Source organism: Strongylocentrotus purpuratus, unplaced genomic scaffold (genome assembly GCF_000002235.5).
Source record: "Strongylocentrotus purpuratus isolate Spur 01 unplaced genomic scaffold, Spur_5.0 spur5_contig_845, whole genome shotgun sequence".
Classification (NCBI taxonomy): Eukaryota; Metazoa; Echinodermata; class Echinoidea; order Camarodonta; family Strongylocentrotidae; genus Strongylocentrotus; species Strongylocentrotus purpuratus.
The window spans coordinates 951,351-1,073,246 of record NW_022145552.1 but is presented as its reverse complement, the minus strand read 5'-3'; the positions used below and the strand labels follow the sequence as shown (position 1 = coordinate 1,073,246).

The window sequence follows — 121,896 nt, the reverse complement described above, 5'->3', positions numbered from 1 at the left end:
AGCACTCAAATCATATGACCAGGGTAATAGTTGATCTGTAAAGCGCTTAGAGATCGACGTCTGAGATGTATTCAGCGCTATATACAAGCTGAATATTATTATCATTGATATGTAATTATCGTAAGTAAGTGATTTGTCATGACTTCCTTACTAAGGGGGGTTTAATGGAGTGACCAAACTCATTTTTACCTTTTCACATTCATGATATATGCATAGAAGACTTACAGATTCTTGCAAGAAGCTAGAGAACACACTACAATACTGAATGCATTGCTGACTGAATCACTTGATCTCACAGATTCAAACTGACCTAAATAGTTTAAACATGAGTGAAGACACCCATGGAGATCTTCAAATGCAAAATACTGTAAAAGATGTTATTTTTGATGTGCGCTGGGCTGCTCAAACTTGTGTGTACGTGTACTTACATGTACTGAGTCTGTGGGTGTGTATGTGTGTGTGTAGGTATATGCTGACGTGAGAATTTGTGAATATGTCATGCCCATTCATTAATTCTGCTGTGTACTAGCTGATCGGGAAAGTTAGTGATGATGTCACCCCATTCACAAACACAACTACAATCTTAGTAGTACTACTACTAGTACTGTGTGTGCATTGCGTGCATTGTTTCATGGACTTAAGATTTGATTTCTCTTTCAATCAACTGTGTACACCAATGCTGAGGATAACATGGGAGAGACACCCCTGCACGCTGCTGTGAGGGCCGATGCCATTAAAGTCTTCAGGGTGAGTACTGTGAACTTCCAGATTTCTTTTCCATAACAGATTTTTTAATGTTCGCTGCCACATGTTATTTACAGGAATGTGATCATACATGTACAACTTATCGAGGCATATACTTGTAATGTGTCAGTAACCCATAGATATGTTGATGTGCATGTAAAAAGATATAGGCATGTGAATGTATTTGTATATTGGATCCATGATTTTAACAAAATATTCTGCATTTATTTTTCTGATGAACAGCTCCTGATTCAGAACAGGTCTACTCAGATCACATATGAAGGAAGCATACGCAATTTATAAGTTTGAAACTCTCCTTAAAACACGCTCGTTTAAACAGCATTTTTTAATGACTTACAGTTAGGCATTTACAGCACCCATTTCTCTCTTTTACATCTTTCTACTAACCTCAAATGGAAAAGTAAGCCTATTCAAAGAACTTGATGAATTAGAAACATCGATTTTGGTTTTTTCCAGAGCTCTAAATCCCAAGCTCACTATACAGCTACAATGCTCTCCACTTTTGTGTATTTTCTACTCATATGAAGTAATTTGAAATATATTACTTTGAACTATAAAAAGATTACAAAATATCATTTCCAATTTGTGATTAAATACAACCATACATATATGTAAATAGCTGTCTGCTATAAATTCGTCTCTAATTTTTAGAAATCATTACTCACAACCTTTAATACTGGAAGAACGACCTAGTTGCATTAAGTATTAAAGCCTGTTTAAAGGAACATGATGCCTTAAATATGTCTATTTTAATTTTCCACAAGTTCTTTACAAGCTTTCTAACGCTACACATATATCGCTTTCCAATATTGTTAATTTTTTATCTCCTCTATATAATCTTAAGATACATTTTAGTTTCATAACAATAGCACCAATACCCATTCATTATTTAATTGCATCCACACAAATCGAGCATTAAGAAACATGATGTGCTGGCATTGAAACTGGTTGTCTACTATCAAACCCTGTCTACCTCTTAGAAATAAGTACTCACAACCATATTGAATGAACAAACTCACATGAAGAACGAACAAACTCACATGAAGAACAAACAAACTCACATGAAGAACGAACAAACTCACAGGAACAACGAACACCTTATTGGAAGAAATAAGCCTGTTCAAAGAAACTTGACGACTGAGATAGGTCGATCGGTTGGTAGTTGTAGATCAAATACTTGGCCATCTCTTCGGCAGAGCTGAACTGGTGCTGATTCTTCCGTGCTGGATGATAGGATGGAGAAGAAAGCAAGAGGTGAAAAAACATATTGAAATTAACATTCTTAAACAACTCTGTAACATTCCTGCTCGTCACAGCTGAGGGAATCTTTCTGTGACATTTTACGAACCATTCTCCCAAATGAATTTGGAAAAGACTTTTTCTTCATTTAAATTCTGTGCTTCACTGCCGGAAATTGATTAAAATTAATGGAAGTGCCTGGCCACAGTACAAAAGGGTTGATACCTCTCATCCAAGATGCTATGAGAAGTATTGATATTGAATCTTATTACCCATAATCCTAATCTTAATATGTAAGTATAGCACCATTTCTATGGAATTCCCTCCCAAACTCATTACGTCGTATATCCAATACTGAAACATTCATATCTGAACTAAAAACTCATCTCTTCAAATTAGCACATCAATAGTATTTAAGGATAAGTAATGTTATGATTTTTCTTTTTGTAAAAACTTCATTGTTTTCTATATATGTTTTTGTTTCATCTTCCTTTTATGATCGTGTTATATTTTAAATAATTATGTATATTGTAAAATTGTAAAGCGCATTGAAATGTCAACAGACATGAAATGCGCTATAAAAGAACAAATTATTATTATTATTATTAAGTGAACCCAATTACAAAAAAACATATATATATATATTTGAATGGCATGACTAATCACAGCAGCTTTCTACATTCATTTCTACAAATAACAAAATACTGAAGCCTAGTGTAAGCTAAAGAATCACTATGTCTCATCGAACATACCATAAAATCACTATTTATACATAGAAAACTTGTGCACTTTCAAAAATTCCAAGGGGTATGATCAGCACCTACATGTAGATGAAGGGTACAAAATTGAGTGAGCTGTCTAACCATTAAATAAATGACAAAAATGACAAATGAATTGGGGACAAGAACCTTATACCCGAATCTCACAGAACTGTTGGGCACAAGACCGTTAAAGGGATCTGGTAACTTTGTCTTAGATCCTTTAGAAATAATCCTTGATTTAGCTCATGCTGCAATGATAATTAAAAACCTTTAGGTCAGTAAGGAACTCCATGAATATTACAAGCCGATCGCCTGTCTGACTATCACGATATTAATGATTGGAATTACAAATTTTGAAAACCGTTCGCTGAACGGTTTTCATAACACTACAGTCTATTGGGGAAAACGAGTATGGTAAAACCGGTCACTCAAAGATTTTTACTTTTTTGAGGCACTTCTTGATCATTTTGAAGCGCGATTTATTTAGGGCTTCAATATTACACCATATCACAGACACTGGTAACATGATGTAGGACCGTGTATCTCAGATTTAACATTGTTAAACAATCCCTTTAATATACCAGCAAATGAACAAATTCATTGCCCTGTAAAGCCATAAATCAGCTGATTTTGGAGTTGTTTTAAATCTGTTTGGCGATTGGATTGAGGTACTACTAAAGATTGTTATGGCTCCTAATCCTACCTTCTTCTACAAAGAAGTTTGCCAAGAACTGCATGAGCTCCACACATTCTTTGGAGTGACAGGAATTCACTTTCCACTCAAAGGCGTTCTTCTCAGGATGCCACTGGGTGCCGTAGAATGGAAAATCATAGGCTGAAAAAGAAAAACAGAAAGGGTCCATGATTTGCTGTACCGATCTGTAAATATTCAGTTGCGAAACAATGTATGACTGTTTCATTGGCACGCCTAAACAAGAATTATTAACCTCCAATTAAACACAATGATTTATGATATATAATCTTCTAGTGCAAAAGGGTTCTTTGACCTCTAGAACCAAAAATTTATGTCGTTCTGTTTTTCTGCTCATATAAACTCCAGCCAAGTTTGGTAGAAATCATTGCAACGGGCCTCAAATTATCCCCTGAACAAGAAGTGGGACAGATAGAAAGCCGGATGGACAATGAGGTGTATGACTGTATGTGTTTAATTGTCATATAATGAAAGAGGTTTCAACAAACTACATATATCACCTACATGTAGTGTGACCAAAATCTTCTTATCCTAAAAGTGTAATTTTGTGTGAAATACTGCATCATTCATCCAACCAAAATTGATACACTCAAACCTGTCTACAATAGGGAAACACTAAAAATGGTAAAACAGGGTGACCTTTCTACACAGCTGCTACAATGCAATTTTTTCTCCCAGGGGCAGACAATATAATCGACCATTATAGAGAGGATCAACATTACAAAATTAATAAACAAACAATAAACATACACAGTAATTAACAACAACTAAATAATTCATGTTTATACCTTCCACAGTTGAGATGAACTTTACACCATTCAAATCATGGTTGGTGGAAAGAACTTGGAAGAATGATGACAAGGCAGGAAATTTGGTAAAATTCTGTATCAATAAAAAAGAAATTTAATGTGAAATCAACAAACTAATTGGCTCTCCATTCATCAACATCATCATCATCATCACATGCATTATTTAGTTATCATCAAATCCCACTGATAAACTTTTTTGGAAATACAGAAAAATAAACATCAAACTTCCAATGAATCTGTAACAGGGCCAATTCAACCAGGGTTCAACCCAAATATAAATTGAAAAAGCATGCAAGACATGCTCAAAAATTTCAAAAGAGCTTCAGATTTGTGAGAGTTTCTTGCCACAGGTAACTGAATAAAAACTGACAAAGCAATGAATATTTTGCAGTTAGCAACAGTTTTTTTTAATGAAAATTACTCTTGTATGCATTTTCCCCAAAAACCATGATGGCATGAAAGGTCGCCGTACAGGAAGTAGGAGACCTCTAAACTTTCACTCCAAAACCTAATAGCAAAGCTACCCCATGCATACAGATCCTCGTTATCTTGCTCTAGACCACGAAGAAGAAAAGATTTGTGTGGAGCCCTGATTGAGATGTGTATTTAAGGAAGAAACAGACAAGTGGCTTCGGCAAAAATGATAAGACATCACTTTTCTAATATCATGGCCTCTTATAAAGTAAACACTGTCCTGAAGGAAAATTTGGAATACATTATACAGTTGACCTTCTACATACAGTGCTGTACTTCTATAATTCTATAAGTGTTTTGTGAATGACAGAACATGCACTAAATGGACAAATATGTGAGGTACATAGATATCTAAATGCACAAATAATATCTATTTATTACTAAATTTGTTTTAATGCAGGCTGGATTCCCATCCAATATTAAAGCACCTCTGCACTACTTTTAGCTACTTGCGCCCTATATATAGCAAACAATGCCTAAGTGGTGATCGTTGGTCCACTATGATCCCCTTTTTCTTATGTTAATTGAGAGCTGATTTGATGAGATAACCACCTATCAGTGACCATGCAGGGAGGTAGAATCCCTCCTGACCAAACTAGTGCAGATGAGCTTTAAGCAAGGGAGAAAAACGATTTTAATTGTGTTGATGGTGACCGATGGTCCACTATGATCCCCTTTTTCTTATGTTAATTGAGAGCTGATTTGATGAGATAACCACCTATCAGTGACCATGCAGGGAGGTAGAATCCCTCCTGGCCAAACTAGTGCAGATGGGCTTTAAGCAAGGGAGAAAAACAATTTTAATCTATTAATAAATTTCTTTTCTATAATGGCTGGATTCCCATCCCATAAAGAGATGACTACAAAAAAGCTGTTGATTGCAAGTCCTCCAATCAATCACAAATTTGCGAACTCTAATAATCTCTGGAGCAGAGCTGCGGCTGATATCGGCTAGTTATGATCCATTCAATTTCAATTGCAAATGCTGGGGAACATTATGATTTGTATACTTACTGCTGGTGTTACTCCCATGGAATGAGAGTTAAGAGTTGAATTGACAGTAGTCAATGTATGGATGATGCTAGGTGGTGTAGTCTTCTTATTCAGCAATCTACTATCTTCAAAACCTAGAAGCAAACCACATAGATATGATGTTTAATATTGGAACACAAGAATTCCCCCCTCAACATCAAAACAATCATACACAAACATGTACAGTATCATATTTCAAGCATTATGGACCATTTATTTCCATTAGATTAAAGGGGAAGTCTACCCTGATATTAAGTTGGTTTTACCAGAGGCAGAAAAATGAAGGGAACATGTCAGTGTATGTTTGAGTAAATTCTGATTGAATGATAAATTTATGAATTTTTAAACTGGCGATCGATCAAACAAAAATTGGCAACTCTATGATTTATCTTGTGAGGTCCCCTCCCACTCGATCTGTACTACCGGTATACAAAAAATCTGAAATTTTGATTTTCACTCAAGAGGATTTTTAATCATACATTGACCCTAAATATGATTATTGCAAATATGTTTCGATATGACCCCTGTATGGAAAAAAACCTATTCTGTCATCAATAACAAAGAAAATGAAAGTTTATGAAATTTTATGTATAGAGTAAACTGGAGATGAACTTGCAAAATATGTCAGTGTTACCAATATATGTCTTTGATTGATCGCAACTTTTATTATTTTTACTCAGAATTAGCTCCAACTTTCACTGACCTGTTCCTCTTATTTTTCTGTTTCTATTATTACCAAATTAATATCAGGGTGGACTTCCCCTTCAAACACTCTTCTCAATCCTGTTGATATACAATATTATTTTACCTACATGATATTTCAAATGGAGGAAATGAGTAACCAGCGGACCTACAGCCTTTTAAGCCCTCTCCGAGGGACTTGAGTATCAAGAACTCATGCTTCATCAAAGGTCACTACTCACTAGCATAGTCAGAAATTTATTCTCAATATTCTGAGAAATTCTCTTCTCAACCCATGATATCCTTAAGTAATCAGTAGCTGCATCTACACTGCAAGCAAAAATCATTAGATTTTTCTCACATTCTGGTGTTTTACCGGAAGTTGCTAGAAAAATCCACCTCGGGAGTGTGGTTTTGTTAAGCAACGGCAAAAATTTCACTGGTTATTGCAGTTTCAATGTTTGCTTTCAAAAGCGACAAGTAAAGCATGTGCACAACTTCACCAAAAACCAGAGTTATCAAACACTGATGGTTTCTTATGGGTATTTCCAGTTGAGTAAATGGCAGTTTTAAAAAACCTAGTTTTCAAAATGGTTTAGGGGCTTTGTGAATGGGCTGTGTAAAAAAGGCCTTGTGATGCTATTTTAAAGAAGGAATGGGTAACCAGTGGACCTACAACCTTATTCCTATCCAAGGGACTTGGAGAGCAAGGATAAATGCCTCATTAAAGGCCGATAGAAAATAGATAAACCTGAATCAATGACCCCCGACCCCCCCCCCCCCCCTCCCCCAGTTGTGAGACCTCTAATTCAAATCACAACACAACTCATCAATTGCCTTGAGAGAAAAAATATTTTCAAAACCACAACAAAAGATTTTGTTTGTTTATGAGAGCAGATTATAAACCCATCAAATTTATAGTATCACATGGGTTAAATCAACGTTTCACTTCCTTTTTATCTATGGTCAAATTAACCTTGACCTAACAAAGGGCATACCACAATATGACTGACCTTTAACAGTTTATTTTCAACTCGCAAAAAATTTAAATCTAGTCAGCACTTCATTTAATGACCAAAATACTTCCCATAATATGCATATATGTTAAAACAAACTGTCTTTATACCACTTTGAACATGTACCTAGCATTTTATTTCAAATGATCCCCCCCCCCCCCCCCCCACCCAAGAAAAGAAAAGAAACTCCACTTCACTGATCTTTAAAAATGGAGAGGTCCATATTTGTGCATCTTAGGATAATAACTCTAAATGTGATAGAGGTGATTCATGAATAGCTGTTGCCTCCCCTTTGGAATAAAATAGTCCTCCTTGTGTATCACGGAATGTATCGTTGGTGCATAAAATACTGATTACAGAACTTCATTTATAACTCATCAGCATGTTTCCCGTAATTTGTCTCAATAGGTTTGTGACCTTTACCTGCTTATGCACAGATTCTATTTACATCTACAACTGGCAACTACCATCAAATTATCATTATATGATAAGGAAGATAAAGAGCCACTGACAAAGCACACATCACAAGACTAATATATCAACTCAACACTTCCTTTCATTTAGGATAATATTGACCCAATGCAAGGACATAGCATAGAGTGACTGAACTTTATCTCTTTTAATCTTGCAACAGAATAAAATATGAAGCTGAAAACGGTCTCCTTACCCAATGTTTTTATTCAATTTCTTTAATCCTTTGATGCACAATACTTTTTTTCTAGACATCCCGTTAAATGTATCAAATGCAATGACATATAATTCAATAAAATGGCATTGTCACTGCAACATTTTCATTCAGAATTAAGAACAATTATTAGAAAGGAGCATCTTGCAAATATTTCTGACACTTCCTATAACTTTCACCCTCATTAAAGCATGATTTCTGCATTCTATCATATCTGGTTCCAGCTGTACAGTGTAACAAATGTTCGATGCCTTGATGCCTCTTAGCAGTTTCGATACATACTGTATAAAACAAACATGATCGAACTAATAGAATAGAGCATCTTGCAAATATTTTGGGCAATTTCTATGACACTTGCCTTCGGTAAAACACATGGGGTGGTATTCTCGAAAGCGGACTAACTTTAGTCCATGGTTTAATCCACCGACGTAGTATGGATGGCCAATTGTCCACATGGATATATTTTAAATTACTATGATAACATAATTATATCATAGTTATATTGTTGTTTATTCATTATGTTATTACATTTTATTTCAGTGACAGTTTAGTGACAGATTAAATTATTCAAAAACATATTCATATTAACACTTGGCAGATACTTAGGTGGATTAAACCATGGACTAAAGTTAGTACGCTTTCGAGAATACTACCCCATGATTTCTATTATCAATCATACCTGGTTCCAGATGTATGGGGAAACTAACGTTGTGTGCCTCGATGCCTTCTATGAGGACATCTGTCCCTGCAGTCTGAATCATGAGCTCCTCAAATCCAAGGCATATTCCCCAGAGTGGAAAGAAGTCCCCCTGTTTGTTAGCCTAGGGGTGCAACAGACATTTTGAAAATTTGAAAAATTCTTTGTGTGACAAGCTCGCATTGGATAAGCAACAGGCCACACAGCCTCATCAGGCATTTCCAGTGTAAAAAATACCTTGTTCAATTTTTATCAGTCTATTTTGCTAGAAATTTAATCATATTTCACAGCAGTCATAACAATTTGGAGTGTTTTTTTTTTTTCCCTTCTTTATTTTTTTTCCACCTTAGCTTTATTTGTTTAAAAATTCCAAGCTATTTGGGAGCCTTCCTGGGCTGAATTGCTCATTTCCACCAAGTCGTTTTCTTTTCACTTTATAATACCACTTGCAACATGAACAAAGTTTGAGCTACTTTTATTGCTTGTAACATTGAGCCATATCCTACTTGCCTTGTTTTAGCTTTATATGCCCATCTCACTGGCCCTATAACTGACAACTCTAAGAGCCTGTCACATTTACTCTACAAGGGTCTGAATATGCAATACTTGTTTTGTATTCATCACACTGAAAAAATACTTTCATTTAATAACATAAGCTCCATTTTTTTCATTTTTCATTTTATTTTGGTGGGATACGTGTGTGTGTGTACTAGGTTTCTAGATGTTTCATTCTTAACAATGGCTTGAGCATATTTCCTCAACCAACTCTTCTGCAAGTTTAAATATGAGTGACACTACCAAAAAAAGGAGATGTGTAAAGTTATAAAATGTATTCAGTTTCAATCAAATAATGATAGTTAAGAACTGAGGTACGTTCCCTTTGGGAATTTCTCGCAGAATCTCACCTGAACTGCTAGATGATAGAGAATATGCGCTGCACCGGAATAACCTACTCTCGAGACATCATCCACAATATCAGCCCCTCCTCCTGGAAACAATATTCTGACGAGAAAAGTATTTTTGAAAAAGTTTAAGAAAAAGGTAAAAGCGAATGAGAGTATCATAGAAAGAAAAGGAAAAAGACTCAAGCTCACAATAACAAATATTTTGAGCTGATTTTACGATAAGAAGAAAGTTGACATTTACAGCAAATGCAAAATAAAGTACTTTGGTTGAAAATGATGCCTGCAGCTTACGAAGTCACTTGAGTAATTTGCTTATTTGTAAAGGATATAAATTTTGTGGGGTACTATTTCTTAAATCAGTAAGTTTGATTGATTCTGTGGAAGTGATGCCATCATTAATCGAATCTGACTTGATTTATCGATCCATGAATTACCATCACTCCCCATTTGTTATTGACTTTATTTTTTGCCTTTACTTTTAGCAGGACACTAACACCTCAGTTACACTGACATGATCCATGTTACACTGACATGATCCATGTTACACCTACCTATAAACCGACAACAGACTGAACTCAAAATTACAAGCCCAAATGGCCAACTTATCAATCGGTTTGTTGGTGTGACTGCATGAGCTCATCTTCTTCTTCTTCTGGAAATCTTTAAAGGGCTATGCAGCCTATCACGAAGATGAACTAAAGATTACAAGAGGTGTGAGGAAGACAAATAATTATATCGGGATAAGGGGCATTAAAAGCCTCAGGAGTAGCCTCCATGGAAGTTCTTTGGACTGTCAGCGTACACTACATTTGCTGGAAGGCTGATTGATTCTTACCCATTAACTGACTTGAAAATGTTGCCATAGTATTCATCGGTCTGATTGACAAGGATGGGGACCACTCTAGCGCCGGCAGACTCTAGATACTTTATGTAGGATGCAGCAATGTAAGACGAGCCATACTTCTTTATCGACGATGAACTGCCTTGTGCCAGGACACCTGTACGAGGTTTTGAAAAGCAAAGAAAAATTGTATTTCTGATATTTGCAAGCTTTTTTTTCAACTGACTGGTACATCTTTAATCTGAAAGATCATTTTTAAAATTAACTTTTAGATTTAACTTGTCTTGATATGACTGAACCAGCAAAGCTAGAGTGCTAGACTATATGTAGTTCTAGAATTAGTTGAAGTTGCTTTGGTATTTAATGCTATTGCTGCAGTATAATTAATAATTGTTTCCACCACATACATGTACTCCATCAAGAGCTCTTTGGGGCTCACAATACAGCATACAGGGCTCAACTTTAAAGGTGCCAGGGACACTACATGTAGCTTGGGCCCTCATAATGTATCCAGACCCCTAAATGTTGAACATTATACATAGGGCTTTAAAGCTTATCTGCCGTAGTTTATAGGAGGGATTAGACTGCCTTGCAAGGTCACGGGACAGGTGGTTATCTCATCAACTCGGCTCTCAGTTAACATAAGAAAAAGAGGATCATGGGGGAGCAATGGTCACCGATTAGGCATTGTTTGTTATATAGAGGGCGCAAGTAGCTGCAAGTAGTGCAGTGGGCCTTTAAATACATACAACACAATCCAGCCCCTTTTCAATAAGGTTAGCCTGGAGCTCTACATTATGACCGAGGAGAGCACATAGTTACAACCCTCCCACCTCCGCCACCTCCCCCCTCCAAGTGGTGAAAAAATAGAAAGAAAGAAAAAGTGATAAAGGAGAGAAAGGGAAAGAGAGAGGAGGGAATGAGATGAGAAAAGATGCCTAGATCAAAAAGATGACAAAGCAATTATTTTTAACAGGTGTATTGCATGTTTGTTTGAAAGCTCACTCATGTTTACTTGACTGATAAAGCATGAGTGTTTACTTTTAGTGCTTGCATGTTTGTTCAATTTCATGCATGTTTGTTTCATTTTTAGTGTGTAAACATACTACATGTACTGTATGTATATTGCTTCAGATCATCTGAAAACACAGCAGCCCTACACTCTTCAAATAAAGAAGAATGCAGAGCCAGACAAGAACTATTCACTTTTGACATAGCTTAAAGATAAAGACCAGTATTGGAAATGCCCCAATTTCAAAAAATGAAATAGAAGCTCTTATTACCAATCATGTGAAAGAATATGTTTTGAATAATACATGATGATAAAAATGTTGACAGGAAACCGCCTACTAATTGATATATTTGGTAAATTAGTGTATCTCTTGCCTGTTGAGAGATACAAATGCACGTGTCGCGCACGTGTGTGTAGTCCCATATACATCTTTCTGTGTACAGTGATTCTAACTTTATGAAGACTTGGCCAAATTTCTTATCATTTTGATGATTCCAGAACCTTGCAGTACGTCTATGCTAGATGATCAACCTTTTCTGATTGATTTCACAATGTTTCTTTCACAATGCAATCGCATGGTCTTTAGTTTTAAGCTTTATATACCTCTGGGTTTTTTTTATGTACTGCACATTCCATGACTGAAAATCATTAACAATAGGGTATCATTTTAAAGAGGAAAAAAACAGTTTCTAATAATACTAGACATAGCAGCGATGATTATATGCCATGAAAAGTGAGATACATTTATTAATATTAGATCAAACTCGATTTTTCGACTAAAAAATTGAGGGGTTTTATTTAGAACTTTAGATCCAAGCATAAAGCTAGTCATTTAATAAATACAAATTGTCCCCATGCTATATTTAGATCTATAACTTCAATTATAGACCTTTATTCTAGCTATAGATCTAGGCAAGCCTCCATCACTTAACTTATCAGTATCAAATAAAAATATTATTTCAATAATTAAGAGCTAAATAAAGTCTAGACCCCTAACTTAGTTTTTTTTTTAGCTAGGGCTTAGGCACAAATAAGACTTTGACTAGACTAGTAAGAATCTTAATTTGGGGAACAAGACAAACACAGGATATCCTACACTCCCGTATAGATAATGATGATGATGATGATGATTACCAAATTATCAGTACCACATCACATCATTCATTATTCAGGCACATTTCAGCATGCTCAGGCAAAAATTTAAAAAAATACATCAACCTCTCAACTCCTAATAATAATAGATAGAATCTAGATCTATTATCTAGACCCTATTCTCGATCATCAATTCATAAATCAGACATAGGACGACAAGTTTATGTGGCAAAGTGAATTAAAACCTAGTCTAGGTTAGGACTAAGGTACGGAACTTAACTAGGCATAGGCCTAGACTTTAATACACGGGAAACAACTCAACGATAGGGCACGCGGGCAGCAGGCCTTGCTAACAGTAACACCAAGGCCGCGGCCCCGCACTCCGGGCGGCGGCACAGATGGAGTTCTCGTAGGTCTACGCCTACGGTACGAGTACGAGCGACATCGGTTTTCAAAAAATGGCATTAAATATGTAATTATTTTAAAGACATACCGTATCTTACCTATTATTGGGCGAAGCGGTAGAGCATATGTGCATATTGCTGACCCTAAAATGTACAGTAACGGTAAACTAAGGACAAAAATATTCATAGTGAAAAGAGAGATACGCGATGTCGTCTGCAACAGGCCCCATGCACTCGTACTCTCTAGCGAAAGTTGAACAACAAATGCTCTCGTCACGTGATATGGACATGTGATGATCGTGATGAAAGCAACGAACTCTTAACCTTGGATTTCGATGGATGAAAGACGCCTCAAACACCAGATAGAAAGTGCCTACCGCGCGCGCGTGCGCATTTGTTGAGTTGTTCAACGTTGCGTTATATGGCAATCAGTCAAATTTCGACTACAGTATTTGTTTTTTGTTTTTTCTTGGTATTTCATGGGCGTTTCGGACTATTGTCAGCAACTTTTTTTTTTAAAGTATGAACTTTAATTGTTATAGATTAATTTTCCTCGATCTCTCTTTCATCTTTTTTTATGTCCCTGCATTTTTGTCAGCTAGGGTTTTTATTGAAATTTTTATACCAAATCATATATGATCCGTGCAACAATTAACCCAAACTTCAAAGTCGTATCCCAGCAGAAGCTGTGCCTGATTGAATCAGCCACAAGCTATTATAAATAAATCACCCCTCTGATTAGTATCATGAGCATATCTGTATGTACTTCCAGTGCCATCTATACAACTCATCATCTCTCTGATCCGGCTCTCTCTCTCTCTCCCCCCCCCCCCCCCTCATGCAGTTTCTCCTTTTCTTCCTCAGTACCCCCCCCCCCCCCCCCCCTCCTCCTCTCTCTCTCTCTCTCTCTATTTCTTTGCCCCCCCCCCCTCATTCTCTCCTTTTTCCTCCTAGTTTCATTATTTATCCCTTAGTATGCCCCTCCCCCTCCCCCTCTCTCTCTCTCTCTCTCTCTCTCTCTCTCTCTCTCTCATTTCTCAAACACATATTCTTTTACACAGGGTTTTTTTCTCTAAAGAAAATTTTCTTTAAACTAACAGAAATGTGTCACCACCTGCACTACTAGCATGAATAATTGTATTTTACACAAATGATGTAACAAGCTAATCAATAATCACCTCTGTGTAACATTTTCTTTTATTATCCAGGAATAAAGTTAATATTTTCACAATGAAATTTAAATATTGGACAGGGTAACTTAAAAAGCATTTTCAAAAGTTGAGTGTATGACACTTTTTTGGTCATGTGCATGTAAAAATAAAATAAAATAAAGGAATTAAAACATTTGCTAACATCTGTGTTGTTTTTACTCGGCTTCATATTTAACTTCATATTTGGTTTGATCAAAGATCTAGTGGAGCTTTTTTACTTTCTACAATTATTTACAATAAAATATTTGCTTTGGTTTGGGAGTGCAATGAATGCGACAAAATTCCTTTTGTCAATTTCTCGTGTCATGGTCCTACATATTTTGATTCAATGAGACATTTGACCTTTGGCATTTGACCCTTGATATAAACTAAAGAAATTAATCTTAAAACATGATCTAAATCAAAAATTGTCTTACTGTCGGACATATATCCCTTGATGCAGTTTAAGATTATGATGCATTTAATGCACAATGGAACCTTTTACACTTTCAACAGGCATTCAACTGAATTCTGCATTATGGAATGCATTGCATTATTTTATATTACTTGAATAAATAACGATGCAATGATAGAACAAAGCCTCCATTACATATAATATATAAATACAATAGCCTGTATATATTTTGGATACAAGTAACAAAAAATTGGTTTACATCATCCAGCTTTACACTTCTTTTTCATGTTAGCACCTCCCTTTGAGGGCAATTCCACGGTAACGGAAGGACACTCAGACAAGATTTTTGAACTTCAGGTTCATACTAAAAGAAATGTTTTATTAGTATGTATTAAACTATGGGGAACAAAATGTGTTTCAGTCAAGTGGAAAGCTTCATCAACTTCACAAAGTTTGGATAAACACTAATTAACTGGAAAAACCATGTCCATTTTTATGTCCTTCCGTTACCGAGATAATTAATATGCACATTCTTAAACTAATTAACTATAATGACAATTTTTTGGGGAGAATTAAAGGCACTTATATAGGTATTATATCTGTACTGTTTCACATCTTATACTAATAAAACAGTTCTTTTAGTATGAACCTGAAGTTCAAAAATCTTGTCTGAGTGTCCTTCCGTTACCGTGGAATTGCCCTTGATCAAAACCTATTTAGATCTAGATACCGGTAACATATTAATACATGTGGTAGGACAAAGATATTTTTATGGTAGTGTATTGTATAAAACTTCAAACATTGTACATGATTAAAAGAATTAAAAGACATTGTCGCTATTATACAAAATTGCTGTCATCTGTGCATATTGTAAAAACTAAGCAAAGGTGCCTAGCAGATTAAAAGATGATTTAGTGTGGTAGATTTAGTGTGGTATTAAAACGTTTAACCGTCAGTTTACCAACCCCAACACACCAAACCCCATTATTTTGCTTAGGTATGACTGACCATTATAATAAACATTTAAATTCAATTTGGATCATATGAGACTGAAGCCACTATGGCAGACAGTAGTATTGAAAAAGTACTAAAATGTTGGGTGGTTTTTCTGCAAGAACTGTCTGCTACTTTGGGTCAAGTCCTACATACCGGTAATTGAATTTTATTAGTACATTATATTTTTGGTTAAACTTTCACCGCCAGGTTTTACATGACGGTTATACAGAAATCAAAATAAATGAGATGTAACAGCACAACTCAATTTAGTGTTTATAACTAGAAAGAGAACTGGGGTATCAATCTTCAATGCAAGTGGCTCATATTTCATCCATCTTACAGGCCACATATGATACTAGCTATTTTGAATTATGAGATTTTGATTTCGATTGTCAGAAACATTTTTCATTTGCTGTCAACCATTTTTCATCTTAATGATGGTTACATCTCCATTTTAAATATGAGCCAAAAGACACACATGGTTCACACATAGACGGTTTGAACATGCAACAGATCTCCCCATGGGTTTCACATATTTTGATCATCCTAACGTATAAACATTTTGGCTTCACTCAGTAAAGCATGACCATGATCCAGACAGTATTAACACCACATATTAGTCAGTGTCCATGTGTGTTGCATCATAATTCACCGACACCAGATTGGGTTAAATTACCAAATAATGTTTATGTGCATGCAAAGGGCTCTGAAGCAGCAAACCCGTTGTCGCAACATAAAAATACTCTGACATGCCTTCGTATCTCAAGGGTAAGGGAAATGTAATATCATGATGACAAATCTTTAAGGTGGTAGGCTAGGGCACAGTGCATTACACAAGACTTGTCAATAAAGTGAAGTCCAATCTTTGTGAGTCACAACACCTGTTAATTGGTAAACACCAGAATGGTGTCAAATTCCCTATAATAACCCACTACATGTACTATGACCATTTAAAGTCAGTGGTTACAGAAGGTCTCCATGCTGCAGAGGTTCAAAGTAGAGAACATTGTACAGTTGTTGTCATAGAATTGTGAAGAATTTTTTTTTGCTAAATATCAATTTTCTACATAAAAGATATAATTGGATAATTTAAGATACAACACAGAGTGAAAATGTTAATTGTTTGTACTTGACCCCAGTGCTCACTGTACAATAGGACTGTGGTCCACTTCCTGAATCGTGGCACTATCATTAGTTACGACTTTGAAAAAAAAGTCTTCCTGATTTAGGTTCCTCACTGTAATGATTAGCAAAGTCATGCAGCATACAGTGGGCTTTCCATTATGCAAAGAAATGCCTGATTTATAAGCAGCAAATCGTAGTGACATTAGACCACTCATAGTCATAACTGTCCTACATCATGCAATGTCGAGTTTGCTAATAGTACAACCAATAGGAATATCAATCAGTAAGAATTCATAATGTTGAAATTACATTTCCAACATTACTTTTTTTTTTTCAAAGTCAAGATCAGTGTTGGATCGTATAGTGAGCAGCAGGATTCGCAATCAAATGTTTATACAATTTAAAATTTCTTCTTTTTTTCAGTCATGATCACTATTGGATAGTAAAGTAAGCAGGAGACTGTTCAATCAAAACGTTACAAGGTCATTCTTTGGAAAATGTTACCCTAGAGACATGATCCATTCTGCATTATCTTCATTTTCGGTAGCATGAACACCTCAATATAATCTATAGCCATGCTCTATAATTTCGTATATAGTCCGACTAATACCGGTTTGAAGTTCTTACATTACATCCAAAAGTAAAAATTACATCTAACACTTTCGATGTCTAGAGTTCAGACATCTTCCTCAGACGTGAATTGTCAGTATAAACTCTAGACATCAAAACTGTTACAGGTTATCTTTACTTTTTGGATGTGACATAAGAACTTTAAACCAGTATTACAACCATCGTGAAGAAACTCTTTCATAATTTAGATTGCAAATGTTTTAGAGTCCACAGCCACACGTTTCGTCGCTCATATATATCCCTGAATCTGAAGTATAAATATCTATAAGTCTGCAATCTCAAGGCAATAGGTCAAAAGTCAGCGCAAAGGTCAGCGCACACTACTTCAATTCTCCCGTGATTTAGCCGGAATCTAGCTGCTTCGTCGTCCCTGCCTGTTCAGCATTGCTGCCCTCTGTGTCAAGGTTTAAAGCATTGCCAGCGGCGGTTGTAGCCGTCAGCAAGCCCTTCTCTCTCTGCTCTGCCTCCCACCGATCTGACTTGAGCTTCTTGGTTGCGAAGAGCAAGTGGTGGCCTTGGAAAAAGCAAAATCAAAGACGAAATTGTTTTAATTATTAATTGAAATGATTTGGCAGTTTTATTAAGATTTTGTTGCAGCCACTGGCCCAAATATGACAGATTTACAACATTGATTTAAGAAGCTGCCTACTTTCTTGGGGATCAAAGAAAATTCACCCTGATTTTTACCCCCGATTTCAATGGGTGTTTTTATCTCAAATTCCTTGATGTTACACTGACTTTAAAAAAAACATGTGTGCAATGATTATTATTGAGTGCATGTATAGACAAATATTTAATTTTATAGAAAATTAACATTTAAGAATTTGATAGTACAGACCAAATGGGAGAGCTCCTGGAAATGTATGCGACAAAGTTGCCAATTAGCATTTGATCATTTAAACATTAACAAATCATTACTATTTTCATCACATTTTCCTGAACCCTTTTACCAATCTATTTCCCTCATTTTTTGTTTCGTTTCAAAGATTAAAACCAACTTGATAAAAGGGTGGGCTTCCCCCCTTTAAACTCACCAGGACAATCGGCTACTGCTTTATGTGCTGTATGTTTACAGCAAGCTCTACATTCACTGAACACACACTTTAGACCCCTGGGATTGGGACACTTAGCACACTTCTCGTACTGCCTGACTGCTGCTCGGGAAGAAAAAAAGTTTGATCAGATAAACAAGTCATACATTCATCGTACAAAAGAATAGATGAATTTTAACTGGCTGGGACTTTAAAGAGAAGGTTGAGTTCTGGGAAGAGGTGAAAAAAATTTGTGAGCATTATCATTCTTTTATAATACAAGTGTGGAAGAACATCAAATAAAAAATGCTCCCTGAAAACATGGCTCTTCAAATGCCTTAATATTCTAAATATGGCATGTAACATCATTAAAATCGGGGCAGATTTTTATGCCACATGTTCGTGTAAGTCCCATATCATCTTTTTGTGAAGAGTGCTTGTAACTTTACCAAGACTGGGCCAAATTTCTTATCATTTTTATGATTCCAGAACCTTGCAGTACACACCAATAGTTATATGCTAGATGATCAACTTTTCTGATCGATTCCACAACGTTTCTTTCACAATGCAATCGCAAGACCAGAACTCAACTTTATCTTTAAAGCAGATTTCATGTAGCATGAAATATCGGGTATACACGTATAACCAAGATAGTCACCCAAATCTTTTACAAGTGTAAATCAGACCTACTGGAAAAGCAGAAAGTTAAAGCGTTATCACTAGGAGCATGCTTTCAGTCATAAGCAGCAGACACAGAGATCTTGATGTTTTGTTAAATATTTGACATCTTGTCGGAAGTAAATGATTTACACCTATTCAAAGAGGCACAAAGTTTCTTTTTTTACTGTAGATGTTCGGTTATCTTTACAGTAGATGACAAAACCGGCTCAGACCAAAGTCTTTACGGCAGTAACTGAGAATTGGAATAATATCGTGAAGCAATTCCAAGGAGTCTTTTTCGACTGAGTCATAATTTAATTTTACAAACTAATGATAATGCAATCACAAGCTATTTTTGCATACATAATGATCCCCATGACCTTAAAATCTAAATCAGTTCATCGGTTCTGCAAGATACATACATGACCCAAGTTTGGCGGGAATCTATCTATCAGTTCTTGAGATAACGCAATCACAAGAACAGGACGTACGGACAGACAGACAAACTGAAAACATAATGCCTCCGGCTACTTCACTGCAGAGGCATAACAAAATACCCAGAAGAGAAAAGAAGTTCAGAATGCTAAATAGACTTCCAAGATTTTCCTTTGAAAGCATTTGTCTGAACCCTAGTAGTCATCTACTGTAAAGATCACGAAATGCAGACACAATCAACTCTTACGTCTATGGAATATAACGCTGGGATTGCGCACTCTCTTCTTAATCTGACTCTTTGACAGGCCTTCGTTGTTCAAATCGTCGATGATCATCGAGAGAGGGCGCTTTCGATTCTTCTCTGCCCGCTTAGCCTCAGCCTCTTTTGGACTATATAAGAAAGAGAAGAAGAGTATTAAAAATAACTCCTAGTGGGGTTTATCTTCAGCATAGTTATCTATTCATACGCACTTACATTTTTATGAATTTGGCTAAGAATTTTTTTTTAATCGTAATCTTCTAAGAACTAAATGAAGAAGCAAGAGTACATAAACAAATATACTTTAATTGCCATATGGCTCATCGATTTCCTATAATTTAAAATTTGTGTAATTTTTTGCTATGTTATCTGATTTTGAAAACACTGATGCATGCAATATAAATAAATTCTCTCTTTTAAGTCTTGTCACAAAATAATATTGTTTGATTGACTGTTGTCTGTAGACGAAATCATGGATTTGGACAGAGAGTGATCCGACATATGTTCTATTTACCATTGCTCCAGGCCATATTTCATGTACGGTTTAGGTTTAGGTTTAGATTTAGGTTTCGGATTAGGGTTACATAAAGTGTTGGGTCAAGTGCTGAAGGTCAGAATTTTGGATAGTCTAGAACATTCGACACAGAGCGATTGTTGCAGGAGCAAGAGATGTACAACAGGACATAGAGAGGACCTCACCTGGGCCTGAAATAAGGCTGGCAGAGCCAATGGGGCAGCTTGCCGTCTTCTGGTTTCGTAGGAGCATCAGGCTTGGCAGCATCTTCCTCACAGCGACCCCGGAGTGTTTTGCAGATCTCCTCACAGTCACCTATTGACTTTGCCCTGGCAAGGTCTATCCTCAGATCAATGTGAACCATCAGGCTGCAGAGAGTGGGAGAAAGGAGGATTAGAAAGTCAAAGTTCAAGTAGGAAAATCCAAACAACTATGGGTGGTATTCTCATAAGTTAAGCCGGGACTAAGTCCAGACTAAACAAGAATTTGGGTTCACACTTCTATGGGATGCTAGGTGTCATCTTCCTCCTTCAATATTCATGACAAAGATAATTTACCAAAGACTTTGTTGAAATTCAGTTCCTACTCATATTATCTTATCTTCCCATTTCATTGCAAAATTAATTTTTTAGACGCTTTTCAATGAAGGATTAAAATAATCTGTACAGGGTAAATGAGTTGGCAACAGGCACTCCATAAAAGTGTGGACCAACTTAGTACACGCTTCCGGAATACCACCCCATATGTTTACTGTAAAACATGAAACTTATTGCACAAATTTAGTGTCGTCTCAATTGTGATTCAATAATTTCATGGCATGAAACTGTTGTGAATCTGAAGCACTGGTGCAATTCTTGAACATTTCAATGCACACAAAAGTTTGGGGCTTTCTGGTTTTCATTGCAACTTTATAGCAAGGTCCCTGATTCGGGTCATCTAGTAAATGTAAATAAATGAAATCCTGCTTACAATGACGTTGGTGTTTCTTTTACTCTAGTGCAGCAGTGAATGTCCCACATTAGTTTAAAGTTTACCAATCACCAAAATATGTTTTGCTCTTGCTGCATTGAGGGGTTCCATGTAGCTATATTATGAGCTTCAAATATTACTTCTACAAAGAGATATTGCAATTTAAATAAATTCTCAGTGAACAGTAAAAGGTTTTGTTGAGCAGACTAGTTAACACACGTGTATGTACTATGATAGACTAGGGCGTGCACATAGCCCTAGGCCGACTTGGGTTCCATGCTAGCATTCTACGCTGGTTATATTGGTTGTTTTTCTTCACAATCCTTAACCGTTTAGCTATAGAATGCCAGGTCAAGTTGTTAGAGGTTGATTTTATACATTCTAGCTATACACAAATTATTTTTTTCAGGTAATTGATACACTTTAAAGGCATCGTTTAACCCTAAATCTGAGATGCACGGCCCTACGTGTTATCAGTGTCTGTGATATCGTGTAATATAAAAGCCCTAAAAAAATTGCGTTTCAAAATGATCAAGAATTGCCTCAAAAAATCTTTGAGTGACCGGTTTTACCATACTCGTTTTCCCCAATAGACTGTAGTGTTATGAAAACCGTTGGCTAATGCAAAATTTGATTTCGATTTTCAATCATGAATATCTTGATAATCAGACAGGCGATCAGCTTGTAAAAGTCATGGGATTCCTGACTGACCTAAAGGTTTATAATTATCATTGCAGCATGAGCTAAATCAAGGATTTTTTTTAAAGGATCTAAGACAATGGTACAGCAGGCCTTAAATTAATCGACGGCCATCGACGGCCAGGCCGTCGATGCCCCTATGACTGGCCGCGGTGCCCTCCCAAAAAAAGATAAATTCACGGCCAAAAAGGCCGTGCCCTTTTTTTCAAACTGGCCGACGTGCCTTTTTTTCCAACTGGACGTGCCCTTTTTTTTAAATTTGCGCACATAAAACCACCAATTGCGCCCATAATCATCTAAAACTAGACGGCAAGGCGCAAGTGTTTTCCGTGAAAATGCGCCCATAAATTATTAGAACAGTAAAAATACACGAATCACGAACAGTCTGCCGCCCACGAGCTCTCTTCTAGCTTCGTATTTAGTGCTTTAATAAGGCGCAAGTGCCGTGAAAATGCGCCCTTTGTTATTATATGGGCAATGCGCTAGCGCACGTACGTACGTTCATGCGATCGCATGATATGCATATGGTGCATGCTGTTGACGCACGCACGTACGTACGTACAAATCGAAGGCCAGGATCAAGAAAACAAATCGTCAAATGGAGAAATATACAAGCATTCAAATAGTCATTAGAGATCTGTCGAGGTTTGTTTGTAGATCTAGGTCTAGTTTATTATTTTATCTCAAATTATCTTATTAATAAGTTAAGAACACCTACGATGTTCTCGATCGTAGTTACTCTCATTTTGCCACCAGGCGACCTCGCTTCAAAAAGCTACCCCGCCAGCTTCCCAAGACGAACGTTTCGAGTCCCGGTAAAATTACGTGCTGCGAATCTCCGAGGGTGCATCGGTTTCGCTGGCAAACTTCCAGCCCGACAGCTTCCCACCAAAAGTGGCGAGAGTGTGTGTGCGAGGAACGATTTTGGTTTCGTGAATGCACGTTACGCAACTGAGCTGAGCGTGTCACTTTCAGCTGTCGAATGTCTATAAGGACATTTTTACATCTTATTTCATTAGTTAGGCCTATCTAAGTTAGACCTTTCTATACAACAGTTAAAAAGATAATTTCTTCAAATTTGCTCCTACTACCGAGAGAGTGGCGGAAGGTTTGTGTGTGAGGTGCGATTTTGATTTGGGATACCCGGCCCGGTAAACTTGCCAAGTCCTTGGCAAGTTTACCGGGCCGGGTATCCCAAATCAAAATCGGATAAATAAATTGTCAATTTCACAAAAATCGAAAGTCAGAATCTGACTTTTGATTTTTGTGAAATTGACAATTTATTTATTCATTTGCTCATCAATATTTTTAGTTACTTTAAAATACTGTTTAATGTGCAAGTTTGATGTTCTTAATCAATCTTTCCTGTTCATATTGTTCAGATTAAAAAGTTATTAAATTGATCGTTCGATCTATTCACATTATGAAATTAACATTTGTAGACTCTCTTTGAACTTATGATTAGAAAAGGGGCCTATCTGTTTTCGGAAAATTGCCCCTTGCTCTGGTAAATTCCCGTGGCAAAGGGCAACTTAAAAAAAAAATTGCCCCTTGCTCCTGGCTGCTAAATCTAAGGCTTGCGGGCCGCCGCCTTGTTTGTATGTACCGTAGACCTCTATACATTCTGTGAAGAAGCTGGTGCTAAAAGTCATGGGAAATTGATCCCGCACAAGTTTCATAAAATACACATGACATCTAACAAAAATAGAATCAATTTTTTTGGCCTCATACTCGATGCCCTTTTTGTAAAATATTTTGGCCTCGATGCCCTTTTTGTAAAAATATTTTGGCCTTGGTGCCCTTAAAAATATGAGGTACTCAAGGCCAAACTGGCCTTGCCCTAAAAATGACGAAATTTAAGGCCTGGTACAGGATCCCTTTAAGCCTGTGAGTGGTTATGGTAATACCTGTGATGCAAGATTTTAAAGAGATGTGCTCTGACAGCAGAAAGTGGAGTAGGGTAGGTCTTGACAAGGTCAATGTATTCATCAGTGATGTCCCAGACCTTGGGGTGGGTTCCTTCAAAGAGGGCGGGGTTGTGGAGGTTCCCCTCGGCAGTCATCACCCCGTCCACGCCCGTCTCCTCCATGCATCGATGCACGTCCTGGAGGGACTGGATGTTGCCGTTGGCAAAGACAGGGATCTTGACGGCAGCTCTGCAGGGAAAAGAGAACTGGGAGCTTTAAAGAGAAGGTTGAGTTCTGGGAAGAGGTTAAAAATAATTTGTGAGAGTTACCGTTGTTATCAAGTGTGGAAGAACATCAGATAAAACATATTCCCTGAAAAGCATGGCTCTTCAAATGCCTTTATATTCTTAATATGGCTTGTAACAGCATAACAATCGGGACAGATTTTCATGCCACATGTTCGTCTAATCCCACATTCATCTTTCTGTGTACAGTGCTTGTAGCTTTACCAAGACTAGGCCAAATTTCTGATCATTTTGATTATTCCGGAACCTTGCAGTACACACCAATATTTCCATGTACATGTGCTAGATGATCAACCTTTTGTGATCGATTCCACACTGTTTCTGTCACATTGCAATCGCAAGACCACAACGCAACTTTAGCTTTAATACCTCAGTCACACAAAGAAGACCAACCCTGGACCGACAACAGACCAAACCAAACGAATGGTCAAGAATTGGTCACTTTGGATTCTGTACGGCGGTGTGACTAAGATGTAACTTCCTGACCTGGATTGAAGCTCGTTTCCTTAGGGGGTTATAAATTGATCATGTCAGTCTAGTTTAATGCACATCTGTATGGTGTCTCATGGAAGTAACAAATTCTATTCAGAGAAGTTGTTTAACAATACAACACCGCTGGCCTCCATGTAATCCTTTGACTATAGGAACCAGATGCTTCATGTAGTAAGACTTTGGGAATTACTGAATTCTTAAGTAAATAGTTTGAGTGGGTGGGTTATCTATTCAATAGGCATTGTTTGTTGAAAAAAGATATCAACAAAATTTCAAGTGGAAATATACCCCGATTCCCAAAATGAAGTGAAATAAACTAAAAAGCAAATAATACTATATTGGCTATATGTATATACGATTTTACTAAAATACAATGTGCAGCTACCCTTGCGAACATGTATTTAGAGTTTACAGACTATGGAAAGAGAGTGGGACCAATATCTATGACTTTGCAAATGGTTAAGGATGGCCATTCTCAAAACAAGAAACTTTCCATGTATTGCAAAAATTCTATGTCGCATCACTTATTATTCAATTATTTTAAGGTATGAAACTTTCATGAATCTAAACTGCTCTCAAAATTCACAAACATTTCATGCAGGATTTAAGTTAATTTCATATCATATGAACCACTAAGCCAATTGCAGTCCCTAATCTCTGTCATGAGCTAGTGAAGTATTAAAGTACAGTCAAACCTGGTTTAGTGACCACCTGTCTACAAAGACCACATTTTTTGTTTCCCTTAAAAATGGTTTCTCATTGAAACATGTACTAAAGAAACCTGTAAATAAAAACCACCTGTCGGTAAAGACCACCTTCCTTGTCTCCCTTGGGTGGTCTTTATAGACAGGTTTCAGTGTAAATCCAAATAGGGACCCATACATGCTACAGAGCTAGTCTTCCTTACTTGACGGCCTTGATGGCAGACCAATCAGCCATTCCCGTCACGGGCCCTCTCATGTCCCTTGTCCTCCCGTGGACCGTGAGCAGTTGACAGCCAGCCTTCTCAAGCATCTGAGCATAGCGCACTGTCTTCTCCACGCTCGGGAAGATGCGGATCTTGCACGTGATGGGTACTGAAAGCTTCTCGTGGGCAAGGCTCACTGGAGGATAGATGAGAATGTGTAGAAAGAGAGTTTGAAAGGAAAATTTGGCTGTCCTACTTTGGCTGGGAGGGATTAGACCACACAGCGTGGTCAATGACGGATGGCTATCTCATCAACTCAGCTCTCAATTAACATTAAAAAAAGAGGATCATGGGGGACCAATGGTCACCAATTAGGCATTGTTTTCTATATACCGGTAGAGGGAGCAAGTAGCAAGTAGGACAGTGGGGCTTTAAAAAATAGTCCCCATTTTTTTTCTTCAACACACAAAATTACTATTAAAAAAAAAATCCAAATCCAAACTCAGGAGGGTCTTTTCCTTTTAGAGGACCTATAAGAATATGGTATCCATAATATGTTTTGAGTAGTGCCCCACTGGAGAAGGTACTTAGGAGAAAAATAGCAATCCACTATATTTTTGTTCAAGACAAACAGGAGACTTGTCCATGACTATGTCATAATCCATTTACCAATTTGCCAATTTGAGATTCACATAGATTTTTAGTGATCTCATATTTTACACATGACTCTTATGATTTGTCCAATTCATGTCAAACATATGTCAAACATTTGTCATTCTGTTCAACATGTTCAACATAACTTATTACAAAGGTTGGATGGCCATTTGAAGGGCTGATCAAAGCCCAAAGATAAGCTATGCATGTATAATGCAACAATAATGATAATGCTGAAAATGGTGACGCCTGAATGATAAAATCCTTAGGGTTCTATCAATCAACATTATGGACACTAATTGCATGGCTCTTCATGTCCCCTTTCTAACACAAGACTAACTAGATGGAACTTCGACTGCGCGCAGTCGAAAATGATGCCTCTGTCATAGAGCAATTTTACAAACCTAAACAGAAGATTTTTCAAATTCAAGTTCAATTGTAATCCATTAACAGGTTCTCAGAATATCCTGATTACAAGCAATTTCTCATATACATAAATGACCCTTTGATCTTTGACCTCATGACCCTAAAATCTACTCAGTTCATTGGCACTGCAAGATGTCCCGAGTTAAATAGTAATCCATCTGTCAGTTCTAATGAGAATGCGTTCACAAGCTATTTTTGCATACATAATGAGCCCATGACTTTTGACCTCTTGACCAAAAAATCTACTCAATTCATTAGCTCTGCAAGATACATACATGATCTAAGTTTGGCAGGAGTCCATTAATCTGTTCTAATGATAATGCGATCACAAGCTATTTTTGCATACATAATGAGCCGCATGACCTTTGACCTTGACCTCATGACCCCAAAATCTAATCAGTTCATCGGCTCTACAAGTAACATACATGATCTAAGTTTGGCAGGAATCCATCAATCGGTTCTTGAGATAACGCGATCACAAGCTGTTTTTGCATACATAATGAGCCCTGTGACCTTTGACCTTTGACCTTGTGACCCCAAAATCTAATTAGTTCATCGGCTCTGCAAGATACTTACATGACCAAAGTTTGGCAGGAATCCATCAATCGGTTCTTCAGAACGCGATCACGAGCTGTTTTTGCATACATAATAAGCCATGTGACCTTTGACCTCGTGACCCCAAAATCTGATAAGTTCATCGGCTCTGCAAGATACATACATGACCAAAGTTTTGCAGGAATCCATCAATCGGTTCTTCAGATAACGCGATCACGAGCTGTTCTTGCATACATAATGAGCCATGTGACCTTTGACCTCGTGACCCCAAAATCTTATCAGTTCATCGGCTCTACAAGTAACATATATGATCTAAGTTTGGCAAGAATCCATCAATCGGTTCTTGAGATAACGCGATCACAAGCTGTTTTGCATACATAATGAGCCCTGTGACCTTTGACCTTTGACCTCATGACCCCAAAATCTTATCAGTTCATCGGCTATGCAAGATACATACATGACCCAAGTTTGGCAGGAATCCATCAATCGGTTCTTCAGATAACGTGATCACAAGCTGTTTTTGCAGACATAATGAACCATGTGACCTTTGACCTTTGACCTCGAGACCCCAAAATCACATTAGTTCATTGGCTCTGCAAGATACATAAATGACCAAAGTTTGGCAGAAATCCATTGGTCGGTTCTTCAGATAACGCGATCACAAGAACGGGACGTACGGACATATAGACATACGTACGGACGGACGGACAGACAACCCGAAAACATAATGCCTCCGGCTACTTCGTAACGGAGGCTTAAAAATGCATAAGTTGTAACTTATTTTTGTATTTCTTTGTCAAAATCTGTCTTTTACAGTCTCTTACCTATTTTACTGATCAGTTCCCATTTGTCCTGAAGATACGCTCCATACTGACCTGGTGAATGCGAGAGTAAAATGAAATATAGATGAATTATTGATAATAGTTGGTTCACATTCAGCACTTATTTCTGGTGTGCCTGGACATTCCTGGGGCTCCAATAGACTAATGTTACCCCAGCTTCAGTAACGCCTGGCTGGAATGCTCCCCAGGGAAGTATTGAATCCAATGACGGGATAATAGTATATCTGTAAATTGCTTAGAGACATCATAGATGTGATAAGTGTTATATAAAAGCAGAGTATTATTATTATTATTATTATTAATCAAAACCATCATTAACAGATCATATGAATAGATGAATAATTTAATCTCATTTTGTTGCAGGTATTAAAATAGGCCCATGTGCATACAAAGTCCGTATTTACTACATATCTTTACTAACTGTACTAACTAAAACAAGAATCAAAAAAGTTTGGGATTAACAGGTAGATTCTAGCAGATTTGGCTGCATTATCATAATACATGTAACTTCCAGTGAAAAATACATGTAAAGACTATTAGAGGGAGACAGATAAACAGGTGATATTTATACAGGTTCCTTTCACAGTCATACATATTGAAATGGGAAATTTGATGCAAGGGAAACAAACAAACAGTAAGGTCTTTATAGATTGGTGGTCTTTCTGTCCAGGTTAATATCACTTTAATAAGCAGATTTTACTGTACCTCTCTTTGCAATGGACTGTGGACATCCTAGGTTGAGATCGATGGCATCACAGTGATCCTGAGCTAGCATGGCAGCTTCTAAAAACACCTCTGGATTATTGCCACAGAACTTTATGGAGAATGCAATGATACAAACAAATTATAATGATAATAATATTAATAATAATAATAATGATAATAATATCAATAATGATGATGATAATAATAATAGTGACTCTTGTAATCATTGTAATAATAGGTTTTCTAATCACTTTACATTGAAATTATCATTAACCGTCATTGTATTCACATGCTAGTGCACATGCTCTGCTCCTTGGGGAGAATTCATGTTCAAGGCCCATAGGTATAATTTGTTGGTAAACTCTTGTCAACTCTTCAATATTTGTTTAACTTCAATTGATAAATACTACAACATTTTATGTATCAAATTTGCTCACAGCCAATTAAATTCAACAATTTCAGTAGCTTATACAACAGTTACAGTAACTTGTTATTGATTTCAAGTTTCATAAAACTGGGACTAGAACAGCTAAACGTAGATCTTTACTGCAAGAAACTTTCATGAAGTGCAAAAAGAGTGTTGAGTCAATTGTGATAAATTTATCTATAGTAGGAAAATGAATTACTCTTTTGATTTGGACAACTTACAACAAAATTATTCTCCTACCGTATATGACAGAATTGTTTCAACCATTTCTTTTATCAACAAAATCAATGAATCTTGATATGAATAAATAAATACTGATCATTCATTTTCTGGTATCACTTCTTATACTCAACATAATTAAGACATATGATTCATAGATTTATACAGACTGTTTACTTACAGGACTCATTACACAATGCTGATAAGGAAATTAAGTGAAGGATAAAATTTATCATTTCTATGAACATGAATGTTTATTTTTAGGGGTTATAAATATAATAGTCTATCTTCCTTTATTTCCTTTACTAGTGTATTAACATAGCTAACCTGAACAATGAGGGGGCTGTCTTCCTCACACGATGCCAACGCTTCTTTCCTGTAGCGCGGGTTTTTCGTGAAGACGGAGGAATGGAACATGGGTGTGTAGCATAATTCTGCCTTGTGTCGTCTGCTCAATATTCGCCATGGTAGCTCACTCTGTTCCACCATAGGAGCGACGATGAAGCGAGGTTTGCCCAGGGTTTTCTCCCAGAACTCATAGCCCTCCAGCTTTGGCATGATGTTTGATAGGATTATTCTGCATCAAGTAAAAAAAAACAGTATAAAAATTCTTTAAATTGCTTCACCAAAGATATTTTTTACACATGTGTGTGTGTGTGTGTGGGTTTTTACAGACGTGTATCAATCAGATATGATTATTTACGTCTGGGGACTGACCTTTAAACGTCACCATCCAAAAGACGTGACTCAGTTTCGACCCTGCGTCGTCTTATCGTCTTATTGTATACCCGTAGACTGTATCTTCAACGTACGATGGCATAGGCGATCGTTCAGTCTCTATATCCGGAGGTCTAGTGGAGCCAGACGTAGTCTCAGTGGAACAACCGACGATATAGAGACTGAAGCTTTCGGTCTAGGGGGGGGGGGCTTCGCTGGGAGACTACCGGTAGCTTAAATTTTAAAAAGGATACATCCTTCACCAGGGTCACTGAAAAGGGATTTGTGTTACACGTCACAAACAGGTTCCATATTAAACCATTCAAGTGTTCCAAGAAAAAGTTAAGCAAACTTTGTCCTTGGATGTTATTTATAATTTTATAATTTATAAGCACGAGCGAGCTCTCCAAATTGGAGTCCATTAATACAGTCTAGACTGTAGACAGTCGATAGTAGACTCATCGCGAGCGGTTTCATTGGAATTAATCAAGAAATTCCCCTCCCTCTGCTCCCTATAGACAGCTAGTGCTAGAGTGTAAATAAAAAAATACGGACGCCGGCATCCCCCACCACCACCACCACGACAGAATCTTACAAAGAACTTCGTAGGTTTACCATGAAAAACATACATTACGTAGGGTCTAATAAGGTACACGCATTACATGCAGCTACAGCTCGGCTAGCGCGCTAGCCACGGTCACGGAACGGCGAGCCGCGACGGCGGAGCTGCTTGCAGCTCGCGAGGTCTGACTGCATGCATGCACTGTATAGACTGTCAGCTAGCCATATCAAACGCGCCGGTGTTGTGCATGCAAGCAATTACAGTGTCAATGTCTCCAGTGTGCGGCACACAGTACAAATTTCTTTACCTTTTTCAGCGATATCAGATATTTTCCAAAATAAAAATGATCCAGAGTCGATACTAAATATTTCTGCCAAGTTAAGTCCCAAAAATCATGTATCAAGCTTGATGATCTGCGCAGCATGCACACTTACAAAGCTAACACCTTCATGTATCAAGACAATTTGCCTTGTCTTGATTCCGTAGTACTCGATCTCGGCAACGGAGATCAGCGCGCCGTGTGAAGGGAGCGTACTCCAAACACACGTTCTAACTGAACTCGATATAATTATGTACAGGTGTGCTGCAAACTTGTCTACCACAATCTGCTCGCGTGCTTCGTTTCGGGACTAGCCACTCTTCGCTAGTTATTACTCTTTGCTTGTACTTTGCGTACTTTGCTGGTATTTCATAATGTCCAGATGTCCGTGGGCGTGCTGGCGCCTGATGATGAAATCGATTGACATGGCATATTATAGCAATATCATTCTTTTTATATATTTTATGATGAATAATTGTCTTCGGGGATAATTTTCCAAATTTCGAAAGGTTTTTTAAAAGAACGTATAAAGATTCTTACGATATCCAAATAAAAATTGAGTATTTCTCGATGCCCCCCCCCCCCCCCACTCCCCCACACGAACGCTGTGTGAAGTAATGTTGGTGTGTTTGGTGTGTTGCATTGTAATGTTGACATTGCGGTCACATATTCCCTCCGCCACCAAGATCCACATGTATACAGGAAAATAACGTGCGGGGGATGGATAATGCAGGATGTAAGCGAATGGATTAATTTCTTACCAAATTTACAAAACGCTTGTAGCGTCAATGGTACTCGTAGCGCATATCGACATACAACGTCACAATGTAAAAATGCGTCACAAGTAACTTTCAACCAGTCAGAAGCGCATATATCGACAACGTCACAATGCATATGCGTGTAACAGGTAACTTTCAACCAATCAGCAGGCAATGAATTGCGTGTCGTGATGTAACAATGCTTTGACCCTGACCTCTATCAGCTTCGTTTCCGAGATATACTAGTAGAGCATATCGACAACGTCACAATGCATAGGCGCGTCACGAGTAACATTCAACCAATCAGAAGGCAATGAATTGCGTGTCGTGATGTAACAATGCTTTGACCCTGACCTATATCAGCTTCGTTTCAGAGATATACTAGTAGCGCATATCGACAACGTCACAATGCATATGTGCGTCACGAGTAACATTCAACCAATCAGAAGGCAATGAATTGCGTGCCGTGACGTAACAATGCTTTGACCCTGACCTCTATCAGCTTCGTTTCCGAGATACTAGTAGAGCATATCGACAACGTCACAATGCATAGGCGCGTCACGAGTAACATTCAACCAATCAGAAGGCAATGAATTGCGTGTCGTGATGTAACAATGCTTTGACCCTGACCTATATCAGCTTCGTTTCAGAGATATAAAACATTGCGTTCCTAACCAAATCTTACCATTATATATCCGTATACTATACTTGACAACTACGAACGTAAAATGGGGAATCATCTTACGAAGGTGAGTCCCGTACGTTGTGCTGCTGTCGTTCACAAAAAGGTAGAGTGTCGGACGTATTTGTCTCTTAAAAAGTACTAACTAGTACTATAAGGCTAGAATTATAAAATTAATAATAATAATAACTAGAATTTAATTCGTCACGAGGACGAATAAGGTGGTCTGCCTTCAAGTTATATAGACATGTAAACAATGATGATCATCATGATGATCATGATGATGATGATCTTGATAGTAATTGTGATGACGAATATGATGATGATGATGATCATGATGATGTTGATGATTATCATCAACAGACCATGATGACAGACTGAAAAAAATGAGAGAACATTGAGATAGTATATAGTCTCAGCTACAACATACTCAAAAATCAACAAAAATCAAGCCGAAATAACGGCGATATTGCTCGCAAAAGACAAGAATGTAGAATCCAGATTTGAGAAAAAGTCATCTCCCATAAGGATTACACGCAAAAAGTAATGGATCAAGTGATAATAGGGTAATAATAAAGTAAATATGGTTGTTTATTACATTATTTGCGATTGTATGTGTTTTAATATTCAAAGGAGATGGTACAGTGAAAGGTCAAAAAGAAAAAAAAGTGAAGAAAAAAAATTGTTGGAGACGCCCGGACTCGAACCAGGGACCTCGAGGTCGGAAGTCAAGTGCGTTGCCGATATACCAAAACATTTCCTATAGAGATTACACGTAAACGGAAAATGTAATTCTCAAATCCCACTTTGTAAGTGAAATATGAGCATGATCCCGGCATCTGATCGAAAAATAAAAGGCACACTGGTGATAGCTTATTGTCTCAGCTACAACATACTCAAAGCTCAGCGTAAACAAAGATAAAACGACGGAGATATTGCTCGCGAAAGACGAGAATGTAGAAACCAGTTTTGAGAAAAAGTCATGTCCCATAGAGAATACACGCAAAATGTGAAAAATTGACATGCCTCCTTTAATCGCAAAAATACGCCATGATGCCTTTGTCAAAATGAAATATCGTGGTGACTGCATTTGTAGAGAATATTCTAAGGTAGAACATATCAAAATTTGAAAGAAAATTGATCAATATTTGCAGAGATACAATCAATTTTCCAAAAATCTGCTGACGTCATAATATGAAAATTGAAATTTTGAGTTCGGAGGCCATTATGATGACGTCATGAGTTAATTGAGGGTCAAATGAAACATGAAATCATATCTCCAACTCATAATCTATTTAAATATGAAAGAAATTGGGGGGTATCTATCCATCCTGAAGAGTTACAATGAATTTTGTATAGGCATGTTTTTGCACATGTATGTTATGTATTACAAGAGCTCGCACGCACGGTAATTATCTTAAACGGACGCTCATTCCGTTATTAATGGGCAGAAAAAGTTGAACAAGGTATCAAAATGCTTGAAAAAATGTGCCAAATATGATGACAGAAAAAATTTGGCGATTCTATGTTGGAAGATGCAATTATGCGCGAAAACGCGCGCGCATGTCCGTGCGCGCGTTTTTTTGCAAAATGCTTAAAATGGCCTGAAACGTATGCAAAATTAATTTGGAACGAATTTGACCATTTTAAAATTTTAATGCGCGCGTACGTGCGCGTCGAGGTGCGCGCGCAAATTTTTTTGACATTTTTCGTTGACCTTTGACCTGAAGTTGATGTATACTAAATATGGTTGATTTTTGATGACTCGTTATCGAGATATGATAATGACCTGATTTTTACAAAATGGCGCCTGGATGACGTCACGATGACCCCATGAACTTGAAAAAGGTTTTAGGAACTTGATATCATAGGGCTTGATGACTGACAAAAATTTGAAGGAAATTGACTATGTCGATTTCGAGTAAACGTGTGCACAAAAAAGTGTACGGAAGAAATAAAAATAAAGAAAGAAAGAAAGAAAGAAAGAAAGAAAGAATAAAGAAAATTCTAGCGAAATCAATAGGTGATCTGTCATCGACAGACCACCTAATAATGACTAGAAATTTAATTCGTCACGAAGACGAATAAGGTGGTCTGTCTATGTCTTATGATAGATTTGAGAATGGGAGAAGTTATATAGACATGTAAACAATGATGATCATGATGAACATGAAGATGATCATGATAGTAAAGGTGATGATGATCATGATAATAAAAATGTTATATGATGATAAAAACGATAATGTTAATGATGATGATGATAATGATCATGATCATGGTGATGTTGATGATCATCATCTTCAGACCATGATGATGATGATGATGATAATGATCATGATCATGGTGATGTTGATGATCATCATCTTCAGACCATGATGATGATGATGATGGTGACATTGATGATGATGATGATAATGATGATATTGATGATGATGATGACGATGATTAGTATGAACATGATCCTGACAACTGATTGAAAAAATGAGGAAATATTTAGATAGCAAATAGTCTCAGCTATAACAAACTAAAATTTGGGAGAAAACTGTTTAATAATAACCGAGATACTGGTCAAAACACATTGTCATGCAGATGCATGTTTTGACAAAAGTGACCTCCCATAGACATAACACGCAAATATGACAAATTATGCATTGTCGCCTTTAATCGAATATTTTACTATGATGACGTCATCGAAATGAAAAATGAATGACATATTTCTGATAGAGAATTATCTCAGCTACAACATATCGAAATCTGGGAGAAAATCGATCACCGATAAGTGAGATAATCTCAAATAAACAAAGACAAAAATGACGTCATCAACAAAATACATTTGTTTGAGTTTAGATGCCAATATGATGACTTTATTTCACTTTTTACGAGTCAGGGTGGTATGAAATCATATCTCCTACTCATGCTTTCTCTAACCATGATATAAAAATTGGGGGTCAATGGACTATCTGAAGAGCTATTTCGATTTTTAAAATGGCATGTTTTTGATCAAATTTGCACTATATTGCCCATAGCAGTACGCGCGGATTTTGAACTTTGACGCACGCTCACGGCCTTATGAAATATGAAGAGTGACTGAAATTAATGTAAATTGTCAATTACGTTAAGAGGAATCCAAATCATGTAAACAATTTGAATTTGACCTTTTCCGCGCGTTATGAGCGCGCGCAACGCGCGCGGTGACACTTACGGACGGAAAATTTTGAAATGCTTAAAATGACCTGATTCGTACTCTCGTTTAATAGTTAAGTGATTTTGAGCATTTTTAAATTTTGACGCGCGCGTACGTGCGCGTCATGACCTTTATGTGACCTTTGATGACATGACTTGTTGACCCTTGACCTGAAGTATATGTGATATGAATATGAATGACCTTTGCTTATGCATCATGAAGATATGATGGATAACGTGATTTCACAAAATGGCGCCTGGATGACGTCACGATAACCTGATGACCTTGAAAATGTTCCTGTCACGTCTCATGACAATGACCTATTACTGTCTTAAAATTGAAAGAAATTAACACAACCGATCTTGAGTTAACCGATAAACAAAAAACGGGAAGAAATAAATAAAAATAAAGAATAAATAATAATAATAACTAGAATTTAATTCGTCACGAAGACGAATAAGGTGGTCTGTCTTCAAGTCTTATGATAGATTAAAATAGTTACTGTATTGAGAAAGGGAGAATTTATAAAGACATGTAAACAATGATCATCATCATGATGATGATGATGATCTTGATAGTAATGGTGATGACGATAATGATGATGATGATGATGATGATGTTGATGATTATCATCAACAGACCATGATGACATCAGACTGAACAAAATGAGAGAACATTTAGATAGTACATAGTCTCAGCTACAACATACTCAAAAATCAACAAAAATCAAGCTGAAATAACGGCGATATTGCTCACAAAAGACAAGAATGTAGAATCCAGATTTGAGAAAAAGTCATCTCCAATAAGGATTACACGCAAAAAGTAATGGATCAAGTGATAATAGGGTAATAATAAAGTCAATATGGTTGTTTATTACATTATTTGCGATTGTACGTGTTTTAATATTCAAAGGAGATGGTACAGTGAAAGGTCAAAAAGAAAAAAAGTAAAAAAAAAAAAAATTGTTGGAGACGCCCGGACTCGAACCAGGGACCTCGAGGTCGGAAGTCAAGTGCGTTACCGATATACCAAAACATTTCCCATAGAGATTACACGTAAACGGAAAATGGAATTATCAAATCCCACTTTGTAAGTGAAATATAAGCATGATCCCGGCATCAGATCGAAAAATAAAGGGCACACTTGTGATAGCTTATTGTCTCAGCTACAACATACTCAAAGCTCATTGTAAACAAAGATAAAACAACGGAGATATGGCTCACGAAAGACCAGAATGTAGAATCCAGTTTTGAGAAAAAGTCATGTCCCATAGAGAATACACGCAAAAATTGAAAAATTGACATGCCTCCTTTAATCGCAAAAATACGCCATGATACCATTGTAAAAATGAAATAGCGTGGTAACTACATTTGTTGAAAATATTCTCAGGTAGAACATATCCAAATTTGAAAGAAAATTGATCAATATTTACAGAGATACAATCAATTTTCCAAAAATCTGCTGACGTCATAATATGCAAATTGAAATTTTGAGTTCGGAGGCCATTATGATGACGTCATGAGTTAATTGAGGGTCAAATGAGACATGAAATCATATCTCCAACTCATACCTTTTTTAACCATGATATATAAGTTGGGGTGAATGGACTATCTGAAGAGCTATTTTGATTTTTAAAATGGCATGTTTTTGATCAAATTTGCATTATATTGCCCATAGCAGCACGCGCGGATTTTGATCTTTGACGCGCGCTCACGGCCTTATGAAAGGTCAAGGGTGACTAAAATTAATGTAAATTGTTATTAACGGTAAGAGGAATCTAAATCATGTACAAAATTTGAATTTGACCTTTTCCACGCGCTGTGAGCGCGCGTAACGCGCGCGGGGACACTTACGGACGGAAAATTTTGAAATGCTTAAAATGACCTGATTCGTACTCTCCTTTAATAGTTAGGTGATTTTGACCATTCTAAAATTTTGACGCACGCGTACGCGCGCGTCATGACCTTTATGTGACCTTTGATGACATGACCTGTCGACCCTTGACCTGAAGTATATGTGATATGAATATGAATGACCTTTGCTTATGCATCATGAAGATATGATGGATAACGTGATTTCACAAAATGGCGCCTGGATGACGTCACAATGACCTGATGACCTTGAAAATGTTCCTGTCACGTCTCATGACAATGACCGATGACTGTGTCAAAATTGAAAGAAATTAACACAACCGATCTTGAGTTAACCGATAAACAAAAAACGGGAAGAAATAAATAAAAATAAAGAAAGAAAATTCTGACGAAAACAATAGGTGGTCTGTTGACAACAGACCACCTAATAAAGAAAATTCTGACGAAATCAATAGGTGGTCTGTTGACAACAGACCACCTGATAATATCAAAGCCAGTGTACTAGTATTTCATGAAGGGTGGATGAACTAGAGCAGAGTCGAGTTCGTAAGAAGTGAATGTTTTTTTTTTGGGGGGGGGGGTGTCATTATTAATGTTGTTTGTTCTAGAGGATAAATATTTGATAAAACAATTGCTATTACGATATGATTTTGTGTCCTGTTTATTTCCAAAGTTCAGAATACATATGCATAATAACAATTTGTTTGTTCTTTCGGCTAAATATTTCATAAAAATCCTCTTTGCGATATTTTTGTTTTTGTTTGTTATTTACTGAGTGTGTGTTTTTTTTTTTTACTTGGTTGGTTACTCTTATCCAAATTCCGTGCAAAAATAACAAAGCTTAAAAAATGTTACCGAAAAAATAACATTTGATACAAGTAGCCCGAGTCATTACGGGTTGTGCCGAACCCGGGTTTGACTTGAAAATTTCGGGCGGGGACCAGGTCCCCGAACGGGAATTTTCACCACACCAAAAATTATGTGCATGCAGCAGCGGGAGTTAAGATTAAAATGCTGAACTAATAATGCGACGGTAATGATAGTTGCTGCTTTGAAAACAATTGAATAAACAATTCAGTGGGAACAAAAATTTTCGGAAGTAAATTAAATTATGTAGATGGCAGCTATTTTTTCCCGTTTCTAAAATTAAGGAATGCAATGAAGTATTCAAGATTAGGGATACTAAACGTGTTCAAATACGGAAGTCTAAATATGACTCACTGAAGACTGAGATAACCAAAATGCTGATCAGACTATAACAACTTAAATGTAATACTTTAGCAATTAAATTAATGCCTATTGTATTTTGATTTTATTAGTCCGATCAGCATTTTGGTCTTGTGTGTGGTACTATCGATCGTCACTTGCTCAGTCTTCGGCAAGTATTTTTTTACTTCCGTTTCTGAACACATTGGAGAAAGAAGACATTTCGTTGTACTGTTTTCGACTCTTACTTCTTGTCTGAGCCCAGTTCCCCCCCCCCCCCCCTCCCGCGCGAAGCACAGAAGCTTTGACGTTTTATTAAATTATTAGAAAGAAGAAGATTCGTTGTACCGTTTTCTACTCTTAATCCTTGTCTGAATTCAGTTTCCCCCTCTCGCGCAAAGCGTGGAAGCTTTTCACGTTTCATTAAATTATTAGAGAAAGAAGACGATTCGTTGTACCGACTCTTTATTATTGTCGGAGTTTTCAAAAATGTTTTTTTGTCCGATAAAAAGTCACAGTTCGTAGGGAGAAAAAAAATTGCAGGCCGACTGAACGTTATACGTCTCACCGACTTCAAACTTCTGCATTGATGTAGTACACGAGGATCGAGCAAGAATACCGACACACCGGACCTGACACAGCAACATAATTATCTATGCGTATCTTTCTTGCCCCCTCGACGTGGTGACTCCATCAAACATCCCCCTCTCTCTTACTCCCACCCCTCTTCTCCCAGGCTCTTACCCCCTCACCCCACCCCTCTTCTCTCACGCTCTTACTCCCTCACCCCCCCCCCCCCCTCCCTCTTCCTCTCCTCCCTTCATTCCCTGTTTTTTATGATTCCTTTTTCTCTTCTATTATTCCTTTTCTCCTTTCCTTTCTTTTCTTTCTTTTTCTTTCTTTCCTCTACTTCCCTTTTTTTCTTCTCTTCTCTTCCTTTATTTCCCTCTTATTTTCCCCTCCCCCTTTTCTATTTTTCCCGACTGCAGCGCAATTTTACAGACAATATCCTGACAGATGGGGGGTGTCGCACCCCCTCCCCCCACACACACACACACACCCGTTTAGCGACGCCCCTGGTTGTTATCCCATTATTCTGTTAAAAGAAATGCCATTCCTTATGCTCTTGCACCTCTCTTCTATCTTGTTTAATTCTCTTTCATTTTTCCTTTCTCCTTAAAGTCACAAAAATTCCCCCCTCTCCTTCCCCTTTTTCCCATCGCTTTTTGTTTTGTTCTTCTTGTGCTTTTTTTAGAGGGGGGCTGCACGCCTGGCAAAAGGGACCCATATTTTGCACACTGCAAAATTTTGTCCCCCCCCCCCCCACCCCTTTCCCGGTAAGAAAACATTCTTATAATATCATCCCCCTTTCTTTCTTTTCCCTTCTCATTATTCTCCTTTTCCCCTTTTTCTCTCCTCTGTCTTTCCCCTTTCTTCCTTTCCCCCTCCTTTTTCTCCTCTCCCCTTTTCTCTCCTCCCTCTTTTCTTCTTCATTCTCTCTTCCCTTTTCTTTCTTTTTCCCCTCCTTTTTCTTTCTCCCTCCTTCTTCTCTTTTCTCCCTTTTTCTTCCCCCCCTTCCCCCTTTTTTTACCAGGGGGGGGGACCGTGCCCCCTGCGCCCCCCACTGATTCCGCCACTGTTAATACCTTGAGGCATTACGTTTTGGGGATGTCTGTCCGTCCGTACGTCCCGTTCTCTTGATTGCGTTATCTCAAGAGGTGATTGACAGATTACTATCAAACTCAAGACATGTACCGAATCTTGCAGATATTTTGAGAACCTGTTAATGGATTTCGATCAAATTTGAACTTAAAATTCCTTTGCTTTGGTTTGTAAAATCGCTCTATGACGAAGGCATCACTTTTGACTGCGTGCAGTCGAAGATCCATCATGTTTTTTATTCATTTAGGCTGTTCCGAACCGCCGCAATACTTTCCATGTATAAAGCCATTCAATGCAATCATCAGAGAATATCTCTTTGAAGACTGAATCATTACCAAAAACCCTAACAGTGTTTACATCTTATGCCAACATTCATATAAATGCTGTTGTGGGCTATAACCTAAACACAGGAGATATTCAATAATCACAGAATTTGACATAATGTTCAGGTACAAATGATATTAATAGACATCCCATATATTATGCGCAAAACATGAGACCTATTGTTCTTGCCCCAAAACTAACCACACATGCAGGGGCGGCGATTTCTTTTCATGACCGGGGGGACGAAATGCGGGGAATGCGGGAGGAGTGACATAATGAGCAAAAACGTTTTTTGGGGGGAGCAAAAACGTTTTTTGGGGGGAGAAAAAAATCTGCATCATCACCGCTCTTACATGTTACATGCAGGCCCCGTTTTTCAAAGTGGGAGTGGGGGAGGAGGGACTAAAGTATTTGCGATCAGATAGAGGAAAGTACGTGGGGCATAATTTGGCGTGGGGTCCAGGGGCAGAACCCCATGAAGCTCAGAGTTTTTAGGCATTTAATAAGGGTCAGATGAGCATATTTTGATACCTTATTTGTGACACTTGCATGCAGGTCACTAATCGGAGAGGGGTCCAGGGGGCGAAGCCCCCAGAAGCTCATCGGTTTTAGGCATTAAATTACGATCAGATGAGTATCCAGGGGCCGCCTTAGGGCCCTTGATGGGGTCTAGGGGCGGAGCCCCTGGAAGCTAAGGGTTTTAGGCTTTTGAATATGGTCAGATGGGCATCTAATCTAGTGGCCCGCTTAGGGCCCTTGTGAGGTCCAGGGTGCGGAGCCCCGGAAGGTCAGGTGTTTTAGGCATTTAATTATGGTCAGCTGAGCAACCAGGGGCCCCGCCTTAGGGCCCTTGTTGGGAATAGGGGCGGAGCCCCTGGAAGCTAAGGGTTTTAGGCTTTTGAATATGGTCAGATAGGCATCTAATCTAGTGGCCCGCTTAGGGCCCTGGTGGGGTCCAGGGGGCGGAGCCCCGGAAGGTCAGGTGTTTTAGGCATTTAATTATGGTCAGCCGAGCAACCAGGGGCCCCGCCTTAGGGCCCTTGGTGGGGTATAGGGAGCAGAGCCCCCGGAAGCTCAGGAAAAATCATGCCATTTCAGCAACATTAATTTTGTAAATTAGTCACTGGTATCGAATTAGAAATAAACCACGTTTGAATTTTATCGGGAGGGGGGGGGACTGCCCCAAGCCTGAGTGAGTGAGCATAGTAAATGAGAGGGGTGAAGGTGACGAAAGTGACTACCCCTTCACAGGTTTTGAAGTTTTGTTGTGAAAACAAACAATCTACTTTTTCACACTTCACTTTTTTACAATATTTAATTGTATATTTTGAAGGATATTATGCGAGGGAGCATAGCTCCTGAGCCAGATGATTTTTGCACGTTTATTTGTCTAAACGCTGCACTCTTGGGCCCTCCAAAGCCTTATAGTGTGATGCAGTCTTTAGTCAGTATTTTGCTGTACATTATTTTGTTGCACTTTTTCAAATTTCCGGGGGGTCCCCCCATACAAAAATCGAGGGGGGGACGTGTCCCCCCCCCCCCCCCGTCCCCCCCCCCCCCCCCCCGGATCGCCGCCCCTGCACACATGATTAACTGAAATTGTATTGTTTTTGTTCTTTTCTTTAAGAAATTTCTTTAGAAATATCATTTACAAACAAAATTTACATTTATATTAAAATGTCCAAGGAGACAGAGGAGAAGCTCAAGCAAGATCCAGACACATTTGCTGAGTCTTTCAAGGCAATGTTGAAATCGTATGGGCAGCTGAAAACAAAAAACATCTTTATCCAGCCATCAGAATGTTTGGCCGATATGCATTAATCTTGACAGGTGCAAGGTTAAGCCCAAGGTAGCGGGAAAGCTACAAGTGTGTGGTACAAGCATTGGTGTGCAGCCCACAGCCATTGGACTAAGAAAATTGGGGGGAGGAGACGCTTGAAAGGGGGTCGACAGACCAAACAAGCAGCTGCTGTGGAACAGGGATATGCCAGAGCTTCCTCATCCTCTCAGCTTCCCTGTAAAAAGCATGCAGCTACACCACATTCCCTCAACCATGCTGTCACAATGTGCCAATCTCTAGGGAAGACACATAGTGCAAAATGATTCATATCAGTTCTAATGATGTGATCGCAAACTACTTTGCATACATAATGAGCCCTGCGACCTTTGACCTTAACCTTGTGACCCCAAAATCTTGTCAGTTTATTGGCTTTGTAAGATACATACATGGCCCAAGTTTGGCAGGAATCCATCAATCGGTTCTTGAGATAACATGATCACGAGAATGGACAGACGGATGGGCAGTCCGAAAACATAATACCTCTGGGCACTTTGCAGCTGAGGCATAAAAAATGTTGGTATTTATTTTGCTCTTGCAATTGGATATGAGAGCAGAAAACATTACGCGACACCAGTGCAGCATGAACGTACTGCCCACGGCCACGTAGCAACAACACCCATCGTCGACACATATGCAGTACATCATCATTATACAAGTACATTCGTACATCCATGTTTGAAATAAAGTCTGGACTCTTTGCGAGCTGTTTCATTGGGATTAATCGAGAAATTCCTCTCGCTAGCGTGTACAAAAAATATAGTATATAGCTGAACCTAGTTCATGGCCTAGTTCAAATATCCCGATAACCTGACTTTGAAAAAAATTAATATGCAGACTCTACCAAGACACTCTTTAAAAATTGATTATCGGTACCCTTTATGACTTCGCTCTTTGATGTATTCTCTCAAATTTAAACTTGGCAACATGCATCAAAACTGAGGGCTGCTACCGAGAGGGCACTGATGGTGACGACAGAGGAAAAACAAAATTGCAAGTCCCTTTCTCATCTAGGAGACTTACAGGACCATGGGCATGCAAAATCGAGAGTAGTGTTCTATTATATGAATACAGAGATTATGCAAACACAATGAAAATAATCAAGTAAAATTATAACTTCACAACTAGAAAGGCAGTTGCGTAATTTTATTTGATTTATTTGAGTCCATAAAATAGTTAGATTTTGAAAATGTAGAGACAAATAATTATAAAGCAGATTGCCATACCTTGGAACCACAGTTGGAGTGCCTTGTAAGGATTCAACACCTGGTACGGAAGACCTGTCAACATGTGAAATGGATGACACAAATTAATAACAATTTCATAAATAGGCAATATTCAGGGATTATCAAACCTTTCAGAAATTACTATGGTCAGCTAACAGTTCAAAATACACATAAATATGGACTTGCAAGAATTTTGTTTCCACCCAACAAGGCATGTATTATAAAACGGTAATAACTATGAAATACACTATAACAACAAGATAAACACTTCCAACAAAAATAAAGTACAATTATACATACATGCACACTGCTCCACAGCTTGATTCAGCAGAATTCCTGTCAGGAAGAGGTGGGAAGGTGGCAGGGGTTGAACTCATAAGAGGGTCAGAATGTGATGAAACGTGTCTGTAAGAAAAAGTGAATTCAAGATGAGATTACTTGCATAAACTTCATTACAGATATGAACTTTTTTGGACTTAATCACAACTCATGGAAATATCGAATTTTGGGAGAAGTGACTGATCTCTTTGTGCCACTGCACTTGGCAGTGTTGTAATGAATTGCATCTCTCCTATATATTTGAATGCAAGGGTTGAATGCGGTACGTAAATAATTCTGACTTTCTGACAACTAAAAAATTAAGTTCATTTCATTTTTTTGCAGTTGGAGTTGCAATTAATCACAAATCTTTCTGCTAGCTGGTAAAGGTAATAGCTATTAGTCACATATCCTGTAAGAGGTACTTTCACTACCCCCATCTAGTGCCCACAAAAGGGCACTAGCGCAATGACTTGGTTTTGAACCCGGTTCACCGGATAATGAGACTACTGCTCTACCGACTGAGCTATCGCGCCTCCTGGGCACTTGTCCTATGTAAAAAGGGCACTTTTTGGGTACTTGAAAAGGTGTACATGTTTACCTCATTTCAGGATCCACGGAAGCTGACGGCAAAGAAACATCTGATTGCTGGGTGGCCAATGAGGTCTGTTCTGGTCTGATTTCTGATGAGCCTGGTCTGAAAGATCAGAGAGTATAATTATAATTTCCATTATCAGCTGCAGTGTTTCCTTCTATTGAAAAAAGAGCTGCACTGTCAAACACACAACTACAGGTGCACTAACAAAAACAGTAGGTCTGTCAGAGGTAGCACCCGCCCCCCCCCCCCCCCACTTTTTCAAGTTCCCAAAAAATGCCCTTTTTACATAGGAAAAGAGCCCATTTAACTTTTAAAAATGCCCCTTCCCCTTTCCACCTCTGATAAGTGCCCCTTTTATTTAGACACGTACCCCCTTTCCTTTGACAAGTTCCCATTTTTCTTTGCAATAAGTGTCCATTTCCATTCTCGTAAGTGCCTTTTTAATCTCTAGTAAGTGCCCCTTTTCAGGTACAAGAAGGGCCCCTTTTTACTTTTGAAAAGTGCCCCTTTCACCTCTGATAATTACCCTACCCGTATTCGAATCTGAGAGGTGCCCCTTTTGCTTTGACAAGTGCATCTTTTCCTTTGTAAGAAGTGTTCTTTCCCCTTTTAATAACTACCCATATTTAACTTGGATAAGCGCACCTTATACTTTCACAGGTGCCCCCTTTCCTTTCTAATAAGTGCCCCTTTTCCTTATGACAGGTGCTCCCCTTCTCATAAATGCCCCTTTTCACCTATAAAAATAGTTCCTTTTCATTCTCATTAGTGACAGTGCCCCTTTTCATCTCTTCTAAATGACCTAACCGGTATTCAATTCTGAGAGATACTTGTTTTACTTTGACAAGTGCACCTTCCTTCCTGATAAGTGCTCTTTTCATCTCTAATAAATGCCCCTTTTATTTTGACACATTCCCAATTTCCTTCCTAATAAATGCTCTTTTTCTTTCTGATAGGTGCCCCTTTGATCCCCTTCTCACAATTACCCATTTTTATCTCTGATAAGTGCCCCGTTTATTTTAACATGTTCCTCTTTTTCTTTTTAATAAGAGCCGATTCCCCCCTTCTCATAAAAGCCCCCTTTCACCTCCAATAAATACCCCTATTAAAATCTGATCGGTGCCCCTTTTCTTTCAACAAATGCACATTTCTCTTTATCATTAGTGCTTCTTTTTCATTCTCATAAGTCATAAGTGCCTCTTTTCATGTATGGTCTGTGCCCCTTTTAACCTCTGATAATCACCCCTCTAACAATGATACATTCCCCTTTTCCTTTCTAATAAGGATCGAACCTACCCCTTTTTCACAAACGCCCCTATCAAAATCTGATGGGTGCCTCTTTTCTGTCGAAAAATGGCCATTCCCAAGTGCCTTTTTCATCCCTGGTGATCATGAGTGCCTCTCTTTTTAGGTGTAAGAAGTGCCCCATTTTCACCTCTGATATTAGCCTTTGTACTTTGACACATGCTCTTTTTCTTTTCTAATAAGTGTCCCCTATTCCTCTCATTTCTGACAAAAATGTTACTAAGACTGATGAGTATGCAAATGGCACTCAGATTCCTTGTGGTTGAATGGCTAGGTATATATTTACGTGTGGTAGTGTGTGCAAATGTAATGATAGTTATATTATTAGGGCCTACACCAGATCTGGCCTACAATAATTTAAAAACCTCCAGATATTTTACTCACTTTGAATCGAGCCCGAGGAGATTAGAGCCTTCCGCCGCATCCAGCAGCACCACGGCCAGATCACGGGGAGCAACATGCATTCGCTTGGCGAGCGCGAGCCATCGGTCGTGTACTTCCAACTCCAACAATAGAGCTTTATGATGAGTTCGGTAGTCCTTCTGCCTCTCCAATCTTCTCTGCCTTTTGATATTGCTTGGCACCGAAGGTCTCCCTATTTTTCTTTTGCCAGCAGTCATATCTATCCGATTTTGAGGGATCCGAGTACTACTTTCTCCGTTCTCCATATTGGTTGACTGTGTCGATCAAGGGAGATCCCCTGCATTTATATCGCGTACCTCGTACCGATGCCACTGTATGTACGGGGTGCGACTTTGCGTTTTACACCCTGGCCTGGACCTTTTCCCAATAAATTTCAAGGAACCGACTGGGAAAAGTCTATCCATGACAAGATATTGCGCGCGCACGTAGCTCTTCTGCAATGCTCAACGTACGTCTATTATGTCCAGTGTCGCGGTACGCGGTACATGTACTTTTGTATCGAGACGTACGAGTGAGAGAAAAACAACGAATAACAACAGAAGGAAATAGAGAAAAACAATAAATAATTAAAGAACAGAGAGGAAACAAAGAATGTCATAAGCAGAGAGAGAAAACAAAAACTAACTTGAAAGAAAGAGAGAAATTAGAGAAGGAATTAATCAAAGTAAGGAAAGAGAGAAACCAAATAATATTATGGTTTTTGTGGTTTAATTCCGCCTTCTTCAGGGTTTCAATTTTTGACGTGTAGCCTACTTTCAAACCATTTGCTGATTCGGACCCCCCCCCAACACACGTGTACACATATCGACACATACACAGACTACACTCGACATAATATGTGTAATGGTAATGTAATACATAAACTGTGATTTAAATATTGCACTCGTACCATTTTCTATTATTGTGGGATCACGTCTTTCATTTTTTAAATTCATGTCATTTGTTTCTAAGACCTAATTTCTCTAATTCTCTTGACCCCTCTCCCTTCATATTTGTTTTCTAAGACCTCCCCCCCCCCCCCTCATCTCTCTTCATATTTGTTTTCTAAGACCCATTTCTCCCCCGCCCCCCCCCCCCCATCTCTATTCATATTTGTTTTCTAAGACCTCTCTCTCGAGACCCACTCTCTCTCTCGTATGTATTTCTCAGACCCCTCTATTTCTTTCTCTCTCATTAACCCCCTCTTCATATTTGTTTCTAAGGCCTCTCTCTCTCTCTCTTCATATTTGTTTCTAAGACCCCCCCCCCCCCCCCTCTCTTTCTCATTTCTTGATATTTGTTTCTAAGACCTCTTTCTCTCTAGCTCTTAATTCATGATATTTGTTTCTAAGACCCCCTCTCTTTCTCACTTCTTGAATTCATATTTGTTTCTAAGACCTCTGTCTCTCTCTCCCTTTCTCTCTTTCTCATTTTAAATTCATGATATTTGTTTATAAGACCTCTCTTTCTCTCTTTTTCCATTCATCACTTTGTCTAGTGTAATGTACAGACACATAACATATAAAGGAAATTATACACCAGTTTTACATGAATTCATTTGCACTTTATTTACTGCTTTACATTCATATACTTTTTTTTTTCGTGAAGGTAATCTAATCCTTCAATGTCAGAGAAGTAATACAAAAGATACAGGAGTATGTGTATGCATAAATAGTTATATAAAGAAGAAATATGTAGTAAAAGTGAAAGCAAACAATAGTAGAAATTTGAACAGATAATTTGACAGTGTGTTAATGCAAGAAATGACTATAAGAAATTTTTATTTGAAAATACATGCACATGTAGATAAAAAGAGATCTGAACATAGGCGGATTCATGGGCGCAGAGGCGTGCACCGCACTTTACTTTGGAGATAACGAACTGAATACACATAATAATGGATGATACGTGAAAATATTGCATTGCCACTCCGTCATCATCCTCGATGAATTCCATCGTGCAGCAAGCTTCTTAACTTGTTGTTCTGAACTTGAAATCCTATATCTTCTCCCTTAATCTTCAGTATTGCAGCTGCGTACGGTGTGTATAAATGCTGCATCGACGTACGTCTGTGCATGTACGATTCGATTTGGAACTGGCGCGCCCGATCGAGGAGCGTAGACTAGACTCATTCAAGCAGTTTCATTGCTATTTACCGGGAAAATGTCCAGGCCAGGGTGTAAAACGCAAAGTCGCGTACGGGGTACCTGCACTGCACACACGTTCTACATGATCGAATCTCTTTGTATGTAAAATGAGACACAGAAAAGTCTGATCACGAATCGAATTAAACGAGCGCGCTCGCTTAATTCGATTCGACAACTGACGGTCGTTATTTTCACACAAAGGGAAGTTCTAAATTAGTTTTATCTTTCTATGCCATAGGAATTTAACTTTTCCATTTTTAGGCCTGCACAAAATATAATAATATATTCTGAACGTGCCCCTTCGAAATTGCATGGCTACAATAAAAAGTTAAATCTGTCTTCAATATCTGTAGTTTTTCTCTTTTTTTACTTGAAAAATAGTATTTTCATCAACATTTTTAGTATTGTTTTATTTCCTCTTAGACTGTGACTGAAGACTTGTTGTGCAAAAAACATATCAGATCGAGCCATGTATATATAGAGAGAGAGAAAGTGAAATAAAAGGACAGAGAGAAAGAAAGAGAGAGAGAGAGAGGAGGAGGAGAGGGGTGGAGGGGAGAAATGACGAGAAAAGTCAAGCACACCCCTCCCCCTCGCTTTTTATGGTCATATGTTTAATTATTAACAACCTCAAGAATGTTTCCCAACAATCCGTAGCATCATATGAACACACTCTTCAAATTTCTTCCAATCCTTTATTACGTAAGTCGTTCCTAATTTAATGCTCCCTTGTCAACATACTTTGTTGTCCTGCAAGTTATGTATGTTTCACCAAAACAAATAAGTTGTGCCTTACATACTGAATAACTCATGTAATGGTCACTCATACCATTATGGATCACTCCATAGGCCTACACGTTACTTTATCCGGAATCATTTTATTAGCATGTGAGCTACGAATGAACTGGTTCCTCTAGAAAAAATACTATCGTTGATTTTTTTTTTTTCAAACCATAAACATTATTAATTTGGTAGTAAATTTCTGTGTTACCTTGAAACGTTTAATTTTTCTTCTTCATAGGCCTACTATCACAATTCATGTATCACCCATCATGAAAAAATCAAATCCATTTTTAAAAAAATAAATAAAAAAAAATCGTCATGTCGGTCAAAAAGATTATTTGTGGAAGTAGGCGGCCTGTACCAGTTCAAAAATAATCTTGAATTCGATTTTTTAAATGTATTCGTATATGGATGATCCTTCTTAACCTGCAAGAGACTCATGAGCAATCATATTGCAGAGTTTGGTGTACATAAATCGCCACACCGCGGGAAAATGTGGTATGTAACTTTTGCATCTGAGACAGTATCGTCCAATGTAGTTTCATTTGCAGCAAGAACGTGTATTTCTTTATCATTCAAAATTTCTTTAATTTTTCATGATTTTTCAAATATTTGTTAAATATACAACAACAACAAATATACCTTTTTCCAGTTAATTGATCATATGCAGCAAGCTTATTTAAATATTATACGTATTCAATAGCATATTACTGTGTGATTTACTTGCTGCACATTCTGCATTTATATAATGTGAACTTGGTGATGAAAAAGACATGTTGTGCACTCCCAACAAAAAAGGCACGTTCTGGAGAAAAAAAGGGGCATCTTTAAAGGTACTATGTCCTATTTGCAGTCCCAAAAAATGAAAAAGTTAAATTCCAACTGCATTTGAAACATAATACTAATTTAGAACTTCCCTAAAAAAGGTGGGGCTTGAAAATGTCTTCAAGTGGGAAAATAACGACTATTAGTTGTCAAATCGGCTCTAGGGCTATAGAGCCCAAAAGTAATAGTCTTGATTTTCAGACAATTGTACCGAATGGTCATACGTTTTATGCTGCGCAAAGATTCAATCAGTTTAATCTTGGCCATCACAAGAAGTGGGTTATCGATGTAGACAAATGCTCATGTACCCTTTACAACTCTTTTCATGTATGTTATTACCAAAGAAGAAAGAAAGCCAGTCAGTCACTCAATAGTGTCTGACCGTGAAGTCTAGTAAGTAAACGGGTTTCCTTGCATAATTTGAATATGAGGACACTGCTAACGTTTAAATTTCACAGATAGGACATACATGACATATTCATAATTCCTGCAAAGTTCTACAGAATTTGAGGTTGGCTGCAAAAGGGACATAGTGCCTTTAAAGGAAAAAAACCTAAAAAGCAAAAATATACAATTTTTTACAAACATTGGTATACCCCTACAAGTGATTGCATTATCTGGAATGCTTTCAATATTTGTTTCTCTTTATACATCATACAAGATAATTGTTTAAGCGTCATACATTGCAGTTGGGTGTGATGATACGAATATGCATTTGCGAGCAAGCGAAGCGAGCGAGGAAAATTGTTAAGGTTTGTGAGGTGGTTCGATAAATTACAACTTATAAAGAGGGTAAAATCCAATCCTGAAAATTTTATAAGCACATTCTCATAACGGAAGACTGAAAAGATCTTTGATACTAAGTAACACTAATTAAAACATTTATACAAGCAAGGTGTGTGATGAAAAGAGGCTTTTTTAAGAAAGGGGAGTATATGGCTTTTATTAGAATATACGATTAAATGAGGTCGAATGTGTGCATTCCTATAGAATTACAAATATTGACAGAACAATTTTAAGTGAAATAATTAAGTTAAGTTTGAAAATGAATATTGCACAATAAATAAAATTTTCATTTTTTTGTAAAACCCCAAACAATATTACATTAGTTAATATGGAATGATACAAGGGAACAATATCACGATGTTAGGACTCTTTGAGGAACATATTTCAGTTTGTTAATAATTCCGATACTTCTTGATACAGTTTTACATTAAAGTATCAACATGCATGGCGGTTCCAGGAATGTCTGCCATCTATAAATATCCCTACAAATTTAGTACCATAAACTATATATTTTTTATTTCTATAGCTTAGGCATAAATGTTCGTCAATGACGGTTTTAGAACCAAATAATATATAATTGGTTAATTTTGTTTTATCAATGTCTACAAATTATTCTTTGCTTTTATCATGTTGCTGATATTGGTGAGTTGAACATTAACATAATTAAATAATTTGTTGGGATCAATGTTGGGATCAATTAAATGAAACAACATAATAATCGATTTGCCTGTAATCTGTGGGAGCTAGCTGGTGTAAAATATCATTTCTGCTCGTATCTAATTTCACAAACAGCAGACCATAATTAGCCCTAATAATTATATTCTAATAGTTAATCGTTTTCAAAAGTAAATTTGCCCAATTAACTTCATCATTGGCTTGTCATAAGCTATGGAGTTGCCAATTGTATTCTTACTTTTGATAAAGATTTTGTTTTCATCGTTATATCAAAATTTGAAGATTTTTTTTTTTTTTTAATAATAAAATAATTTTTTTTATTTTGAGTCTTAATAAATTAACAAAATATTTTTTAAATGCCATTATGTACAGCTTATCTAAAAGATTTAATAATTGAGTTGGGCGGAGCTAGACCCATAGCAACACGAAGCACACGTACTGTACTGTCGACCTTCTTTTCGCGACGGACAATAATTAGCCTTGAACTTCTTTTATTTAATGACATGGTTCATGATAAGTTAACTCTCCCACGCCATTGTTGCTGTCATCTTATTTAAACTTGTCTTTTGGGTAAGAATTATGAACATTTCTAGTTAGATTGCCTCTTGAATTTGCAAGTCTTACTCGCCGCGCCGGTTGCTATGACATGAGTGAACGCCAGGTAGCGGTATCGGCTTCGCCTTCGAGGTGTTTGATAAGGAGCCCTAGCGCCCTGAAACCAGGCTTAAGTATAACGCGCGCTAGTATTATAGACCTAGATTTAGGTCTAGTAGATGATTCGAAAAAAAACATTATCAAAAAAGTTTGTGTTTTTTAATTCTCAGAATGATTAACAACATTGTGTTGTTCCTGATAATATAAAAAGTAGGTCTAGAGTCTAGCCTCTAGGGTCTATGTTTGGTCAAAATTATCATTAGATCTAGATCTAGGTCTACAAATTTAGAAAGAATCTCCGTAAATTCAGAGTCGCATAAATTTTCATCAAAATTATATTTTTTGAGTCATAAGACTCGTAGTTATACCCATAACCAGCCCTAAGGGAAGTTTGTTCATGCCTGTAGACATCACATAGATCTAAATATTAAAAGAGAAAAATTTATCATCTTTGGCCTGCATTGCCTGGATTAAAATAAAAAAGCACATGATCATAATTTAAAGTTTCATTTTAATCATTGTAGCGGAAGCATCTTTGACTTTGTTTATTGATCGTTTCTTTATTGTTCCAATACACGTTGCTCCAAATGCTCCGTAAAAACTGCACAAATGAAAATAGATCGAACGGATCATTAATTAACTGTTCATCAATATACATATGCTTATAGAGAAAACCTGGTGACTCTTATCAATAATATACACCTTACAGCTAAATAACCCCTTGTTTTAACCTTTGTTTTAGCTCTTTTCCTAATCTCACACATTAACTTGTCCTGCATATAAACTAAATACAATTCTAACTGTTTGTTACTACCAGTACATGTATGCTTAATTGAACTAAGTCAGGCTTTCTGACATACATCCTTTGTATCACTTCTGTTCATAATTACAGCATGTATCTTTATAACTAAACCATCTATTAATTATCGATATAAACTTGTATAAATCATATAACAACTTTCCCATATTATGCACCCCAAGTACTCATCTTTGCACATTAACTCAAACTAGGCAAATCTTTGTTTACATTCTTTGGCGTGTACCTTTCAATCGCATGCCGTAGTGTACATTACATAACAATAACATTTGGTATGTGAGCCGACCGTCTCGGCTACCGTTCAATGTAAGTTACATCCATGTAATGTACACAGCGAGCTAGGTGCGTATGAAAGGTACGTAATCATAGAATATCGCATCAGTACAGCAATTATATATAACATTCATGACATTGCATCATTACATACCTTCATTCTGCCTTCTTAAAGTGCATCTAACTTCCATATTACACAAGGATGCCTCCAATATCAACATATTTTATCCACTGGAAATCAAAAAGGGTGCCATTTCTTCACACGAATTTAGTAGCCTCCAGATGGCGCTAAACATAAATATAATCAATCTACTTGATCGACTTAACAAAATGAATTCACATCGATCACTGAAACAATCATAGTCATATAGGTCTACTAGTGACAGTCTGCATCACTGTTAGTGTTGCTAACAGTGTTAGTGTTACTGCACATACTTTTTAATCTTAATATATGATACTTCTTTCTTCTTAAATCTCAGATCTTGACAACACTGATGTCTGAAGATGGCAGTTTCTTTGGGTAATATCAAAGCAAAGCGTACCCAAGCTGTTGCTCCAAGGAGTCTATTTGGTACCGTAATTGAAGTCGCGAATGAAGACGACATTCAACATGCCAAATCCCTACCAGTGCCCAAGAGGCGCATGAAGAAGGACAAGCTTGGCAACTACATGGCTCCAGACGCTAATGGCGTGCTAAAGAATGAACTTGCCGAGGTGGAGAGGCAAATGCATAAGGCTAGATTTGCAGAGAATGATCTCAAAGAGGCCTCTCATCTTGCTCTCACCTTTCATCCAAACCCTGACACCATTAAAACCGGTATCCCTGATGGAGCCCTATCTTTCAAACCAAAGAATCAGTATGCCCCATACAAGCAGGACATCAAGCTCCATTCTAGGGACATTTCACTGACAGAGCACTTCAACAAGCCGATGGGAATCGATGCGAACCAAGACTACAATTATGAGCGTTACCGCCGGCCATATACTAACGCTCAATTCCAGCAGGCAGGGACTATTCTTGGCAAAGGGGGTGCTTTCCCAAAGAAGGACGATGAATCAAAAAGCATGCGTGAAACTTTCCCTCCCACCACGAGACGTGTTCGAAAGACGCCTAGCCCAGGAATTCAGCCAGGGCAACGTGCGTTTCCTACCGACAGAATCCCGGACAACATTCGTTTCCTACATGGGGAGGAGCTGTGCAAGGAAGTGGCAAAGGAAAATGAGTTTCTGAGGAAGGCCACCCCTCCACCTAAGCGCATCCCTGGTCCCTTAATCACGGCCAAGTTTCCTCCAGTGAAGACGAGCATCTCCCTGGACACTGACCCCATGTATTCGGCCCTCGGCACGTCTTTGAAGCAGGACATCTTCAATGGTGTGCCGCACAGCCATGTGAAGAGTCTCTACAAGAGTTCTTTCACACAAGACATCCATAACAAGTCTGTGGAAGTCTTCCCTCCCAAGTTTGCTATACAGAGGAATCAAGACAGTAAGCACTTAAAATTTCATTTGTTTCAGTTTGATCTAGAAAAATTATATAATTGCTATCGTAAAAAAATAGATTGGTTGCATGTGGATGGCAAATCAATCACAAAAAAGACTTTACATGTAACATCAGCTGGTTACACCTCAAATGAGAGATGATATTACACTAGACAAGAACACATACTTTAATATATTCCATGACAGCCTCTATCAAAAGACCTGGGAAGGGATCCATTAGCTTTTAAAAAGCTTTTCTATAGACTTTGCTGTAATGGTGAATACTGTAACAAATATGTTTGATTATTTCCATTCTGTTTCTTTATCCAACTGTTGTTCTCATCTAATCTTTCACTAAAAACGATTCCCTTTTCCTCTACATGTAATGTAGTTTACTCTTTTAATTTTTTCCCTTTCTCTACTTTTTCCCATTTTTTCTCCTTTTCTTTTACTTTTATTCTATTTTTCCTCCTCTGTTTCTTTTGTTTCCCCTTTTCCACTTGTTTTTACTCTTTTTAAAGATTCTTTTCACTTTATATTTTTGTTATTTGTATTTTTCTTTCTTCCTCCCTTTCTTTTTTCTCACTATTTGTGTCTTTGTCTTCCTTTCTCTTTCTATGCCACTCTCTATTTGTTTATCTCCATACCCTGGCCCCTTCTAAAATTTTGATTCACACTTTGTAATTACCCTTGTCTTATATCTATCTACCTTGCAGGTAAATGGAACGAGGACGGTGTGATCAGGATGAAGCTTTACAAGGCTTGGGATGCCATGACGCTGGAGCGACTACAAGCCAAGGGAGGTGGAACTTAAGAAAACACATATCTTAACTAATCTAAATCATGATGAGCCATTGATCAATGATGATACATACAGGTACATAGAGGTGGGTATGTACATACAGTAATATACAGATTTCATTCGAGATATTTGTGCTGACGATAATAATTTAGACTATCAATATGATAATATAAATTTGTTACAAAAATCTTAATCCCATTACAAAACTAACATAAAATTTGATAAAGAATGATATCTTTTATGGACCCTAAGCCTTAAAATCAAAACTGACAATAAATTGCCATGGTTGCACATGTATAAGCATCATATCGTTCCTATTTTCACGAAATGACGGTAGTGAGGAAAATCTGCACGCAAATTGTATGCGATTTTCATTCACTACAGTCACTGCGTGAAAATAGGGACGATATGGTTCCATGTACATGTACATGTATACATGAATATGGTTGCACACTCAAGTAATTTGATATATTTATATAATCAGGTAACCTTATATGAAAAATTCAAAAATTCAAGATATTTTTCACCTTATGCAAATATGCTTGCATTATAATTGTATTTATATTGCAATTTGGAACAAAGTCTTGATGTGACCAAGGCTAAGAGATGACTTATTGGAGGTTTTGAGATGGGTGCACATTATATGTACATGTACATACAAGAATTGCTATCATGCACATGAAATTGGAACTGGGAGTTTTCTGAAAAACTCAAAAGGTGCTTGCCAAAAAAAATTGAATAGCTTTTCTACTTCCAAACAAACAATTTGATGTAATGTACAACAAAGCAACATCTTAAATTGTTCACTTTTCACAGTATTATGTGTAATTTGTTTGATGTATTACATTTCATCAGGAAGTACCCCCGCCCCGGGAATTACCAGTCCTCATGAATACATTTTTTTCTATGTGCTAAAATTGTATCAATTGACTATTTGTCCATATGTTAAAACTTTAAAAGAAAGAATGATACCTTTGTATAATTTTTTTTTTCTTTCTGAAAAAACACATTCAGATTTTTACATGTATTAGTTGTTCATATAAGACACCAGTATAATACCACTATTTAACTTTGTTTTATTATAACCATTTTTATTATTATTATTACCATTTATTATTATTATCATTGTTATTATTGTTGATGTTTTTATTGTTGTCTAATGAATGTTTGTAACAAACCATTGTATTGATGAAATTTCTCAGGGCATCTATTTTTTTTCTTCCGGCATGTGTTTATGGAATTGGAAATGTGTTTCAACCTAAGGAAAAGTAACACACACTGACAATAGAGGCACCAATTAATCCACAGAGTATATTCCCTATAATTATGAACCAAAGAGATCATGTTTTCCATTTTGATATCAAGAAGATGTGCCTAAAAGTGTGCAAATTTTCATTTGGTGATTATCTTGCACATTATGTAAAATTCATATCTTTGTGTTTAGTGTGAACAAATAAGGAATCATTGATGTGATATTTATTTTTAAGTATATCTGATAATGAGATGCATTGAAAAACATATTTTAGAATATGGATGTAAGATTGTATGTACATATATTTTTAGTTTGTTGAGACCCAGAAGGTGTCAACTCTCTGTAAAAATAATATTAGTTTCAGCCCTTCTGGCTCTCAGCAGATTTGTCTATTTTGATATGTGTGTGATCATGTGCTAGCTAATCTACTTTTATATAAAATGTAGGAACACAAGTTTTTTAGTTTTTATACAAAAAAATTCTTCAACAATCATGTCCACATCATTATGTATTTTGTATACGTAGCTATAGGTTTATATATTGCATATACGTGGTGCACTTAGATTGAGAAGAATTTGGTTGTGAAAACTATGATTGGTTACATCATCAAGGATCAAATTTTGCATTATGAAAGAAGTAGTTGTTAAAATTGTATTGGTGGCAGGCCCAAGTTGACTGTTAATTTTGAAATATAGAATTTGTAGATGATTTGATTAACCTTGTATCCTTGTGTTTAAGGTTTGAGAAAATGTTGCATATAACAAAAATTCTTAAAATAAACACAATGATAAATAATTTTTTCTTGAAGCTTTTTGTTTAAACATGTTAAGTATAGATGAATTTGTGCAAATTCATACCTGTAGACTTTCCAAATCAATTATGGTTATTCCCAAATGTTTATACACTCATAAGTGTTTGGATATGCACTTACATTTACATGCTGTATTGGTTAAGCACTTCATGTCTTACTTAATAGTTTAGACTTGTGAACTATTGTTCTCAGAAATCATGGGTACAGTATAATTGAGAACAAAAGATCATTGCTTCTCTGGAACTTAGAGATAGAATTGTAAAGCCATTTTAAATATACATGTATATATACATATATATATTTATATATATATATATATATATCTTGGTAAATTCCCCTTATTGAATGTTTATCTCTCTCTCTCTCTCTCTCTCTTTCTCTCCCTCTGTCTGTCTGTCTGCCTTTCTCTCTCTCTCTCTCTCTCTCTCTCTCTCTCCTCTCTCTCTCTCTCTCTCTCTCTCAATCTCTCTCTACCCAGATACGTGTTGTCTGTGCTCTATCACAGTGTGTGTCTACTGTATGATATGGAAGCAATGTATGTAAATATTTTTATTTCTAACACCGGAAGCAGTATTATCTTGCTTAATAAAAGATTGTACATATTTTGTATTTTATCAAACTTGAAGCAAGAAAGAAGTATAGCCTCTGTGTGTGTGTGTGCGTGTGTGTGTGTGTGTGGGTGTGTATGTGTGTGCGTGATGTATTTCTCTAAAGTTTACATTTTGAGCTTTTCATTTTCTTGATGAAAGATAAAAATCAAATGTACCATACACTTTCTTCGAGACACCTGTAAATTTATGGATCTTCGGTGACTGGCCCATTAGAAACTAGTGCTAAGCCAGTCACAGAGAATTTATAATTTCAACTGAAGCCTCTTAGTGCATAGTATATATTTTTTGTATAAATTCAAATTTCATTTGGAAACTTTCAATATTTGATCAATATGGTGAATGGGCATATGGTCTATGGTTGGAATGATGGATGCGGTGAAGAAAATACACAGACAAGAAAATAAAAGAAGGGAGATGCCAGAATTATGTCATTGACGATGATTCAAAGTTTGGATAAAAAATAATCAAACAATACGTTTTGAGGTCATATTTATTACAGTTTTAGACAGTTTTATCCACCAGCAAGCTGTTGGATGGAGAATGGGAGAGAGAGAGACACACACACACACACACACGCACACACTCCACCCCCCCCCCCCCCTCTCTCTCTCTCTGTCTCTCTCTCTCTGACTCTCTTTACGTTGGGCTTGCAATAACATCCATGCTATCTTGACTTGACGTTCATTTTCCTTTCCCGTATCTCTCTCTCTCTCTCTTTCTCTCTTTCTCTCTCTCTCTCTCTCTCTCTTCCTCTCTCTCTGTCTAACTGTCTCTCTATCTACCTCTCTCACATATCCACATACACGCACACAAACACAATCACACTCCACTCCCCCCCCCCCCCCTCTCTCTCTCTCTCTCTGACTCTCTTTACGTTTGGCTTGCAATAACAACTCCGATCTCTTGACTTTCATTTTCTCTTATTTCCCTTTCCTGTATCTGTGTGTGTGCGTGTGTGTGTGTGTGTACGTGCGTGCGTATTTTGGACAATGGTGTGAATTCATACTTGATCTCTGATGTATTTCTCTAAAGTTTACATTTTGAGCTTTTCATTTTCTTGATGAAAGATAAAAATCAAATGTACCATACACTTTCTTCGAGACACCTGTAAATTTATGGATTTTCGGTGACTGGCCCATCAGAAACTAGTGCTAAGCCAGTCACAGAGAATTTATAATTTCAACTGAAGCCTCTTAGTGCATAGTATATATTTTTTGTATAAATTCAAATTTCATTTGGAAACTTTCAATATTTGATCAATATGGTGAATGGGCATATGGTCTATGGATGGAATGATGGATGCGGTGAAGAAAATACACAGACAAGAAAATAAAAGAAGGGAGAGGCCAGAATTATGTCATTGACGATGATTCAAAGTTTGGATAAAAAATAATCAAACAATACGTTTTGTGGTCATATTTATTACAGTTTTAGACAGTTTTATCCACCAGCAAGCTGTAAACATTATAAACGTAAATACAAAAAACTTTTGAAGGACCTATATTGATGCTAAAAGTTTCAATATGGTTGTTATATTATGATATTTTACATGTAATTGTTATTTGTTTTACTTTTTATTACAGCTTAAATTAAATCATAAGACTTTTTATATTTGATTATTTGATAGTCCCATATAAGGACCACCTCCTTTTCTGACTGCTACCAGGCTAAGCAATCTTCCTTGTGTTTTTAACGATATTTATACATGTTTGTAAATTGATTTTTTTTTTTCCTTTCTTTCTGTGTTCAACTTTGTTAATAATTTTAATTGTGTGGTACTTGGTATACTGTTTTATTTTACCCGTATATTCGTTCATTGCTTGGCAAAATAAATTGAATTGAATTGAATTGAACACTATATTTAATTGCGGTGACTTTTCGGTTACGAGCAGATGGTCAAAGCAGGCTTTGATATTCTATAAAACTAGAAGCTATCTAGACAGTACTTCAACAGAAAGCTGGATAAAGACACTTCGTCACATCTACGAGAAATTATATCATCATCTCACCGAAGTCTACTCGAACACCGCATCGAAAGCAGGTAGGCCCAACATATCTTACATTATGTCTATTGCACATTAGACGTCTTTCTGACTGCGTCAGTTTGTAATTGTATTGATAATGATATCGATTATTTAGTAGCGCTAAAACAAAAAGTACCTTTTCGCCTACAAAGTAACAGAATGAAAAGAGAGAAACTTTAAACTCATAAATAGGTAAATCATACTTTTTTACTGAGGGAAGAAGAATGCTTTAAAGTTACTATGTCCCTTATGCAGCCAACATGAAATTCTGTAGAACTTTGCAGGAATTATGAATATGTCATATAAGTCCTATCTGTGAAATTTAAACGTTAGCAGTTTCCTAATATTCAAATTATGCAAGGAAACCCGTTTACTTGCTAGACTTCACTGTCAGACACTATTGAGTGACTGACTAGCTTTTTCTTATTTGGTAATAACATACATAAAATGAACTAAAGGGTACATGATCATTTGCCTACATCAATAACCCACTTTTTTTAATGGCCAAAAATAAACTGATTGAATCTTTGCGCAGCATAAAACATACGACCATTCGGTATAATGGTCTGAAAATCAGACTATTACTTACTGGCTCTATAGCTCTTAAGTCGGTTCGACAACTAATAGTCGTTATTTTTCCACTTAAAGACATTTTCAATTCCCCCCCCCCCCCCCCACCTCATTTTAGGGAAGTTCTAAATTAGTATTATCTTTCAAATGCCGTTGGAATTTAAACTTTTTATATTTTCTGGCCTGCAAATGGGACATAGTACCTTTAAGGGATCTTTTGAAAGTGGTATTACCCTTTTCTCTGTTTGAAGGGGGAAATTGTTCCACGTTTCGAAGCAGCCACTGTAAAATGTTTTTCGGTATAGTTGAGAGTCTGGAATTTGGGAATAATTAGTGTAAAGTCAGTTGTTGAGCGTAGGTCTGCATTTCTTATATGACATTTCTTCGCCTCTTGTGCAGCCGCGGGCTTAGTTCACAATAATCACGAGCTTTGCTTTGCAACTCTGACGGGTGAGATGTCCCAGTGATCTCGTAATCGGGAGTTCCCGGTTTCTGGATGTATAAAACATAAAACTCAAGGAGGGTGGGGTTAAGCTGTTAAGTGCAGTGCAGAAATGGGCCGGGAACATCCTCTTTCAATAGGGCATTCAAAACATCCTCAGTTGTTTGGTTTCAGAAAGCGAAGAATAGGGACTTTTAGATTTGCGTGGACTGTTAAAAGGACGTCACACGTAGCAGCCCACGTTGTCGTCGTGCAAATCTAAAAGTCCCTTAATAATGATTGAATGTAGACATTCTGAAGCCTTCCGCCTTGCATTTATCAGAACAAACCGCAATTCCCGTATTTTCTGGCAGCCTGTTGTCTCGAAGCCAGTTATTTTGGGCGCAATTAGTGAGGAAAATCGTCACGCAAAGTGAATGCAATTTTTTTTCACTACCGTCACTTCGTGAAAACAGCGACGAATTTATTGCTTCAGTTTCGTTATTAATAGTAAATATTGTTTGATTTGGGCTTTCTGTTCATTTTTGGTGCGTGTTAAAAGGAAAGTTTCAGTACGTCAATATTCTATGCCAACATTCTTAATTATGTAGCAATGTGACCATAGCTTTCAAACCCAAACAAGCTTTTTCAAAGGGGGGGGGGGGGGTTCTTATGCCAACTTTGAGTCAGAGGTGTTTAGTGAGACATTGCGAGGGGGAAATGACCACTTATTAACATATCCAGCCGGCGAATAAGCGGGGGGGGGGGGGGGGGGTAGTGAGCACTAAGTTTTGTTGTTGTTGTTCAACGGGGGGGGGGGGGGAGATGGAGCACCACTTTTTTTTTTAAGGGGTGGGGGGGGGGGGGGGGTTCGCGCGAGGCCTGGCTTTGACCAAATGATAAAAATGTATTCCATGTTTATTCTATTTTCCTTAGACTTTGAAAATGGCGTCAAAAACCATGATTACTCTCTACTTTCTGATTGCCTTGGCCGTGGCAGCAAGTGCGTTGAATGTCGAAGAGAACAGACCCGGCAAGAGAAGCAGTAAGCACTTCATTTCTAACGTTGTCAACCAACTAAACGAATACGATTACAAAACAACCGACCTAAAGCAATTTTAAGAGTCGTATTATAAGCTTGTGCGGTCACCTATTGAAATGCGCCAACATGGCATTGATGTTTCGACATAATCCGACCACATTTGAAGAAAGTTTGCGCTGACAAAATGATACTTTCTATCCATTTTTATCCTAGTTTTTGTGAGTTTTCGTGATAAATTTAGTTACTAGCCAAGTTTTGTTTGATTCGATTTGAATTGTTGATTTATTATTGTTTCGATCATTTTTCATTTTTTATTTTTGTATTGTTTTAGTCAAGGAAGATGAGATCGACATTTCTAATGCGTTGAATGTCGAGGAAAATGACAGAAAGAGCGGTAAGCAATTCATTTCTAATGTTGTCAACCAAATAAATGAATATGATTACAAACAACCGATCTATAATTCCAAAAGTCGTATAAAAATGATTGTGTGCCATGTGTGGTCACCTATTATTTAAAGAGATTTAAAGAGAGTTTGCACTTTTAGAAAGATACTTTCTATCACTTACTGGCCTTGCCGATGATATTGTGTGATAACTTTACATTTATAAAAGTTATTGTCCTATGGCGGACTAATGAATATTAATAAGTCTGAATGAATCAGGAGAGCTTGGGTATTTGTTTCTAGTTCATCGTGACTGTGCCATGGACCAGTGATGGCCTGGTGGTAGAGTCGCTGCCCGGCAAGCAGTAGATGCAGTCCCGCTGGTTCCAAGATTTTTCTGGCTTGTTATTCAATACAGATCGACCAATCGATCTTATTTACTGGGTGTAAGCCACAAATATGTTTAAATAAACAACCGAGTTTTATTTGATACAATTTTATTGATTTATTATTCTTTTGATCATTTTTTTTTTTTGTCTCTTTTCTTTGTACTGCAGATTGTAAAAACGTCGGTGGATTAATAGCGAAAAGACTAGGTTGTGATGGTAAGTCAAGCATGAGCAATATTTCCAAATCTAAAGCCCCAGTCCCATATAAAGCCGGACCAGCACGGACGAGCACGGACCACTCCGGACCATCCCGGACCATGGTCTGGGGTGATCCGGGATGGTCCGGGATGTTTTGTTCAAAAAAGTGTGATGCTTTTAAAGCTACAGTCCCATATACGTCCCGGACCGTCCCGGACCATCCCGGACCCCATCCGGGGTGATCCGGGATTCGGTCCGTGTTGACACCGTGTTGGCACCGGGGTGGTCCTGGATGGTCCTGGATGGTGCTGGATGGTCAATAACTCACTCCCGGACTGCCACGGATCAACACGGACCGCCCCGGCGCCACTACGGATGACCCCGGACCCAGCGCGGTGGCTACACGGATCACCCCGGATCAAACTATTGTCCCGGACCGTCCCGGACCACCCCGGCAGTTTTTGACCGTCAAAAACATCCGGGGTCGACTCCCGGACCGCCCAGGACCATCCAGGACCATCCAGGACCATCCAGGACCACCCCGGTGCCAACACGGTGTCAACACGGACCGAATCCCGGATCACCCCGGATGGGGTCCGGGATGGTCCGGGACGGTCCGGGACGTATATGGGACTGTAGCTTAAAGAAAAATGCAAAAGAAATAGAATGCTCCTTTTATGAATGATAACAATCCCCCTCTCCATTTTTCGATTCGACACCTTTATCACATATAGTCAGAAAAATGAGAAAAAAACTTGAAAAGTCGGCAACATATATTTATTTCGCTGTTATCTTTACTACCTCTGTTACCAGCCTCAAAATGATCAGCCATTTTTAACGTAATGATTAAGTTAATAATTAACGTAGATATATAACTCGTGGATGTGCAGTACAGACATATACAATTTTATTGGTAATATTTACGGTGGTCATGAACGCCGGCATTGTTATTATAAGTGAGTGTGTTGTTTTAAAGACTTCAAAGGAGTACTCAATAATCATGACACAAGAAGGCTTTTAAAGGTAAAGACCAGTATTGGAAACGCCCCAATTTCAAAAAAATGAAATGGAAGCTCTCATTACCAATCATGTGAAAGAATATGTTTTGACTAATACATGATGATAAAAAATTTGCCGGGAAACCGCCTACTAATTCATATATTTGGTAAATTTGTTTCTCTCATGGTCTGTGAGAGATATAGGGTAGTCCCATATACATCTTTCTGTGTATAGTGCTTGTAACTTTACGAAGAATGGGCCAAATTTCTTATCATTTTCATGATTCCAGAACCTTGCAGATGCTAGATGCTAGATGATCAACCTTTTCAGATCGATTCCACAACGTTTCTTTCACAATGCAATCGCATGACCATAACTGGTCTTTACCTTTAAGTGTGCATAATTTCGATCGAACAGAGTTGCATAAAACATTTTAAAAAATAACAGTATAAAGGGCATGTTTATTTCCTCCAAGTCAGGCTCGAATAACCGTCGTTGTCATTTGATTGATGATTTAACATTAGGAAGATTAAACAACTAAGCACGACATGGTAACTTCCTCTGTTTCAGGATTGCCTTTTCGTATAGAGGGCACGGAGTCGTTCTAATTACCTAAAGTTACTCATATTTGAGAGAATTGCCCAATCCGTATTTTTCCCATATGTATCTTCATAATTTTTAAAGGATTGGGTAAAATTTTACTCATAAGAGGGGAAGAAAGGAAGCATGCATGTTTATTGGGTAAGAGTTTACCAACACTGGATAATGTTCAACCAAGTTTGGGTACATTTTCATCCAACAAACATGCATATTCCCATTTTGACCTCTTATGTGCAAAATTGTACCCAACTCTACACTGCGTTAAGAGTGCACATTATACACCTCTTCATTATCCCGCTAGCAGAATCACACCATATCACATAACACTACTGTTTCTGAAATACATTCGGTGCATGCACATTGTCAGGATACAGCAACCAAATACCTTAGAATTTGTTGTAATATATTTAACAAATCTTTACATTTTCTCTTTTCTTTATTTCAACTGCAGGGTAAGAGTAGCATTGAGAAGTTCGAGAAGCATACTAGCTGGATCTTTTCCATGTGGTCAGACGTCTTCTCTGTTTGTTGAGACTTTTGTCAACTTGATGCGAGAAAAAAAAAACCATCGGTGATCAGTCATCACTGACGTTAACATTAGCCCAACCAATTCATAATTTTGCCTCTAAAATATATAAATACAATTTGAATCTCGTTTCAAATGTAAAGTATCAATACATGTAGCCCAATCAAGGGCGGATCCAGGGGGGCCCGGTTCCCCCTGGAAAAAACACGTATAAAACACGTTAATTTCACCTTTTTTCTGAGATGGACCCCCCCCCCTTGCCCTCAAGTGCAAATTTTCGAGGGCCCCCCCCCCCAAAAAAAAAAAATGTGCTCACTACCCCCCCCCCCCCCCCCCCCCACCCCTAAGAAATCCTCACTGGATCCGCGCCTGAGCCTAATATAGTTTTGTGTTGACAACAGGTTAGTCAACTCACTGGAAATTTGATTCTTTATACTGCATTGACGAGTACAATCTTGTACATGTGCTTCATGTGTAGATAAAACGTGCGAAGGAAACCATTGAGGGGTATACATTCATAAGTTGTATTGTCAAATTTTTAATCAGCTGCTTTATTCTCTGACACATTGTGCACAAAACTTTCTCATTAAATGGAATGACATAATAATAATCCTCCTCGGGTTAATTTACTTTTGTTCATGTTGTGAGAGGGGTAGAAGAGAGAGAGAGAGAAAGAGAGAAAAAAAAGAGAGAAAGAGAGAGGAGAAGAGATAGACAGGGAGCAGGCATATCAGAGAGGTAGAGAGACTGTAGAAAGCGTGTATCGAAGAGGATACAAGAGAGAGAGAGAGAGAGAGAGAGAAGAGAGGGGGGAATAGCCATGGAACAGGCATATAAATAGAGAGAGAGAGGGAGATTGGAGCAAGTCTGTGTAGAGGATACGAGAGAGAGAGAGAGAGAGAGAGAAAAAAACATACGGGCAGGGAGATCTATATCATGTTCAATTAAATACAAACATCTTCAGTAACTATATTAATACCCGTACATTGGTCTATCTCATTACGTTCTGATGATGATGATGATAATGGTTTCTTTGATCTGTTCAATGACGTAATCATCTAAAGTTATGAAACATAAAACTGTTGATAGTGTGAATTAAGCAGACATGACAACAACATTGTGTGTGTGTGCGTGTGTGTGTGTGTGTGTGTGCATAAAAAAAAAAAAAAAAAAAAAAAAAAAAATGTGTGGGTGCGTGCGTGTGTGTGTGTGTGTGTGCGTGTGTGTGTCTTTTGATTTATAGATGTAGAATTAAGTTTTAATCAATCTTATGCACAAATAAAGCATGTTGGCGATTTTCTTAGGGCCTTATGGTGATAACTACAAAACGGAGAAAGTATGGAAATTTTGAGATCAAGACCACCTTGTACGTTGCTCGTCTCTCTAAATTCTTGGGGGGGGGGGTGCTACAGTTCCCTAGCCTGCCCCTGTCTCTTGTTAGATACCATATTGTAATTTTGATGGGTCCAAGGGTATATATTTTATGCGATCATATCTGACAGAGAAAGATGGGGTATGGAGCTGGTTGAGAAAGCCGTATGAAAGAGAAATAAAGTAAAAGAGTTTGGGATATTCAATTTGAAGACGATAGTCTTTGTAGATGGTGGGGGGGGGGCAGTGATGTTTGCTAGGTGGGTGTTCATGATGCTATTGACTGTATGCTTCTGATAGGAGAGTAAAATATAGAGATATAAGAAATGTAGGTATGGATGGGGAACTAAATTAGAACTGGGCTCATATTCATAAAACAAGCATAGCTTGTCTACAAACTATGTACGATACCCTATGTAATTGGTCTTGACAATGCTACTATATTTAAAAGTAAGTCTTTATGAATATAGGCCCTGAAATTGTGGGTGATTAGGAACAAAAAAACTTAAAGGAGTGAGCGAAAATTTTGAAGGGAAAAGATTGTGCATTTTTATGTATAAGCCTACAAAGTAAAGCATACTGCAATTTTCTAAATATTATCACATAAGCCCATTTATACGGACACAACTCATTTGAAGATCCTTTCTTTTCATAGTGGGGTGGGGGGCATACAATCATATATGCTTTGATAATTTTTTTTTCTTCATTTTTGTGGGGGGGGGGGCACCTGGTGGCACCATAACTATATGGGAGGCACATGACCCCCCAGCCCCCGACCACCTCCAACCCAAGCCCCAGAGATGAGCTTGCTCATTATCACCAACTTGATCGTACATGTATAGTTTAATGTTCTTTCAACCATTTAAATTTAGAGCATATAAATGCATACCATTTAAAAGAACTTATAGATATAAAGTTAGAAGTTAAAATGTAAATGCTATTATAATACTTTGCTCAATAGAACAGAATAAGAGAATGCTGCATGTGTTTTTTTCTCTAGGCAATTGATACACCTATATAAGAGATATAAATACTGTATATAGTACTACAGTCTGTCGTTTATGGAGGTAACTATAATATTTTTTTTTAAAGAGAACATAGCAAGAAGTTATGCATATAAAGGGGAAAACGGGGACAACAGCAATAAAACAATAAAACGAAATTGTGATTTCACAAAGGAGTCTGATATTGATAAATTGTTGATTTCACATTGGACCCTCCCACAAGTGATAGGGTCCATGCAGGGAGATGTGATACTCCATGGGGCCTGGTCCATATTTTCACCAACAGTAGGCTACTGTACTCTCTCGACTGAGCCATGAAAGCCACGCCCCCAACATCTGACACATGTAAGAAAGTTTATTGAACCCGGAAGTTTATAACAACATGCAACGCGATCTCATCACTCTCGGCTCTTGAAATTTGAATGATGTTCTATCATAGATTTGTTTTTCATAATCAACTAGCTTATTTGCTTCATCTAAAATGGACGGAAGTAAGAGTAAACTTATCAACAGCTTATCCAAACTGAAGGCAGACGCTGTCAAAGCTGGGTTGACCTTGGCCGAAGTGGAACATGTTTTGTTAGCGAAATGCAGCGATTCAGCCAAACGCGAGGGGCATGCCTCTTCTCTTGCCGCCAAGGGTTCTGGCGACCACGCTTATGGGAATTCGGCTGGATCTCGTAGCCTTCCGTCAGCTCTCATCACCGTATTCCTCCGTTTTCTAACACCGTTGCTGCTTTGTTCGGCGGGTGCCCTGTCGTGCCTTCATTACTTTGGACATCTCAGCAGTTTGACTGGCATTCTCACAGAAAACCCATGCTTATTGGAAGCAAACCTCCTGCTAGTGGAAATTTCAAGACCCATCGAAAAATGCGATTTCTGCGAAGGGCTCACATCCTTCCCAACCTACAGAGACATCTCCCGCGAGGATTATCTGGACATACATGCCTACACCGGTCGACCAGCCCTTATTCAAGAAGGAGGGACCAAAAATTGGACCGCTCCGGATGTTTTCAGCGTCAAGTTCTTCCAAAATTTGTACAAGGATAACGAAAGGGCGTTAGAGGCGCAGGAGAATTGCCAGTTCTTCCCGTATAAGTCTGGAATCGAGTCATTTGAGGAATTTCTGAACATGTCTGATGAGAAAGCTGACTTCAAGGAGGAGCCGTGGTATGTTGGATGGTGAGTACTACAAGATCTGAACCCTTTAATTTGTTGTATCGCATATCATTATAATGATATCATTGTTGTGATAATGAAAATAAAGTAAGATTTTATTGACTCTATATCGACCCCCCTCTCGGGAAATGAGAGTACAAACATATTTCAAACGTACTATCAATGAAACAATAGAATATAACAGGGATAAACATGTGATAATATGAATGATAAACATAATTATGTTATCAGTGTTGTGAACCATAGGCGCCGGAAGTGGGGGGGCAGGGGGGCAGTTGCCCCCCCAGTCAAAAAAGTGGGGGGGCAAAACGCATTTTTGCCCCCCAAAAACGCCCCCCCCCCCCCCCCTCCAAAAAAAAAAAAAAAAGCAGTAAAGGAATAAACATGGTTTGTATTTTTAACCCAAAAGAACATAACAATAATAAAAACCTGAATTAAAGCACATATACCATTCCATTCAAAGAAAAGGAAAGTTCACAGGAATTAAATTTTTATAAACATTGCGCATGCTACCTATACGGTTTATAATAGCGATACGCGCATATCGTGGACATATTGTGCGAGAATGGGAAAACGTGTCTGTTTTTTTGGTTTTGTTATAGGGGTGAGAAGACATGAGCCCCTGAACGCTGGCGTACTGATGGGGGGGGGGGGGGTATATCTATACGATACCAGTGATTTACACATGTTGCTGTTATGACATGATTTTCCGGTATTTTTTCTCCATTTTTTTTTAAGTCATACCTTTTTATGCGTTTGTTGGAAAATAAGAAATTCCCAAATTACAGTCGGGCGAAAAATACGCTTATTTAGAAGCCTTTATGACATGGTCTGCAAAGTGGCTGGGCTCGAGCCCCTCCCCCCTCACTTTTTGAAAAAGTATGTTAAAGAGAAAAAGAAAGAAAGACGGAGAGAAAAAATAAGTGACCTGCCAATGTCACAAATAAGGCATAAAAAATGCTCATCTGACCGTAATTAAATGCCTAAAACCCCAGAGCTTCCGGGGGCTCTGCCCCCTGGACCCCACCAAGGGCTCTAAGGCGGGCCCCTGGATGCTCATCTGACCGTAATTAAATACCTAAAACCCCTGAGCTTCCGGGGGCTCTGCCCCCTGGACCCCACCAAGGGCCCTATAAGGCGGGCCCCTGGATGCTCATCTGACCATTATTAAATACCTAAAACCCCTGAGCTTCCGGGGGCTCTGCCCCCTGGACCCCACCAAGGGCCCTATAAGGCGGGCCCCTGGATGCTCATCTGACCATTATTCAATACCTAAAACCCCTGAGCTTCCGGGGGCCCTGCCCCCTGGACCCCACCAAGTGCCCTAGGGCGGCCCCTGGTTGCTCATCTGACCGTAGTTAAATACCTAAAACCCCTGAGCTCCCGGGGGCTCTGCCCCCTAGACCCCACCAAGGGCCCTATAAGGCGGGCCCCTGGATGCTCATCTGACCATTATTAAATACCTAAAACCCCTGAGCTTCCGGGGGCTCTGCCCCCTGGACCCCACCAAGGGCCCTATAAGGCGGGCCCCTGGATGCTCATCTGACCATTATTCAATACCTAAAACCCCTGAGCTTCCGGGGGCCCTGCCCCTGGACCCCACCAAGTGCCCTAGGGCGGCCCCTGGTTGCTCATCTGACCGTAGTTAAATATTAAAACCTCTGAGCTTCTGGGGGCTCCCCCCCCCCCCCCTCTGGAACACGTCAATGGCCTTAAAGAGGCCCCTGGATGCTCATCTAACCGTAATTAAATACCTAAAATCCCTGAGCTTCCGGGGGCTCAGCCCCTTGACACCCTGCCGAGGCTGGACCCCACGCCAATTTACGCTCTACCTGATCGTTAATACTTCACTTTGAAAAACGTTCCGCGGGACCTGCATGTAACGTGTAAGACTGGTGGTGATGCAGATTTTTCGTCTGCCCCCCCCCCTTCCGAACGTTTTTTCTCATTACGTCACTGCCCTCGGAAGGTGAGCCCCCTGGAATGTTTGCCCCCCCCCCCCCAATCCCAAACTGCTTCCGGCGCGCCTGTTGTGAACAAAATGATATTGAACTGTTTATGACATCTCAACATCTCAATTTTATTTACCATTAAAGTTGCGAATCACTCAATTTTAATTTCATAATTTAAGCCTCTTTATGAAGAATCAGAAGAGTATTTCCGACTGCCTGTCGAAACAGACAGTGTGCATATTCCTTTCAATTAAGTTTGATAATGGCTGTATACGTAGTGTGATATCAAGTATTGAATAATAAATTGTAATTTTCTTTCATTATTATGTGATGTTTCAAATATTATAAAAGAAGTATTCTCGGTCCTAAGATATTTAGTAATAATAGAATTTACGAGGAAAGGGGTGTACACTTATCACACGTGTTTTAAACACATGAGTGAGAATGATCTTTGTTTTACTCCTCTTTTTAAAACTTTTTCCAGCACACAAAGTAAGTATATAGTTCTAACAAAAGTTGCAATACTTATCATCTCTAACGTGCGAATTTTGTTGTTGTTGTTCTTGTTGTGATATTAGCGTTCACGGGTAAATATACCTGTACTTTATATTAATACTAATAGCTATACCTTTGTCCTCATCATTTTGTATATTTCATATTTTGATGCCAATTCAATGATTATTTTGAATGCGTGAATCATAAACCTTATGGCAGTAGACCACTTCACGGTTAGCACATTAATTACTGCAATGACCTCGAATATCCACAGATCTTCAAAACATGAAGAAGTCCCACTTTGTACATTTGGAAATAATCACTCCTACAGCGATGCAGGTGCTACATAAATAGCCTTTGTTTCCCTTTTCAAAGAATACCTGTGTGCCATGGAGTGCACTGCTTGTGCATAAATTAATACATAACTTTCATGAGCATGTATCCAGTATTTCGTCTCCGTGTATTTCACAATTTGTTCTGCAATGACCTTTATCTGCTCATGCTCAGACTGCAAACGTGAACTGGCTTATATTAGCTTAAATGGTCCATCCGTATTTAAAATATGTGCGAATATTACAATAATCCGTACACGATTTCTATAAGACATACAATAGCATTGGAATTGCCCACGATTTATTTTTTTTCATAAATAAAAATACTATATAAATTATTGCAATGGAAACAAAATATGAAGTCTTCTTGTTATTAATACATTCATGTGAAAAAATACATTGTTATCTTTTAATTTTAGAAATGAAATTATAGGAATGTATTGTGGAGAATACATTTGTTCTGAGAAGAAACATAATGGGTTTTTTAAAGGGGAAAAAGAGAAAGAAATTTAAAGCCCTAGAATCTAAGGAATAATAATAATAATAATGGGTTCTTGTATCTATAGCGCTCATGTCTGTCAGACCCGACACTCCTGGCGCTCCCGATTATTACCCTGGTTTTATCACGGCTGCCGTTACGGCGCTCTATAGCATTTCAAGGAATTAATTCCTGCCAGGTACCCAAATGTAGATCAATGTCTTGATGAAAGGAATTAATTTCCCTAACCTTACTGCAGAAAACCTACACCATCCCACCCCACCCCTCCCGCCCGATTTTGCGACAGTAGTTGCGATCGATTTTATTTTTTAAATATTTTTTTCATTTTTAGGAGTAACTGTGATACTGTGATCGCAGCCGAGCTTAGAAGACACTACACCCTGCCTCACTTTCTTCCCGAGGGTTCCGAGTCCAGTATCACAGACTGGATCTTTATTGGAGGACCTGGACACGGGGCAAATGTTCATGTGAGCAAACCTTCTCAACTTTGTAGGAAATAAAAGAACATGAAAGGGCGTCGCTGGGATGAGCATCTTAAGTCAGTATTTAAGTCTTGCACAGTTTGCAGATATTGGCAAGTTTGTAAATTTTATGGCCTTTTTTCTGAACCCATGTCACCCTGCCTTAGCAAATGTTGTAATCTGAGGAACCTTGTAATTATGTTTGCCCTTCTATCATGATTAGTTTTTCTATCGGTAAACTTGTCGTCATTTTTTCACAAGGCTCCAAATTGCTGTATCTTATTTTGGGGGCAACACATGATTTCGTGTAAAGCTGTATATTGCCTCACTGTCTATACATATGCGTCAAAATGCATTATTGCTTTTAAATAGTATCTCGTAATCGGTATCTCAGTATGATTGCCATTGTATGTTTGATTAGGTTGTTTAAAGATTCTAACTTGTCCCTGTTTGATTGTTACTGTCTCTGACGCCTTTTTTTCTCCATCTGTTTATTCTTTGCTCTGTTACGTAATTATCTGCACCTTTTCTACTCCTATCATTCTTCTACACACCCCCTCTATTCCCTCTTTATCAGTCTACCTTTTAAAAACTAAATTCTACCCCTTCTTTAGCTGTTCCATCTCTCTCTCTCTCTCTCTCTGTCTCACTTACTCTCTCACTATCTCCCTGCATGTCTTAGCTCTCCTTCTCTTTTCTATGCTCTCGTTCTGTCTCTTCTGAGTACGTCTATATATGTAGCATCCTTAACCCCATTCACGATGTGTTGTTTTCCTCCAAATTAGAGGACTACTTGACTGTATATTGTTTGTTGTAACTTAATTGAAATAGGCTCCAAACTTCACACTCCCTCCTTCTATCTCCACCCGCTCATATTCACCATTTTAGATTGATAGTGTGGACAGACCCTCGTGGCAGGCTCAAATCCGTGGCTCCAAGACCTGGACCCTCATCCCTCCACCAGAGTGTGAACACGTCTGTCATGAAATCAATGCTACCATGGTCAAAGGAAGTGTCAGTAAGTACCCACAATCCCGTTTTTATTCAATACTCAAACACATAGAATGAAAATCGAAGTTTTTGATACAAGCTTATATTCTCTTACATCTTCCTGCTTATATGTACATAATAAGGATGTGGCGATAGCGGTAGGGTAACCCAAACTATCATTACAAATTTGCTTTGCCCATCTAAATAGCTAGACTTTGAAGGAAAAATTTGTCTTCTGATTAATTGGATCTCAATACCTACCGACTATGACGACGGTATACACATATAGCAAGGGGAAAAGAATTTGGAATATCGCTTTGTTCCCGAGGAATATCATGAGTTTGTCATATAACGTAAATGAGACACCATTATGGCGTGAATAGACATCGAGTCAATGGACGGTTATAAACTTTCGAAAAGAAGATGAAAACCCAACAGGGATTTTATTGTGATTAATCATATTAATACAACACAGTCGTGGTTTCCAACTAATTGTTAATGGTTAGCAACCAATGCCTAACACTCGAGTATAATATTGCATGACTTATTTATATAAATTTATCTATTTGATATTTCAATTTGATGTTAATATCTTTATTGCCTTTTAATTTATTTTTTGATCTTGCAGTTGTGGTAGACACCAACAGATGGTATCACAAGACGGATATCCACCCAGGCGGTATCAGTATCACCATCGGTTCGGAGTACGATTAACCGAATCTGTCTGTCTATCTTCTTTCCTTTCGGCGATGACGAGCTAGGTTGACGGCAAGTTTCTCCTGCTGAACATTGTGATTCTTTGTTCTAGCTCTTTCGTAAAACATTGTGAGTGCTAAACCATCAAAATAATGGACAATCCTTGTTGCTTTCTTTCGTCAGAAGAACGCTGTCATAATAAACACCACGGAAACAAAATAATAATTACATCTAGCTACGCTACTGGAGATTTTGTCATCGAACTGAATACTTGAAAATCAATTTGTACTGTTTCGGGCCATTTTTGTCGGCGCTCGGAGAGACATTCCTGACCAATGCGCGATTTCATTCCTTGGATTCTGCCTCTGAAAATGAGGTATAAACAACTGGGTCGTTCGTGCTCGGTTTGAGTATCATTAATTCTTAACGATGACGTCCTCTAGTATGTGCAAAGTAAAAGTAAAAAGGGGGAAAACATTTTAGAGTCGTGATAGATTAACGACATTATTGACTTCCTTATTAACTTCCTTTACCGCCGTCACCCTCAACACACAAACTCTACAACTTCTGACAGCGGATTTCAGAGACCGTGTCGTGGTCGCCATGTTGTCGAAGATTCATTCAACTTCCGTTAGAATCAATGAAAAATAATAAGTTGATACTAATCCTAAGTCAGGCCTAGTGTGGGGGTCAATATTTGACCCCGATCAATCGATGTATACATATATATGTATATACATGTACAGATATTATGTGTATATTTTCTTTCATGTCATAATGACAAACAGGTGTTTGTGTTTTGTCTTTACGGAATAGCATAAAGAAATAATTTACATCACCAATCGGACGAACCTTTTCAGTGCCTAGCTTGTCATAAAGCAAAGTGCCCATTTCAACAAACAACCCAAAGCATATAAAATGTAAAGTATAACATTCATAAGCTTACCTATTATTTGAAAAATATGATTCAATGTCATCTCATGAACATTTTGTATATTTACTAAAGTCAATATGTTATTGGCTATTCTACAGATTCTATTGAATAAACAGTACTACTTGTAGTTTCTTAAAGTAATTTCGTGAAAAGTGCTAATTTTTTTAATCAAGTTGAGGTTCTTCACATTCCAAGCAAGGAGGAGAAGAAGGTCTGGAAGAAGGAAAAAATAGAAAATCATGATGATAGGGAGGAGAAGAAGGAGGAGATGGAGGTGGGTAAGAAGGAGGAGGAGGAGGGATGTGAGGAGATGAAGGAGGAGAGTAAGAGGAGCTTTGTGGTTGATTGGAGGGAGCAAAAGGGGGCGAGGGAGAGGGTGACGATGTATGGGAAATATAGGCTGGAGAAGAGGGTCCAGAAGGAGAACTGGAGGTTTGGGGAGGAGGAGACTTAGGAGGAGAATTAGGAAGATAAAGAGAAAATGGAGGAGGAGAGTTAGCAATCTGTGGAGGAGAGCGATTACGTGAGGTGGGAGATGGAGGGGGTGGAACTATCTCTAGTTCCATGTTTTCAACTAAGACCACTCCATCAATCTTCTTGTTCTTCCGACTCCCGACGTCTCCGAGTCCTCTCATGCTCGGTCGCGGGACTGGCGACAACTTAATCAGCCCACAACATGTGCAACACGCGATGTAGCACATGCCGCAGTACGTGCAACATCCCAAACTCTTCGCGCCACCGCTACAAGCGAACTTTTCTCGGGTGTGCTTACTGAAAGTCGGATGCAACGCAACGTAGACAATCGGCTGCAGGCTTGCCGTCAAAATGGCTGCCGTCTCACTCAACTGCGTGGCTACAAAGATGGCGATGTTGCCAAAGGGTATGGACAGGTAGATGATCATTTTGGTGATGTAACGCGCGCCGAAGTTAAACGTGTAGAGCAGAATGATGACGAGGATACTACGCAGGACCTGCTGATCGTGGTAGAGCCGGTATTCCTCCGGCGTACGCGTCACCATTACGCCATCCCTCTTGACGCGCATGGAAGCGCCGCCTCGCCTTCGAAGCTTGCGTCTGATGGCGAAGTAGACGACGGTGATGACGCTCAGGGGAATGATGTAGGAGACGACAAACGAGATGGCCATGGCGACTTTGAAGCTCGATTCGGAGATGTCGTAGGTACCGTTGGTGATGTCAACGCTGTAGAAGATGGGTGCACATACTGCCAAAGAAGCTGGATAGAGAAAATATAAGAAAGAAACAAATGACGAGAATAATTATTACGATAGTCACGGAACAAAAACGAACAAAGGACAAAAGCGAAAGTCTAATTCGGCAGTAAATTGGCACTGCATAAGAAATTACATTGTGGTATGATGTTATTGCGAACAAAATCATTATGGATACAAACAGGTGTAAGGAGAGAACTTGATCAAGCAAAGGAAATAAATATTTCGTTAGAGCCAAAGTAATTCTGAAACTGTCTGAGACGGCCAGTTGTCGGGAAAATTTGACGAAAGAAAAGCACTAATACAACTTTGTATGACGAGAGTGAAAAGAAATCTTAAATTTTGGAAACTTGTCGATCGTCATTTTGAGAAGAGGCCTATAATTTCGGTCTCGTGGACTTTCGGTCAAACGGCCTGCGTCCTCATGAAGCCAACTGTACAGATGCTAGCCTCTTACTTACCAATCCAAACGAGGGTGCATATGCCTGTAGTAATCTTCACCTTGGAATACTTGGCCAATTTCTTCGGATCGACGCTGATGGCAACGTAACGATCGACGGAGAGGGCCGTTAACATGGAAACGTCACAGTTGGTTATGACCTGAAGAAGAAGGAAAAGGAAGATTGTAATTTAAGGGGGAAGTTCGTTCTAGATGTAGAGGTCGAATAGTTACAGGTGATTTTCAGTCACAAATAAATAAACGTTACCGTCGTAGCCCCAGAAGAAGAAAAAAGAGGAGAAAATTAATACATACTTTTTAAAATACTTTTTTTAGAAACAGTGCGCGCCTCGGATTGCAGGAGTGCCTTGAGCATTTTGTGAATGGGGGAGGGGGGGGGGTGACAACCCGTAAAACCTCACCCCTGTTCATCTTTTTCTTGATACGCTATTGCATTTATCAGAAATTTTTCATATCAAGTCCTAAAGTAGGTCTATGTTTTCAGGAATTTATACCTATAACAAGGGTACTGCAGTACTATGGTGCTTAAATTGTCGTATTTATATTTGACTGATATAACAAAGAACAAGGCATAGCCTGCTGTTCATTATGATAATCAACTGTAAATGTAACACATGTACTTCGATATTCATACTCTAATAAAATCTCATTCCTAATTAAAGGTGAGTCTGATACCCTATACTAAGTGGAAATGGATTAAACAAATACATTCAGAATGTAAATTTAAACTTACGAGACTTATGTAGAGGTGGATGGATGACGGTATTATACTGCTATGGACTATATCACGAGTCGTCAACACGTAATCGTAGACGTCGGTAGCACCGATGACGACCAGGTAGATGAGATGAGTCACGCTCAGGTTGGTCATGAAGAGATTCGAGAATGTCCTCATGTCTTTCCGGACGATGATGGTGTAGACGATGTAGACGTTTGCTACTAGTCCGGTGATGATGAGGATCATGAGAATGGGAGAGAGGATGCTTTCGAAGTTGACGACCCAATCGCATTCGTCGACCGTGTAGCCCGAGCCGCAGATCGACTCCGACGTCGTGGTGTTGGTGCCTAGTGCGGTGCCGTAGTAGGATGTTGTCGCCGAGACGTTTGCCAACAGCGTGGTCATTTTCTTTACTGGTTCTTTAGTGGGAACCATTGTTGTCGAATTGAATTTCGGTATCGGTAAGACAGAGCTATTCAAAGTGCTCACCGTTGAGAAGATAGAGGTTGAAACCTTTTGGACCACTGGCTTTGCTGTGGTCATACCCGTGGTTATGGCGGTCATTATTGATTCAGTAATCGGTTTTTCAGTCACTTTGTCAACCATCCCTGTATCTACAGCTCCTACCGCAGGCCTAGCAAAAGCGGTATCAAGATTATCGGAGATGGTGTTCCGAAAGAAATCGGTGATGTTCGGGAAGACATCAGTGATATTCGGAAGAGAACCATCTGTGTTAGGGAAGTATTCTGTGATGTTGGGAAAAGAGCTATCTATGTTAGGGAAGTAGTTAGTGATGTTCGGTAGGAAATCGGCTATGTTCGGCAATAAGTTTGCGACAATCGACGCGGAATCAGCTATGTTCGGCACAGAGTTTGCTGCATTCGACGCGGAATCAGCTATGTTCGGAAAGGTATCGGTAATGTTCGACACAAATCCAGCAATGTTCGTCAAATGATCGACTTCTGCATCTAGAGCTGGAAGCTCATTATTGGTCTGCATAGTATCTTCTGGAATATAGTCTGGCTCCATTATCATGCTGCTGCTTATAACGAATATTTTCGAAATAAAACAAAATTATTGGGTTATCCACTTCTGTGCCGTATCGTTATGGCAACAATATTTGAAAGATGAAACGGCAATAATTGCGTCCTATGTCTCCTCCTGTACTCGATAGGAGGATGAAGCTGCCCTGTCAACCGTGCAATGAAACCAAAAATGAGCGGAGGAATCCGTGTCCGAGGCAGACGGGTGACCGAACATACCAAAAAGTGAGGAAACAGATTGTTGCAGGCCGGCCAGCTGTGGGTACCGGTAGATTTGACAAGTTTACCTAATACGCGTCCTACTCTGTCACCATTCAATCATGTGTCATCCATACGAGGTAAAGAGGTATTTTGATATCGGTCGGTATGCTCTTGTGTGTCATGATTGATGAATGTCAAAGACAAGTGGGTTAAAGTATGATGAGAGAGAGAGAGAGTGTGTGTGTGTGAAAAATAGCAACAGAATTGTTTTCGCGACATAATTTTTGTTCAACGAAAGTGGAAGGAATGGAAAGAGGGAAGGAAAAAGAGAGACATAAAAGAAGAAGGAAAGATAGATAGATAGAGAGATAGAGAGAGAGAGAGAGAGAGAGAGAGAGAAGGGGCGAAGAGAGAGAGAGAGAGCGCGAGGTGGTAACTATGATGAATGAAGAGAGAAACAGAAGATGTTCTGAGATATTTGCGTCATAATCAGCGCGAGAGAATAAAATGAGAAGCGGACAGAGAAAGAGATGTAGCCAAAATAGTGAAAGGAGGAGGAAGAGTTAGGAGAGATAGAATGTGTGTTGATAGATGCAGAGAAAGGGAGAGAGAGCGAAAGAGTATATTAAGGGGTAGATTGAATATGACCTAACAACATAAAATAGTAGGAGAGAAAAATGTTATGGGAAGAAGGGAACTAAAAGAAAAACGTGGAAAGAGCAATTGTGAGAAGACTGGTATTTTATAAGCGCAAAGGTTGTTACCATTTAGCATGGCGCAATTGGTGATTACACAGTAAAAAATAAAATGTTTCAAAGGAAGGAAAGAACCCCAAAATATGTTTTTTTTAATGTCCTTTTCAATCACCTGTATGTTTTTATACCGAAAATAAAACCAAACGTAACAAAACAGCTATCTATCATAACGAAAGGTTGTTTGTAATTCTGTTTATTAATCATGTCAAATTACTAACTACTTTGCAAGATCAGCTAATAGATGAATTAAAATAGATTAATCAATTTGAATGATACGATAATATGTTTTGGTATCTAATAATAACAGTCTAAACTTGCAACAAAAAAATCTCATTATAAATATATATGTCCAAACAGACGAGGATCCATGACTTTTTAAAAATGACGATTAAAACGAAAAGTTAGAAGATCGCGAAGTCCAAGATTCATAATCGTAGCACAAGACAGTGGCCAACCTCAAATGAGTAAAGACAGCAGATTAATCCATATACATGTACAGTCATGTACCATCACAGTAAAAACTAAAGCACTAAGAGTTAGTTATATTTATAACGGAAGAAAGTTCAAAAGTCATTTTGTATAGCTATACACACACGACATCATATATTTTCCTGTCGCTGACTTGATTGCTCTGCCTCGAACCGCTCGACGAGAACGAACTCGTCATTGGCATTGACGGTGCCGTCCAGGGTACTCTGTTTCCTCATGACGCTACGGAGCGATGTTGGTCGACCGCCCCGGCAACATCGGCTGCAATCACACTCGCATCGGCGGCACCGAAGGCAGCATTCTTCGCGACAGAGGATGAGGCGTCTGACATGAGGGTTGAAGCTCGGGTGCGTCATCCCGTAGACGATCGGGTGAATGCTGGCGGTCATGATGGCAATCGTCTCGCTGACTTGAACCACGATCTCTTCCGTGAGCTACGAAAATAAAATTGATTGACGTATGACATTTAATGTTATGGGATTTACAGGTTGAACGGGTTCTAGGAAAATTACCCCGAGGACAATCACCCCCGTAAAATTACCCCCCCCCCCCGGAAATTACCCCCAGAGGACATTTACCCCCGTCCCCCCGGAAAATTATTACCCTCGGGTTATTGTCCTCGGGGGTGGCTGTCCTTTGGGGAAGGGTTCCACGGGGAGCGGGGGGGGGGGGGAGCGGTGGTTGTCGTAGGAGTCATTTTTCCGAGGGTGATTTTCCGGGGAGTTTTTGTCCGTGAGTGTAGTTTTCCAGGGGTGATTGTCCAGTGGGTAATTGTCCTTACACGGATTGAATGAAATCAACGTTTGATAACTTAGTCTCGCCGAGGGAGCTAAATGCAAAATTATAGTCAAATTAACAAATCAGGGGGCGAAGCTAATAAGGAGGGTGTGGGGATGTGATGTATAACCGACCCATATTCAAAATTCTCTATCGGCAAATTTAGAACTCTCACTAGATACCATGATTGCATCTGTCCTCCGTGGCATAACTACAGGGGTCATGAGGGAATGTTTTTGAAACATATATGGCGCCATACAAATGCTGTGAATCATCATCATCATCTTTAGCAATGTGCCACCCCCACACCCTTCTCCATAGACTGGCGATAACAAAAGTGAGAAAAGATCTTCTTTTTTTTTAAGGAAAAGGGAGGGAAATCCGACGAGAAAAGAAGACGCATCAGCCAGCTCCCGCACCCTCCCCCTAACCAATCGCCTTGTATATTCACATATCATTTCCTGAGAATAAGACTGATGCCCCCCCCCCCCACCCACCCCCTCCCCTTCAATAGTGCCATACGCGGATTCATGCTTCGCCAGTGTCTGTCCTCGGATTACATGCTATAAATATCTGCATTATATGCAACTAATGGATCGAACAAGGAAATAATATATGCCATATTTTCATCCAGCACTTTATATTACCCGGGGGGGGGGGGGGGGGTGTGTTTCACAAAGATATTAAGTCAAACTTAAATCTAAGTTGGACTTAAACATTTTGGAGAGCCATTTTTAGCCTTAAAAATAAAATATACTTAACAGCAAAAATTAAGGTATTTTAGACTTTTCATAAATTCCACATCAAGAACATGAAATCTTTCATAATAATAGAAAATATGATTGATTTGAATCAACATTTTATGCCTTTTAAAATAAGTTTTACAACATATTTTCAATGATGCTAACGGCTTTCCATAATTGTCAAGTCCAACTTAGAGATAAGTTCAACTTAGGATCTTTGTGAAACAGCCCTATAGATCTTAATTCAGTTTCAATTCAATTTCAATTTGAATGACGTTTTACCAACCTTATCCAGAGGAAGTATCATAAGCACTATACTCGTGATGTAGAGGCATCCGAAGTTGAAGGTGAAGATGATGACGATGAAACAGACCGTCTTCAGGATCTTGAGCTCGTGGTCGTGATCGTCCTCGGCCTTTGAAGCCGTGGTCGAATCCTTCGACGACGACGCATCGCGGTTCTTGATCTTGATTGAGGACCCGCGTTTTCGAAGCTTGCGCCTGATGAGGAAGTAGATGACGGTGATGATGACGAGCGGGGCGATGTAGGAGAAGACGAACGAGATGATGACGGCGACGCGGTACTGCGGGTCGGAGTAAGCGCTCGCAGCATCGGAGTAGTTGCCGTAGAAGACGGGGGCGCAGATGATAAGTGAAACTGTTCGATGAAAAAAAAACGACATTAATAAGCGCTAAAAATAGCCTGCCATATGAAATCCTCAAATTTTGAATGATTCTACCGGACGTGCTAGAAATTACTGGGCTTAGAGCCAATACTTTTGCATATTAAAATTATCATTGTATTAATGTGACGAAGATAAAAAAGCGTTTGTTCCCTTTTCTATTTGATGAGTCATATATTGGACAGTTAAATCATATTCCTCAATGTGAAAATCACTCAAGCCTCCATTTCCTCCCTTTTCACCTTGATGTGTGTTTGCACGTCGAAAGTGAAAACAAAACGACCATTGTGAACAAAATGGCATTGTCTTTGCAAGATAAATACGCCTTGGTCAAAAAGACAATTGAAAAGACATAAATAAATCAAAAGGAAAACATCGCTAGATTTATATTTATATTATCTATAAGGTTAAGGTATAGTCCGGCGATTTGTTGATTGATTGATTTTTCTTTTTACAATGGTATGATTCAATAATTTACAAGTGAATTAACTTACCTGTCCAGACGGCAATGCATGATATGACAGCGACCCTCGTTCTCTGGAACTTGGCCGACTTCTTGGGGTCGACAATAATCTTAATATATCTCTCTATCGACAGGGCTGTCAGCATGGCACACGTATTATTGGTGATCACCTGTGTGATGGAGATCAAAATAATATTTTCGACTTGGATGTCGCTAAAACATTTCGATATCGAATTGCCCGTTCAGTGACATTTTAACTGTAGGCCTATGCTTTGTAAAATGGACATACATGGACATTCACAGAACAAAACAACAATAAACATAACATTATAAGAACGCTGCATGATTTCCCGATGAGTCACTAAAGTTAAAATATGAAAATAATTATTTGATATAAGTAATTGACAAATAATTTCGTTGAAGTCGGATGCGGATATTTAGTATTATCAGAAATATAGTTCCTTTAAGAGATGAGGAAGTGAAGGGCGGCAATATCGGGGTTACAGTTCATTGACGTCATTGTATATGCTGATAACCACAAATTGTTATGTGCAAAAATATACGCTCAGGGGCAGTGCGAGGGTATTTTTTTTAAGGGGGCTCGGATCTACACACAAATCTGAAGAACAAAATAATAATTTGGTTATAGATTTGAACAAATTACAAAGGGAGAGTCACCCCTTGCCTCCCTATACCCTGACCCTGAGAGCAAAAACAGTACAACTTACCAAAGAGATATAAAGGTAAGCCGATGAAGATATCAGACTCTCCGTTTGGATCATCATGGCCAACTTCAGGTAATACACGACATCGGTGATGGCCAGGACGGCGAGGTAGAGAAAATGCGTCATGCAGAGGTTGGCCACGAACAGATTCGGGAAGGTGTGCATGTCGCGGTGGGCGATGATCACGTAGAGCATGATCGAGTTGGCAAGCACGCCGACGACGATGAGACCCAGAAGGATGGGCGAGAGGACGGTGTCGAACCTGGCGATGATTTGGCAGTCGGAGACGGAGAGATTCGCACCGCACGTGGACGACACCGTCGTCGAAACGGAGTCCATGATTGTGACGACGTTGGAAAGTTTTCTCTCTTACAGATGCAGTTGCTTATAAAATTACCACAAGTACTGTATTGCAAGTACTATAGCTTCGATTAAAATGTACTTGATTTATTTATATTTAAAACACAGTGCGAGTGAATCTTTCTAAAGTAAGCTCTTGTGGAACACTGTTGAATAAAGATGAAATCCCATTGCCGTTTAGACCTCCATGAGAGTGAAATACATGTTATGACAATTCATCTTCCCAATGCATGCAGTCCTGACAGTTACAATCTAGCAAGGCCTGTTTATCCCTACTTCAGCTGCAGGCCTGGAAGTCGTCTATACTCGGACATGATATAATACGCTGTCATCGATATATCACAGGTTGACTTGACCATACGATATCAAACACGAGCGGGGATAAGATTTCACTTTCGACAGCTCGAGGATCACTAGCTCACAAACAAAACGGCCATTGAATTTCTCAAGAGCGATATTTGAAACTGTAGGTCTACGACAATGAGGGGATGTGCATGACTTGTCATCTTGCCAAGCACTTGAACAGCCGATGGATCAAAATAGGATGATACTGTTGGAAAAGTAATGAAGAAATGGGGTAGAACAATGAAGATATTAGAGAATCGAGAGGAGGGGGAGGAGGAAGAGGAGGAGAAGAAGAAGGAGGAATAGAAGAAGAAGAAGAAGAAAAAAGATATTAAGCGAAGAGGAGCAAGAAGAATGTTAATAGTTATAATAATAACAAGTAAACAAAATTTTAAAAAGAGGAACTAGAAAAACAAAAACAAAAACTTCAAGAAGAGAGGAAAGAATAGGAAGTGAAGAAACGAAATGCAAAGAGATCGAAGTCAAACGAGAGGAAGGATGTGTCAGTGTGTGTGAGATATAAATAGAGAGAGAGGGAGGAGAGGGAGAGAGAGAGGGAGAGAGGGAGAGAGGGGGAGGAGAGAGATAGGGAGAGGAAGAGAGAAAGAGAGAGACAGAGAGAGAGAGAGACACACAGAGAGAGAGAGAGAGATACAAAGAGGGAGAGAAGGGTGGGCAGGTAGGCGGATGGAAAGCGAAAGAGAACGATGGGAGAATGAGAATAGAGAGAGTAATGGCGGAGGGGCTGACGTGAGTGGGCGTTTGGGTGGCAGCGGAATATGACACTTTATATGCATAACATGTATTCAGTCGCGGATCCAGGATTTCTTGGGGGGAGGGGGCAAATTTGAAATTAATTTGAGTGTGCTGAAATTTGAAAAATCGTGCCGGCCGATATTTCGCTTAGTTGGGGGGGGGGGGGGGGTAGTGAGCACTAAATATTTTCTATTTTATCCCCGAAAATTTGAAAATCGCTTAAACAAAAACTAAACAACCCCCCCCCCCCCCCCCCCCCATTGAGCAAAAAAGAAAAGGTAAATTTCTGGTCCTCATTTTTTTTCTTCTTCTTCACAAGGATAATAATATCGTCCTATTAGGGGGGGGGGAATTTTCCGGGGGTAGTTGTTATCCTTGGGGTGGTTGTCCTTAGGGGTAGTTTTCCGGGGTAGTTGTTATCCTTGGGGTGGTTGTCCTTAGGGGTAGTTTTCCGGGGTAGTTGTTATCCTTGGGGTGGTTGTCCTTAGGGGTAGTTTTCCGGGGTAGTTGTTATCCTTGGGGTTGTTGTCCTTAGGGGTAGTTTTCCGGGGTAGTTGTTATCCTTGGGGTGGTTGTCCTTAGGGGTAGTTTTCCGGGGGTAGTTGTTATCCTTGGGGTGGTTGTCCTTAGGGGTAGTTTTCCGGGTAGTTGTTATCCTTGGGGTTGTTGTCCTTAGGGGTAGTTTTCCGGGGTAGTTGTTATCCTTGGGGTTGTTGTCCTTAGGGGTAGTTTTCCTGGGTAGTTGTTATCCTTGGGGTTGTTGTCCTTAGGGGTAGTTTTCCGGGGGTAGTTGTTATCCTTGGGGTTGTTGTCCTTAGGGGTAGTTTTCCGGGGGTAGTTGTTATCCTTGGGGTGGTTGTCCTTAGGGGTAGTTTTCCGGGGGTAGTTGTTATCCTTGGGGTGGTTGTCCTCAGGGGTAGTTTTCCTGGGGTAGTTGTCCTGATACGATGGAGGGATATAGATGACGGTGGAAGGGGGAGAGAGAGGGAGAATGGGAGAGAGAGAGAGACTAAGTGAGATGAAGTGAAGGGAGGTTTGGAGTGGGGGTGTGCGTGTGTGTGTGTGTGTGCGTGTGAGTGAGTGTGTTCGCTCGTGTGTTCGCTCGTATGTGTGTGTGTGTGCGTGCGTGTGTGTGTGTGTGTGGAGGTGAGAGCAGGCAGGTGTTGGGGGAGAAAATGGATAAGCAATATGCCGAAGCACAATCTGTAAAATAATTAACTCTCCCCATATGAAGATGACTCCGACGATAGGGTCAGGTCACGCATAGTTTGTAAGTATATAGTATATACACTTGCACAACACACTCACCAACTCATACACAAAGATCGTTTAAACACTTTTTCATTTTAAGTTTTACCTTAAGATTTTTTTATTGAGGCCGCCATCCTTGTCAAGCTTTGCTTATAAATGCCGTCTCCTGCACTTTTCCAACAGAATAGTTCGGATAATACTTTAAATTTATGATAATATGTTATGGAAATATTAAGTTTCGTTATTATATGTACATATATTATGTAAAAAAAACTTTTGACATAAAGAAATTATTGTTTGTTTATGTTGTATTATACCTTACATTTATATGTTCTTTGTTATTCAGTTATATTTTATTTGGAAAAAATGCAGAAATAAAATAAAATAAAATAAAATCAAGTGTTAACCTGACGGCAAACTTACTTCCTATGTATGGGTAAGTCTATTCCGGCCCCTCCCCCTCACTCCACCTGAGAAAGGTTTCACTTCTGATTGGTTAAAAAGATTGCTTTACCGCTCGTCATGAATAGTAGGCTTTTCGTGATTGGTCAGTTAAGGGACATTTTCTTTATTTTAATTTTAAAAATGATAAATAAGCAATGCTTTTTCGTTCAGTTTCATCCCCTTTTGTATTAAAAAAACAAACGATTTTGTCATTAAATTTCATGTCAAAGTGGAACGAAATGTTTTTTTTTATTGGTAACCAAACAATAATTTTCGAAACTGAAAGCAAGGTTCATGCTCCACGATTGGTCAGTAATATGTGAAACTCTGATGACGTCATTACATTGACATTGACAAGTTGAATGACAGTATCGTCACAAGGCACTGGCTTCTGCGCATTACAGGGCGTGGCAGGGCGTAGTTATAAAGCGTGTAACGCCAATAGGGGCCACTAAACTGGAAGCATAATGATGCGCTTCATGTATGCGCTGCGCGTTGCAAGTATTTACGCCTTATCTAACGCCCTGGTAACAAAAATGTACACAAATCACATTCTCTTGCACTTAAGCGATCTCGAGAACTTCCTGCCAAACTTTTGACAGTTTTTGCCTATTTTTCACTCTTTTAAAAGATCTTATTTCCATCCGCCACGTAAGTACCTAATTCTTACACATTAATGATTATTTAGAGCAAATTTGAAGAAAATCGGAGCAATATCCTATATTTTATCGAAGCAAAAGGAACTTTTCGTTGACTTTTTTTGGTGTTCACATCCATTCCCGTATCATTAACACGCATGTTAACGATGATCTTGATCATGATGTCTGCCAAACCCGCTTACGTGATGACATTATCTCCCCTTTTCTTTTCATGTGCTATTTATACATTTCAACGTCGTTTCACTTTCTTCTTCGCCCCACCCCCCCCCCCCCCCTCGTTTAGATCACAGTTTCTAAATAATATCACTGGAAATGTTTTGCGTTGGACGGATCCGCTCCCCACACCCCTATATCCTTGGCAGACCTTTACCCTGTATCGGGTCAGCTTTTCCTGATGCCATCCAACCACCGATGGCTATCCCCCAGGATGTAAGCAAGAAAATTAAACATGAAATGAAATAAATAAAAGACTAGAAAAATGATATATAGACTAGATACAGCTAGATACAACAAATACTTCAAACGATCAACAAAAAATGATAACCAACGTAAAATATATAGGCAAAAATGTTAACAAAATGAAAAAGAAAAAAACAACAGTTATTTGGAAGAAAATACGAAAAACAAAATATAAAACACATTAAGATAGTATACTTTGCGTTTACCATGCATATCCCCCCCCCCCCCCCTTCCCCACGGCGCTTCCGGACGTCGTGAGCTCGATGATGAGACAATCTGTTGGCTTAATAAGGATCTTCCTATCTAGATGATGTACTCCCTGATATTCTTTGCACGAACGAACGAACGAACGAACCATGCATAGTCAATTGAATTTTGTAGGTGGCCTACTATATAGCCGTATACATGGACACATCATTCACCGATACAAATTTAAAAAACAGTTACCATTTTTGCCTCAAACTTAATATAAACAGGAGCTATGTAGGTCCTTCCAAGACCCCAGCTTCTATCTGTCTTCTACCATCTCACCCACACCAGCTATGTCGGGCAAGCTCCTTCTGAAGTACCTCCAGAACAACTTGGAGAAAGAACAACTTCAGCAAGGCATTGTTGTAAGTCTTAAGTACTAGTAAAGTAATAATAGTTGAAATCAATCAATTCAGATCTTTCATTTTTGCGCTAGAAATATATATCATCGATGGTATGAAATCAACAATTTCGTTATGGCAATTATAATGGCAATGGTGAAACTAATATCGCATGATATGTTGGTAATATAAATAGTAACAATAATATAAAATGAGATATAATTCATATAAATATTAATGACTATGATATTTTTGTAAATTAATGTGTCAAAGGGCCAAATTGTAACCACTTTAGGGCGGTATAAATTCAAAATTGATTTATTTTTAACAAGTTAAGTTAAGAATGAGTTTTTATAAAGTTTTAAACCATGTTAGATAAAACTAAATTGTATATCTGATGCTTTAATACAAAAACAAGTATCATTAAAAAAATCAGAGATTGAAATAAGAAACCCAAAATTCAAAATGAAATATACATGTATATATTTGTTTGTATTTTCTTGATTTGTTTTGGATGACAGAGCTTGGCAACTCAGCTTGGAGTTAGGGCTGATGGAGATAGCCTAGCCCTCCTCACTAAGATCAGGGGTGGTATTCTGAACATTGTTGTAAGTTTTGTGTTATCTTTTGTTGTATCTTCCAGAGATAACACAGCGCTAATATTGTTGTAAGTTGGTATTCTGAACATTGTTTTATCCCTGTGTTATCTCTTGAAGGACCGCCTCTATCTTATCTTTGACCATTGATGACACGCCCATTTTTATGGACCCTACCAATCAAAATCTATTTTATATAAGCATGATAAGTAGATCAACCAATAATGCCATATCTGAAGATGCGCCTAGCGCATACTAATCTTGGGCGTAATTAGTTATTTGAGCACTAATTACGCGCGTCATCATTATGCGCTGTTGAATGTGGATCATGAAGACAAATCACGCTTTCACTATATTGGTTAAGATGAGAGCATTAAAATAGTCCTATCCTAGCATGTAATATCTTAGAAAGTTCTCATCTGTGATGTTTCCGGTCAACACACAATCTTCTTCTAACTCGTCTATTGGCACGAAGTTGGTTCTGGGCAAAAAAATTTGCCGCCATTATATCACCACGAAAGATACAACAACCCCCTACCTGTTGTAAATAATGTTGTAAATACCATGCAAGATAAGATAAGATAAAAGATACAACAACTTTCAGAATACCAATTATCTCGACATATTATCTCCCGTGCGCATATGCAAATGAGAATTAAATGCCACTTTATTAATAATACGCACAATTACAAGCGCACCAAAGTATGAGCGCAGGCGCGGCCAATGAGATGAGAGAAAAGATACAACAAAAGATAACACAAAAGTTACAACAATGTTCAGAATACCAACTTTATCTTATCTTCAAAGATAATAATAATAATAATAGATACAACAATATTAGAGATAACACAGGGTTGAGAATACCGCCCCTGCTCTCTGGTGACAGAATCAGAGAGAAGGAGAGTGTCCGCAGAGAGAAGGGCTAAGGCATTTGAGGAGAGGTACCTGGACCAGGCCATGAATGGTCAAGTCTTGGAGCTAGAGCTGGCTGAGGTCAGAAAGCAGAAAGATGCTGCTTTGAAGAATCTCCAAGTAAACCATTTATTATTTATTTTCTATTTTTGTTGCATATCGGTTTGACGGTATAACAATGTTGATTTTCATTAGTCCCATTGGTTTTCATCATTTTTGTCTCTTCCGATAGGGTTCTCTTATTTCAAAATCGAGAAAAAAAAGGCATGCTAATATGATACAAACAAATATATTCATAGTTGTATAACTATAGAATGTCCATGAGAAATACTGTTTGATTTTCTTTTCTTTTTTTTTCCTTAGGATCTGACATGGCAGCCAACGGTCCTCTCTCCTGCCGACAGCGGCCCGTCTACTTGTGTCTCTTGGTAAATATCAACAAAAACAAATACATTGAGCTCAATAAAAGTGAACTAGTAATGCTCTTGTTAATTTAAAGTGGTGTAATTGAGAAACATAGTTAATATTTCCAACTTTTTGTGAAGAGCATTACGCCATGGAATCAATGTCGAATCATACTCACAGGAGGCCAATATCATGATGGGAAATGTTATGTCGGTGTTTCTGTTGTCTTTCAGGTGTTCTGGAGATAATCCCCAAACACCATCTACAGCACCATTAGACAATGGAGTAGTACCCACCCATCCATCTACTCCTAGCACAGCCCCCATCGACACCATCCCATTATCCCTCATGTAAGAATCACAAACAAAGGGCTACCCTATGTAAACAAAAAAGGTGATAAACAAAACAAACAGACAAATAAATGATGGAATAAAACTCGGATTATAGATGAATTAATTAATTGATTAACTAACAATTAAAAGAATGAATACACGAGGAAACCATAAATAAATAAATACCAAAACAAATATATACATTCTAGAGAGATGCAAGCAACGTTTGTGTGCTATTGGATCTGCCACTAGTCTGGTCAGAAAGTATTATCTTGTGGAATGAAAGGATAAACATGAACGAATTCTTCTGTTTTTCCATTTTTTCAATAGACCACCTAGCCCCAGCCCTTGGGCTAGTAGCCCTGGTACCTCTCCAGCTGGTAACCCTCTAACAGTTCCTCTGCCCGCTCAGGCCCCTGTGGTTCCCCAACTTACTCCACACTCAGCTTCACGGTAAGACAACGTTATTTTTTCTTTGACAACATTTTTTTAATAGTTTTGTTTGAAACTTTCTAAAACAAATGATAACATTATTACCTTTTCATTTGAGTGGACAAATGCAAAAATCGGAGAAGGTTTTTGTGATTTGTTTGTTTGATTTTTGTTTTGTTGTTGTTATTATTACTTTGTTGTCTTTCTTCTCTAACCAGATCTCCAAAAGTGAGTGATGCTGATGGTGGAACCACTTCGCCTTCGAGCAGAGCTGCAGCTGTCCCAGCCCAAGGCCCATCGGCCTCCTCCTACGTTTGGGGGATGTCTGATCTGATGTCGTTTCACAAGGGCGGTGGCGACGTCTTCTTGGGCAGCGGGGCCAACGGGACGGTACATCTCTACCGTCATCGTGCAACCGACCATCCGATCGCGCTGAAAACCTTCGAACTACCTGACGACATCAAAGCAATGACAAGGAAGGTTGGTTTAAACTGACTAAATTAAAATAATAATTTAGGTTGCCGCCCCTTTATGACTTAGCATTGTAGCGACAGTCGATGACTAAAGAGAGGAAAGAATGAGAATGATGATGAAAACATAAAAACAACAATACTGATAATGGTCTTGTATCTATACTCAAGTTTCTTTGTTTTGTTCAACCTGACAGGCGAAAGCCATCCAGTCGGAAGCTTTCATCCTTGACGTTCTCGGCAGGGAGGATTGCTTTCCCACTTTTCTTGGATGCTTGGAGATCAGTCCAGGTAAGATAGGTCTTGCGATGGATTTCGTCGGGGATACGATGACGGGAGAGTCCTGGACACTGAGCCGTGGCATGCGAGAGCTAACCCTTAGTCAGCAAGGCTGGTGAGTACAAATGAGTTTCTCTTTAAATCTTCAAGTCTTTGAACGATCAAAAGTCTTTAAGTGAGTGCTACATTATTTTGATAGAGGCCTAGTGGATATGACAGCAGTCTGTGGAAAGACATTGATCTCCATTTGCCACTTTCGACCCAGGTTTGTATACAATAATGCTGATTAAATGCATCAACCAGCATTTTTGTTAAACCAATTACCGTCCTTTTTTCTTCAAACAGGCTTGCTCTGGCTCTTGACATCGCCAAGTCCCTAGGTCGCATCCATGAGAAAGGCTTTCTCATGAACGACCTTAAAGAAGATAACTGCTTGCTCCGGAAGACACCAACTGGTCGGTGGCAAGCAGTTATTGTGGACTTCGGGCTCGCGTGTCCTTGCGATGCACCTTACTTCTACCGCTTTTCCGATGAAAACAAGGAGAAGTACCGTAGAAGGGTATGCTGATTATTGTCTTTTTTTCCTTCTAATGTAATTTCTATGAAATTTGGTAAATCATTTTTTGTTTGTGAGAAAAGGTCAAAGGGGCAGAACAAGCGAATAGATCAACCTTACTAACAGGATTATTTGGATAATTATTGTGTTCATATTTTTGTTGACATGTATAGACAATGTGCCCACAGGATCTCAAAAATATTCAGAATTGGGCCCGGCACGCCTCCCTTTCTTGGCTATCTACCCGCATTATGTCATATTATTTCACTCAAGTTTATATCATTTGTATTTCAGTAGCTCGGTGTGCAATGAAGTTGATGTACAGGTAGTTGTAAATATAAACCAACACAAAAGAATTTCATCTTATTTTTTTACAGGAGGTGTATGTCCACATCGCTCCGGAATGCGCCCTCGATGACGTGCTGACCTCGGTCTCGAGTGACGTATTCCAGCTCGGCCGACGTCTCACCTTAATGGGAGGTGCTACGACCAACGCCGATCTCACCGCCATCGGCAACATCTGTCGACAGAGCTCTCCACTCTGCCGACCTAGCATCGACGAAGTCGTAGCCGAGCTGAGGAGAATGATGTAGACAAACACTGTATTCGAAAAAATATCAAATTGTATTTATTTTTTAATTTAATTCAATTTCAAATCAATTTCAATTTTTCTTTCTTTGTTATATTTTCCAATTCCAGAAATTTACAAATCGCCATGCGTTTTTCATGCATTCAAAAGCCGTTGTTAATAAAAGTCGTATTTAACCCACAACATATTATTGCAAGCTCTTTAAAGTGAAAATAAATGACATCCAAATGACTTTTATCGGATAATTTATCTTTGGAGATAGGTAAGTATCTCAACAAACAAAAAAATACAAAGATAAAGCAATAATTTGTCAAGACTTTACAGCAATGGACAATTTGCGATTTGTAAATTTCTGCAATTAAGAAAGCACAACTAATATGGAAATCGCAAATGAATTCAGTATTATAATTATATATTGGTATTTGCGGTTATTACATATAGGCCTACATGCGCTGGTTTAGTATCTTTTTTAGTTCATGCAACATAAAAAGTCAATTTTTTTATTTTTGAGGGGGGGGGGGGGGTCATATTGAAATGTCTGATATCTTTTCGAAATACAGTGTTAGGTAAGTATTGTAAATATTCATTCTATTCTTCGTGTTTTGTATATGTATTTGATGATAGAACTAAACAGGAAATACTGGCATTACTATGTCTTGAGTCCATGAAAAACTTTTCAGGTTGAAATTCAAATCATATGAACCAAATGAATACACTTTTGAGTTTGAGCAAGATTTAAAAAAAATGTAACGATATAGCACAAAACAATTTCAAATGACACAAAGAGTTATGTCAAACTTCGAAATAGCCTTCTTGTGTTTTTTTTTCTCTTTCTTTTTAACAAAAAGCAGACTGCGCCCATGTGAAATCTAAACACATTACCGTCTGATTTGAAAAGAAGAGAAAATCTTGTGCACTACAACCGACTGCAAGACGGTCCCATGAATGGAATACACGGACATACTTTGTAAATACCGAAACCATGAAAAGTTAAATTAATTCAAATGAAATCATTTGAAATCGAATGAAATTAAATCATTAAAAATAAAACAATATTTGTCTTTGTCCTATGAATTGAACAAGAAAACTATTCACAGGATTTTAATTGGATGGTTTCGGAAAACTTCTAAGCATTCGGAGATGGAATAATCGGTATTAACCGAAGGTAGACCATCACGGTACAGAGCGGGGTGGGGCTCTGTACATGGTAGGGTTCTTATCATTACAGCTTTTCTGTATTATAGGCTACGAAGCCTCAATATTAAAGTGGCAAAACAACGAAATATAAATAGGTCGTAGACGAGCTGGTGAGGATGTTGAAGTTTCCGACAAGATATCAAATTATCTATTTTTTAAAATTGAATTCAATTCTAATTCAATTCTAATTCAATTTTAATTTCTTTCTTTGTGAATATCTTCTCACAAAATGGTGTTTTTCTATGCACATCACATTTTCACTTGGCAGCCCAAGGGGGGGGGGGGGTTAAACCCCCTAACCCCACCCCCCCCCCCCCTGTAGATCCGCCCCTGGTTTTAGGCATCTAATTATGGTCAGATGAGCATATTTTGATACCAACATCTATCACCATTACTGCCACCAAACAGATCATTACATCAACAATACCACATCACTAGTGACAATTTAGCACCACAAACATAAATATGCTGTATCTTTTGTTAACTTAATATGAAAAATAGTTGTACGAAATCTGTAGGAATAATGACAACATCGAACAAATAATTAATAGTTTTGAACCATTTAATGATATGATATTCAATATCAAACAATCAATTTTTCAACAGATATTGCATATTACGATTATCAATATTTTGATCAGCCACATGGTGAAATATCTTTCTTTACTTCATAATGATATATTAAGATGTAAAGATAGTGAATGGACATTAACTGAACAAGTTACTACGTGTACTGTCTAAAAGAACTTGCAATTTTAAGACACTTAATAAGCTTTCATATCCAATCATATTTATTGAATTTATGAGTCAAAGACAGAAGCAGTGATATCACCTTTCTATCATGCCTTGAAATTTTGCAGCTTATCAATTCTTCTGATTTCTTAAAGCCACACTGTCCTACTTATAGCTACTTGCGCCCTCTATATAGCAAACAATGCCTAATCGGTGCCTGTTGGTCCCCCATGATCCTTTTTTTCTCATGTTAATTGAGAGCTGAGTTAATGAGATAGTCACCTGTCAGTGACATCGCTGTGTGGTCTAATCCCTTCTGGCTGAATTAGTACAGCCGGCCTTTAAAAGATATTCCAAATGGATGCAAGGATGATTGAAATGAGAATAAATAATGGTACCTCACAAGCATGTAAACAGCACAGTAAGATTAAAGAACTGATCACATCCAGCTACGTAACAAACAGAATGTGGAGGGGAAACCCCCTTTCTAACCATTTACATCAATTTTGGATAAAGTAAATTTTGGATAAAGTAAACAATGTTATTTTGTTTCTTCTCATATTATTTATATATCATATTTCAAATTGATTGTACATGTAATATCAGAGATTCATTGTCTGTCTTATGCAAGATCTTGTTTCTTGGCATATGAGCATTTGTAAAAGGATATACCCCTAACAGAAAAAGAATGTCTCGACATGAGAGACCTCTAAAATAGAGAGAGAAAAAAATTGTACCCTCTTTCCCCATATAAGGAGAAATAAATGTTCCATCAAGTACCTATTATGTATGAAAATGAATTTAAAGGGACTGTTAAATGTCTCTGCGATTTATCAGCTTACCGCAGATACAACAATGCATCTTTCAATTCAATTTCAAAAAGAATATTTTCTTTAAATGAAGTCTTGACTACCTTTATCATCATAATTATAATTTGTCATCATTTAGCTCATTCTCAAACAGAGCTACTGTATCATTAATGGTATCATTTTGCTATAACTAAGTTACTAATCGAGACATGAGTTGCACATTACGTGTCAATAAATTGGAGAAAGCATCACTTTGTTTACTCTTTTGCGATCTCATTTTTCATCATTCAACTGAATCTCACATAAACCTCTCATTATCAATGATGCTGCAACAACCATCTTCATCCTTTCTGGCTAAACATTAGGTCTCAATAGGTTAAAGAGAACATCACTTTGTTTATTCTTAGATTATTTCATTTTTTCATCATTCAATTCATTCTCAAATAAATCTTCACCAATATAGCTGTAAGAACCACCTCCATCCTATGTATTTCACACAACTAAGTAATGCTTCTAGAGTTGCGCATCACTGCCCCATCTTGCAATCAGAATTAGAATTGAACGTAATTTGATATCTATCACAACTCTGTAACAAAGAGACAGAATTTCTGTGATTGATCGGAGGACTTGCAATCAACCTCCACCAATCACAACTCTTTAAAGTCAGGGCCAAGGTCATAATTGGTAGGAGGAAAGAGCATCATCTTTTGCCTGCAGAGAAAAAGAGGGAAAAAAAAAAACGAAATCCATAATTTGTTGTGCAGCTAGCAGAGAGGCCTAAGCATGTTGCACTGCTCTGCTAAATATGGAAGAGCACTTTCAAAATAAATCAGGAGGTCGTTAGCACTAAAATGCCCATAACTTCTTTTCCTAGTCTCTACTTTTTAGAAATTTCAATTACTATAAATATTACTCATTGACTTCACATAATAATCGCCTGCGATGTATACCGTATAATTTCTGTTCCAATTCTCATTATATAATATGAAACAATAGTTACATGTACTTCAAATCATACACAGTCCATTTTTAACCATTCCAAACCATTCCAAGATTGTATTCCTAGTATGATCTGAATGTTTATATTTTCATATACATGATATAAGGCTTACCTTCATCTGTACATATTATGATTGTGCAATAGCTTTGAGACTGGTTATTGTTGAAATTGTGTTCTCAATGAAAATGAATTTTTGTTGATGTTTCAATATAAATATTGATGTATACATGTATATATTTAAATGATAATAATGGTAATAATATTATCATTGTTTTCTTTTATACCGTGATGATGGTGTTAATGATATACATGTCATTAAATCGCAAATTTTTAAAATGTTAATGCAATATTTATTGAATTTTTTAAATTTTTGTTTCTCCTTTTTTCCTCCCCCCCCCCTTTTTTTTTCTTTCTTCTTTCTCCTTCTCATCTTTCTTTTCTTTTTAAAACTTTATTTCAATCAATATCAGGTGCATCTGGTCAGGTGTGGGGAGGAAGGTCTGCGGATCACAGTTATAATATCTAATAACTTATTAGATTAACTTTTTCCAATACCGGGGAGGTTGACCGAATGCACCTGCTATTGCAATATTTATATATGTTTTCTATTGGTTTTGTCTCAATTCATGTTTGTTATGTTGTTGTATTTAAGTGACTTGATTTGCCACATAAAATAATAATAATAATATTAAAATTCAAAAGTATGTGCTTATTTGATACAAACTAATCTCATCAGGAAGTTACAGTTCACTTTGTCTTTTAATAATCATCAAAGTGAGAAACCCCTGTCCTTTTTTTAAATAGTAAAACATGTATAGAGCAGTTAAAACCCTACAAGCAAGTTATCAGAAATTGGCGACTGGGGATCTACAGCAAAATCAGAAGCTCTTGTTCCCGCCGCTTTTTACCACAAAATCTTTTACACAAATTTTGTATTGTGATAAGGGAGAAAACCTTTTCAAAACCTGGACCAGTAAAAAATAAGTAAAGCTACAGTCCCATATACGTCCCGGACCGTCCCGGACCATCCCGGACCCCATCCGGGGTGATCCGGGATTCGGTCCGTGTTGACACCGTGTTGGCACCGGGGTGGTCCTGGATGGTCCTGGATGGTCCTGGATGGTCCTGGATGGTCCTGGGCGGTCCGGGAGTCGACCCCGGATGTTTTTGACGGTCAAAAACTGCCGGGGTGGTCCGGGACGGTCCGGGACAATAGTTTGATCCGGGGTGATCCGTGTAGCCACCATGCTGGGTCCGGGGTCATCCGTAGTGGCGCCGGGGCGGTCCGTGTTGATCCGTGGCAGTCCGGGAGTGAGTTATTGACCGCCCAGGACCATCCAGGACCATCCAGGACCATCCAGGACCACCCCGGTGCCAACACGGTGTCAACACGGACCGAATCCCGGATCACCCCGGATGGGGTCCGGGATGGTCCGGGACGGTCCGGGACATATATGGGACTGTAGCTTAAAAGCATCACACTTTTTTTGAACAAAACATCCCGGACCATCCCGGATCACCCCAGACCATGGTCCGGGATGGTCCGGAGTGGTCCGTGCTCGTCCGTGCTGGTCCGGCTTTATATGGGACTGGGGCTTAAGCAATTTTGTCCACATGTGAATATCGGACACTGGACACAAGGCAAAGTGCAAAAATTACTTACAGAATGCTACACCATGGTGTAAGATTAAAACCCTTCATGTATTTGGGCCATTCTGTTTCATGGAGAAGAGAATAGCCATTCTTAGTCTAAATCAATATTGTGGGCAAGATCTGCTGCCCGTGGTATAGGAGTTCCCAATCTACTTACCAATCTTAAACCATTTGGGTACCTTGGTGGAGCCCATGGCAGTGTTTGACGGTGATGCCTGCCTCTTCTGCTGGGAGGACGTTGACCCTTGACCTGACCCTGGGTCACAAGAGGTCGATGGCCTGTCTTCTATCGATGACGATGATGCACCCGAGCCAGAGGATGAAGCATTGGATTTATTTTCTGATGATATTGATCTAGCAATGCCCGTGTTCATGCTGTGTATCAAACAAGAAATAAAACATTTTGATGGTGATGTCATAAATGAGTCATTCCTTTGCCCTTTCTGAGATTATTTTCTTGTTAACTTCTTTAACAAACAAAAACTATGATCCATTTTCCATTACAAAAATCTGAATACACCCTTTATAATTGTGAGAGAATCTTGATCGAGTTCCTTTTGATACAAATATATGTTTTTATTCAATATATTTTATGGTGTATAAAATTAAATTGCCTAGTAATATGCAAAGAGAGATAAAACCCTTGTGCAAAGTTTTATACGATAACTGGTATACTCTCCTTTTCTCCATAATGAACATTTATCAGTGCGGAGCCATGTGTGCAAGGATTAGACCCAGGGTTCCTGAGGGTAGTCATTATACAGTCAAACCTGTCTATAGCGACCGCCGAAGGTAAACACAAATAGTGGGCGATGTAGACAGATGGCTGTTATAAACCGGTAGGCGTTGTGTTGCCGATCGCCCAGCTGTGTACAAACTTGCTCAAGCGCTGCTGTTGCTGGTCGCTACACGGCTGGCGCTGGCGTTGTGGGCATTTTCGGTGGCCAGCGGAAGCAAAATGAGTGGCCGCTGGTCACGTTAGGCAAGTGGTCGTTATGGACAGGTGGTCATTAAGACAGATTTGACTGTATATATATGTATTGGGGGGTGGGGGGCATTTGTCAATTGTTGGACCGCTCTCTTAACTTTCTGTTATGTACAGTCAATACTCACTTCTTAGCAACAATGCTCTCAGCTTGCAGAAGAGAAGCCAGGTCCCCCAGAGCCTCCTCATGGAGGTAATGATCTGAAGAAGAAAAAACAGAGAGATCATATTCTAATCTTAGGATTTAATTTGGGTTTCAATAAGAAACTATTACAGCAGTTAGTGCTGATATTCATTTTACCTTACTGCTAAGCATGGGCATCAATCCTTACGTAATACCTATTGTTCAGGGGGGATGAATGAATAGATCATCCCCCCCCCCTGAACAATAGGTATTAATTACAGATCTACGCCCATACTGCTAAGGAAGGGAATACAGGTACCATGAGAATGACAGGTTCAAGTTCTATTGGTGGGATTTCATAAGTGTGAATTATTGCTGTAACAAAAAGCACTAGCATACAGACTTGGTTGTGCGTTATAAAGCTAAGAACTCCCACTTCCGAAACCACAGGTCAATCCTCTGAGCAGGCAATACTTTCAATCTTAATTATTCATTACAATTATTATTTATGCCATATGCCAAGAATTGCCATACTCTCACAGCTTTCAAGAAGTGTCTTAAAACACATCTTTTCTAATTCGTTGTAATTTTTCTGTTTGTAACTGATGTAGCTATGTATGACAGGCCTTCTCAACTGGCGGCGCGCGCGCCACTTGTGGCGCTTGCGGTCAGTCGGTTTGGCGCGCGCGGCTGTTCCAAAAAAATTAATACAAAATTATTGTTTAAAAAAATTAAAGGAAGAAAAAATTAAAAAATTATATTTTAAAATTAAAAAACTCAGCAAAATCAAAAAGTCGCAGTCGAACTTAAGCCCAAAATGTAAGTAAGCCAATTTGTTTGTTTGATTTTCACTTGATTTTGACATTTTCCGTGTTTATTGCACCAAAATAACTAGATATAAATTAACTTCCAGTGTAGATTTTGGCCAGGAATTGTACTAATTATTTCACATCAATATGAAATTATGATTGACTTTTTATAGAACAAAAATGTGTTAAAAATACCACATCTGGGCCTTAAAAAAGCCCTAAAATCCACTAGCTTACGGGGGATTTGACCCCTGGACCCCAGCCGGTATCGGCTCGGTCGCTACGCTCCCTCGCAACATAGTCATCAAACATACAGGTTGGCACTTCAACCTCAATCAATTTTTGTTTTGGCACTTCTAATCAACTAGTTGAGAAGGCCTGATGTATGATAATGTTCTCTCTCTCTCTTTGTTTGTTTATAATTATTTCTTGTTTAAAAGGCACTTCATAAATGCAATATTATCATTAAAATTATTATTATTAAATAAAAATAAAAATTGTTGTTTAACCATCCCCACAATTTTCTATAAATTTCAGTATCATGCAGTAACCCTTCACACTCCATTTCAGAGATAAGATATGATATAGTGTATTCCCTTTCTAACCCTCTTACCTTTTTGAACTTGTGAACCAAAATAGACAACAGCAGCAGGGAACAGCTTGGCCTATAAAAACACATAAACCATCAGAATTAATTGATTGATATGTATATCTAATTAAAAAACAAAGATTTTTAAATGCCTTTCGTTTATACCACGAGGTGTTTCACACAGATCCTAAGTTGAACTTATCTCTAAGTTGAACTTAACAAATATGGAAAGTCATTAGCATCTTTGAAAATATTTTGTAAAAGTCATTTTAAAAGGCTTGAAATGTTGATTCAAATCATTCATATTTTCTATTATCATGGGAGATTTCATGTTCTTGATGTGGAATTTATGAAAAGTCTAAAATACTTAAATTTTTGCTTTTGAAAATATTTTATTTTAATGCTACATGTATAAATGGCTCTCCATAATTGTTAAGTCCAACTTATAGATAAGTTCAAGTTAGGATCTTTGTGATACACCCCCCAGAAGACAAGGAATCTTCTCAGACCTTCTTCGAATCTCTCATTAAAAAGCAGCTGCAATCCCACTTGTTCACGCCCATCGTATAAAACATCTGCTCTTTAATCTGAAAAATATCTTTTTGACTGATTAGGTAATTAAGCATTCATGTCTTGGCCAAAGGCTCTTGCAAATGTGCAGAGATTGTTATTCTTTAATAAACTCCAAGCAGGTTTCTGAAACTATCAGCTGTTGAAAGCCATAAGGTCCTTAACTCTGTTTTAGAGGATATGGCACAACACCCTTCTGGCGCCCAGCAGACAATACAAGATAATAAAGCATCCCACAATAAAAGTGGCACAGCTTCCCGATAGGTTACTGATAAATATATCTCCGTCTTGTTCCATCATTTCAAGTACATGTATGAAAATAAAAAATAAAAAGCATCCACTTGTTGGTAAGGCTTACCTTGAAAAGAGTCTGAGTCGTGTCTTTCAAAATGGTCTTTGGTGGTGTGGTGTCTGGAGAAAAAAAGAATCAGTTGCAAAATATATGAATTATGAATGAAACTAAAAGCAGAAAGACAAAATATAGAGGGGTTTCGAAAATTAGTTGTGAGTAAATCTGTCATTTGGACTGGCAGAATGAGTGTGCGGTCGACAGGGATACACATATTTTCACTAATAATCAAAATTAAACTGGTTGTAACTTCCATATCATAAACCTCCATTTTGATTAGGACAAGTAATTGATGCTAAATACTTCTAATATACAACAAGAAAATATTTGCAGATGATTCCTGTTTTATGTATTTATGACTGATAATTTAAAATATTGTTCCATATACTTACAGAGATAAAACTGTTGATCTTTCTCAGCCAAATTTGATCTTACAAATTCCTTCACAGCTTCAACTAGAAAAAAAAGAATATATATGATACAGCATTTTATGAAAGAAATGATACATCATTTTCCAACTTCAAGTTTTGAATTTTTCTGCCTGTTGGTATTCCATATATAAAGAGAGAATAATTAATACTCTATCATTACATCAAATCTGATACAAATGGTTGTACCATGTTATTGCTTTTACCGGTACATGCTTTTTACAAGTTTTTAAAATAAAGACGTATTAATAAATTCAATTCAATTCAATTCAATTCAATTCGAATTAAGGATGAAAATATAGCTGAGTGCAACAATGGTCCAACACATCATTACTTATCTGCTTGTTGTAAGATACAGAAATGTGAAGTGTAGTACACTTAAAAAACGTTTTAATTTTCCAACAGAATAGTTCGGATAATACTTTAAATTTACGATAATATGTTATGGAAATATTAATTTTTATTATTATATGTACATATATTATGTAAAAAAACATTTTGACATGAAGAAATTATTGTTTGTTTATGTTGTATTATACCTTACATTTATATGTTCTTTGTTATTCAGTTATAATATATTTGGAAAAATGCAGAAATAAAATTTTAAAAATTTAAAAAAATACTTTAAACAAAAAATGGTAAACCTTGGCATGTATGTGAACAAGCCTTTACCTTTTTCCTGAGGCCTGAAGAACCCTTGGAGAATGATTCGGTCTGGGAAGTGAACTCTAACAACAACCTTCAAAACAAATAAAAAAAGTGTAAAATCATAAGTACGATTTTTAACAAATTGTCACTTGAATAGCACTACTTCCTTTCATCAATTATTTTAAAGTATAACAATCATTCATGTTATTAGGTTATTGAGGAGGTGCGATAGCTCAGTCGGTAGAGCAGTGGGCTTGTAATCCGGTGACCCGGGTTCGAAACCAAGTATATGCGCTAGTTCCCTTTGGTATGGCATTAATCCTCATTACCAGGTCCCTCGGAGAGGACCTAAAGCCGTCGGCCGTCTGGTTGTTTACTGACAAGCATTTACGCTTTCTTAGTAGTCAGGTAAAATAACCACCACCACTGTAACCACCACCACTGTATAAAAGTTCTGCACATGGTTGTATGGCACAGTCAATTTCTTACACTCACCAAGACCCTACACCAAACAGTATACCTAACTCCTACCCTAACCTTAATCCCAACCTAAACCTAAAATCCAACTGCAACGCTAACCCTCACCCAATATCTTTAATTTACAAAAAGCCTGGAGCAATTGTCAATCTTTGTCACCAGAGCACCCTTCACTCCCCCCCCCCCCCCCCTACCACTACAAATATGTATGCAAGCAAGGTACTGGCAAAATATTCTACCCATTTTCTATACAGAACACACAAATCACCAGAGTACATGTAAACACAATGAAAAAAATTACAAAGTACAGCCCAAAACTGAACAATGGGAAAGTCAACAGTCCAGCCATCAACTAACCCCATCTCTGAAATGCAAATAAAGGATCATGGCTGTGTGACACACTATCACGATTGCTGCATGGTCAGGGATTGCCTGAATCTAACCTTATCATATTTCTTCATCTTCTTCTGATCCTGAGCATCTCTCATAGCCTTTGTTGTGAGGTTCCTCTCAGAATCAGCACTATAGAAAGAGAAACAGGTATGATCTTCAACAGCAAATCCAGATCGAGATATGGTTGTGGTGGCATACTTCTTCCATTGAACAAATTTACTGGTAACTAACTTAGAAAATTAAATTTCTACATAAATCTGCTTAAAGGTACTATGTCCCTTTTGCAGCCAACCTCAAATACTGTAGAACTTTGCAGAAATTATGAATAAGTCATGTATGTCCTATCTGTGAAATTTAAACGTTTGCAGTGTCCTAATATTCTAATTATGCAAGGAAACCCGTTTACTTGCTAGACTTCACTGTCAGACACTATTGAGTGAGTGACTGGCCTTTTTTCTTCTTTGGTAATAACATACATAAAATGAGCTGTAAAGGGTACATGAGCATTTGTCTACATAAATAACCCACTTCTTGTGATGGCCAAAATTAAACTGATTGAATCTTTGCGCAGCATAGAACGTATGACCATTCGGTACAATGGTCTGAAAATCAAGACTTATTACTTATTAGCTCTATAGCTCCTAAGTCGATTTGACAACTAATAGTCATTATTTTCCCACTTGAAGACATTTTCAAGCCCCACCTTTTTTAGGGAAGTTCTAAATTAGTATTATCTTTCAAATGCCGTTGGAATTTAACCTTTTCATTTTTTTTGGTCTGCAAATGGGACATAGTACCTTTAACAGAGGTGCAATATTATCATTGATCTGCTCATAAAATCAACTTAGAAAATGGCTCCCCGACCGACAGAGCAAGAATACATCAACTGTGACTTCATTCAATAGTGAAATGTTGCTTTTAAAAGTTTGACTGACGTATCATTGGCAGTTTCAAAAACCTTGATAATGATGATTCCCCTCCCCCCCCCCCCCCCCCTTCTTAGGTTTATTGAACCCCTCCTTCAAGTTATTGGTGTTTTTAGATGAGAAATTGTAAATTGGCGTGTGTTTAATGATGGAAAACATAGCAAATGCATATTTTCAGGACTGGTCTTTGCCACATAGAAGAGCATAGATAGATGCGAAGGGAAAAAAGGGAAATAAGGATGCAAAAGGGATGAACATTTCTAGAAAAACTTGCCTCTCCCTTTTGATTTGAACGGTTCTTTGACCACATCAACATAGCGTACTACAGTCCATTGCTCATCCATTGCATAATATAATATATAGAATATATACAATATTTAAAGCGCTTAGAGACTTTGGTGGTAAGCGCTTTATAAGCACCGTTTTTCATTTATTGTTTATTTAATTATTTACTTACCTTTGATGTCTAAGATTGGAGAGCATCCTCCTCACATCGTCCACTGTAAGGTCAAAGAATTCATCCGGAACATCCGAAGAACCATGTAATGTGAAAGGATCCTGATCGGGTGAGAACACCAGTTGATTCCTATCACATGGCTGTGAAAAGAAAAACAAAGTTTCTCTGTTAACACCAATATACAAAATGTCTTCAAAATGTTTGAAAAAAGAAAGTTATTCTCATATAGTTAGAACCTGATCCCCCCTCTCAAAAAACTGTGATAAAGAACAACAACATTTCGTTATTAACACCAATACACAAAATGTTGGAAAAGATTACCTTCAAAATGAAGTCACCACAGTTGGACCCCCCCCCCCAAAAAAACAAAAAAACAAAAAAACAACAACAGTTGATTTCTATCACAAGGCTGAGAAAAGAAGAACAATATTTCTCTGTTAATGCCAATCCACGAGGGCCCGAATTCACAGAGGAAGGTTTGTCGTCAAACCAGATTTTTGTACGTCATATGACGCGTTTTGATGCAAGAGGTTTGACGAAACAAAAGGAGGTGTGTCGACAAACCTCCTTTGTGAATTCGGACCATAAGGTCTGAAAATGTTTGAAGAAAAGGAAGATTCTCAAATGGAAGTCACCAGATAGTCAGAACGTGACCATCGCTTCTACAGGTAATGTGATCACGAGCTATTTTTGCATACATACTGAGCCCTGTGACCTTTGAACTTGTGACCCCAAAATCTAATCAGTTCATTAGCTCTGCAAGATACAAACATGACCCAAGTTTGGCAGGAAACCACCAATCAGTTCTAGAGACAAGGCGATCACAAGAACAAGACATACAGATGTACGGACAACCCAAAAACATAATGCCTCCGGCCCATAAAAAGGGACGATTCTCTCTCTCATAAATATCCAAACCCTTCCCCGCTCCTTCTCTTACCTAGAAAGGCAGACATACCGAACACAGCGAAATAAAATGAGTTTATAATTTAATAACTGAACAGTGTTCACACACATGAATCATGTTATAAACTTTCAGGGCCTTCGACAACAACTTTGAGACAAAACTAGTATAGGATTTTAGAAATGGAGGTTTTCCCATAGCATTATATATCATTTGCATGAACAAAAACTCACTTCATTAGACTTTACTGAAAGAAGTTTAATCACTAATATCTACCTTTGAACTAATGTCTTGCTTCTCTTTGCCCTTTCCTTCATCTGTCGCATCAGTATGCTTTGGTTCTGGAAACTGATAGAATGGAAAGTTAAGTTATGAAAATGTTAACGTTTAGTCAACATACACTGCCATTTTACTGAATGATATTTGGGCTATAAATGGATAGGGAGTATGAAGAAAATAAAGAATAACATAAAAGGGGCACACAAAACCCAAGTCAAACTTGGACTCCGTTCGGGCCCTATTTTATGCAAGCATGTATGGGTCTGTTGAGTTGTCTGCTCACATATCGCTTACATGCTACTTGAAAGTACATATATCAATGTAAATCAATGACAATTCATGGAATCTTGTTACAGAAATAAAGTTTGAAGCTCATATTTTGAATAATGTATTAGGACTTGGAAGTGCTAACAAACCAAACAAATTGTGTTGATAGGGACACTTTAAGTTAGACATTGACAATAATTACCTTAAAGTCAGCAAAGGCATGAACAGGTGCCTTGGGTTTGGTTGTGCGAGGTTGACGGTTCAGGGCTCCTTGTGATTTCTGGCTCATAGACTCCTGCATGGCTTCCTGCATTGATTTCACCATCTGAAAAAGGTATCAGTAAATTGTATTTTCTAAATCGTTAATTTGGTTATCAAACAACACGAGAGATACAGTTAACTCCACCAAGCTCTAGGTCGCACAAGTCAAATAGTTTTTTTTAATTTTATTTACCAAACTATGCAAAACGGGCATTATTTACGCTGTCTAAGTCAAATTTTGCACAACAGATCGACTTATGTAGAGTTCAAGTTCTGTACTGATTTTTCAAGCAAGTGATGGGGGTAGTCGTGATGGTGGTAAGAGTACTTGGTGGTGGTAGAAGTGGCAAAAGAAGGAAATTAAAAATAGAAGGGGGAAAGAGAAAGAGAAAGATGAGGAGGTAAAGGAGGAGGAAGTAGAAGAATAAGACAAAGAAGAAGAAGTAGTAGTAGTAGTACTAGTAGGATTTGTAGTAAAAGCAGTAGTAGCAGCAGTACCAACAGTCAAAGTAGCAGTGGCAGTAGTAGTAGCTACATTGTAGTTTTAATTATAGTGAGAAATATACATAGTCAAAATTGACTAATACAATAAGTAGTGGGTTATGTAGAGAGAGAGTACTAAAAATAGTACCTCAAGTCTTTAATTTGTTGCTCTAGACATCGTTATTGAATCTATTGCGTCACATTAAGGTAAAACAAACGGTGGCAACTGCAACAAGCCACCGGGCAAGTAGTTTCAACATGTCCCACTGGACACAGGAGCAAACATGGAATGCTCCCCAGGGAGTGGAAAATGTGCATACATTGTGTGCGGATAAGCCTGAATCTGATGACTGGGGTAATAATATATCTGTAAAGCACTAAGGCACATCGTTGTATCAATGTATTGGGGGCTTTATAAAAGCAGAATATTATTATTATTATTATCATTTGAATAATGACAAATGGTTGAATATATCTCACCTCTTCCTCTTTCTCCAGTAAGCTCTGTATCCTTCTCCTTGCATACTCATCCAGGCTGATTCTTTCGTTCTTCTCAATGTCCTTCACAACTTTCTCGGTTTTCTCTTCCTTTGGGATTTCTCCTCCCCCTTTGCTTGTAGAAGGTATCTGCTTTTCTTTTCGCCTCACACTCGTTTCTTGAGCTACAGTCCTTTCCTCGAGATGTGAGCTATCGCTCGCATTTTGAGGGCACTCTTGGGCTCGGTAATTAGTATTCTCTGATTTCATTTCTATTGCATCGACTTCCATGGCAGATTCATCCCTATTATCAGAAGTAGCGCAGTCCATGGCTGCTTCACTCGAACCAGCTGGCTGGGCAAGTTCATTTGTGGCGGGTGTATTTTCAGTCACTTGAACTGGAGGTGCAGGTTTTGATTTAATTTTAGGTAGCGAATCTGAGTCTGCTGCAGGAGCACCCCTAAATGCATCAGTGGAATGACCCAGTGTTGCAGAACTCTGTGGTGTGGTGGACGACGAATCCATTTGATTTGGAGGGGCAGCAGGAGTAGGAGTTGGTGCAGCAGGGACTTCTGACTTGGCCTCTGGCTGGGTTTTCTTTGGAGGAGGGGGAAGTTCAACGTCTCTGTGCAATAACCTAGGATATTTCAAATTTATTAAAAAATGTAATTTTGTTTTGTCTTTATTATAAAGGGTACAAAATGGGCAATGTGACATTTTTAAATTTCCAACACAACACATATCAACTGTGTAAACAACAATGCATACAATGACTGCTTAAGATGACAATTTGCAGTATGTTATGATACACGTATGATGAATTTCACATTCTTATGCTCATATAATACTTACGGTATTTATTCATTTTTTAATTTTTTTTAAATTTTTTAAAATATTTAATTTAATTTATTTTATTCCATTTATTTATCCATTTATTTATTTATTTATTTATCATTATTATTTATTTTATTTAATTTATTTTTTTGGGGGAGGGGGGAAGAGTCTGGGATTCTATGTACGTCTTAAACAGAATTGTAGTTTGAGAGATACTCAAGCATGTGAATCGATGTCGCCAATGAATTCCTGATGATTGTTTAGTTATCTGCTTCAGGTTATGTTTGTAAAGTGATAAGAAAAGCTAGCAATCACTTACTCTAAAACAGCATCACTAACAGCAGCAACATCAACAAGTGTACAAGGGAATAGTATACAAATATTGACTGCTTTGAGGAGCACAGTTAAAACTCTTGAAGGTGATCTTCAAACTGTACTGTGACCCAAGACGAAGTTACAGGGCAACAGTGCAGGCTCAAGATAACCAAGGAGCTATAGTTTTAACCTTGACCCAGGAATTCAGAAGTCAATATTTGTTTAATATACTGCATCTTGCTTCTTGGTCCTCAAAGTAGAATTTTTGACAAAATATCCCATTACAAATGTGGGGAAAATCGTCATTCTCAAAGAAGTTCGCATATCCACTGTGCGTATCCATTGTTAACTTCACTTGCATCCATTGCATCCTTGCATTGCACGTCCCATTAGAACTATGCCCAGTCAATATTTTTTGCAGTATTGCCCAGCAGTCAGTAGCAAATTTCATGTCTGTAGTTTTTACCAATCAGAGGCCTAGAATCTTAATACGTGGTTTAAAAATTTTGCTGTAAAAAATGAAAGCTGACAAGATTCTATTTAGACTACTGGTAAATAAAAATATTAAATAACTAAATAAAAGTCTGCCTTTTACCTGATGATTGCTCTTCCTCCAATCAGTCCAAGCCCTTTCAATGTGGTAGCCTTCAACCATTCCTCACCAATAATCTTGAAAGAATGACATAAAAAGTAAAAGGTCATCAAAAACCCTACATATAACTGTTTAAATTCAACTTGATCTTGTCATTTTTTTAACACAGTTAAGAGAGTTTGTTTGTTTCTCATTTGGGTATGGTGTGTACACTCTAATCATGTAGATAGATGCCATGCATTAGAATAGTCTGTCATTTTTCTATTGCTGACTGTTTCCCATGAAGAGGCTTCAATTGTGCCTCACGCCACACAAAAAATGTAAACATGTGGGAAAAGGTGCAGGTACAATAGACCATTTTCGTAATGTTATCAAATTTAATGCACAAATCTTTATCAAGTGCCTTGTTAAAATTATTTCATTCACCCGTTATGAATAATTCTATTTCAATAGTCAGAATACAAATCGATACATTAATTGTTGCCAAGAAGGAGAAACATTATGACTTTATTATCCTACTAACAATATGTTATGTATGCAATTTGCATTCTGATTATTGAAATACAAATATTTGTAATAGGTGCAAGAAATAATTTGTAACGAGGCACTTAACAAAGATTTGTGCATTAAATTTGATAACATTACGAAAATGGTATATTGGCATAGGTAAAGGTGCCTCACCTCTGACACTAACCAGTTATGTACTTGATTCTCTTACTGCCATAGGCTTAAAGGGATCCGGTAACTTTGTCCCAGATTCTGAAACAAAATCCTGGATTCAGCTCATGTTGCAATGATAATTATAAACCTTTAGGTCAGTCAGGAACCCCATGACTTTTACAAGCCCATCGCCTGTCTGATTATCAAGATATTTATGATTGGAAACCGAAACCAAATTTTTCGTTTTTTCTAACGGTTTTCATAACACTACACTACAGTCTATTGGGGAAACGAGTATGGTAAGACCGGTCACTCAAAGATTTGTTACTTTTTTGAGGCACTTCTTGATCATTTTGAAGCACACTTTTTTTAGGGCTTCAATATTACAACATATAACAGACTCTGATAACACGTAGGGCCATGCACCTCAGATTTAACATTGTTAAACGATGCCTTTAATACACGATTCACTATATTCCTCTCAGCAAATGGCTAATAATCGTACAAAGCAGGAATAAGTTATGAATCGATCTATGAACTTAGTTACCTCCTCTCTCATGTAGATGCAGACTGGATGAACAGCGGTCCCACTGCTGGATGATGAAGGGCATGTCAAAGACGGTCTGTACAGAACAACAAATGAAGAGATAAAAGGGGGATAGTATCCCTATGCATAAATAGAAAAGGCTTGCATATTGAGGGTTCAGTGACATAAAGACGTAACTCGATATTTTGCCCAAATGATTATTTGATATCAAAATGTTCAGAAAAATGTGGGCTTTCCAGGAAACACAAAGACTTAACCCCACCCAACACCCCATTGAAGTCAGTGGCTTAAACGACTTTTTCTCAAAATGGCCAAAATGGAGTTCGTCTTTGTGTCACTGACCCCTCGATATCTTGCACACAATGCAAACTGCGTTCGGTCTTTTGTATAAATGTACCGTATTTGCCGGCGTAAAGGCCGCAGTATTTTTGGAAGAGAAAATTTCAAAAAGTCGGGGTGCGGCCTTTACAACGAAAGAGTAAAAAAAAAAAAAAAAAAAAAAAAAAGTCAAAACCAACACGAATTTGCACGTATGGGACTAGAAATGGTAAAATAACAATACCACTATGGTACAGGACATTTCCAAACATCTTACCGACAATTTTATCTTGCATTGTTGACATGAAGACGAAAATAAACACAACATTTTCTGATAGATCTTGATCTAAGTTCGTGCCAATGCATTGCAAAGGTAAAGGAAGGGACAGTCTAACGGAGCTACCGTGATCCGAAGTCGCCATTTTGTTTTCCCATTTCATGCAGTTTCGCATTACACCGTACATTGTGGTAGGGGTATATCGGACACCAAATCTGCCTGCGATCACTTTTTTAGCTAAACTTCCGGTAAATTACAAGAATATGGATGAATTTGGTATGTTTGTAAAAAAAATAAATAGTGTTTTCAAGAAAATTATGATTATTTTGTTTTGTCCGTTTTTTTTTTTTTTCCTTTTTCCTTTTTCCTTTTTTTTTTTCCTCTTTGAAATGTCAAAGTTGGGGGTGCGGCCTATGCGGCGGTGCGGCCTTATCACCAGAAAATATGGTACATGTAAGCTGACACCCTTTGTCTTAATCATAAAATTGTGGCAATATCAGATAAAAAGTACCAACTGTTGCAGTCCTAATAGAAATTGTAGGGAAGATATACGAGAGATAATATAAATACAGGCACCTTTGTGGATAATTTTTAAATGAAATATTTTCATGATTCTACACTATCAGAAAAAACAAAAACAAAAACAAAGTTGTAGACACTACACAGTCGATGTATATTATCAAATAATCTGAAACAGTGATCTACTCATACTAAAATCCATGCCTTACTCCATATTTTGTCTCTTGGTGGGTGAATTGCTTACAAATTCCACATTGCCTATTTACCATTTGGTTCTTATGAATGGGTGGGGGCAAAGTGCAATCTGTTAGAAACAGACTGTAGGGTATGATGATCGATGGTGCATTACATACGCTGTAGTGTTATCATGCACATAAAATGTAAACTTAACTCTGCATAACTTGAAGTCACACAAGCCAAAATTTCTTTAAAGGGACTCTGTAACACTGTTGAAGGTTGATGAAAATACTGTGTTTTTTGTGTATGAAATGTTACTTATTATATTCCTTTTACTGTAATAACCCTCTAACATGCAAACAATCCTGAGAAAATGGTTTTCTTTGAAGATGTCACTGTGCAACACCCTCTAAAAGTAAATTCTCCAAACCTTTTTTGAATTTTCCTAACTGTTTATCCATGAAAATAAGACATAAGACAGGCTTTTAAAAATCTTTCAACACTAAAAATATCTGGAATGGTTTAGTTGATTCATTGCTTTGTGACAATTTACATTCACCTAAAATGTAATTAAATTGTAATACAATACATGTAGTTGGGAGAATAAAGGAATTGATCAGATTAGTTTTTCCCCAATTTCTATCATTAATAATGGTCTGTTTTCACTCAAACTTTCATCTTGCCTTTAATTGTACATCTAGCATTTAAATCACTACCTTAGCACCATTTTCTCTCATCTGAACAATGTTACAAAGTCCCTTTTAGTCAAATTAATTTTGATGACCAAACTATGCAAAACATGTATTATTTACACTTCCTAAGTAGAATTTTGCATTTATAAGTTGTACTATCCACTTATGCAGAATTAACTGTATGATGGGATTCCTTTTTTATACTATAGGCCACATCCCTATTACAAAGAAATGAAAGAGAGCCTGGCTCGATTCTCACCTGTCGCTACTCTGACCCTCCCAGTGCTGTAGAATGTCCCATAGCGATATCGTAGAGTCAAAGCTATGCTGGAGGCGTTCGCCCGTGGATAGCTGCAGCGCCACCATGGTCGAGCCAGATAGACTGCGTGATACGTCCGCTTTGACCAGCTCTAGCTTGGCATTGTTGATCAGGTTGGCATAGCGGAAAGGTACCTGGACGTCAAGGATGGTTCTCTGATGTCTGGAATGGAGAGTAAAGGAATAAATCATTCTTTACAGTGGATATCCTAAAGCCCATCTGTACTAGTGTACAGGAGGGATTAGACCACCCTGCAAGGTTACTGACAGGTGGTTATCTCATCAAATCAGCTTTCAATTAACATAAGACAAAGTGGATCATGGGGGACCAATGGTCACCGATTAGGCATTGTTTGCTTTATAGAGGGCGCAGGTAGCTATAAGTAGTGCAGTGGGGCTTTAATATAATAGAGTCAAACCTGTCTTAGTGGCAACCTCTCTGTAAAGGCCACCTGTCTATAGTGGACATGTAATGTGTCTCCCTTCGAGAAAGAAATTTGTGTTTAAGAACCAGTCAAGAAAAGCCACTACCGTAGTCTACAGTGGCCACTTTTTCTGTTTACCGTGAGTGACCGTAACAGACATGTTGACTGTACTAATATTAACTACTGACCATTACAGTGCATTGTTAACCTTACTGATCAATTGTTAACAAGATTTGCTCTCTGATGTCATTGGAGGGAAACTCAGGTAGAAATCCAGGATTATCTAGAGTGGTTATCCATGTAGTACTATTGGTAATCATGAATAGCACCAGTGACAATTATTATTATTGTTAATAACCTTTTTTATCAATTGATGATAAGGACCTGTCGGCTGGCTGCAAGAAGGCCACAAGAACTATGAATTGCCAATGGCAGTACCCACCTTCTTGCAGGCAGGCAACTGACTACTCTACAGCAATTAGAAATTTAAATATAATTGCATTGGGATGATTGAGATATTTATTTGACAACTACATTTATTTCATAAGGATTTTCAATAAGGACTTTAGGTATTTCACGCACTGCATTCATAAGGATTGTTCACTGATATTTGCTAATTTTAGCTCGTAATGATGTCTGTCTTGATGAACAACCAATACGAGGCAAGAAGATTGGCATACATACAGTATATCTTCTTGCCTTGACACAAGTATGCCTGATAAACAGAGTAAACTAAAATTAACTTTAAAAATTTCTGTCAAAAAATGAAGCACATATTCTAGAGAAATTGGAAGGTCTAAAATCTCAGAGAACTTACTTCAAGTTGTAGTCATCTGCGTTGAACTTCTGTTTCTTACACACTATCTCAATGACCTGAAAAACAAGATTGTGTCAAGATTGTAATACTGATAATTACATGAACTCACTAAACCATCTACAATATTGTGAATATAATGTCATATCTTAAGTTTATACAGCCGTAGTGAAATCTATTAAATCATGATCAGGCATATTCAGACTACTGATTCTACACTGCTCAATTTATTAAATGTTAAAGGTTTCTTGCAATATGTGCATTGAGTATGTTAGACATGGCAAAGCCAAAGAGATTATCGTTAATTTATTCAACACAAACAAAAATATTATGTTTCCTCATAAGTACTTTTGAGGGTTGTTTCACAATCATAAGTACAAGATCAACATCCCGACACTGTCGCTTGACTTGTCACTTGTCCGCTATTAATGTTGCACAAAACGGTCTTTGCCAAAACGAGCGACAACTTCCCCGAACGAGAAACTTGTCACGACTACAAACCTGTCATATTTTCTTAGAACACCATCACAAGTCAGCTTAAAATGGGTCTTTGGCAGTGAAAAAAATTAATACTGACAATTTATTCAAAAATCTATTCCTTGATCTCCATGATAATAGTTTATCAAAAAGTTCTTAATATTGGTTTTAATAGAAAAGTATCATACAATCACACAAACTATATGTTTTAATGCCTCATTCAGGTCTTTGTCCCTTTGACACAATGTAACCCACCCTCATATTACTTGTATCCTTCTGTATAAATATTACATGTTCTGGTTTTCTGAAAGAGAGTTGAGTTTTGATCACCATTACATTTGTAGACCAATACCTTCTTTCTAGCTGGCTCTCTCTTCATCTAGTGTTTTACATACCGGTATATGTGGAAGTTCATAATGATGTACCGTAACTGATTTGATTCTCCAAAAGTTTGGAGATAATAAATACTCTCATATGACTCCAGAATTACAAGTCTCTCCTTGCAACTTCATTTTATGTACCTCTCCTACTGCCAATATCTCATACACCAATCCCAACACAACATGACTCAGTATTAAACATAGTTGAAGGTTGATGAAAAAACTGTGAAGTTTTTGTATGAAATGTTATTTATTATCTTCCTTTTACTGTATTAACCCTCTAGCATGTAAAAAATCCTGACAAAATTCTCTAACCACAAAGCTATTTATGGTTTTCCTTGAAATTCTCCTAACCAATTTTTCATGAAAATAAGACATAAGACAGGCTTTTAAAAATCTTTCAAGTTTCAACATTTAAATGTCTGGAATGGTAGAGTATATGGAGCCAATTTATTGCTTTGTGACGATTTTAATTCACCTAAAAAGTAATTAAATTGTAATAATATAGTTGGAGAATTAAGGAATCGATCAGATCAGTTTTCCCAATTTTCATCATGATGATGTCTGTTTTCACTCACAACTTTCAGATTACATTTAATTGTACATCTAGCATTGCAGTCACTTAACTGTACCTAGGGTAGAGTGCCCAGTATTCGGTCACTTAAGGGGAAATCACTAATATTTTGAATTCTTACCTCTTTTATTTGGCAATCTACCCATCAAAAGAAAAGAAATTTATTCCTCTAACAGGATTTTATAGTCACTTAAAATATAGAATAATGATAAGCAAAATACTTCCGAAAGAAGACGGAGCATTTTTCTGCCCAGAATTCGGTCGCGCCGATTAGAATTCGGTCACGCGATTTGTGCGTGGTATCTCTGTTGCCAAAGAGCGAAGCGTATTTGCGCACTATTTTCACACAATTGCGCGATAAAGCACTGAATGTCAATGCGTTGACCGAATACTGGCCGAGCGATACCGCATGGCAAGGGTATCGTATAAATACCTCTCGCACATCGGCAAATGCGTCATTTGCAAATTCACTGCGATGGAGTGAACACGGAAGTGATTCTCTTCACACACGTTCTAAATTCATTGCGACAGCACACGCAGTTGTTTCGCTATAGACTTCTACATATGGCTATGCATGTTAGCGCATGTGCTAAGAGAACGCAGAAGTGCAGAAAGTCTTGCGACACTGACCAATTTTGAGCTAAGTTGGAGATCTTTCCGGGGCCCTAAATCTGATTTAATTTTGAGAGTTAAGGAAAGTTGTTCAGCTGCTTGATTTGTGCAAGTTTCGTGGCTCGCAAATTATTTTTAAAATTGTTACAGCTGTCGAAACGGCTGTCTGACCGAATACTGGGAATTGACCGAATACTGGGCGCGCTACCCTAGTCCTAGTTAGCACCATTTTCTCTCATCTGAACAATGTTACCAAGCCAAGATAACCAAGATTTATATTATTTTTCCACTAATTGGTCTACCATAGAAAAGGTGACTGCCAAAGAAGAAACAGTCTGTATTTACAAATCCATGAGAATGACAACATGTTAATGTGTAGATACACATGTATTTCTCCACATTATTTTCCATTTTCAAGCATAACCTTGTACCTTGGTACAAAGTTACGAATCATATCACATAGGTTTTTAATAAGTAAATGTTAAAACCATGACTTAGATTTAGATTGAGTCATTAAATATCTTGTTATTATTTCCTCAATATGAATAAAATCAGGGTATGGTCAGGGAGATGCGACTTTAAGGGAGGTCCTGTCTCGAAAGATTTTCCCCGAGGGACAGATATTCAGGATTAACTTGGCTATTACTTGGCTTAACAACAAGAAATGTAACCCTCTCCAGCCATCAAATCCAACAACAGCCGCCCTCATCACTCAGAACCCCTCTGGCAATCCAAATGTTACGAAATTGTTTTTAATGTTTCTCCCATTTCCATTTCTTTTGTACAAAACTGAAGGATGTGTGCAAAACTTATGTACTTTTTAGCACTAATGTTTGTACGAGGTCACTACCGTCTACGGTTAAACCTCAAACTTTTTGTAGGACTAAGACTAGAATGGTCAACAATACATCATGAACAAAGGCAGCGCTCCAACTTCTACTTCTCTAGCTGAGCAATGCATACTGCTAGTGGCGGTCTACGGGTCATGAAAATATCCCAGGCCGATGGCGACGGGCAGAATTAGACATGCCGTTTGCTTCAGCAGCTTTTGCAAACAATGATACAGCATAATTTCTGAAGCAGAATTAAACTACAATCTTCCAAAAGCACAATTCCAGTCATACGCCACTTCAAAACTAATACTTTTTTTTTTATAAAATCAATGCAAACTCACCTCTAGAATTCTCGTATTGGGAGAAACTTTGACAGTTTGTCGACGTCCATTCGGACAGAGAACGTTCACGTTGGATGCCATTTTCACAATTTACTAGTCTTCTTCCAGACATCCTTTTTTTTCTTCTTCAAAGACTATTAAAATCGGGACGTACGTGCGACTAGCTAGATAGATTAGGGGGGGGGGGGGGGTGGGTAGGAGTTGTAATAAGTTGGGTACTACTAAAAATGATCGTGTTGTGACGTGATCATAACTTATTCGCATTCACAGAGTCATAGCTTAAAGGGTCAAGTTTGGGGTCATTTTGTAGAAACCTATAAAACTAAAGTTTGCATTAAAGTTGTATAAAAATTTGATCATTTATAATTGGACCAGACGAAAATGAGATACCGTACTCAAAATGACATGCTGTGAATTTGAAGTGAATTAATCATGTACAGTTGTACTTTCTAGTTATTTTAAAGATAAAAGTTAACGTATGTTTTGTTGTGAAACATGTACTAAAGGAACCTGTCTACAAAGACCACCTTTTGTGTTTCCCTTGGGCGGTCGCTATATAGACAGGTTTGACTATATTACTGCTACAACTACTTCTACTATTTCACCACAACCAAAACAACAACAATCACCCCTAGCATGTCTACGCCAGCTACTAACAACTTTTGATTTGTATTTCTTGTTCTTTTCACTTTTGTATGTTGCCACTTTTTGCCCACTCACAAAAGCCAAGCATCAGTTTGTTTTTGCAAATACACATTTCAAATGATTTAAATCATTCTATGGGTACAAATATACAAAGAGTAAATTAAATATAATTTAAAAAAATGAACTATTTATTACAATCAATTGATTCCCAAAATATTACATTTCCAAGCTTACAGCATAACTCAATTCTAAAAAACTTGATAGTTAACGCAAATTTCACAACATGTAAATATTTTATTTAATACAATTTTTTTATTTGAAAAAAAAACAACCTTAAATCAAGGTTACTATATCTTTAAAGAATAGCAATTAAGAGACATTTAATCGAAGGAATAAACCAAGCAATGAAAATCTAACCAAAAACTACATCTTCCCTTCATCCTTTCCCTTTTTACTCTCCCTGCCTATTAAAGTAAGCAAGTTTCCTAGCAAACCTGGGCTAACCGTTTTTATATATGCTTAAATCTTAAAAATCTCAGGATAAAAGATATCTTCCTCATAAATGCATGTGTAATCACACCTTTCAACAACAAAAAATCCTTTTGGTCATGTTTTAAAAACTGTCTGAGAAGCACCATTGCTGTGACTTTTTTTTACTACCAAAATACAGTATATTTGAGCTTATCATCAGTGTCTATGAAGCTATTATTTAATTGTCTATTTCGTCAAATGCTTAAGACAGACGTATGAAATAATTGCAACTTTGATAGATTCATAGAGATTCACTATGAAAAAAAGTTCCATATATTTGCAAATATCATAAAGTGAATGATCAAATCATCATGTAACATAGCATATCTCATTAACATGGATTTGACACTTCAATTTGTTGATTAAAAACTGTTGTTTACGAAAAACACAAAAGCACCTTGACCAGCTTTATAATCACAAATGATAAATAGTATTCTGTGTACCATTCCAAGAAATTGCAAGAGTTCAGTGTTTCAAACAAGAAAAATCTAGTCTTTTTTTCTTCTCAATGACTCAGAATGTGATTGGATTCTTGGACACAAATTGATTAATTTTTTGTTTTTCCACCAAGAAATGTAATAATGATCTTATCCATTATTCTTACCATCTAGATAATACAAGCATTAAAAAAAAAAGAGTATGTACATTCACTTGTAAATTTGCCAATGCTCCATGATGCACGAAGCTGAAGAATTTTATTATACATCTCTGTTAATTTCTGATTTCTTATTCTGTTCACAGTAAGGATTCAATAGCCTAAAGAGCCATGCTAGTATTGAATGTTATATACCTCATTTTAAGATTCTTTACTAATCCTGTCTTCTGATTGGTTGAAAATGCAGTCATGTTCTTAACCATGCCCGCTAATTGAAATTCATAGTCATTTTCCCCGGCTCTACCGGTTTATATCCATTTTTCATAGCACTTTTTCCATGGCTGTGAAACGTGACGTCATTTTGCTGCGATCCCCATTTTGGTTTACGTGTTACCGTATAAGTTTCTTTTGTGCGATGACCGATGCGCAATTCCCTGTTCTACTGGAGCACAGCTTGTTGGATTTCATACTGTACACAAGTTATTGTTGGTGTTAATATTCATGACTTCAAAGAGATGGAAACCTAAATGGGTGAGTCAACATTTTCCTTTTTTTCGGTATATAAAATATATATTGACTGCTTTTAATATTCGAGGCATAGTTGTTTCTATAGGGTCTCGGGAAACTCACAACCTGCTATGACCCCGCGGCGCAAGCGCCTTGGGGTCATAGCAGGTTGTGAGTTTCCCTTGACCCTATAGAAACCACTATGCCTCTCAAAGCAGTCAATATATCCTTAATATTATGCTAAAATACAGCTACACTTAGTACATAAAAGAAGAAAATATTAAAAATCGACTCCACGCAGTCAAATATATGCCTCCACCTGCAACACAATCAGTATATTTTAATTACCGGTATCTGATTAAAGGTAGTAGCCCTCATTTGCAGACCCTGCTTAATTTTGATGAAGTAATATGCACTAGCACGATATTTTAGCACATTTATATTGACCCGTGACCTTTGACCTTTGAGTGCCTGACACGCAAAGGCATCAAAAGAAGGAGTAAAAGACTTTACAATGTACTTTAGAGTACTAATTGCAAACCATTATACAAATGTTTTAAAAGAGTTATACAAACTGTTTTGTATATGGTGTACGATGTACGTGAACATCAAAAGCGTGTAACAGATGGCAAAAAACATATTTCACAATTTTTATAAATAGAAATGTATCTATATCTAGATGTGCAATATCAATGGCAATGTCTGGCCAAGGCTGAAGTTCCATCAGCTACACACATGTTGTGAAGTAAAAGAAGTAAAATAAGTTTTCTTTGAGTTTCATCACATACAAAAATGACAAGCTGCTTTTTAATATATAATTCATGTATGCATTCATTTTAATATAAAACTTTATTGTCTGAATCAGGCTACCATGATAAAGGATATGAATTCAAAAATCAACAACAACAAGGATCATTCTTCGAAAAAAAAAAAAAACTAGAAAGACAATTTACCAATTAAAAGCCAACTGTCATATTGTGATTGAAAAATTTACAACACACTGGTCGACAGCTCTCTAAGAGAGAGTACTTGTATGTGACAATATCAGAATACCAACATAAGTTTGCTTCACATTTTGATAGGAATTTCTCACAGGAAATGGATCTGGTGTCGTTGCGACTTGCGAGAAACTGTCGGCTTTCTATCAATCCTGATCGTAGATATCATCTCTATCGTAATCACCGTCCAAGTTAACTGACATACCAACTGCTGGTGAAAGCAATAAGACAAGAATGGAAGGCATAAGAGAAAGAATGTCATTGGGTGGTTTACAATATGATGCTTCCTTTAAATTCACCAAGGCAAAAGTGGGTAGGGTTCTACCCACCCCCCCCCCCCCCCAACTCAGTGTTTAGGGTATGCATATGCATGTTCCTTCTCTTTGAAAGCACCCTCCTAAAACTGGTGAGTAAAGTTAATACGGGGCGACTTATTTTTGTGTACTACAAGCCGGACTTTGTTGCGTGAAAAGTAGCCCTTTACCAGAGACTTTTGGAACATGAATGCGGTCCCTCCATTCCCGGAGGGGGGGGGGGGGGGGGTTGGGGTTCTACCTCTTGGGCATTCTAACAGATCATTTTTACCTTCATTTAGAGAGTATTTAAACTTTTTTCCCCTGAGAAGTACATAATACTCAAAGCTGACATTAGTATAACAGCATGTATTACACAACACATTCAGAGAACATAGATTTTGCTCATCTATACGCATGCATTCGTTGGTACAGCACACATCAAATAGGCTGAAGTTCGACTGGAAGAGTAATAGACCTGCTTAAACAACAATTTGGAGTAGAAGAAAGATGTGTTAGACTGAGAGTCATGTGTTGCATGCACTGGACACCATTACTAGGCCTACTGACGATTCGAAAAATGGAAACCAGGGCATCGTTTCACGAAACAAGCATCAGTAAAAGTTCACTGGTATCTCATTGAAACA

General features: G+C 38.0%; 8 protein-coding genes and 1 long non-coding RNA gene across 12 annotated transcripts in view; 3 read left to right on the top strand and 6 right to left on the bottom strand.

The window, feature by feature from the left end:
- Window positions 1–423: 423 nt before the first annotated feature.
- On the bottom strand, window positions 424–13,361 carry LOC582718 (gamma-glutamyl hydrolase). Its single transcript, XM_782660.4, has 8 exons — window positions 13,225–13,361; window positions 10,612–10,774; window positions 9,777–9,873; window positions 8,854–8,995; window positions 5,775–5,887; window positions 4,266–4,359; window positions 3,469–3,600; window positions 424–1,988 (listed from the first exon to the last, which is right to left on the bottom strand). Exons 1-8 carry the CDS (start codon window positions 13,310–13,312, stop codon window positions 1,864–1,866), a joined length of 954 nt encoding a protein of 317 aa, XP_787753.3. The 5' UTR covers window positions 13,313–13,361; the 3' UTR covers window positions 424–1,863.
- A 2,135-nt stretch (window positions 13,362–15,496) lies between these two features.
- LOC582685 (tRNA-dihydrouridine(16/17) synthase [NAD(P)(+)]-like) lies at window positions 15,497–46,757 on the bottom strand. The gene is made up of 13 exons (XM_030991565.1): window positions 46,441–46,757; window positions 44,755–44,850; window positions 44,136–44,240; window positions 43,836–43,889; window positions 29,815–30,064; window positions 28,842–28,950; window positions 28,119–28,169; window positions 25,660–25,855; window positions 23,956–24,204; window positions 20,566–20,748; window positions 19,855–19,997; window positions 18,516–18,635; window positions 15,497–17,995 (listed from the first exon to the last, which is right to left on the bottom strand). Exons 1-13 carry the CDS (start codon window positions 46,722–46,724, stop codon window positions 17,823–17,825), a joined length of 2,013 nt encoding a protein of 670 aa, XP_030847425.1. The 5' UTR covers window positions 46,725–46,757; the 3' UTR covers window positions 15,497–17,822.
- Window positions 46,758–52,082: 5,325 nt separating this feature from the next.
- Window positions 52,083–55,873, top strand: LOC763851. The gene is made up of 3 exons (XM_001199961.4): window positions 52,083–52,244; window positions 53,898–54,904; window positions 55,614–55,873. Exons 2-3 carry the CDS (start codon window positions 53,923–53,925, stop codon window positions 55,709–55,711), a joined length of 1,080 nt encoding a protein of 359 aa, XP_001199961.1. The 5' UTR covers window positions 52,083–52,244; window positions 53,898–53,922; the 3' UTR covers window positions 55,712–55,873.
- A 3,853-nt stretch (window positions 55,874–59,726) lies between these two features.
- LOC115926738 lies at window positions 59,727–65,670 on the top strand. The gene is made up of 5 exons (XR_004065243.1): window positions 59,727–60,414; window positions 62,325–62,433; window positions 62,762–62,824; window positions 63,371–63,418; window positions 65,451–65,670. It is a non-coding gene; the product is annotated as an uncharacterized LOC115926738 (long non-coding RNA).
- A 2,596-nt stretch (window positions 65,671–68,266) lies between these two features.
- On the top strand, window positions 68,267–75,569 carry LOC591669. Its single transcript, XM_030991551.1, has 4 exons — window positions 68,267–69,082; window positions 72,689–72,824; window positions 73,707–73,836; window positions 74,437–75,569. Exons 1-4 carry the CDS (start codon window positions 68,382–68,384, stop codon window positions 74,520–74,522), a joined length of 1,053 nt encoding a protein of 350 aa, XP_030847411.1. The 5' UTR covers window positions 68,267–68,381; the 3' UTR covers window positions 74,523–75,569.
- A 4,617-nt stretch (window positions 75,570–80,186) lies between these two features.
- Window positions 80,187–84,089, bottom strand: LOC115926735 (rhodopsin, GQ-coupled-like). Its single transcript, XM_030991946.1, has 4 exons — window positions 83,727–84,089; window positions 83,030–83,168; window positions 82,140–82,510; window positions 80,187–80,767 (listed from the first exon to the last, which is right to left on the bottom strand). Exons 1-4 carry the CDS (start codon window positions 84,060–84,062, stop codon window positions 80,444–80,446), a joined length of 1,170 nt encoding a protein of 389 aa, XP_030847806.1. The 5' UTR covers window positions 84,063–84,089; the 3' UTR covers window positions 80,187–80,443.
- Window positions 84,090–96,178: 12,089 nt separating this feature from the next.
- LOC755087 (tether containing UBX domain for GLUT4) lies at window positions 96,179–111,663 on the bottom strand. Its single transcript, XM_030991210.1, has 15 exons — window positions 111,637–111,663; window positions 110,924–111,043; window positions 109,720–109,793; window positions 107,979–108,612; window positions 106,957–107,079; window positions 106,485–106,556; window positions 105,305–105,444; window positions 103,972–104,050; window positions 103,076–103,142; window positions 102,368–102,430; window positions 101,985–102,037; window positions 101,081–101,132; window positions 99,663–99,735; window positions 98,707–98,924; window positions 96,179–96,607 (listed from the first exon to the last, which is right to left on the bottom strand). The coding sequence occupies exons 1-15, from the start codon at window positions 111,661–111,663 to the stop codon at window positions 96,597–96,599; spliced, it is 1,806 nt and encodes a 601-aa protein (XP_030847070.1). The 3' UTR covers window positions 96,179–96,596.
- A 1,328-nt stretch (window positions 111,664–112,991) lies between these two features.
- On the bottom strand, window positions 112,992–117,782 carry LOC115926630 (tether containing UBX domain for GLUT4-like). The gene is made up of 3 exons (XM_030991546.1): window positions 117,681–117,782; window positions 114,467–114,522; window positions 112,992–113,387 (listed from the first exon to the last, which is right to left on the bottom strand). The coding sequence occupies exons 1-3, from the start codon at window positions 117,759–117,761 to the stop codon at window positions 113,162–113,164; spliced, it is 363 nt and encodes a 120-aa protein (XP_030847406.1). The 5' UTR covers window positions 117,762–117,782; the 3' UTR covers window positions 112,992–113,161.
- A 3,093-nt stretch (window positions 117,783–120,875) lies between these two features.
- LOC100889027 (N-acetylglucosamine-1-phosphotransferase subunit gamma) overlaps window positions 120,876–121,896 on the bottom strand; it is a 14,193-nt gene continuing 13,172 nt past the window's right edge. For 2 of the 4 annotated variants that reach the window (XM_030991534.1, XM_030991520.1), the window contains one exon: window positions 120,876–121,167. Coding sequence is in view for 2 of the 4 variants with exons in the window: in XM_030991520.1 (XP_030847380.1) it covers window positions 121,103–121,167 (65 nt within the window). In the remaining 2 variants the exon portion in view is untranslated. The remainder of the gene's footprint in view (window positions 121,168–121,896) is intronic. The other 2 variants (XM_030991541.1, XM_030991524.1) reach the window with 1 other exon arrangement.

Coding starts and splice junctions, on each gene's coding strand:
- LOC582718 (XM_782660.4), bottom strand. CDS start 13,312: ATGAATATTTTTGTCCTTAGTTTACCGTTACTGTACATTTTAGGGTCA. Junction 3,601..4,265: donor GTTCATCTCAACTGTGGAAG/GTATAAACATGA, acceptor TTTCTTTTTCAG/CCTATGATTTTCCATTCTAC. Junction 1,989..3,468: donor AAACTTCTTTGTAGAAGAAG/GTAGGATTAGGA, acceptor CCTATCATCCAG/CACGGAAGAATCAGCACCAG.
- LOC582685 (XM_030991565.1), bottom strand. CDS start 46,724: ATGGAGAACGGAGAAAGTAGTACTCGGATCCCTCAAAATCGGATAGAT. Junction 24,205..25,659: donor TCTGCCATCAAGGCCGTCAA/GTAAGGAAGACT, acceptor TTTTCCCTGCAG/AGCTGCCGTCAAGATCCCTG. Junction 20,749..23,955: donor TTTAAAATCTTGCATCACAG/GTATTACCATAA, acceptor CACTCTCTGCAG/CCTGATGGTTCACATTGATC.
- LOC763851 (XM_001199961.4), top strand. CDS start 53,923: ATGGCAGTTTCTTTGGGTAATATCAAAGCAAAGCGTACCCAAGCTGTT. Junction 54,905..55,613: donor TATACAGAGGAATCAAGACA/GTAAGCACTTAA, acceptor TCTACCTTGCAG/GTAAATGGAACGAGGACGGT.
- LOC591669 (XM_030991551.1), top strand. CDS start 68,382: ATGGACGGAAGTAAGAGTAAACTTATCAACAGCTTATCCAAACTGAAG. Junction 69,083..72,688: donor GAGCCGTGGTATGTTGGATG/GTGAGTACTACA, acceptor TTTCATTTTTAG/GAGTAACTGTGATACTGTGA. Junction 72,825..73,706: donor GACACGGGGCAAATGTTCAT/GTGAGCAAACCT, acceptor TCACCATTTTAG/ATTGATAGTGTGGACAGACC.
- LOC115926735 (XM_030991946.1), bottom strand. CDS start 84,062: ATGGACTCCGTTTCGACGACGGTGTCGTCCACGTGCGGTGCGAATCTC. Junction 82,511..83,029: donor ATGCATTGCCGTCTGGACAG/GTAAGTTAATTC, acceptor TTCATCGAACAG/TTTCACTTATCATCTGCGCC. Junction 80,768..82,139: donor TGATACTTCCTCTGGATAAG/GTTGGTAAAACG, acceptor TTATTTTCGTAG/CTCACGGAAGAGATCGTGGT.
- LOC755087 (XM_030991210.1), bottom strand. CDS start 111,663: ATGGCGACTTCGGATCACGGTAGCTCC. Junction 102,431..103,075: donor CTTCAGGCCTCAGGAAAAAG/GTAAAGGCTTGT, acceptor TTTTTTTTCTAG/TTGAAGCTGTGAAGGAATTT. Junction 99,736..101,080: donor TGGTTCACAAGTTCAAAAAG/GTAAGAGGGTTA, acceptor TTTCTTCTTCAG/ATCATTACCTCCATGAGGAG.
- LOC115926630 (XM_030991546.1), bottom strand. CDS start 117,761: ATGGCATCCAACGTGAACGTTCTCTGTCCGAATGGACGTCGACAAACT. Junction 114,523..117,680: donor CCAATACGAGAATTCTAGAG/GTGAGTTTGCAT, acceptor CTTGTTTTTCAG/GTCATTGAGATAGTGTGTAA. Junction 113,388..114,466: donor GCAGATGACTACAACTTGAA/GTAAGTTCTCTG, acceptor TCTCCATTCCAG/ACATCAGAGAACCATCCTTG.